Source organism: Lissotriton helveticus, chromosome 12 (genome assembly GCF_964261635.1).
Source record: "Lissotriton helveticus chromosome 12, aLisHel1.1, whole genome shotgun sequence".
NCBI lineage: Eukaryota > Metazoa > Chordata > Amphibia > Caudata > Salamandridae > Lissotriton > Lissotriton helveticus.
In genome coordinates, this window is record NC_136073.1 from 746,804,244 (window position 1) to 746,926,139 (window position 121,896).

General features: G+C 44.9%; 1 protein-coding gene across 1 annotated transcript; it reads right to left on the minus strand.

Moving 5' to 3' along the window:
- Positions 1 to 72,148: 72,148 nt before the first annotated feature.
- LOC144798409 (lens fiber membrane intrinsic protein-like) lies at positions 72,149 to 119,663 on the minus strand. The gene is made up of 4 exons (XM_078669272.1): positions 119,445 to 119,663; positions 113,293 to 113,433; positions 100,273 to 100,407; positions 72,149 to 72,821 (listed from the first exon to the last, which is right to left on the minus strand). The coding sequence occupies exons 1-4, from the start codon at positions 119,617 to 119,619 to the stop codon at positions 72,754 to 72,756; spliced, it is 519 nt and encodes a 172-aa protein (XP_078525398.1). The 5' UTR covers positions 119,620 to 119,663; the 3' UTR covers positions 72,149 to 72,753.
- Between the last annotated feature and the right edge of the window lie 2,233 nt (positions 119,664 to 121,896).

The following is a 121,896-nucleotide window of genomic DNA, read 5'->3' on the forward strand; positions in this document are numbered from 1 at the left end:
CCCGCCATCCCATTGGGGGAAGGGACTGCCCGCCATAAGGGCGGGGGTCCCGTGGGGGGTATTATGATCATGCATGCTTAACATTGTGGAGGGCGGTGCACTCAGCACCGCCAGCCACAATGCTAAAAATGCTTTTGAAGCATTTGCATTCACAAAGCCGCAGGCACTGCATGGTGCCTGCCGCTTTGTGTATGCAATTGCAGGGGGGTACCCCCCATGTGCACCCCCCACCTCGCCTTCACCATGGGGGCCCGCAGGGGGCCCCCAAAGTAAAGACTGCATGCCTTTCCACGGCGGCATTGCTGCCACGGAAAGGCATCTGAATGAGGCCACCATAATATGGCTGGCGGTGTCTGATAGATACCGCCAGCCATATGAACCTTTTCCGCCTTGGCTGCAAGGCGACCGGGGCGGAAAAGCGGCAGACAGTGTTTCCGTCCGCCGCGGTCCCCCCCGCCATTGTAATATGGCAGGGGGGAAATAGGTGGCGGGCGGTCACGGATGTCGGGCGGATCGCCACCGCCTGCATGGCGGTGGCGATCCGCCCGACATCCTAATGGGCCCCTATATGTTTTGTGGTGGCCTGTTGGCAGCTATTTAAATTATGTTATCAGCTATGTATTAGGTTACACCGTTTTAGATTTCTCTTGAGGCACTTTTTATATTGATTCCTTTTCATTATGATTTTTTCTCTTGATTTTGATTCATTTAAATGTGATTTTTATTTGTTTAGGTGTTTATATTTGTTATATGTGTGTTTTGATCGTTGTCAATCTCTTTATTTTTTATTTATTTTTTATTTCAAAGAATTTTATTGAAGACATTTTGTAGTACAGTACAGTGGTAATGCGGGGGCGATACAGGTGAGATACAAGCGCCTTGTGGTTACATTCGGCGTCTTCGCAGGGTAGGCTGATATTGGTAGTTGACGTTTCTGTAGGCCCCAAGAGAAGGGAAAGAAGGTGTGAAGAGAGAGGAGAAAAAAAAGAGGATGGGGGGGGGACCGACCGTTAGCATGGTGGTTCTCCTCTAGCCTACAGCAGTTGCCAGCGACGGGAGGTGGGTGGTTGTCTGTCTACGGGGGTTTGTGTGACCCTAAGTGTGCGTCCAGGGCAGCCCACATCCCACTTCTTGCTGTGTGACTGGTTGAACTCCTTGCCGTGATGTTGTCCGCCCCCCTGAGGAAGGTTACCCAGTTGACCCAGCTCTTAAATGTCGCCTTGCCTGTGTTCTTCCAGTTCGCTAGGATTGTTTTAACTGCCGCTGTGAGTAAGAGATCAACCAGTTCCCTGTCCTCCTTGGATTCCAGATCTGGGGCCATGAATGCGGTGGCTAGTCCATCGAGACCTTGCTGTACGTTTCCCCCCACTAACGTGTTGATGAAGTCATTCACTTTGCTCTAAAAAGACTTGACTTTCGAGCAGTCGTAGATGAGGTGGGCAAGATCCCCTTTTGCTTTATGGCAATTCCAGCATGTGTCGCTCTCTATGACACCGGCTTCAGCTAGGCGAGCCGGCGTCCAGAACGCCCTGTGCAGTAGCCAGTACTTTGTTTGCGCAAGCTGGGGGGAGACTTTGTTCTTGGAGGCTGAGACCCAGAGGCGGGACGTCTCGTCTTCGCTAAAGTGTCTGTTATGCAGTGCTTCCCAGAACTCTATCGTTTTTTTGTTCAGTGTTGACGTGTGGGGACCTAAGAGCTTGTACAGTTGGGCGGTCTGGTGCCCGATCCTGTTCAGGTTGTGCATGTACTGTATGATGGAGGGGGTCCCTTTAGTCAGGTTTGCTTTTGTGATAGCTGCTCTGACTTTTAGGAATTCATAGAATTCTATGTTGGGTAGGTTGTAGGCCTGTTTCAGGGTGTCAAATGTTAAAGGTGTATCCTCCTTCCCTAGCTGTGCAGGTATGGTGATCCCTCTATCATACCACGCCCTGTTGTCTAGTGTCTTCCCTCTGTATTGTATTTTTTAGTTGAACCAGATTGATTCCCATCTCGACCTCCTGATACTATGCTCCATCCTCCTGTTTACCTTCAGGAGTGCTATTCTCGTGTTCTTGAGAACTGCGTTGTTTGCTTCAGGGTGCTTGTTTGCTGTGAGCATGCCTATGGGATCTGCACCCTCTAGGATTTCCCTCTCTAGCGTGAGCCATACTGGTGTGTACTCCTGGTTCGGGATGAGCCAAAATATTCCCTGTTTGGCCAGGCAGGCCGTTTGGAATACCTTGAAGTTCGTGACGTTTAGCCCTCCTAAGTTCTTGCGCAATCTCAGTTTTTGCAGGATAATCCTAGGTTTCTTATCCTTCCATAGGAACTTGTTGATCATGTTGTCTAGCTTCTTGTGGAAATCCTCAGTGAGTGTTAATGGTAGCATACCTAGCATGTAGTTGATCATGGGTGTTATCATCATCTTGATCGTCTCCACCCGTCCCCACCAGCTGATAAATTTGGGGGTCCAGGAGTCCAGTTTCCCTTTTGCTTTATTTAAGACGGCTTCTTCGTTATGATCTAGGGTTGACCTCAGATCTCTGCTGAAAAGGAGACCTAGATATTTTAAGGGCTTCTTTTGCCATGCCATGCCAAGCCAGAGGTACCCAGGACTGCACTCGTTGTGTGGCAGTTGCCTTCTTTTGGTATGACTATGATGTTCGCCTCGGCCATCGAGTCTGTCATTCTTCCTTTGCGGACACAGTGAGGGAAGACCTCGACCATGGTGGGTTTCACCAGTTGTAGGAATTGTTTGTAGAATGCGCCCATGTAGCCGTCAGGTCCCGGTGCTTTGTTCACTTTGAGTGATGTTATAGCCTTTTCCACCTCTGCCCCAGATATGTGCTCTTCAAGGGATTCTCTCTGTTTTTCTGAGAGTTTGGGTAGGTCGAGTTTCCCAAGTAGTTCCGCTCCTCCGTCTGCCGTTAGGTCCTTATCTGCCGTGTACAGTTCCCCGTAGAATTCTTTGAATACTTCCAAGATTTTTTTGTTGGTTGTTTGTGTTCTCTTCGCTGTATCGGTTACCGCTACGATTGAGTGTTGTCTTTGTTTTGCTTTCAGGTAGGCCGCTAGCGATGGCCGAGGCGAACATCATAGTCATACCAAAAGAAGGCAAGGACCCACAGTACCCGCAAAATTACCGCCCAATATCCCTAATAAATGTGGACGGTAAGATATATGCCAAAATCATGGCAGCGAGACTGAATACGTTCCTGCCCCTTCTTATCCACAACTCACAGGTAGGATACCTTAAAAACAGGCTGTCTCAAGACAACACCAGACTCCTATGCCGCCTTATCCATCACACCGCCAACAGCGAGGAACAGGCGGTCATGATCGCGTTGGAGGCAGAGAAGGCCTTTGACAGGGTCTCATGGCCATTCTTAGACCTATGCATGGAGAAGTTTGGCCTAGAGAATAAGTATAGAAGCATGGTGATGGCGCTATATAATAAGCCAAAGGCCCGAGTGGTAGTAAACGGGGGGATATCAGAACCTAGAGGCACGAGACAAGGGTGCCCACTCTCCCCAGCCTTATTCCTGCTGGCACTGGAACCGCTGCTTGTCATGATCAGGAATAACCCAGACATAAAAGGCGTTCGTGTCAGGAATAACATGGTGAAACTAGCAGCATACGCAGACGATATACTGATCACAACAAGCAACCCGACCACCTCAATAGCGGCGCTGATGAACACCATAGAAGAGTGCGCGCTCTCCTCAGGCTATAAACTAAACAGGGAGAAATCAGAATGTTGTCAATCTCTTTAATGATGATGAACTAAACTCATTTAAATTTCACCGGACCTTCAGGATACAGAATGGAGTATATTTATTATTTTGTGGTTATCAATTTTATTTAGTGCAAACCAAACCCGTCGGGGCACAGAGCACTTCACTTAGGAGTTTTGAGGTCTGATTGAATACCTTGTTAAGACAAACATTATATTATCTAATGAAGTTAAAGACAGAACAATACACAATATTGGGTATAAACAGCATGTATCTTGGCAGTCCAGGGTTCTACATAATGAGGGGGCTCCAGGAGTATAGTAAATGTGATGCAGATTTCCCTCATAATGTATAATGAATCCACATTAGTACCAATTCCAAAAGTGTTCCGCAACGTCCATATCTTGACATCCACTGCTGGCGGCCAACTAACGTCCAATAACACTGGAAGTGACACAGATAAAGTAGGACTCTAAATGTTTCTGGCTTCACAATTGTGTGTGACAAGTAAGAGAGTAATTTTAAGAGCCATTATGAGGCATGAAAAGATCTTCAGGAAAATTCATATTTTCCTCCAGAGCTAGTAGTCATGGGCGTCCGCAGAAATTTTTCCAGGGGGGGGCAACATTTTTACTTCATCACCATCCTCCGGCATGATTGAGCACAAGTATTAAATAAACAAATAAAAAATCTAATAAGACAAGGAGCTTAAATAACAAAAGAAACCCATGGGGTGGGAGAAAAATCATGTGAGGCTCCACAGAAGATTACCTGGCAACCACAATGAAACAGAGGAAAAAACAAACAAGCAATGGCATAGCCAAAAGGTCTCGCCATTGGGACCTTATAACTGTTTAGCCATGCAACACTTGATGTTGTTGCACCAAGGATATTGTACTGGACAACTAAACACTTATAAGGTCCCAAAGGGGAGACCTATTGGCTATGTCAATGCTTTTTTTTTTTAAATGACAAGCAGTGCTATAGGGATCCGGCTGCCACTTAGTCCACCACGTCCCGCGTAGATGCTGCAGCCATCTTTGAATGGTTTTAAAGCCAATTCAAAAGTTGTCACCAGTGTATGTTAATCCCTATCTCAACTGTGAGACTGTTCTACTGCTTCCCAATTCTATTAAATACAAATCATGTAAAACTAACATCCCTTTCTGAGCTACACAGCTCATTTTACCCACGTTTCATGCGCAGATTTGAAATACTGATGGTTTGGGCTTCCCGGAATTCAACTGGTTGAAAGGTGGACAGGTGTAGAGAGGAAGAGAGAGAGAGGTGTAGAGAGGTAGAGAGAGAGAGAGAGAGGTAGAGAGAGAGAGAGAGGTAGAGAGAGAGAGGTAGAGAGAGAGTGGTAGAGAGGTAGAGGTAGGTAGCGAGGGGTAGAGGTAGGGAGAGAGAGATAGGTAGAGAGAGGTAGAGGTGTAAAGGTAGAGAGAGAGGTATAGAGAGAGAGAGGGGTAGAGAGAGAGAGAGAGGTAGAGGAGGAGAGGTAGAGAGAGAGGTAGAGAGGTAGAGGTAGAGAGAGAGAGTGGTAGAGGGAGAGGTAGAGAGGGGTAAAGAGATAGAGAGAGGAAGAGAGAGAGGAAAAGAGAGAGGTAGAGAGAGAGGTAGAGAGGGATAGAGAGAGAGGTAGAGAGAGAGGTAGAGGTAGGGAGAGAGAGGTAGAGAGGGAGAGGTAGAGAGAGAGAGGTAGAGGTAGAGAGGTAGAGGTAGAGAGGTAGAGTGAGAGAGAGAGGTAGAGAGAGAGAGGGAGCGAGAGAGAGGTGGAGAGAGAGCGGTAGATAGAGAGAAAGAGGTAGATAGAGAGGTAGAGAGAGAGGTAGGAAAGGTAGAGAGAGGTAGAGAGAGAGGTAGAGGTAGGGAGAGAGAGGTAGAGGGAGAGAGGTAGAGAGGGAGGTAGAGAGAGGTAGAGGTAGAGAGGTAAAGGTAGAGAGAGAGTGGTAGAGGGAGAGGTGGAGGTGGAGAAAGAGGTAAAGAGGTAGAGAAAGAGGTAGAGAGAGGGGTAGAGAGAGAGGAAGAGAGAGAGGTAGAAAGAGAGGTAGAGAGAGGTAGAAAGAGAGGTAGAGAGAGTGGTAGAGAGGGTTAGAGAGAGAGGGGTAGAGAGATAGGTAGAGAGAGAGAGGTAGAGAGAGAGAGGTAGAGGTAGGGAGAGAGAGGTAGAGGGAGAGAGGTAGAGGTAGAGAGGTAAAGGTAGAGAGAGAGTGGTAGAGGGAGAGGTGGAGAGAGAGGTAAAGAGGTAGAGAAAGAGGTAGAGAGAGAGGTAGAGAGAGAGAGAGAGGAAGAGAGAGGAAGAGAGAGGTAGAGAGGGGTAGAGAGGGTTAGAGAGAGAGGGGTAGAGAGGTAGGTAGAGAGATAGGTAGAGAGAGAAGTAGAGGTAGAGGTAGGGGGAGAGAGAGAGGTAGAGAGAGAGAGGTAGAAAGAGAGGAAGAGAGAGAGGTAGAGAGAGAGGTAGAGAGGGGTAGAGAGGGGTAGAGAGAGAGGGGTAGAGAGGTAGGTAGAGAGATAGGTAGAGAGAGAGGTAGAGGTAGAGGTAGGGCGAGAGAGAGGTAGAGAGAGAGGTAGAGAGAAAGAGAGGGTTAGAGAGAGAGAGAGTGGTAGAGAGAGAGGTAGAAAGAGAGGAAGAGAGAGAGGTAGAGAGGGGTAGAGAGGTAGAGAGAGCGGTAGAGAGAGAAGTAGAAGTAGGGAGAGAGATAGGTAGAGAGAGAGGTAGAGGTAGAGAGGTAGAGGGAGAGAGGATGCGAGAGAGGTAGAGAGAGAGAGAGCGGTAGAGAGAGAGAGAGAGGTAGAGAGAGAGGTAGAGAGAGAGAGGTAGAGAGAGAGAGAGGTGGAGAGAGAGGTAGAGAAAGGGAGTTAGAGAGAGAGAGGTAGAGAGAGAGAGGTAGAGGTAGGGAGAGAGAGAGGTAGAGGGAGAGAGGTAGAGAGGTAGAGAGAGGTAGCGGTAGAGGAAGGGAGAGAGAGAGGTAGAGAGAGGTAGAGAGAGAGAGGGGGTAGAGAGGGAGAGAGGTAGGGGGCGAGAGGTAGAGAGAGAGGTAGAGGGAGAGAGCGGTAGAGAGAGAGAGGTAGAGAGAGAGAGGTAGGGAGAAAGAGGTAGGGAGAAAGAGAGGTAGAGAGGTAGAGAGAGAGGTAGAGAGAGAGAGTTAGAGGTAGAGAGGTGTAGAGAGGTCGAGAGGTAGAGAGAGAGAGGTAGAGAGAGAGAGGCAGAGAGAGGTAGAGGTAGAGAGGTAAAGGTAGATAGAGAGTGGTAGAGGGAGAGGTGGAGGTGGAGAAAGAGGTAAAGAGGTAGAGAAAGAGGTAGAGAGAGAGGTAGAGAGAGAGGAAGAGAGAGAGGTAGAAAGAGAGGTAGAGAGAGGTAGAAAGAGAGGTAGAGAGAGTGGTAGAGAGGGTTAGAGAGAGAGGGGTAGAGAGATAGGTAGAGAGAGAGAGGTAGAGAGAGAGAGGTAGAGGTAGGGAGAGAGAGGTAGAGGGAGAGAGGTAGAGGTAGAGAGGTAAAGGTAGAGAGAGAGTGGTAGAGGGAGAGGTGGAGAGAGAGGTAAAGAGGTAGAGAAAGAGGTAGAGAGAGAGGTAGAGAGAGAGAGAGGAAGAGAGAGGAAGAGAGAGGTAGAGAGGGTTAGAGAGAGAGGGGTAGAGAGGTAGGTAGAGAGATAGGTAGAGAGAGAAGTAGAGGTAGAGGTAGGGAGAGAGAGAGGTAGAGAGAGAGAGGTAGAAAGAGAGGAAGAGAGAGAGGTAGAGAGAGAGGTAGAGAGGGGTAGAGAGGGGTAGAGAGAGAGGGGTAGAGAGGTAGGTAGAGAGATAGGTAGAGAGAGAGGTAGAGGTAGAGGTAGGGCGAGAGAGAGGTAGAGAGAGAGGTAGAGAGAAAGAGAGGGTTAGAGAGAGAGAGAGTGGTAGAGAGAGAGGTAGAAAGAGAGGAAGAGAGAGAGGTAGAGAGGGGTAGAGAGGTAGAGAGAGCGGTAGAGAGAGAAGTAGAAGTAGGGAGAGAGATAGGTAGAGAGAGAGGTAGAGGTAGAGAGGTAGAGGGAGAGAGGATGCGAGAGAGGTAGAGAGAGAGAGTGGTAGAGAGAGAGAGAGAGGTAGAGAGAGAGGTAGAGAGAGAGAGGTAGAGAGAGAGAGAGGTGGAGAGAGAGGTAGAGAAAGAGAGTTAGAGAGAGAGAGAGGTAGAGAGAGAGAGGTAGAGGTAGGGAGAGAGAGAGGTAGAGGGAGAGAGGTAGAGAGGTAGAGAGAGGTAGCGGTAGAGGAAGGGAGAGAGAGAGGTAGAGAGAGGTAGAGAGAGAGAGGGGGTAGAGAGGGAGAGAGGTAGGGGCGAGAGGTAGAGAGAGAGGTAGAGGGAGAGAGCGGTAGAGAGAGAGAGGTAGAGAGAGAGAGGTAGGGAGAAAGAGGTAGGGAGAAAGAGAGGTAGAGAGGTAGAGAGAGAGGTAGAGAGAGAGAGTTAGAGGTAGAGAGGTGTAGAGAGGTCGAGAGGTAGAGAGAGAGAGGTAGAGAGAGAGAGGCAGAGAGAGAGAGGCAGAGAGAGAGAGGTAGAGAGAGAGAGGTAGAGAGAGAGGTAGAGAGAGAGAGAGAGCGGTAGAGAGAGAGAGAGGTAGAGAGAGAGGTAGGGAGAGAGAGAGGTAGAGAGAGAGGGAGGTAGAGAGAGAGAGGTAGAGAGAGAGAGGTGGAGAGAGAGAGGTGGAGAGACAGAGGTGGAGAGAGAGAGGTGGAGAGAGAGAGAGGTGGAGAGAGAGGTAGAGAGAGAGAGGTAGAGAGAGAGAGGGAGATGTAGAGAGAGAGAGGTAGAGAGAGAGAGGTGGAGAGAGAGAGGTGGAGAGAGAGAGAGGTGGAGAGAGAGGTAGAGAGAGAGAGGTAGAGAGAGAGAGGGAGATGTAGAGAGAGAGAGGTAGAGAGAGAGAGAGGTAGAGAGACAGGTAGAGAGAGAGGTAGAGAGAGAGAGGTAGAGAGAGAGGTAGAGAGAGAGGGGTAGAGAGAGAGAGAGGTAGCGAGAGGTAGAGAGGTGTAGAGAGAATGGTGTAGAGAGGTAGGTAGAGGTAGAGAGGTAAGGAGAGAGACGTAGAGAGGGAGGTAGAGCCACATAGAGAGAGAGGTAGAGAGAGGTAGAGAGACGTAGAGAGAGAGGTAGAGAGGTAAGAGAGGTAGAGAGAGAGGTAGAGAGAGAGAGGTAGAGAAAGAGGTAGAGAGAGAGGTAGAGAGAGGTAGAGAGACACAGAGAGAGAGAGGTATAGAGGTAAGAGAGGTACAGAGGTAGAGAGAGGTAGAGCGATAGAGAGAGAGGTAGAGAGAGAGAGGTAGAGAAAGAGGTAGAGAGAGAGAGGTAGAGAGGTAGATTGGAGATCCTAGCATTTCCAGAGCATTAAAGGCACTACTCATTTGTAACGTCATTCCTTTCACTGCACATCCTGCGTTATCTAAATAACTAGGACCCTTATATACAAAAGGATGTAGTGGTCATAAAGCTTACAATTTGCAGCATCACAGTGGTTGCTACTGATGGTTTTCACCCCTTCCTAGGGCCCCTGCAGCTCCACTCTTCCTTAGCTTAAAAAATGTGCCCTCCCCCCTCCTCCGAAATGTGACTCTCTAGGTGCGCCTCTGCTTCAAGCTGTGGGAGCAGCCAGGCCCGGACCTTCTCTCTTGCCCATCAGCAGCAGTTTTCCCGCTCATCAAGCAGGACAGTCACTGCAAGCGCTTTGTCACGCTTTTAAAATTGACGGCCCTGCAGACAAACGCCACTGTCTGTGGGGGCTGTCAATAGTGACGGACCAGTGTTCCAGGGGGGGGCAAGTGCCCCCCCTTGCCCTCCCCTGCGGACGCCCAGTGTTTGAGGCATTATTTGTACCCTGCAGCCAGTGTCTCAAGCTAAAGTCCAAGTCTTAGCTCCAGGAAGAGCAGATTCTAAAAAATTAACCTCAGAATAACATCAGTTTTAACCACTTTTTTTTCTTTTATTGAGAATTTCTGGTACAAACATACATAAATACATTATACATTGCATCATTATCGAAAAAAGAGATACAACCACATACAGTATAAATAGATTCAAAGCAGAAAAAAACAGTTCTTAAAGGCCCAAAGTATGCGAACAAACAAGAATATCTAAGTTTCATATCAACAAGATAAAAGCAGCACAATTCATAAGTTGCACCTATCAAATATCCGAAGACCAGCATTTCAACAATTCATTTTTATAATCTAGAGTCCCTCCACCTTTTGAGCGGAGCCCAAATATTCAGACCCATTTCCCGGACTTTCCTACCCTTATGCTTATTTAGGCAGGATTCACTATTATGCATGCCCAATAGTCTGGCTAACCACATCTGAAAGGAAGGGGCTGTGATATCCTTCCAGCCAGTTGATATGAGGATCCGAAGTACCGCAACAGAAATAAACACCAAAGCTTCATCCTCTTTTTTCAGCCCCAGCTTACCATCAATTCCTAGTATCATCAGGGTAGGGGATAGATTAATCTTAACATCTAGCAACCCCTCCCAGAATTTCTCGATTTCCCCACGGATTACGTTTAATTTCGCACAATGATAAAACATATGCAATAGATTTGCAGGTCCTTTACTGCATCTAGGGCATCTATCATTCTCCCTTATACCCCAATCAAACATCTTTGCTGGTGTAAAATACAGATTAAAAAGTCTTTCATAGTACTGTGCCCTCAAGTTAGATGAGCGAAATAATTTTTTATATAATAGCAGGGCTTTATCCAGATCCACATCTGGATCTTTTAATTGTGCAATCCAAGAGGCCTCCAATTTTTCCAGGTCATCCTGAGTACCTACCAGCAAAAAAATATATACCATTTTAATCTTTTTACCCCCTTTTAATAAGTAGTCCAGCATGTCATTACTAGCACCTAAGGAGATATGTGGTCTTATAGCCATCAGTATTTGGTTGGGAGGGATGCCATAATTCTGTTGGATAACTTCAAACCCCAACACGGAGTCTCCTTCCATAATATCTCCCACTGTTTAACTCCATGCTGCTCCCAAAGCCCCCAACTTCTATCATTACTAAGCTATGGAAACAGACTGGAGTTCCATAGCGGCAAATAGGGGTACATTTTAGGGATTGCCAGTGTCTTTTGCACACGTTTCCAGACCCCCCCAGGCACTTTCAAGAACCTTGTACAGTGTTTTCCTGTAATAGCAATGATCTGTTTTCCGTAATAGCAATCCCAAAGCCTCTCTGCCCAGTAATAATGAATATATAGAGGGTAAGTCCTGATTACCCCACGATGTATTAACCATGTTCGTGGCTGGTTCAAATAGCATGGCCATCTGGGTCATCAAGCATGTCCAATGGTAAAACCTTAAATTAGGAAGGGCTAGCCCTCCCCTTTCCCACGGAAGAGACATGTACTTCAACGATCGGCGGACTTTAACGTACTTTCAAACAAACCTCATGAAAATTGATTCTATTGAATTAATCAACCCCTCCTCTATAAGAAACGGTATAGAACGAAAAAGATACAAAACATTGGGGAACATAGTCATTTTCAATATGTTCACCCTACCTATCAGGGACAGATGCAACACATCAATTTTTTTCAACTCTGCCGTTATTGATTTTAAAAGTGGATTAAAATTATCTTTGATAATTTGGTCTATTGCTGCATTTACTCTAACCCCTAAATATACTGCTGAATCCACATATCTTGTATCTACCTTGGTGATATTATTAGTGCAGATTATTTGAGTTTTACTCTCATTCAATATGAGAGTAAAACATCAGTTTTAACCACTATAGTCATAAATATGAGATTTCTGTAAAATGTATCAACCTGCATTGGCATTGGCATTGGGAAGGCTACATTAATTACAACTAAAATGTGCCTCTTAGTAACTTGTTGTTTTCGAACACATTAGTTCCTACCTCTAAAGTATTCTATTTTAAAACTGTGTTCTATCCATTACTCTAGACAATAACCACAGCACTTTTGTCATTGCGGAGCGCCTACGTATTTAGCAAATTAAACCCTGTGAATCATCTGGAATGAGAGCGTTTTCCCAACATTCCGTGCGGGTCTGTAATTAGTGAGCTAATTTGTCATGAGGTTGTCTCTGCTTGAACATGATCCCTTGTAATACAATGGTGAATGACTGAATACCAGGGAGGATAGTGTATGTACTGGTACTCTTATGCTCATTACTGTACTCCATTTTATGTTGTGAAATCTCAGGACTCAATGTCCTATTCCTAGATCCTGCCACACCTACCATAAGACTTTCCTGTGCTTGTTTGCAGGATATGAGTTGACAAAGACAGGTAGGTATGGAGCTCTGTCAACCTCTCACAGGTTGTTCCCCACTTAAATCTTCTGTTGACCTTAGTAACCTTGTCTTTTCCCAGGACAGTCAACAGCTCCATTGCAGCAAAGTTTTCTACATCAAGATGGCTTCTTTCTACTAAGGCTAAAAATCATTGGGTAGAGTGAATTTTCAGCAGGTACCCCTATTTTCCTTACAAAGATACTCCTTGTTTTTACACAACTATGGCTGTATTATGCAAGGCTTTACCTAGCCTTGGTATGTAGACGTGCAGATGGCAAGGGTCTTGGATTGTAGGCACTAGGTAAATGAATACCATCCCTTGAAATAGTCTAGTCTCATGGTTTGATGCTGTGCGGCTACTTGAGGAAGATTTACTAATATTTCATGCAACGCAACGCAGTACGGCAACTTGCTGGGTTGCTTTACATGAAAGAGAGAGCAGAAAAATGGTCACATCCATTACCATATCGCACATTTCTTCTCTCTCCGAGCACTGTTACACTACGCGTTGCCTAGCGCCAACGCTGGCACTCTAGCTCCACGCTGCAAGGTTGCCCACTTTACAGGCAGGATGCCTTCCTGCACAAAAACAATCCCTAGAGGCATCCTACGTGGAATATTCCTCGTTCGATGAGTGCAGCAGAGTGCAGCACACATGGAAAGAAGAAGTAATGATGATAAATAAAGATACTTCTCCTCACTGCACCTATGTCCCTTTGGGGCCACCATTTTGGTGCAAACCTAGTTTTCCAATTTTTTATCCATCGAGATATGCAGCAAATTGCATGAGTGGATGCACGGAAGAGCACATGCTCCACCCACGCAACGCCTACCCTATGCAAGGAGACTCAAAGCAGCGCAATGCACTGTGTTGCTTGGTACTACCTAAACCACGCAAATTGACTTTGAGTGACTTAGTAAATGACATCATTGTTTTGCGTCGGGCTGCACCACAAAAATGCCTAACCCCGACGCAAGATCTTAGTAAATCTGGCCCTATATGTTTCTGAGGCCTTCTATTTTTCAACTCTTTGGCAGTGTTTCTTGATAATCTGTCCATCTCTCAACCCAGTCTATCGTCCACCTAATTTCTGTTGGTTATTAACATATAGACACGGTGATCAATGTACTTTCTCCTAATTTATCAGCAGCATTTACTTTATGCAATGTAAAGGGCATATAGAGAAAAGGCCTTACTTACAGAAAGGAGAAGTGGCCTGTAGGTAGAATTTAGTTTGACACCATCATCCAATACTTGTCTTAATTTTGCACTATTGCACAATTCACTTTGCACATGTCAACATTTACAGCTTTCCATGTGATGAAGAGATCTTTGCTATGTCTAACACAAAAGGTTTGACCTCTGAATCAACACACAAACTATAAAGTTATAGTGCATTTTTCTAGTTTTTTTTCCAGTGTCCAGAATGTTTATATTGAATGAGACAACCCGCCTGGCAGACACCAATGATAAAATCTGAGAGGAACCCAATCTCTGTATGCTAGCACAAAAGAAAGGTTCAGCTAATCACAGCTAAAGAACAAAAGTCAGACGGTTTTGTCATAATACTTGCTCTATAAAACGGCAAACACATCTTTATTGGGTCTGAGCTGACTGAATGATTTATATGGGGCAGTTCTTCTGGCCCAGTGTTGGAGGTACACAGTGATACAATCCATTCCTCTGATAACGTACAGACGGTGCGGCTGCTCTGATCCTGCAGTTCAGCGCCTTCTGCCTTGGAAACTATGGAGTGAAAGTCTTCAAGAAAAGCCCAGGGCATATCTGGAAAGAACCACTTATCAAATGTCTGCATCTGTGACTCACTAAAATTAATTTTAAAAAAGCTCTAATAGACTTACTTTGGAAGACAGGCTAATCGCTGCATATAAATACTGTTTTTCCCTTCTTGGGTTTGTGCAATACTGCCAAAAATAACCTGATCTCCTTAATAGTTTTTTTCGTGCAGTATTTGTTGGTACAACCAGACCTGTTTTCGGAGAAAATAAAAACAGTTGGTTGAACACGATGTAGGTATAATAAATACATTAGAACATTGAAAAGTTGGAAGCTCCATCAAAGACAATGAACTGGCTAAGGCCTAATAATGACTGGTAAAGAAACTTCTGCCCCCAACATTCCCAAGTTTGTTTTTTTGTTTCTCCCATTTTAATTTAGAATATTTTAACCTCGGTGGGTTTGATGTTCTAATAGCCTTATAGCCTTTCTGCTTCAGGCTATACCATTTGTTAAAGGCCATCTCCCTTGTTATAGGCTCTTACCTCTGGACTAGGGCCTATAACTCAGTTCTGGGCCTTTAACCAGGGCCGGACTGGCTGTAGCGGGCACCAGGCGTTCCCCCCGGTGGGCCGCTAGGTTGGGGACTGGTTTTGGGCACCAGGGGATTGTTTTTGTAACCAGGGCTGCAATATCATCCCCCGGTAGCCAAATCAGCCGAAACCGGGCGTACGAACAAGCTCGGCTCTCCCCCCCCAGGGGGCCGGCCGAGCTGTTTACCAGACCGGTTTCGGTTCCCAGTCCAGCCCTGCCTTTAACAGCCAGTTCAACCCTAGGTAGGGGGCTATCAGCAGGGCCACTGGAATTATGCGGTAGGGGAGGGCCAAATAATGCAGCAGCAGGGTTGAGTACATTATGCAGCAAGAAAAGGCAAATTATGCAGTGTAATGTGGCACATTTTGTGAAAAAATGTCTTCATCTTACACTTGTTAACAGTGTTTGGGCACTGGCTACACCTCACTAGTACCAGTTTAACACCCAAATATAGGAATAAGCAACCAAAGGTGACCAATCAACGTTTGCAAAGGACCTTCCACTGCACTGCAACCAGTGTCGCTGTGCTTTTTAGTACATTTTGAATAGTAAAACATAGAAGCAATTTGTTTCTTGTTAAAATCTGCAGATTATGCAGCAGATGATGGATTACCTGGAAAAATGTGGCAAATCTATAATTATGCGAAAAATGCTGCAGCCACACCATTGCATAATTCCTGTGGCCCTGCATATAAGGCTATATAAGAACACTGGAATTTTTGGAGCTTCATCGAAGACAATGAAGTGGCTCAGGGCTTATAATTGCTGGTATAAGCCTCCTGCTACAATATTCCATTGTTTCTTTTTATGTGTCTCCCCTTTTGATGTAGAACATTGTACCTTCAGTGGGTGTAATGTTCTAATAACCTTATAGCCCTTCTCTATAGGACTACACTAGTTGCTAAAGGCCTGTGCCCTTGTTAAGGGCAGTTCAGTGTCGTGTGTGTCTGTGTTTGCATGTGTGTGCGCATGTACATGTGTGCATCACCATTTCACCACACTTATAAAGATATCAGAAGTCAAATCACAAATCCCTTGGCACCGGAATACCACACACAGTAGGAAGTGACATCACGCAGCTTTTCAGCCTGGATCAAAAGCTCTTATAAGTTTTGTAGTAATTGAGAAGGCTGATTCATATTAACAATCAATTGCTTATTGATTGCAATGGTAATCATTAGCAGTAACAGAGGAATCATATTGCTGTTGTTCATTGTTATGACATCACTGCAGTGAAAAGTATATCTGGTTTTCATTGGTGTGATGTCACTGTACCAGGAAGAGGTACATACTAAATGTTCCATGTCTTTCCCTACCATTCCTGGGGGCTTCCTGACACCCAATGGCAGAGGCGAACGGACAAAATACAAGAGGAAAGGAATACAGGTAGAGCAAAAGACAGACGCAGGAAGCCATTGGGTCTTTTTTATCCAGAGAAAGAGGGATTGAATGCCTCTGGAAGATTTGAAATTAAGGGTGGGAGAAAAAGCAGCCTGAACAAGACCAAGCACTCTGATTAAGCAGCTTATCAGCAAAAAGAAGCAGAAATTGACTTACCCTTCAGTGCTATGACAATTGCGCTTTCAACAAGATCAAATCTGGGCTGACATGGACTTACTTGTCAACCTGGGTCTATTTTGGGCTCCATGTCAATGCTCGACCATTTTGCATGCTGGGGAGTTCCTTGCCTTCCAGTCCTCGCCTTCAGTAGTGGCGACTTGCGAGGAAGCGCAGAAAGGTTGTCTGCACAGCCTCTGCATGGCATGTGTTAACCGGCTGCTGAGACTCTTCATTAGGGTGACCCCCTGAGACAGGCTGCTGGTCAACCAGAGTCATGTTAGCTTGGTGGAAGTCATTATTGTTATGTTATTTGTTATGTTATCTTAATTAAATTAAGCACTCGTTCTCCATTGACATCATAGCGCTGTAGAGGAATTAATAGGCAGGGCATAGGCTGTAAGGAGGAAGGGCATGCCTGCATAAAGAGCCAGGTTTTGAGTTCTTTACTAAAGCTTGAGTCGTTTGTGTAAGAACGTAAGGTTACAGGAAGAGAGTTCCAGAGGTAGGGAGCTCGAAAAGAGAATCCGCAGCCTCCCATGCCAGTCTTCTTAGCTGAGGGAAGACCAAGAGAGAGGAAGAAGAAGAACAAAGTTCTCAAACTGGAGAGCACTTCTTTAATCTTCCTCCTAAAAAAGATGGACCCTCCTCTAGGATTTCTTTAAAGGTAAGACAACATACTTTAAATGTAATCCTCTGTTCTAGAAGTAGCTAGTAGAGTTCTCTGGGCAAAAAGGTAACATGTGAGTGTCTTGGTGAAATATGGCTCAGCCTTAGTGCTTGGTTCTGAACATGTTGTAGTCTGTGAATCAGTTTTTTGGTGGGACCTATGAATGAGGAGTTGGCGTAGTCAAGTTTCGAATTGAGAAGAGCCTTAGTTACTCCTCTTAAAAAATCCTCAGAAGAAACATGGCTATTTTTGATCTTTCTCAAGGTAAGGAAGCACTAAGTATTACAGCACCAATTTATGGTTTTAAATATAGATCTCCATTAATAATTATTCCAAGACTGTTTGCTTGACCATTGAGTGGGTGGGGGACGGGCCCAGTTCTACGGGCCACTATAGTTGATTCCACGGACAGTTCTTGTTTTTTAAGATCACAATTTCTGTTTTGTCTGCATTTAATTTCAATTGATTGCTGGCCATCCATTCCCAGACAAAGCTCATCACGTGTTGGAATGTTTCCTGTGAGGAGGTCAAGTCATCCAGGTGAAAGTGAATCTGGGAGTCATTGGTGTAGTTGTAGATAAGACAATTTCTTTTGCTGAGTTTTTTTTAATAAGATGCCAGATATACATATTAAAGAGGTGGGGGAGAGGTAAGAACCATGAGGCACCCCACATGTCACCTGAGCTATGGTGGCATTAAATGGACCAAGGTGCAATGCCTGGGAACATCTGCATAAGAATGATTTGGTTCTTTCAAGTGTGGAGCTTTCTAACCCAGTAGCGTCCATGCAGTCCACCATGATTTCATGGCCAACCATGTTGAATGCCACCAAGAGCTCTAGTAACACCAGAGTTTGTGCCCTGTCCCCAGCAGTGTGTATGTTGTTGAGTACCGATAACATGACTGATTCCGTGCATTGAGCTGGTTAAAATCCAGCTTGAAAAGGATCAAGTAAATTGGATTCCTACAGGTGGCCACAAAGTTTATGTGCCATATGAGCCTCCAGAACTTTAGCGGTGAATGGCAAAAGTGATGCGGGACAATCATTTTTCAAATTCAATGGATCATCCCCCTCCTTCTTTTTTAGATGACTAATAACAGCCTCTTTAAATGAATTTGATTCTATCCCTGAGGCCAGGGATTCATTTCAGAGGTATTGCAGACAATTTAGTATTGCGGGACAGACAGGTTTTAAAATTCAAGGGGGATAAGGGTCTAAATGATCCAGATTATAGTTGGCACAGCAGAGAATGTGAGCGGTCTTTGTTGATAGGGGAAATGGTAGCCATTGTAATAGGGTTCCTTTCTTGATGGCCTGCTAATATTTTGGCCTTAATGGGGATATGAGCAATCCTCTCTTTGATTTTGCAAATGTTTTCGATAAAATATCCATTCAACAAATTTCAGATGTCTTGAGTAGAAGTTATTGTCTTTAAAAAAAATAAATAATTTTAATTGAAATCAGAGATATCATACAAATCTCATCACATTTTTTACATGCAATTGGCATTCTTCCTAATTTCATACTGGCCAGGATAACATGGTGTTCTTTGCTATTTCCATATGTATACATGATTTCGACTAAATATCCAGATCATATTACTTCTATAGTTATACATATCTACCCAATCCCTTGCCGCTTCTTTTTTTCAATCCATGTTGTAAGAGGTCCCCATATATTCTCACCTTTCCTCCTGGCCCTTACCCCTTTACACTTATACAGAGCAATTTGATGATGGCCTAGATATAGGAGCTTATAGAGCCATTGAAAATATGTAGGTGGCTCACTGTCCTTCCATACCGTGGCAATCAGTAAGCGTGCTATCACCATTGTTAAAAACACAAAATCCCTCTCCCTCAGAATTAAATTTAGTCCAGCATCAAAGCCTAAAAGCATCAATGTTGAGGTAATTTTAATCTCTTTACTTAGTATCTGGAGCCAGAATTTTTCAATACCCTCTTTTAGCAGGTTCAGCTTTTCGCAGGCATAAAACATGTGTAGGCTATCTGCCGGGCCCATCTGACATCTCGGGCATTTGTCAGTTGGCCTCTTCCCCCACCCAAATAGTTTGGCCAACGTATAATAAAGATTACACATAGTTTTATGTTGCTGGGCTTTGAGGTTGGCTTACATAAGTACTTTGGTCCCACTCTCTAATACCATCTATATCTACTTCCCCGTCCTCAAGCTTACAAGCCCACTTAGATTCTATTTGCACTATATAATCCGATATCTTTGCCATTAATTCTTGATAAAAATCCTTTATTTTACTTTCTGGGTTTTTCATAGTTTTTAATATTGGGAGAGGATCCATACTGATGAAGCCTATAGGGAGCCCTTTAATTCAGTTTTGAATTTGTAAATATTTAAAGCATGAGTTTTTATGTATGCCAAATCCTTGAACTAATTCTAAGAAAGGCTTTCTTCCAGCATTAGAATATAGGTCTGCGAATACTGTAATCCCCGCCTGTTCCCCTTTTTTAGCCATTCTATCATACAGTGCTGATGTCAAAAAATCAGAATGCCAGAGTGAAGTATACTTATTATACCTACTAATTTGGCAGTTTTTTTCTACTTTTTTCCAGATCTTTAACACTGTCTGGATGCATATATATCGAGGAATTTTATGCCTTGGGTCTTTTTGTCGCTGCAATAATCCCACGGCATCATCCCCCACAGCAAGTTGGTATATAGTGGGTATTTGAGATCGCTCCATCTCACCCGTTTGAAGATGATAGAGGGTTCCAAATTGTTGCAGGGCCGTGGCCCAGTAGTACAGCTGTATACTAGGGGCTCCCCACTCTCCCCGCTCTCTGGGTAATGTCAAATATTTATAGGCTCGACGTACCTTTCGGAATCCCCATATAAATTTAGAGAGCATTTCCTCAATTCTGTGTATTTTAGTTGTGATAAGCTCCAGTGGTATTGCCCGTATTAAATACAACATTTTGGGGAAGATTTTCATCTTGATTACATTTATTCTTCCAATTATTGTAAGATAAGATGTAGATTATTAATGGGTCTCAAATCGTTATTTATGGTTTGCAGTATTGGGTCAATATTGATCGCCCAAAGTTTGTTGATTTTTGCTGTAATTTTGACCCCTAAATACGTAGCTGTCTTGACTACTCGAGGATCTTGAAAATGGCACTTCGAAGAACAGATAATTTGCATTTTAGTTTTTTTTAAAAGATAACCGGATTTCTCCCCAAATTTTGCTGCCATGTTTTCAATTTCTTTAATGGCGGTCAAGGTTGTGCCGTAATAATTGCAATATCGTCTGCGTATGCTAAAATTTTTGTCTCATAATCTTGTATTATGACTGGTTTAATCAACTGGTTGTGTAAAACAAGAATAATAAAAGGATCTAAATAAAATGCAAACAGAATAGGAGAACAGGGACAGCCTTGACGGGTACCTCTGGCTAGCTCCACCCTCCTAGAAGTATGTCCCAAAATTTAAATATGAGCATGCGGTTAAAGTACATTGCCTGGAGAGCCATTATAATTCCTGGAGGAAATCCTTTGTCTACCAGATTCCTCCATAAATATCGCCAGGCCACTCGATCAAAGGCCTTCTCTGCATCCAGGAGGACCTCAGACAGTTTTAACTTATCCACCTCTGCAATATCCAAGATTGAGATAACCCGTCTTGTATGGTCTGTGGTCCCCCTGCCGGGAACAAAGCCATGTTGCCATGGTGATATAAGTGCGACAATGGTCTTTTGTAATCGAGTGGCCATTATTTTTTAATAGACTTTTGCATCTGCATTCATAAGCGATATTGGGTGATACGATGATGGTACTTCTGAAGGTTTATCTTTTTTAAGAAAGACAACCACATCCATATCCTGCCACAAGACTGGTGGGATCCCTCTATATTGAATGCTTACAAATAAATCTTGCATAATAGGAAGTATTTGATGTGATAATAGTCTATACACTTCTACAGGGATTTTATCAGGGCCTGTAGCTTTTCCCAGTGAAAGGATGATTCCTGCACTTCCTCTATAGTTATTTCTCTTTCTAGTTCTATAGCAGCCTCAGGTCTAATCTTGGTAGAAGAGGATGTTCCTCTGCTCTTTCGTCATATTCAAGCGAGCATTCCTCTGAGCGGTATAGCTTGGTGTCGAATTCCTCAAATACCCCAAGAATTTCTTGTGGCCCAGATACTAGATAGTTATTTCTGTCCCTAATTTTTGTTATGTTGTTTCTAGCGGCTTTCTGCCTTGTTCTTAAGGCTAAGAGTTGCCCCGTAGTCTCCCCATATTCATATAACTCTCCATGGTAAGCTTGAAACATCTGGGCCACTTTGGTCTGAAAGTAAACATTTATTTCTGATTTAGCTATAGCTAATTTAGTCATATGTTCGGCTACTAAACTCTTCGAGGCCCCTTTGTTTATTATCTGGATATGTTCTGCCTCTAACTTGGATAGCTTGCTAATTAATACATCGGTTTGCATCTTGCTTGTTTCTGGGAGCGAGCTACAAACCCTATTACCTGACCTCTCAAGGCAGCTTTAAAAATATTCTTAAACAATTAGGAGCCCAAGGGGGAGTAAAGGGATATGAGCAGGTCGCCCCCCACTCTGTACCTTATCAACAACACAAGACCTGTCCCTGCTAGTGCTCGGCCCGAGAGATCGCCAGAGAAACGCTTCAGCAGCCGGCAGCCTGGAATAGCCCGTAATTGACCGGGAAGGAAAAGTCTGTGGCCAAGTGGATGCCAGCTGACCCACCAAGTCTGTCGCGAGGGAACGACGGCGTGACAGACATTCTCGAGTGCCATACCGGTGGGAAAAACAAAAATTTTGCCGGTAAGCAGACTTAACGCCTGCTCTGGAGGAGACAATTATTGAGGGCTGTCAGTAGAATAGAAAATCAAGTGAAATGCTGCAAGGGGACTAATGCTTTGACTTCAACGCTGGTGTTTTGGAACTATATTAATTGGCAGCGCTTTCTGGTACAGAGAGATAAGCCCTACCCCATTCTAGGATTGAAGCTTGTGGCAGGAAATCACTACTATGCCCCCAAAACCAGCTTGTGGTGGCAAAAACTGTGGCTTGATGGAGCCCTTGGTCGGGAGCAGATCAGAAGTTCTGTCTAAATCAGGTGTCAACGCCAAAGCGGCCATTGGAGGCGCCGTTGGCGATATGAGTACGCGGGGGAGCACAAGTTGGAAACAAAAAAGAAGGTCCCTCAAATGTTCACTATATCTAGAAAGGACAATGAGGATACTGTAGGTACCAGTGAGGAGATGGCGCATGTTATGACTGTGGCTGGGAGCGGTAGCACTGATAATGCACTGATTAAAATACACCCTAACAAGGGAAACAAATCCGTACTGATCTTAGGCCAGGCTACCTCCGAGCCATAACAGGATTAAACAGAGGCAAGGTCTGACATATTAGCTGGGGACCCACAATATGTTCAAGATACTTCCGCACAGGACCCCGTGGTGGGTCACGACTTGAAAAGCAGAAATACACCAAAAACCCTTAAAGAGGGCGACTCAGGGGGAAAATATTATTCTCTCTCAGAATCTTCAGATCTATCTAAAGATGATCAAGCTGGACAGGCTGAGCAAGATGGGGGGCCAAGTTCTGGGTCCCTGGAAGGGCCTGCAATTAGCCTATGGACCACCTCCAACTCAGAATAGACACATTTGGACACTACTATGCTATAAAGTGGTTTGACGAATAAAGAAAAGGCACTCCATTTGGGGACAGCTAAAAATCTGATGTGGGAGATTTCCCTGACTCCTGAACCCAGTCCCCCTGATATGGAATCTTTGGATCTAGCTCGAGTAGAAGTTATTGTCAAGGTAATTCTGTCAGTTGCCATCAATTCCTGCACTGTTTTAAATATATCCTTCTGTCTACTGTCTACTAGAGAATTCTAGGGTCCTAGCCATGAAGAAGGGGGTTTGGTTTCATTGAGAAGGATTTTATATTCAATCATCCCCTTCTTGAATTTATTCATGGCAGTCTCTTACGTTAAGTTGGCATAATTTAAGCTTGGCATCTTTTCATTCCTTACAGACCTAAGGAGTCTGTGTAGTCCATGTTTTAGCTGTAGACTTAGCAGAGGATGTTTGTCCCTGGCTGCTATCAGCCATTAATTCTAATCATCCGCTGACTATGTTGATGTTTGAATCTAAGCAGAGAGTGGAGCTGAGCTGGGTGTTTTTCTAGCTTTCTATATTTACTGAGTGCCACTTCCTGAGAATGCCCTTGTCCAGCAATGCAGTTGGTACTTTCAAAGGAAGAGGGAAGCCCAAATGTAATCAAATGATGATTGGACCAGATGCAAGAAGATACTTCCAGATTGAAGCCTTTGTGTTTAAGGTGCATAGCAGGTCCAAGAGTTCCCTTTGATATGAGTTGAACATAGTATATGCTGGTGAACGGTTTAGCTGTTTATTAATCTTAAGAATTCTCTTCCTTTTTGACCACCATTGTTATCATTGCCCCGGTAGTTGAAGTCACCAATTAAGAGAATCTGTTAACCAGCAAAGGGCATAAGATATTGCAAACGTGTTTGAGGAAAATCTTTGTGATTGCTTAACTCAATTTTGAGTATAAGTAATTACACATATTGTAATATTTCGAATTGGATAAAAGAAGATTTGAGTTTTTGATAAACAATCCCCGCCATGCCACTTCTGCTCGTACTGCCCATCCTGTTTGCCAATAAGTCTGGGGAGGTCTTGTCTATTAGCTACATTTCGATAAGGAATAAAATATCTGGACAGTCTGTTTTGAGTAGGTCAACTACCTTTGTTCTAAGCTTTATTAATGAGTGAGTGTTTAAATAAGCGATATTTAGGTCTTTTGATTTGTTTGATGGGATCTAGCTGTCAGTTCTAGTTGTCAATCTCTGCCAGGAGAGAAGATGTTGGTGAAATATCAGTATATTTGCTCCATTACTGCTAATATATTAGCTTTCCTTATGGAGAGCTCCCAGTTCTTTGGACGAAGACCTATTTGTTAGCGCATCGTAGCCGGACCCTGGTCTCGGCTGGGTGCAGGTAGGCTCAGATGGGCTTGCCTTTGATGCACCTTTGGTTTTCATTATATAAGGCCGGGTGGAGGAGAAACAGCAACTAGGGTGTGCCTTCTAGAAAATGGCAACTCTTACTGTACTACTTGAGGAGAGGAAAAATGGTTCCCACCACTTCGTCCAAGTAGCACTGCAACTGAAGTCCCAGTCTCAAAACCAGCTAAACCACTTTAAAACTAAGAAAACCCTTCAAGACCAATTTCATTTTTAAAGAACAAAGGGGCATATTACCAACAACTAGCGATAATTATCGCTAGGTTGGCTGCGCGGCAATAATTTTATCTCCGTGTAGCGACGATTTTTATCGCTTAGGAGCCTTGATATTATCAAGGTTTATCTCCTAAGCGATAAAAATCGGCCGAAATGCATGAATATCGCTGAAAAGTCAGTGATATTCATGCATTACCGAGCAAATGCTCTTAGCCATGTTATCCACCTCTCATTGGATAACATGTCTAAGAACTGCTCAGGGCAGGTGTTAGCTTTTGGAGATATTCGCGCCTAGAGCAAATATCTCCAAAAGTTGGTAATAGGAGATAGCGGTGTTAGCGACTGTTTCCAGTCGCTAACATCTTGGAACGCCCACTTTGCATGTCATTAGTGATAAATTACTCTGAAATGCAAAGCGGGGCCCAAGATGGTCGCTATCTCCTACTAGCTGTCGCGAACTGGTGTTAGCGACAGCTAGGTAATAGGGAGATAATTTTATCTCTGCTTTCTTGGCTTTTAAAGCCAAAAAAGCGGAGATAAATCCCTTGATAATATGCCCCAAAGTTTGCAGCAAACGATTTAGAGCAATTTTTCGATTGTGCAACTCATATTATTATGTTATGCAAATGCGCAATAGAATTTAGGAGCAAGAGATTTAAAGCGATTTTCACTTGTGCAGTGCAGCAATATTATGTTGTTCAAATAAACAGTTCAGCATGTAACAATCAAAGCAGAAGTGCCTACATTTTTGGCCCTACTCATTCATCAAAGCCAACTGCAACTTATCTTTTTTCACACAATTAACCCACTTAACCACTCTCTTGCTCCTTGGGTGACTCCAAGCCTTTCTCACATGGTTCATTCCAGCTAACTCGAGGAAGCTTTTCACTTCAGCAGATATTAATGTGGTGCTGTTGTCGCTCACTAGCTCGCCTTTGTAATCTTTTTGCATACATTTCTTGCATAGATTGTCTGCATGAAGTCAATAACTGTCCAGGCACCCACATGTTCCACAAATTTAACTTCAGGCTGTTTCAATAAATAGTCTACCATGACCAGTGTAAACTAGGGAGTCTCTCCCAAGATCCAAAACAGCACAGAGGTGTCAAAAGCAACCTTACTTCAGGGCACCAAAGGAGTGGCTACCCTCACTACTGGTAATGGCATAGTAACTGGCATTTTATCACTTCAAACACGTGCACCACCCTCAGACATAACTTTCTGCTACTTTGTCTACCCCAGGCCACCAGATTGATCTCTAATCCTACATTTCATGTCTCTAATTCCAATATAATCCTCATAGGTTAAAGTTAACACCTTACCTTGTGACCATTCAGGCAACACAAGCAAACATCTGCACCTTATGAGTCCGGCATCATAAGTTAACACTTTTGTCGCAGACCATTTAGTGTGAAGTTCATCTCCAATCACCTCACTTTAGGCCATTCTTTGACGATGTGCTTTCTCACATTATCAAATACTGCTTCCTCCATCAGCCATATCCTCCACTGACTTGTTTTATCTTGCTGGCCATATGGATTTCTTCATCTAATCTTTTTGCTAGTGAGTTCTCATTAACAGGCCACCTAGATAAACAATCTGCAGCTACACTCTTTGCCCCTGACTCATATACTCACTTGTAACTGAAGTCCTGGAGGTGATATTGCCAGGTAGCAATGCTCAGAAGCCTTGCTATTTGCACAGATGCTGCACAAAGGTCTATGGTTGCTATGCAGAGTTTATTCCGGATGAGGTGACCAAAAGACTCTCTTAGAGATTGATATTCATACGTATGATGTGTCTGTAAATGCACATGCGCACTTTTGGTTAGAGATATTGTCTTCGCCTCTATTTCCGTAACAACATTGAACAGTCTTGTGCTTGAGGGTTTATAAACACACTTACCACGATTTAGATCATTCACACCCAATTGAAATGGGCACTCCACTGCTCTTGCCTTTCTCTTCAGTGGCTGCAGCAGGGTTTCAAGGAGACGTAGTTCAAAAACAAAATGGCGGTCATGCACAGCGCATCACCAGACATGACGTATAACGCCGTGGTCCACCATGCGCTGTGTGCTTGACCTTGCCTGGAGACAATAAGCATGTGCAGACCACACGCGTTGTGCGCAACACATATGTAGATAGGCCGTCACAAATTAACTGCCACTTCTTTTCTGACCGGCCACGACCAAAATGGTTAGGCCGAAAAGGTGGAAACTTTTTATGTACATTGATAAGATGATCTCTGTCCATTCACTTCCCTGTTAATTGGATTCTTTTCAAATCTATCTGGCACTTCAAACTGACCGTGCCACACTCGTGGGAGAGCCGTTGTTCAAGCACAGCTGTGGTCCCCATCCAAAAATGTACTTTAGGGCACTTTACGGACATCTTCCCCCCATTTTCCTGGATGATTGTGGCTTCTTATGACTAGCCCTCGTAGTGCAAATGTAATGCTGATTTTACGTATATAAGCTGTGTGTGCCTTAAACTTTGCTAGATCACTGCATCTATTACATTTTCACTGAGTTGTAAATTATCTATGTTACCCACACTCATGAGAGATGTCTGGCAAATGTGTCCCACTACTGAAAAGGAGAGTTATCTGCAAGTATATGCAGAAACATTTTTAGCTAGGTGAGGGATTCCAGCCATAGCAAGAGCACAGAGCCTTGTGATCGATAAACTTGTCAGAGCTTGCTATCTGGGTGCGACATATGTTTGCAAACCTTGTTGCACAATTGATATACTAATCAATCGGGTGGCTCCTCCATTATGGTGGAGGAGCGGAGCCCCACTGCTGACAGCCATCAGATGCAAAAGTGAAAAATAAAATGATAATAAAACCATTTTATTTTTCACAGAGCCAACCGAGTCTTAGGTCGTGGCAGGGCGGCACCATCGCGACGAGAGTCAGGAGCAGGGAGGAGGAGTGATGTGCACTGCTAAGTGTGCATGTCGGTTTGGCCGTCTGCCTAAGCATGGCCAAACCAACATGCGCAATTAGCATTTCTCCAACACAAGCTGTGTTGCACAGCCAGGTGGAGAACTGATGCAGGCTCCCGGCCCTGTCTGAGCATCAAACCAGGTTGCTCAGACCAATCCTAGCGCCTCTCTCATGCTGGGACTAGTATTAAAAGCATGAGAGCAGCATCTGGATTGGCATCTGGGACCCTGCATAGTGTGCAGTAATTCGTGGACATCTGGGAGGCGAAGACTGGGACAGGAGCAGGGTGGCGCTCGGCAGTGGCAGGTAAGTACTCATCCTCCTGCTTCCACACCCTCCGCCTTCTACGTAAGACCTTCAAATGGATCCCCCTCGAACACAGAAAGACCGTCACTCACGCCCTGGTCACCAGCAGGTTTGACTAAGGCAACGCACTCTATGCCGGAATAAACAAAAAGCTCACACGCAAGCTACAGAACATCCAAAATGGTGCTGCAAGACTGGTCCTCAACCTGCCAAGACACTGCCACATCTCCCAGCACCTGCGCACACTCCACCGGCTCCCCATCGAAGCTAGAGTCACCTTCAAGATTCTAACCCACGATCCCAAGGCCCTCCACAACACCGGACCAGCATACCTGAACAGCCGACTCAAATTCCACGCACCCCGAAGGACCCTACAATCAGCCCAGCTCTCCTACGCCGTGGTCCCCAGCACCAGAAAGACCATATCAGGAGGCCGCTACTTCTCCTTCCGAGCGGCCAGAGTCTGGAACGACCTTCCGCTCCACCTCAGACAGATAACATCACTCCCCATCTTCGCAAGAAACCTCAAAAGCTGGCTCTTCGACAGACACCCTCCTTGATGGACTGGAACCTGCGAATCCGCTCCTCACCCCCCAGCGCCTTGAGACCCTTACGGGTGAGTAGTCGCACTTAACAAACACCTGATTGATTGATATACTTTTTTATTTTTTGTTACATTAGTTTGCCCTTGTTTTTTTGTTAAAGTATTTTCCCCGCGCTGCTCCACCACTTGGGATTAAGAATAGCCGTCGCTGTAATCAACATGCCTTACTTCTGAAACCTTGACTATGATAAGTCTGTAGCAGAGTCATTGAACCTTAAGGGTATACACAGTGTGGCCATAATAAGATTATACATTGTTACTGTTCCCACACTACCTGGCTATAGGGAGTTATTTTCCTGGCACTATAGGGATCTCTATGTGGCTACTGTTTGATTGACAGATAGTGTGGGGCACAAGAAGATATACCATTTTACTATGCCCACGCTAACAGACATCTAAAGAGTCTCTAATATGCTTCATATTTATGGAGAAGAGAATTCATATTGTAAACAACACAATGATTTACTCAATTACTCTGCAGACGCTTGAGAAATGTTGCCTACAGATGACTAGAAAACAAAAAACAATTTTCACAGTGGACTCATTTTAAAGAGTAAACAACAATATTGGTGAAAGTAAGAATCATACACAGTTCCGCTACTTGTCACATCTCGATACATAAATAAGCACAGGCAAAATATTATAATAGATGCATATCTAGTGTATAATTATTGAAATGAGGTATCCAGTTATAAAGAACAATGGACTGCTCATCGAGAATGGATCACACTGCAACAAACGTAATTGGGTGAAAAATGTGTTTGCAATTAAAACAAAAGACTGTAGACTCAGGAGAATTCCGTGGCAAATATGGTCATGCAAATCTAATTGTATTACAGTCAGAGGCGTTTCGACCTCTGAATTCGTACTGAGGTCATCATCAGGATCAGGGCCGGCTTTAGTGCTGATGGCGCCCGGTGCGACAATCACTTTTAGCGCCCCCACGTCCCATGACCGCCTACTCGGATTCTCTCCGTACCACCTGCAAGAGTGCCCCTCATCTCTCCTATCATAAGATGTTGCTAAAATCAGCGCCCTCCCTAGATCACAGCGTCCCCCACAACAGGTCAGCGCCCAGTGCGGCCGCACCAGTCGCACTGCCCTAAAGCCGGCCCTGATCATGATTATGATCCAAGTACTTGCATAGACGCCATACAATTAGAATTTATGAATGGATAAATAGTTTCAGTAATTGCACCCTAATCCAGGAATTGGTTACGTTCTCTTTTTGCCATGCTTGTTTGTTTGATTATAGAGATGTGACAAGTAGCACAACTGTGAACAATTCTTAGATCCACCGTAATTGTTATTTACATTTTTTTTATTAATTTTGAACCACAGATGCCTAGAGACAGTGACACTTCGAACCATTTCACTACAGATATAAAATGTTGTGATCATGCATCATTTTAGAATAAAAGCGAATATCGAATAAATACACACAGACCAATTCCTAAATGCACCTCCTCCATTAAAGCCTCAAGTGGGATTTGTCACCTGTAACAGGCCTAGCAAATATTTCTAATGACATGGTCAAAATCTTTTCAAAACAATCTCTTGATATTGTTAAATTTTCTATTGATTTTGTTCCATTTTCTAGGTTACCAGACAGAGTTAATGGCAATGTCACTCCCAAGCAGCGGCCCATGCAGGTAAGAGCGATGGGGCGGCGGGGCCGGGTGGGGAGGAATTTCGACAGATGAAGATGAGGGGAAATTAGTTATTTATTTAATTTTCCCTCGTGGTCGTCTGTCAAATCCCTCCCCAACATGGTCACACCACCTCACCGTTTTTACCTGCACGGGTCGCTCCTACCAGACATTTGCTCCCTAGAGACAAAAGAGCTGAGGAACTATTTTGCACTGGTCACAATACTCATCAGCACCTCCACTGAGATACACTACAATCGGAAGCTCTGAATTAGCAGTGGTGTTTTTAAGGAATGGTTGCACACTGGTGTTTTTAAGCAATGGTTGCACACCCAACAATAGCCAGGCACCTCACTATGACCAAAAACGTTCATATGCTAAATTCTTAAGACACATGAGCTATTGTGCTTCCCATCCGAGCACCTTAACACGAACGTCAATACTGTCGCTGAGGACCTCTTTTCAAGTCAGTAAGAGAACTCTGGAAAGTTGTCCAACATAAATCCCTGCTTGAGTATATGCAACATAACTACAGTCAACTGGACAAAGATCCCAAATTATATATCATTTTAGGAATAAGATAAGACAGTTACATCATGTTGGGATCAAAGTCGGTAAGGGTCCGTCCTGCGACCACAGAACCTAATTTATGCCGGTGGTCGAAGTAGTGGCCATCGCACTTATTTTTGGTGTCTAATACATTTTTTTTCTTCATAAAACTTTGACCTAGAGCAAGAGACAAAAAACAGAAAAGGAAGTAGAGATAGATAAGAAAACAGAGACAAAGAGAGACTACAGGATTAAAGAAAACAACTTGCAAGATTGAGCTAAAGAGACAGGAACTGTAAGATCGTGGAAAAAAAGAGTCACGAGGTTGAATCAAGATTTGGCTAAAGTGGCTTTTGGCGAGCCCAGCTTTTAGCAATTCAGGCAACTGGCTCCTAAGAAAAACTTTGGGCCCTGAACTTGCGATTTTACGAATTAAGGACTGTGATATGTACAGTCATATTGTAGAAAGAAATATCTCTACGCGTGCACTCATGACTTTCAGTAGTAAAAACATAATAACCGGAGCTGGGCAATGTGCCTTCTTTGGCTTGACAGCCAGGCGCCTTATCTGATACAATCAGCTTTATTCAAATACAAAAATCGCTGTTTTGATCCTGTTAAGTTCTGGACCCAAGCCAGTACTAACACTGACTACAGTGTGCTGTCAGGTGGAAAGCTCTCTGTAACAGAAGTGTCTACCATTGTGTGAGGGCGGCTATAGGGCAGAAGGTTGAAAAGGCAAAGTGGGGGTGTGGTAGAGCTGTGAGGTAGGGATACCATTTGCCCTTTCATTAACAATGTAAGATGTGGAATTAGAAGGGGGTTATAAACATTTTGTTACATGTTCACAAGTTGGTGGCTTTGAGATGTGAGGACTCCAGGGAGATTTAAGAAACAAGTAATGCAAACATAGGCACAGTCAATAGGTCTGGCTCTGTTATTGTAGACAATATCTCCCAGGTATTGAGGATGAATGTGTTTTGCTTGTGTCATGATTACCCAAGGTATTTATTTGCAATGAAGAGAATTATTTAAGGCAGGGCTGGTCCTGGGGTGAGACTAGAGTTTGATACTGTACTTGAACAAGGTGACACATATCTCCACCTACAAACAGCACTGTTTTCCCTGTGTGACTATGGTAGACATGCCTCAACTAAAGGTAGCAAAAATACTTTCAGTAGCCAGGTTTGTGTGTCTATAACAAAGAAATAATAGGAGGTGTGTGTTTGGTTCATGTTGGTGTCAAAAATGTTGTTGAATTCTCCAGACTTTGTTTTTTAGACCTAAAAACATCAATATAAAAAAAAAACACAGAGCCAGAAATGTAGGCCTCAATTATGGTTTGGTGTGATGTGAGTTCCCCACCAGGCCTACCTCGAGTTTCCTCACCTCGCTTAGAGTTGGAGTAAATACTCAGCTTCCAGTGGCAGTGGTTCTACTGACTCCACCATCCGAAACCCTTGACCAGCCTCATGGTCAGTAGGTTTGAGTAGCCATATCCATGCCCTGCCAGGGGATATGCTATTCCACTGATTTTTCCTGCCCGCATTCAAAGTGGAAGGAACTGCAGATCCGAGTAGGTAAAACAAACAATGACCACCTGTACATGAGGGTTCATATTTTTTTGTTTTTCTAAAACAATCTCGTGCTTTCAGAGTTAATTGCAAAAAAGCAAAAAAAGGAAACCCAAAAGTGAATCTCTTGCATGACAACCAAACATGGTGCCGCCCAAACTACCATGGGCCCATCCTGAAGTCATCTGTTCCTTCAGTGCATCCGCTGCATCAGAGGATGTACTGAAGTCTCAACCGCCCCTGCTAGGCAGGTGGTACTCTTTAAATATGGAGGAATATCCTTCATCTACAATGGATGACAAGGGTTCCATTGACTGGGTGGGTTATTGGGTGGTCTACCAGTGCCTAAATAAAGAATAATAATGGAGGACAGGAAGTGGGTATGCAACAGAGGCATGATAGTCCTTTTCAACCACTGATGTCAGCTTTAAATGACTATTTTCTTGCAAAATGATACTATTGTAGCAATTTAACAAAGTGTTATAAATGCACAGTTCCAGACAGCCTCTCTCATGCCTCTTTTTATTTTCTCTCTAAAGCCGAATGCTAATTGTTGTACTCTAAATGGTGGAGGCACCAGTAAACATAGCGGTGCTTGTTGAGTGTAAGTTCACTCCTCAGAAACCTCTAGGAGTTAATGGCCGCTAACACATGGTTATCGGTCCCCCATACAATAGTGCTCATTTTCTAGACAATGGAAGTATGAGGGACTGAGTGGACCTCCGGGGAGTTGAGGGGGGACCCTTAGGCAAAACACAGTTCCCTGGAGTTGAGGCATGAGTCCACTGAGCCACCAGACCTGGCCAGGGTGAAGCATCAGCTGGGCCAAAGAAAACAGGTAGAATATAATTACTATAGTGTGAATCATTTTCTCTGTGAGTACTAACCTTTCCTCATAACATACTTGCTCGTATGTGTCACTGCAGCTTTCAGTATCGCTTCATTTTAGTTTTACATGCACACGTGGCACGGATTTAGAAATCTAAAGAAGGCTTTTGACACCGAAGAAAGAACAAGTGTGCACAAGCGCATATGTAAAGTACAAAATGTACTGTGAATAATGAAAATTAAGAGACAAACTCATGTCAAGTGCTGCTTTGAGAATCATCTCCAAATATGGTGGGCCTGGAAAAGGGTAGGATATATTCTGACATTCCAGGGATCCGTTTTTAAAGGGTGTGGTAAATTGCCCCCAATTTTAATGAATGTCTCCAGAATAGGGAATAACAGGTGGATTTTAGTGCTGCCATACCTAAATCTGTATGTCCTCCTATTTACCGGGCCTATTCCCCCGGTAAATTTTAACTGGATTGACATTCCCAAATTTAGAAGTGAAATATACAGGGGGTCCTGTGCTCATCACACCACTTGTAATTGTGATTTGTGTAGTGAAAGAAGTTTTCATGGGTATCACAATGTTAGAACCATTCATAATGAGGGTCTAAGAAGGGAAGAAATTCCTTGGAATCGAGAGGAACAAAAAAATCAAATTTAAGATGCTCTGCCGCGTCTACAGAAATGATAAAGGACCAGGTTCTGGATGCTGACAAACACCTGCTCCCATCACATCCCTTGGCAGGCACTAAAATTGGGGATATCTACATGAATAATCCACAAAACTACAACCAAAAGAAACATGGTGGTAGGGATATCAAATTACTAGATCCTAGATTATGGAATGACCTTAACCTTGGTGTGCTCAGGCCACCTTACTGGCTATCCACAGATCTATGAACCTCTATCTCTTCAAAAAGGCTTACTGCTCCCACCATACAATCAATTACCCAGGCAGGTTGGAAATAGTGTATGCGTAAATTACTCTTGTACCTTAGTACTGGCCATTTTTAATCCGCGGAAACAATAAAGGCTATCCGAAGACTTTGAAAAGGCACCTACTTTATTTGCTTTCAGCAACGCACTAAATTTGCACTAAATTTGCATTAAATTCAGACCTTCAAAGAATTTCTGATCTTTTTTATACAACTGTTCTAGAGTTAGGTTTCTTCTTGCACTGATTCAATGAAGTTCTCTGTAAAGCACACTGCTACTCTATATGGTGAAGTTCACCATACAAAAGTATTTTTAAACCTCCCTAAGAAAAAACAATAAAATATACAGAAATGACTTTATGGAGCATTTTCCAATTAAATAGATGAGGACAAAAACTCCTAAGATAAAAATAAACTGCATTTGATAGGGAATAAAGAGTTCTCTTTTTCGAGGAAATTGGCTTTTTTTATTCCTTTGGTATCTTGGCCTCACAAGGAAGCAGCAACCTGAATCAAAGCAATGCATGCTGGGTAAGTCAGCACATACAGTAACAACTTATGAATGTCACCAATATGTGGCCTTCCGCTTCTGTTCAAGTTTTAAAATTACTGTGACATGAAATATAATAAGGTATTTCAGACAAAGGGGATAAAGTCATAGACATGCTCAGGTATTAACTTCCGCCCCACGCGCTCAAAATTAAGATAGCTACACAAAGGTGACCTATTCTGGGAGACATATTTTTTTTTCTGCAAACCACAAGGTAGAGCAGCACAAAGAAGCCTTTCAAAGAAATGCTTGCTTGAAAAATAAAGAGCACTGTCACAAAACAAATGAACACAGTTTGTTCAAAATGTGGATGCTTTAAAGTGTTTATCCGATTAACTGAAACAGAGGAGAGAAGTCCCATGCAGGAATGCATAACAGCCCAATACTTTTGGACAAATTCGTTAAAATTGATGTGCAAGTGAAAATTCCTGTAACCTCATTTGCAAAATCAGGCTCAGGGGCAATGATTAATTTGTAAAATAAATAAAACAATTAATAAATGCCACTCTGCCATTTTCATTTCCGGAGTCTGATGGTGCAGATGGGGTGGCGGAGCGAGTTTGGATTTACCAATAGCCGGTTTCTTGGCTTTACATTCGGACTGCCCCTGGAGAGCTGAATGCACACCATCCAGGAGGAAAACAATTTTTTTCCCATGATGCTGTGTAGAAACTGAAGAGGGCTGCCGGTACAACAAATTGTAAAGTATGGATGTATTGCTTGTCCTACGTCAATTTACGTGGGCAACTGTAGAGATAAAAAAAATAACTGCTTTGATTTCTCCAACTAATCGATACATTCAAGCAGTTGCGTGCAGGTACCAGGGCAGTGTGGGAGGTCACAATGAGTCCCGGTCACCGGTAAGAAGAGTCCTGGTGCTCACCGGTAACCACTGACACAAATTTAGTACTGAATCAGCAGACGGATTCCTCTTGGCAATGGTGTTTACTACAGCAGACAAGCCGCTGTGGGGTAGATTATCTCTTGTAGAAATTCTACCACAAAGCAGTGTCAAGTTGGTATTTTATTCTACAGGGCATAGGTGATTGGAGGCCGGTTTTGAAAGTCTGGACCATTGCTGGTGTATCTGTCACCTCCCCAGCACCACAAGGACAACTACAGTGGACCCAGGAATCTTCAGGAGAAAGAAAGGAAGCAGTGGAGCAAGAGGTCAGAGAGAGAAAGGAGAGTAGGAGAGAGAGAATGACTGGTTGGACAGAGAGAGATAGAGCGATAAGAGTAATGGAGCAGGTCTGGATTGAGCCTCTTTGAAGGTCCCCCGTACTGCCCTGAAGGTAGAACGGGAGGTGTTTCAGAAGTAGAGGGACACATCTCCACCAAGAAACATTTGTGTGAGGAATCATAAAGATTTTGCAAGTTGCTACAAGCCATGAAGACCAACTCTTGCAATGAGCAGAAAAGTAAAATCCCTACTTCATGGGTGTGGAGAGTAGTAGCTTTCTTCACTTCAGAACAGTTTTTACCAAGGAGATGTACAGAAAAGTAAATAATGTGATTGTGCACATTTCCACCATGGGTAGTCCAGGGGACTGGCAGCCACGCAGTAGGCTGGAGAATGTAAAGTGGACAAGGAATATCTCAATTTGTTTATATATTGAAGAGTTCCATCACAGGATCCTGTGACTTTTCAGCAAAAGTTTTGGCCCAAAGTACAGTTCTCAAAATGATTTAGCAAAAAAGGTGTTCCCAGTTGGATACAAACCTGGTGGGCAGGGAGACTGATTGAGCCGTCCGACGAGGCTTATCTGAAGATTTTGCAAAGTCGGAGCACACACTTAGGCCCAGATTTACTAAGAGTTCACGCAACACAGGGCAGCAAGCAAAGTTATACTTTGAACCAAAGCAAAAGAACAAAAGGTAGAAAAGGGAAAAAAGAGGAACACAGTGACAAAGGAGAAAATCAGGGATGAAAAGGAACATGTAAACGTGCAAAGAAGATTAGGCAGCTTCCGTATTCGCAACCCTGGCATTTGCAGTGCCAGCAGATGCTCCTATGGAAGGTTTTGCCACCCTTCACTGACTTCTTTCATAAATCAAGCCATGCCTACTCTTCAGGAATGATCTGAAAACTTGACTTTTTTTTACATGCCTTTGGTGTTTAGGCAGCCACAGCTGAACCCCTTGTCTACACCAACTGAACAGGTTGAACCCGGTCACCCAATAGCGGGTGGTTTCACCGAGAACAACAACGCTGACACAAGCAGGATTTCTCCAACCTTGCGTGGAAGGGTCCACTGGAGCTCATACATTATGTTGCATCTCGTGGGTTAAAGGCTGTCCAGCTCTGCAGTCCCAAGCTCTTTTTTTGATGTCTTCAAGCATTCAACCCAATTCATCCCAAAGGAGACACACACCCCTTTCCAAACACAGTCTAAAGAACAGCTCAGAGCCCTGAAGGACATTAGAAGGTCACAGGATGGTCCTCTCCAGAGTCTTTGGTGCTTTAGGTGAAAATGCTAAGTACACCCATAGGCACCTTCACTTCTCCAGCATGCATTCACACACACACAACATAGACACAGGCAAATCCAATGCTATTTTTAGCTGTATATTACAGGCATCCATTTCCCACTTATAGGATTAACTGAGTTTGGATTTCAAAAAACGAAAATATTTTCAAAGAAATGGCTAATTACTTTTGTTAGCAGATTAAAGCTGTGCTTTTCAATGGCACTGCTTAAATAAAATGTGTTGCTTGTATTTTGTTAAAGAGATAAGGACTCTGTGTGTATAAAGAGAGCACAAACCTATAATCTTTTTTTTTTTAAGTAAAGGGGCTTAACATTTTTTCCTCAATAAATAAACACCCTGAAAATAAAGGAATCAAGCTAGGATGAAATGGTTGTTTGGAAGAAGGGGTTTGGCCTTGTTTTCTCTCTTGTCAATCCTGGTAATGCCAGGTTACAGTGCTGATTTCTGTCTCCTGTCTCTGCCTTTGCTCTGTCTGTTTGCTATCTCAACATTTCAACGGATGAAGGCTGGATTTATTAAAAAGTTCCACAACGCAGCACGACAACCACAGTTGCAGTGCTGTTTTGACAAACAGAAAATCCATTTGGTAGTCAGATCTACAAAGATGTGCCCCTGCTGCTGTATTCCCATGCTTATGGCAGTCGAACAGGCGGCCTAGTGCCAAGCACAAATCTTAGCATCACAGTAACAAAGTTGTGTGTGATGCCTGGCACAGGTTTTGTTCTGGAAAGGCACCCTTCCAGCTCAGAAGACCATGTTTGGACTAATATTTAGACTCCACTTTAAAACGCTTGCCACCTCGTATTTGTCTATTCAACGGAGCACACATACAGTATAGAAAAAGTTTGGAGAACTTCAAAGATTTCTCCAACTTAAAACCTGCTCGAGAAGGCGTTATGTTTTTTGGCACAAAGCCTTGTCTGCTGTTGTTAGTAGACGGAGCTTTCATCAAAAACCATGAGCGGTAGGGAAGGAACAACCACGTTCCACCAATGGGACGCCACCCCCACCCCTGACGCAAAGTAGCGCAAAGTAGTGCAAACTGAAGGGAGGGGGGATCTACCCGACAGCACACTGGTGTATCTAGCAGTAGATACTTGCGGGGCCTAACAATAGGGGCCTCATTATAAGCACCAATGACTCAGACACACACCTTAGATCACGCTGGTGGGACCGGAAGTCACGAGCGACCCCGGCCCATTTATTTATAGCCTACTAGCCACGCCTGGCTAGAAGGTGATACAATGTGCAGGAGTGTTTCCGGGGCTCATGCGAGACCCTCGGAAGCACTAGAGCGTTACATCCCTTCCCAAGTTAGTCTTTTGACGTAAACCCAAATCGATGACTTAACAGGCAAAGTCTGCCAGCCGCTGGCTGGGTCTTGGATTCGGTCTGAGATCATATCGTTGTCTTCCTCTGATGGGTGTACGGTCTGTACAGTTTCTTAGGGGAGATTGTGATGTTAATCCAGGGATATCTATTGGTGTTTCAGGATGTACTTGCATTGATTCATTTTCAGTTGGTTCAACTGCAGGTGGTTCGCTAGCTTGCTCCAAACCCGTAGAATTAGATGGTATCCGTTTGAACCACGAGATGTTCCTTGTTACTTCTTCCCCATTTCGCTGCACGGTTATTGCCGTACCTTTTGTCGCTTTCATTGTCCACGGCTTTGGTTCGTATGGAGTGCGTAATTTCCCACCTGGCCTTCTGGTTCGGATTATCACGGAATCTCCTGGTGCTAATCCCCGGTCATGAGCCCTCCTCTTCCGACTTGCTTTATCATTGTTCCTCTTCCGTCGTTCTTGGGTGGCCTCCGGGTAGTAGGGCTCAGGTCTCCAACCTTCCTTCATGGGGAGCATGTCCCTCCGTGGCTCCGCCAGCATGAGAGACCAAGGTGATCGTTGGGTCGTGCTGTGGGGTGTGCTTCGGTACTCTCTCAGGAAGTGCTGGAGAGCTTCTTCGGGGTCTGTTCCTTCCACTGTGGCTATCCGCAGGACTTTGTTGATGGTTCTCATGAACCTCTCGGCTTCCTAATTGGCTTTGGGCCATTGCGATGTGATTTGGTGATGCTTCACTCCCAATCCTTGCAGGAAATCTTTGAAATCATTACCTTGGAACGGAGGGCCGTTGTCTGTTTTGAGCATCTGTGGGATGCCAAACATGGCAAATGACTTGTTCAGAATCAGCTGGATATTGACAAAACTGGTGGATGATGCTACCTCCACAATAGGATACTTGGTGTAGCTGTCTATGAGCACCACTGTAACTCTCCCGTCGGGAAAACTGCCAAAGTCTAAACTGACCCTCGACCATGGGGCCGGCGCAGGTTCCTCGGTGACAATAGGCGCAGGAGCTTCAGGGGCACTCGTCAGTTAGCATGCTCGGCAGTTCTGTATCAGGGTATCAATCTCCTTCTCAAGGTCAGGGAACCACACTTTCTCCCTCATTCTGGCTTTCATTCTCCGAGTTCCTTGATGTCCTGCATGGGCGAGCGTTGTTGCCTGAGCCTGTAACGTTAAAGGGATCACGACTCGAGGTCCTCTCAGCACGAGTCCATTCTCTGCGATACTGAGTTCATTGTGTACCTTCCAAAATGTTCCCAGACGTAGTCTGTCTGTCTCACTCCAGTCTTGGGTATTGTGTAGGAATCCTTCCCAGGATCCAGCTCGTATAGCTTCAGCGACTCTTTGGATGATCAGGTCACTGCCATACTGGGTTATGATCATGCTTGCTGACAGTGCTTGCGGGCATGTCCACTGGGATATCATGTTCACAAAATCTTCTGTTTGTGTGTCCTGCTCAGTGGGCATTGCTTCCTCTATGTTTGGGTGGCGAGACAGAAAATCAGCAGGATTCTTCAATCCGGGTTTGTACACGAGGTCCATCTGATACTGCTGTATTTGGATTGCCCAACGCTCTATTCTGGGCGGTGGGTGAGGTGCAGTGCCCCTGAACAGGGGTATTAACGGCTGATGATCCGTGACCATCCGAAATGGGTGTCCAGTGATGTATAAGTGGAAGTGATTACAAGCCCACTTAACGGCTAGCGCTTCTTGCTCAATTTGGGAATATCTAGCTTCGGTTGCTGTAAGTTGCTGCAAATGCGAGGGGGGCCCACACCCCCGGTTCCGTTTCTTGTGACAGTAAAGCTCCTAGACCGACTGGGCTGGCGTCTACCACTATTTCGGTGTGTCTTAAAGTGTCAAAATAGGCCATGGTGGTTCCATCCAGTAAGGCCTCCTTGACTTTGTTGAATGCTTCTTCCTCTTTTTGGGCCCATCTCCACGGACTTTCTTTCTTTGTTAGATTCCGCAGTGGTTCAGCAATGGTGGCTAGGTTCGGGATGAATCGTGAGCAGTATTGAGCCATGCCTAGGAAACTCCTTACTTCCGAGGCTGTTGTGGGTGCAGGGGCATGCTTGATGGCTTGAGACTTCCTGGGGTCCACTTTTACTCCTTCAGCATCGAACACGTACCCGAAAAATTCTATTGACTTTTGAAAGAACTTGCATTTGTCTTTGTGCAGGGTCACTCCATGCTCCGCTAATCTCTTGAGCGTGGCCCTCAGTCTTCGATGGTGTTCTTCGCTCGTCTTAGAATGTATTAAGATGTCATCGCTGACGTTTAATACTCCTTGCAGCCCTGATAATATTTCTTTAATGGTGTTTTGGAATATTTCGGCAGCCGAGGATATGCCGAAATTCAGCCTCTTGTATCTTCTGAGTCCCCGATGGGTCGAGAACGTAGTTATATATCTACTTTCTTCGGCCAATCTCAACTGGTGATATCCAGCGTAGTAGTTTTGAAAACCATTGGACTCCATTTAAATCAGCCAACATATCATCCACAGTGGGTGTGATGTGTCGCTCCCTCTTTATTGCTTTGTTGGGCATGCGCATACCAATGCAGATTCGTATTTCGCCGGGCTGTCGGGGCTTTTCTGCTATGACCATGGGAGACACCCACGGCGTTGGGCCTGTTACCTTCTCGATAGCTCCTTGTTTTTCTAGCTGGACGAGCTCTTGTTCCACCGCTGTCCGCAGGTGGAATGGAATCCTCCAGTTTCTCAGTGCAATTGGTTGAATAGCTTTATCGATGTGTAGTCTTACAGGTGGTCTCTTGATCGTCCCTAGGCCTTCGAAAAGGGCCGGAAATAGTTGTAAGATATCGTCCGTTTGAAGTGACTTTACAGCATTGGCGAATGCAATGAGGTTGAGGTCCTCTGCTGTGTGTCTCCCGACAAGGAGATCAGCTTCTTTGTCGACGACGTGGAACGTCGTCATTACTTCTCGATCTTCAGATTTGACCTGAACTAGCATCTTTCCCCGCAGAGGCAATGGCTCTTGGCTGCCATATGTCAAGATCCGGACCGTGGAGGTCACTAATCGCGGTTTCGGGCTGAGTGCTTTGTAGTGTTGTATGCCCATCACGTTGACGGTGGTGCCTGTATCTATTACCCCGGTCACCGAAGATCCATCTATTTGAATTTGCCATTTGGGCTGTGGCCGTCGCCTTTTTTTCGATCTTTTGTGAAGGATACAAAGTAGCACTCATCGTCTTCTTCGGTTGAGGAATCATCAAGGCGTTCATAGCGTTGGTGCTGGGTCTTTGCCGATCGTGACGATTGTGTCTCCTCTAGGGCTAGGTGCCTGACTGCTCCCGATAATGTCTTTTTCCCCGATTGATTTCTCCCTCGGAATCCGCCTCTGCATACACTTGCGAAGTGGTTTGGTGTTCCACACTTCGAGCAGGTCTTCCCTCGCGTGGGGCAGCTGTCTGGGGCATGTTCCTCACGTCCACTGTACCCACACGATGTTCGTCGCGGTGTTCTGGTCGGCCACCGACCTCGCCCGCTCCGGCCAGAGCTGCAAAGGGCATCCACCCTTTCGGTCTTTATCGTAGTTCCAGTGTCAGCGTTGGGGTTAAAGGCAGCTTCCATTGCTGTGGACCGAACATCCGATAGTTCATGTGACCGTGCGAGGAGTAATATTTCTTCTAGTGTGATGCGGGGCTGACGCAGTATCAGCGTCCTCAGCGGTTTGTTTCAGCATCCTTGAATTAGTTGCGCAGTGACTTCTTTCATCTGGTCATCCTCCGTGCAGGTACTTATTAACTCCCTCAGGCGTGCATGGAACGCGTCCATGGTTTATCCTTCTCTCTGCCTCTATTGCCTAAACTTAAAACGTTCGTAATGCGGGTTAAGTTATGGGTCAAAGTGAGCGTTTAGCGCTCGAACGGCAGCGTCATAGTCATTGGCTGCTCCCGTGTTTGGGAGGTGTGCAAAGAGTTTGTACATCTCATCTCCTCCGAAATGCAGTAACAGTGATCTCTTAACTTCATTATCCTTTTCTCTGGTCGCTACGAAGTAGTTATTCAGTCGGCCAATCCAGACTGCCCACCTCGGGGCTGCTGTTACTGGGTCAATCAGCTCGCTAAAAGGTGGTAATGCTTGGATCCGTGAGTGAGCTGACTGTTGTGCTGGGGGTCCTACCTGTTGAGCTGGGGGTGGTCCTGCTGGAGGTGGTCCTTGCTGTGGCCCTCCTGCCACAACACCTGGCGGGTTTCCTTGTTGCTGCCCTCCTGCAGCAGCAGCACCTGGTTGGTCCGACATGGTGTTGGTTTGATTATTTTGCTTTGTCTCTGGTGTCAGTGCTTGTTTGTTCTGAGCTCTCGCACTTGCTCGTGCTTGTTTTCTCTTAGGCGTTGTCACTGCTTGTTTTATTTAGGCTTGTATTTGCGTGCGCTTGCTTTTCTTCTGGGTGTTGCCAGCGCTTGTTGTACTTGAACTCTTACACTTGTGAGTGCTTGTTTTGTTCTGGGTGCTGCTAGTGCTTGTTGTATTTGACCTTTTGCCCTTGTGTGTGTTTTTTTTTTGTCTGAGTGCTGGCAGTGCTTGTTTTTCCTTTTCGCGCTGTATTCTTCCTTCATCCCCTACTGCACGCGTGGCCTCCCTGCTCGTTCCGGCGCCTCAGCGCTCCGCTCAGGGCCTTCTCACGTGTGCTCTGCCCGGGGTGTGCCTCGTTGTTACTGTGCATGCGCGCCTCCTGGATCTTGCCGATCGGGCCTCCTGACTACTCGGCCCGCTGCTGGTGCTCGCGTCTCTCTGTCCCTCAGTACACCGGCTCCCTACGCAGCTCCTGACATACGCTGCTTACCAGTGGTCTTCCGATGGGTCCGCTACGCTTTAGGCGCCTCTCCGCAGTCTTCAGCCATTTCTCCACGCCGTCGCCGGCTCTGCTGTCTTCCGCTCATGCGAGCAGGTGCGTCTTGGGATGCGGTTCTTTTCGCCTTGGGGGTAGTTTTGTGGGATCCCACCCTCGTCGCCAGTGTAGGGAGGGGGGATCTACCCGACAGCACACTGGTGTACCTAGCAGTAGATACTTGCGGGGCATAACAATAGGGGCCTCATTATAAGCACCAATGACTCAGACACACACCTTAGATCGCAGGTGGGACCGGAAGTCACGAGCGACCCCAGCCCATTTATTTATAGCCTTCTAGCCAAGCCTGGCTAGAAGGTGATACAATGTGTAGGAGTGTTTCCGGGGCTCATGCGAGACCCTCGGAAACACTAGAGCGTTACACAAACCACTATTTGTGTTACTTAAAGGATAGTTTCCAGTGCAAATAAACTTTTATGTTGGAAAGTAAATACTATATCAAAGCTTTGCACCCATTTGCATTTCTTTTTGTGACCTTGCACCAGGTAAATCTGCCCAAATTGTTCGTTGAATAACCCATAACGGTCACTATCCCCTCCCCCCTTAGTCAAAGTCATCTTATGCCCATCTGATCGCCTTTCAAACCCATTATGGGACCATTGCTCTCTTTAAAGTATCCTGCCAACTACCAGGCCCTTCTCACTGATCATAAAAAACATGGAGGGGCGTTTTGTTAGATGGTTCTGTTGCTAGGTGAGGACATGTGCATTTTATTTCTTTTGCGTCTTTTATGCTTGATCGTGAAATAATTAGTGTATGTCTCTTTGCCTCACTTACCTCTGTTGCCGAAAGCTTGGAGTACCATCAAAACACCTCAGTGTCTACTATAGAAGTAACAAAAAAGAAAAGGCTCTTGGTTTGCAGTGTCTGATTCACACAAAATGCATACATCACTGTATCAAGGAAAATGCCTAGTACTTGTAATATTTGAGCCATTTTGGCTACAAAGATGTACATTTGCACACATTCCTCTAATACCATATCCGTACTCCAGTCCATTTTCCATAAGCCAGAAAAGCTGCTGAAGTATACATGTTGCCCTCATGGAGAAACCATTTCCCTAAACCTCCATAAAACGTAGGGGTGCACGCGTTTTTTTTCTATCCCGATAAGGCAGAAGTACATTTCCAGAATGGGAAACAACTAGAAAAATGTTTGTAAAGACCTCCGAGGAAATGAGATTGTGATGTTTTCACTAACCCTTGGATTGTTGCCCCTTAAAAATACACCGCGTCCACCCCCAGAAGCAACACTACTACAATGGACTAGATGGATACATTGTGCACTGCAGCATGGCTGATCAGGAGGCAAAATTGGTGATTGCCCTCAGATCAGTTGTTTGCCCATATAAGCTGCTGTGGCCCGTGCAGGCAAGAGCGGTGGGGCCGGGTTGGGCGGGAATTCGACAGATGACCACGAGGAAAAATTAAATAAATAAATAATTTCCCTGGTAGTCGTCTGTCAAAATCCACCCCATCCCCCCATCGCTCTTACCTGCAAAGACCACGGCAGCATATAAGTAACCACTGGAATACCCACAAATCTTGGGTTCCGGAGCAGGGTGCTTCACGGCATAATGCGCTTCAACACATTGTCATGGATTCCAGGCCCTTAGTTCATGCGTTTACAACATAAAACAATAGGTTCCATAGCAACAACCAACACAAATCAGGCCCACAGCAGCTAGTAGTACCTATGACGCGTCTGTTCTTGTAATGCATCTGGGTTGAATGGTTGTTTTTAACCGCAGTACAGCCACACCCTGGTCATTGATCCCCACACAAGGCTTTGGGATGCTTGCAAGAGAGGGTAGCCAGATGTGTAATCCACTTTTGCTGTGGTGATGACTGCACCATCAACTCCACACCCGTGGCAACTGACACTCATGCAGGTTCCAGATGGATCTTTTCCAATTCAGCATGCATCCAGCCAAAAGTGTGTTTCAACTCAGGCGGTACTCATGCCAAGTTTTGTAGTAAGGGTAAGAATTTCACTCACACTGATTTCATGTCACATTCCATATCCCTCTTTGGAAAATACTAAATTTAGAATCATAAGCTGAATAGAATGACTCAAATTTCCACTTGAAAGTTTTTTTATATTATTTAACTTAAGGCATAGAATACTTTAATTAATTTTGTTTTTGAAATGCATGCACACTTTTGAAGCTGGCATCTGGATATCCACAAAAGACAGTTTTCAACACAAATCTGATCAACTGAAATCTGTATTCCAATGAAGGTTTACTCGAACTGTGGTTTGTAATGTGATTGTTAAATGCACCAAAGCATCCAAAATAATGAAAGACATTTTTAAAAACTACCTTTGAAGAGATTTTCTCAAAGTAGGTTTCCAAAATATATCGGAGCGAATCAGGAATAAAAATCTGAAGTTGGGAGACGTAGGATCGATAGTATGTTTTGAAGGGAAGACATGCTTTAAAATACCTTTGTGAATCCCATCATTATGTTTTTTAACCAACCATCCTTCAATCTTCTTAAATTTATTGTTCTCCTGTGTGCACTTAGGGCCTGAATGTGAAAAATTATTTTGCAGTCTCAGAGGTTGCAATTCACAAAATCACCGGCTTTTTGTCCTCAAAATAGCTTTGGCCAATGTACAAAGGTAATTTGTGAGTAGGAATAGTCTTTGTGGACCACAAAGTACACTTTTTGACCATACCAAGAAGCAAAGGAGGGGACCTTGCAATGGTCGCTGTTTCCTTTGTGGGTTGTGACGCAATTTATTGATGGTTTGCAGCTGCAATTGTCGTTGTAAACTATTGATGTATTGCTGACACACAAAGGGGTGGGAACACATTTGCAAAAGGGAAATCTTTCACCGTGTGGCTAATGGCTGCTGTAACGCATGGTCGATCAATCAATAAGTAGATTTGTAGAGCGCTACTTTTCACCAGTTTGGGCATCCAGGCGCTGGCAGTTGATTAGACGGTGGTCCACAGACCCACTGCTTGCTCCCCACAATGTCATTCATTGCTTGTCAGTATTTTTCTTTTAAAAGAATCCATTCTGTGAATCCGCGAGTTCGATTACCTACGCAATATAGAGCACTCGTCATTCTTTTTGTGTTACTCACACATCATTGGCTGGGTGGAAATGGAGGAAGTATAAGCAATTGTTCCCTCCTCCCACTCATCTTGCTTGTATCTTGGGTGTCAATGACATCGCCAGCAATGTAGAGTCAAGCAGTTGCGCTTAGCCAAAGGGGGATCATGGTAGCAGCTTTGGGTTGCTGTGTGGTCCTGCATTAAACTTATTAATGGATTTTTTTTAAAAGAGCTGGTTTCTTAAATGTCTACAAGGCTAACATTTTCCATTCTCTCTTAGCCAACTCTGTTTTCTCCCTGACCCAATTTCCTATGAAGGTACACAAATGAATAATACAGTTACGATTGTTTGCACCCTAATTATATGCTAGACCCGCAGACACTGCAGTCCAAGGGAGCGGCCTCGACATTGTAAGGGTACTATCAGGATTTGCACTCATCAGATCCAATTCATTGAGAAAGTAGTGAGCCAACACATGCAGATTCACACTTAGATGTGATATTAGATTTCCTATTTTCTGGAATTCACAAACATTCCTAGGAATCTGCACAGATATCGATACCAGGCACACATTTGAATGCTTATTGCGGTAGAGGTCATTTGACATTCCCATCTGGATTCTGTTGAAAGTTCTCCATAGAGGAAAGATCCATGTGGGGAAATAGAATCCACTTTGAAAATTCACAATTGCTTTTTTTCCACGAAAATGGAGGAAGTGAAAAAGAAAATCAGAATCAGAATCAGAATGAAACCCAAGGGGACACTTTGATCATATACACTATAGCTGACCTTAACACCTTCGCCTTGCATGGGATTTGCACTGCCAGTAATATGATTATTGTGATACTCTAACTGGCTTCAACTTCCATCGGTAAGAAGAGCTTCTACTAGCCAACAATTACGCTCCTAATACCCTTCTTGGTTAATTGTGCACTGCACCACTAGCCTTTTCTCCATACTTTTTGGTACTATTCCTTAAGTAGTCCGGGAAAGAACAAAGGGGCATATTATCAAGAACTACGATAAAATTATCGCCGCTTTAGCGGCAGGAAACTGCAGCTAAAACAGCGATAATGGGCTTGATAATATGCCCTTGTGAATTCCCATAGCAGCCCAGGTTAACACCAGAACCTGGGCTGCTATGGGAATTCACAAGGACATATTATCAAGTCCATTATCACCGTTTTAGCGGCAGTTTCCTGCCGCTAAAGCGGCGATAATTTTATCGCCGTTCTTGATAATATGCCCCCTAGATCACAACGGGAGAGAGCAATGGTTGGATAACTTAAAATAATCTGCTTCCGAAAGATTTATCGAGATTACTATAAGTAATTCAATCCTTGCCTCCTCATCCATACTTCTTCATTCTGTTTCTCTTCCATAAAGGTGAGGCGAGGAATGAATAAATGAATAAAGGGCAACGGGGATTACCATACGTAATCAAAGCATGCCATGGTCATTAACCATTCAATCAAAGACCCTTGTTCAATTTATCGTTCATTCGAAGTAGTTTAACGAGTGCTACAAAGATGGCGGGTTGTTGTCCTGCCCTTTCCTGTCCTTCCTGGCACCTATCTAACAAGAGAAAAGCAGCATCAGTAAAGATCAAGTATAACATAATCACTATTTTGTCTACATCTCAAACAAGTGGGATCGCAAAATTGCAATCGAATAATATGGGCAGGGTGTAATATAAGCAAGACTTAGTACAAAAGTGTTGTATTCTGAGAGGAGCAGGCATGATGATGCAAGTTATGATCAAAAGACATACTAAAAAGTGATTTAATACAATTATAATGCCCAATTCTGTTGCCAATTTACTTTTCGTTAGTTGTAAACCATTATATTCCGTTAAATTGGCACATTGCAGCTGATTCAGAAAAACATTTTTAGCCTAAGTGATATTACTGCTGAAAGGCTCCTTAGCATACTCATTAATGTCTTTATGAAGAGACCCTGAAAGGTCTAACCCTTGATAAGTAAAAGTGCAAAGAGGTCACAGTCTTTTCCAGTTGTACTGAGTTTGAGTGTTCCCTGAATATTCCCATTTTTTAGGGTTTGGTGCCAATACCTGAAGGCATTTATGAGTATGCGGAATAATATTCCTGGAGGACTTGTTCACATACTCATAAATGCCTTTGTGTGTTGGCCCCTTAGCTGTGTCTAGCAGGTTAGTGACTCAGCAACATTTAAGGGAAGGATATATTAGCTATGGAAAAAGTATTCTTTAGGTGTTGAGTCAGGCAGCTTGCACGTGTAAATTCTGAGTATGATTCACATCACAGCTAAGCTTTCAATGCTGTTAAATTTGAGCATGTCATTTATGAAGGTCCAGTGGAAGGACAACCTTTATTTACTTGAACGTGGAACAAAATGGCTTCTTCGTAGAATTGTACGAGAGAAATAATACGGGGCAACCGGGTATCGCTGGGAATCTGAGTGCATACTTGAAAACAACAATGGTTCCCATAGGAGAGGACTTATACTTAGGTTTCTATGAAAAACAAATCTACAAAACATCTGTATGTGGTTGGATCAGTGTTTAAATTACCATATATTCAGGCCAGGTAGACAATATATAAAATAGATGATCCAAAGAACACCACGGAGAAAGTGATGGGTGACAAGGGTGAATAAAGGTAGGCTGGTGTTTTCCTTAAAAAGATAAACCTATTAACAATGCTGACTGAGCAGAGTAACAATTTACATGAAAAAGACACAACATTTGAGTTACATTTTGTGACTACCATATAACTGACAATCAAGCAAGTTAATAAAGTGATGTTTCGACCCTTTAGATAAATCAAGACAGCGTTTTCATCAGGATCATAGAGGAAGTAACCTCACCTCGAATGAAAAAGGAAGAAAGGAAAGGTACAGGAGAGAGGATAAGAGTGCTAGAGATGTAGACGGATGGAGGGAGAGAGGGGGAAGAGATCTGGGAGAAGAAGTGATGCAAGAGACTGGAGAAAAGTGCAGAAATTGTTAAAGATAGAGAGAAAGCTGGAAAGCAAAAGAGGAGAAGCGGGAGACAGGAAAGTGGTAGAGGATGTGGAGTAACAGCCAGAGCTGCCAACTTTGGAACATGGGAACCAGGTTTGAGTCTCAGTGTTAGCTCAACATCCTGTGATTCTAGGCAAATGACGTAATCTCCCTGAGCCTAAAAAAATGATGTGTCCATGCAATGTGCTCCAATACCTTTGGGTAGAGTTTGCTCTATATAAAACTACAAAAAAAGTAAACGACGAACAAAATGGTGGAGAAGAAGGCAGTAGAGGGTGTCAAACATTTCCTGATCATTGAGAAAAAAGAAAGGATGGTTACTACCTCACACGCACCATCCTAATTCTCTCCCTCAGTCTAGGGCTTAGTTTAGAGGTTGTTGGCATTCCAGGTGGTGGTGCTAAATGTAGACTACAATCCACCAGTGGAATTTCCTTCATCAAAGGAATGGAATGGTAAAGGAAATTCCCCAGTGGATTCTCCTTTGGTATAAACGCTGCATCCAGGCACAAGAGGACTTTCCGTTATTGTCTGCAGCAAGGTAATAAAGAAGACACACAAGAATATAACATTAGGTGTAGAACAAAGGAATTCAAGGGGCAGATGGACGTGAAAGGGGCTGACAGGAAAGGACAAGACAGGAGAAAAAGAGAAGGTTTACAAGACATGGAAATAAAATAAAACGTCAAGGAGAGATACAAAATGACAGGAGGAATAAAGGCTAGCGAGATATACAAATAACTGAAGAAAGATCCCACAGGGGAGACGGGAGTGAGAGTGAGAGGGGGAATTTTAAACAGAGGGAAAGATAGGAAAAGATATGTGAAATGTGAGAGACTGAAGCACATAGGTACAATGAGAGACACAAAGGAGAGGGAAAGAAGCAGAGTAGGATAGAAAAAGGAAGAACCAGAGAGGGGCAAAAAGCGTTAGGAGGAAAGAGAGAGGTGCACACAGCAAGTAAGAAAGGAGTATAGAGACCGAGAGAAATAAAGGCATTTGGAGTGAATTCCTGGAGCTTTTCCAGATTCAAAACAAGGCTGCACCCACAATAAAAAAAAGACATCAAGCATCAAGTTGTGCATAATCCCCAAAGGCATCACTTGCAGAGCCTCCTGAGTGACAACCAAAAGAGGAAGACCCCTGGTACCCTGAGGGTGAGCAGAAGCCTCTAGATACGAAGGACGCGTACAGTTCTATGACTCATGGCCGGATATAATACAGGATATTAACCCATTGTGTTGCGCACGTCGGCTAACAGCCGTCACAAGCACTACCTCTAGTGCTGCGCATGTCCGTTTGCCGACGCGGCCCCGCCCACTTACTAGAACTCCCGCACCGTGGCGGAATTTGTGTTAAGGAGTTAAAGGAACTTTGGGGTGGGGGGTACAAACAAATGAACCAATAGGTGACCGACACACTCAGACAACCAAAGTAGAGAAATGTATAGGCCTCAAGATCAGGCGAGGAGACCTGTGGGTGAGTTGCAAAGGAACAATGGTGTGTCTAGTGGTGAGTCTAGTCTTGGCCAATGCTACTGACCCACAGGTTTAGAAAACGTAATCTATCTGAGATTTCTCCCGATATTAAGCAACGTTTCATGAAAGGTCATTATCCACAAATATGGGCCACTTTTCTTTCGGTGCCCGGGACTCATTTTGTTCCCAGTCCGACCCTGCATACCATTTGCGGGGGAGTCTAAAGCCAGAAGGTATCATTGGGGGTCGAGTACCGGTAATTTATGTTAATATGTAACCAGGACCTGTGACATCACAAAACAAATTGCTCAATTATTGAAAACAAACACAAACCTGCCATTGTCAGCCTCATAGGAGTGCCCTGGTAAGTAAAATACTTTTCTTTTTTTAGCATCCTAATTCCTCGGATTGTTCCTGCATGGAACATGAGCAGCACAAATACAATTTGAGGAAGAGGCAGACTCAGAATGTCACCCTCCTTAGGACAAACCATTTGGCTTGTGGTATATAGCATGTACATTGGATTTATCAATATATAGAGAGGATATAAGCATGGGTAACTGTTTATTATGGTACAATAATGCAATTGAGAAGGTCTGATAATGTGGTAAACCACAAGACCAGATTTCATCCAAACCTAAGTCGATGTAAGAATACCAGGCATGTTTTTCAGTCACATAATAGGCATCTTAAATGATAGAGTTTCTTGTACATAGCGTCGTACTGATAATTAACGAGTTTTAAAAGCAGTGCCAGAACTAAAAGACGAATTTTACCTCAGATTTATATATATTTTTAGCCTGGAACACTTAGCTCGCACTTTACATGGATCTTGGTAGGGAAAGACTCAGATACAGAGATACCAACAACGCAGCAGGTGCAGTGGCACCAGGGTCCATAAATAGGAAGGGCCCACTGCACCCCAAGCATATCTGTTTTTTCTCGCCTCATGAACTTTGACACCCCCCTTCTACGATACTGACGCCACTTATTTCTCAGAAAATACTCACTGAACCTTATGTTTCTTTGCTAACCTTATCACTAGGAAGAAGGGACGAGTGAAAAACAAGAGGTGGGAGGGAGGGGAGGTTTTGGGAAGCTGGGAAACGAGACAGCGACCTCGCTGGGTGTAAATAGTGTGCCCCACCTTCCAGCCTGACTTGGACACGACATGGCGTCATTTAGCGTGAGGCCGGCCCTACGACGCCCCGTCTCGGGTGCCTACGGTGAGTAACAATAGTCTCACAGCTTGTTTGTGTCTGTCTATGAGAGCACCAGCCTGACTCACGGCCGGTCACCTGTGCAACGCATGCCAGGGAGCCGGTTTCTCAAAACAACCCGTCGTCGCTGGAGCCCTCTGGTGAAAACCTCTGCATTCGCATGTCCTGCTGAGACACATTCGGAGGGTGTCGAGTCTGCTGCGAAGTGCTGAGCAGGCATCCTCGGGGCTCGCTGTCAGAGCTCAAAGTTTCTGTAAAAGAGCCAAAATACGTTGAAGCTACCCGTATGGACCCGGCTGACCTGGAATAAATGCGATGGCATCGGTTTTGTGGGAAGCGTGAAGTTTTTGAAGGTTTATAAAACACGTTTTATTAAATTTATTGGCAATACAGGGCAGTCAGCAAGGAGATCATTTTAGCTCATTGGCGCCATTCATTGATACCATGCAATAGGTATTTTTCTTCTACTGATTTCTTTTCGAGTTTGACCTGCATCTGGCAGGGGCGGACAGGCCATTTATTCCACCCGGCATTTTCCCGGTGGGCTGGAGGCCTGCTTCATTTTCCAAAGCTCCCCGATCATGGGAACATTTAACATACAGTCAGGGTTTTAAGTGGGATGAAAAAACTAGGGGGTCTCTCAACGGGGCATGGTCAATGTAATTGATGGCGTGGCTTAAAAACACGTATGCAAAAATCTGTGCCTAGCATAGTGTGCCGCCCGACTTGTATTTTGCTGTTTCTGTCATTGCATCCAGGTTATACTTTCAACAAGTCGGGACTATTGGCTTTGTCAATGGTTGTTAGTTGCATAAGATAAATAAGAAGCAACTATGGCTTGTATATAATATTGAAAAGCTTCCACTTAAAGCCCTGGTGACACCACAACAATGTTACTGCTCCTGAGTTTCAAAAAGAGAAGGGCAATCCAGAGAGAAAATAACGCTCATTGAAGGATTCCCCTTCCCCTACAACTCTCACCTGGCATGACGTCATGACATAACGTCTCCACTAGTGGAAAGTGAGCAGTGTGAGCAGCACACATCGATGTGCCTCCTGTCACTGCAGTCCGGAAAAAAACGGACCACCGGTGCCAGGGCACGAAACATAGCCCGATAGAGACCCGTTTCAAGGCCCCCTTTAACCCCTTCGCTGCGGTGGCTATTCCGCCGCAGCGCTAAGGGGGCGGGGCGGCGGCGCGGCGGTCCCGTGCTCGTGACGGAACCGCTCCGTCACGGCACGCGGGTGAGCTGTGCTTGTGACAGAACGGTTCCGTCATGGCCCCGCCCGCTCAATAGAATGCGCCGCGCAGGCGCAAAATCAGCACCGCGCAGGCGCGAAATCAGCGCCGCGCAGACGCGGCGGCGGGGCCGTGACGGAACCGTTCCGTCACCAGCACAGCCCACCCGAGGCTCGTGACGGAACAGTTCTGTCATGAGCATGGGAGGGGTTAAAAAACTGCCGGTGCTCAGCCCCGGTGAGACCCGGCCCACTTAAAGCCCTGCCAGCGAAGCATAGAGAAGGAGGGGGAAGGTAGAGAGAAACGGATCACAGAGGGAGAAGAGAGCGAGAGAGGGGGATGGGGAGAGAGAACAGATTGATGCAAAGAGAGAGATTGTGCAGGAGCCAGGGAGAGGGGCTTGTTTGAGCATCTTTACCTGGGTTGCTTTTGGTTCCTCAGTCCGGCCCTGGCGCCTGGGCTTGTTACTCGAGTAAATTCACAGTTATTTATGCATTTTTATATAGCACAAACTTTTCCCAGAGGTGTCGTAGCGCTTTACAATAGAGTGAAGTAAATTTCATAAGGAATGAGAGTAGCATGGAAGTACGTAACACCACTAACAGGTCGAACAGTTACTGGTGAGAGTTACAGATTAACAAATTGCAAATTCCCTCAAGATTACATTATAAGAAAAGGTGGACCGATTAGGTTACACAAGTACAGAATACATATTTACAAAATTGAGCCGGAGGGTCGTAGTAGCAGATAAACAAGAAAGACTACTGATGAAGGGTACAAGGTAGTATTGGTTCCATCTGGAAAGCACAAGACAGACCTAATTTTTGTGGGATTGCTTTTAAGAACCCATTTAAGCCTATCCTGCTCCCCACGTGGACCAAAGAGCTGGCTGTGGTCTGTCTTTGGAGTCTGCCAGTACCCCCCTGAACTCCAACTAGATTGCCCTCTGTAAGGAGGTGGGGAGTCAGGCAGGGACATCTTAAGGATTTTGTGGGCCCTAAACCAAAAGTATGTGTTTTCAGTATTGTAATAGCAGCAGCTCAGTAATATTACTGCAAATAATCTCTGTGATGCTCACCCGCCGTCCCATTTCTCATATGTGAGGTCTTGTTTTGAGCTAAAAGAAACTTTTTTATGGCTGTTGCATGAAATATGAACACATTTTTCTGCAAAACATCTGTAAGAGACTCACACATCACCCACATTAGAACGCTATTTGCAACAATCAGTTTAACAATTATTCAAGGTCATCAGAACCGAGCTGACTCTATCAGGGGCCCCCTTTAAAGCCTGGGGCCCTGGGCCAGATCCCACATTGCCCCTACCTTAAAACGTTTCTGGAGACATGCCAACCCAACCCTTCCCTCATAAGCAGGGTCACTGCTATACTACAGCAGGCGATGAGCACATTTTGCATCAGGGTCGGAAAAATTCATGTGGAAAGAAAAGGCAAATTATGATGCAAAATACAGCACATTTTGAAGTGGTATGACTTAACTATGTTATTTTTTTCACGTTAGCAATCTACGAACAAAGGTTTCACCTCATTAATATCAGTTCAACACCCAAATACAGCAACCAGCAACTGAGAGGTGGCCTTCTCCAGCCCGACAAATGTCCAGTGTGCAGTAGTACGTGTGGTAGCATTTTAAGTAACTTTGGGTCTGTTTGTGCGAGAAACCATTTTCTTTGTTAAAATATTAAAATTCTGCCAAGATGATGTGGCAAGTGCGGCAAATCCATACATATGCAAACAACTTTACTGCCACAGAATGACACAATACCAGTGGCCCTGTTTATTAGCCACATTGCACTCATGCACTCTCTATCCATCAGTAATAATAATAATAATAATAATAATAATACCAGCATTTGTAAAGCACAGAGCTACCTCCGGAGATGTGTCCCAGCTCTGGGGGCCGTCGGGAAGCGATCTATTGCCCAGAGTCACAAGGTGCTAGGCTAACCTGCCGCCGGCACCGTGGATCGAACCGTGAGCCCCCGTGTTCCGGAGTCAGCCGCCTTGGCAGCTGCACCACACCTCTTCCCTGTATCTTGTTCCTGCCTCTTACCCTTTCTCACTTCAAAGCTCACCAAGAAACAGATAGAAAAGCACAATAAAAGCCCCATCATGGTCCTCTTACTGGGCATCAAAACACATGCTACACAGCCACAAATGTGCTACACCTCACTTGAGGTATGGAATGCTGCATACATGCACTACAATACAATATCAGCATTCAGCAGAATGCGAAAAACATTAATAAAAAGAATTTGCTCAACAATATTTTTACAACAATGGGAAAATGGTTCTGTGGCCGGAAATCACATCTTCCAATGCTCAGCCAAAGTCTGTGCTCAGTGAATTTAACTCTCTCTCTCTCTCTCTCTCTCTCTATATATATATGTATATATATATATATATATATATATATATTTATATTTACATATATATATATATATATAATTAACTGACAAAATTGTGAGCCAAACAAATTATTTCTACAACACGAGGAGTAAAAGCCTTACTAAGATATGGGTTAGTCGAATAATATTGTTGTTTCATTTAAAAAATAATACTAATTTGTACAGGGCGTATGACAGCTGAATTGACTTGCTCCTTGCAAGATGACTTTGGGATGTATTGATTTAAATACACTTTAAATAATTGTGATTAGATTTTCATCAAGAGAATAAGATAAGCATATACAATTATTCAACCATGTTTCGCAACACTACACTACACAATATGTGGTTTACTGGGGGGGTACAGTGCATGCTCTGGGGTGGGAGTTGATACCCAGGGTGCATGGCGAAAGGGATGCCCGTTGACTTTAGTAATCCTGCACATAATGATGAGCCTATCCACCAATTGGGATAAGTCAAAACCTTTGATTGTCAACACTTTCTCCTGATTGTTCCTCAAATGAGCATCTTTGACCATATATTTATTCTTTTTGTTTGTTATGCCTCATTTTCTGTGGGTGGATCAAAGTGGAGCTTCACAAACGAAGGCTATTGGTGAGGAGATATTTGTTATAGGTAATTACTGAAGATAGGTGGGACATTTATACCCTTAATGCTTGTGTAGGGTCACAGAATTGTGAATCAATTCATTGCTGTCTCCCTGTAACTCTGCTCATAAATTTGGGACTAGCTTACTAACGTTTGCAGAAGTCGTGCGAACGAAGTAGAATAAGAGCCTTGATGTGATCTTTGCAAGGATTCGATGGGGGTCGTGTGGGAATCTTCCTTAATTTGTATTCATGGTACCTAGGTCCATTTAGGAGACTGTTACCTAGGATATTGAGCTGGTGCTGGAAAATGATGTTTCTACCTGCCCTTGTCCACCACCCTTTACAGAGGTTTTACCTTACCCGGTCCAGAGACCTGACTTCCTGAACTCCAGATCTCTGTACCCTGAGTTGGCTTGGCATCAGCAGGCATCCCTGGCTCCCGGCGCACGCCCAAGCCAGTTGATGCCGCCGACCCTCATCCACAGTGCACTGAAACATTTAACTCGGCCTGGCCACCCAGCAGACTGTTATTTACCGTGGGCGTTTAAGTGCTGGAGGATGCTTTTCCTGGCTGGGTAACTCTGCTGCTATTTTCAGAAGATCTACCACACCTGCTCCATGGACCACCCAGAGAACTGCAGCAAAGGACATTTGATGCAATCAATTTTCAAAGTATGCCCTGCTGTATGATTGGATTGGAATTCAAGTCTCCATATTTAGAGTTTCCATAAGTGTGTTATTAAATGACAAGGACTTTAGGGATTGATATATCTTTTGCCACTTATATATCTCCCATTGAGGTAAATATGCACCAATAGTGTTATGGCCCGGCAATTCTGTGTTACTAGCTTTGTCACCTATACATATGGGCTCCCTTTCCCCATGGGTCCTCCATATGTATATGTTTTGCTGGGTGCAGTTCCCAAAAGACCAGTGGACTGGTCGTGATTGTTTTAAATGTTCTATATGTTTGTCATTGTTGTGAGTTTGCAAGATGTCATTTATATATGTTGTGTGTCTTATGCATGTTTTTTATATGTTAGTCACAGCCCTGATGAAGTTCAGCATGGTCTGAACGAAATGCGTTGGATGTAATCCGTGGCTGTTTTTATGACTGAAAAACAAAAACAATTTGGAATAAAGGAGAAAATCAACATATAACAAAGAAGTTTAGACTCGTTTTTGGGTGCACCATCTTGTGGTCTATCTTTGAGTATTTCTGTTTAACAGAAGTGTCAAGCAATGGCTGACACTTTGGATGTAGTTCATCATACTTTTGAATTGAAGGGAACTGTGTAGAGATGCGGCTTACCTAGGGTCCGCCATTGCAAATGTTGATCATACAAACTATTCCATTCCATCAACTGTGCAAAATCCCTAACTTTTCAGGGATGCTGAGTGCTGAAGAAGACCTCTTGTTTACATTCACTGCTGGCTTTGGAAGTCATACTGCTTAATAAAGAGATCAGCCATACAACGCCAACCAGAGATGCTTTACCTTACTGTCACTGACAACTTTGGGATGTATGACATTACAACGCATGCATTTACATCGCATGCCTTTACAACGTAAGTATTACAACGCAGTCCATTACAACGCATAGTGCTTTGGGGTGCTGGATAGTGAATAGTTTAATTTACTATTCCAACTCCAGTCCCCGTGGACACTAGGGAAGGTTATTGGATAATAAATTAACCTATTCCCTATCCTAGAGCGCCCCCCAGAGCAATGCGTTGTAATAGTTTGCGTTGTAATGGTTGCGTTGTAAAGGCTCTGCGATGTAAAAGTTGCGTTGTAAGTGTTGTTCACCGACAACTTTGATATATGATGCTTGGTGTCAACCTGGCTTCTGCCCAGCAGTAGCAATAGCATTGTTAACTTAGTTCCCCCAGGATACTCCATCCGGCACAAGAAATGCTAGAGGCTAAGCGCACTACGGTGGCCATTATTCATAAAAGCTTCGTGAGTATTAGTCTTCATCATTACCCTATGAGCATTCAGATTACGAATGCCTGACAGTAACCAATCAGCTACTCGTACAACACTCAAATGTCTATCTACTTTGTTATTGCTGTCCAGACCATAATCTGTACAAACTTCAAAACGTGTTTGACCTACTAGGAGGACTTTCCTCACTCACTCACACATCCCTTTCACAGCAAAGTGAACTTTAATCTTTTTTTAGACGTAAACTCAGTTCAACCTAGGTAAGGGTTACATCTCCTCCCTTATAGTTATGGGACTTAATGAAATGGCCTGGGAACTTACACGTATGAAAGAACATACCTCCTTCCATCTTCCTAAACGCAACAACTCAGTAACTGAGTAACTAAAGGCCAGTCTCCAAGATGACTTTGGCCCATTTACTGAACCACAACTTGAGGACTTTCAAGTACCCCATAGCAAAGCCTTTGAAAATTTCAACAGCGGCTTACACAACATACTTACGTTATTGTCAATTTTTACCAATCCAGCTCGGACACTTTTTGGTAGAATTGTTATGTAGGGCAAAGAACTTTCAGAAGATTGGAAACTAAGGGATAGAAATATAAATGTACACTTTCCAAAATATGTTACCTTTTTATATTCAAGATAACAACCAGATGTGTAATGTAGGCCAACGATCACTTCTAATATCTGCTGTCAGGCTGGATCTCCTTAGCCAGAAACACCACAGAAAACACCTCTGTTGAATCTTCAGGATATCCCTAAAAATGTATTTATGCAAAGGTAATGTAAGCCACTCTATTAAGAGCCATTCGGGTAGTGAGAGCAAAAGGTATGTAATAATCCAATTGATTAATCAACTTGGAGAGAGAAGTCAACAATTCTGAAGTTTTTTTTTGCTTTTTGCATTGGTGTTGGTGGGCAGTATATTTTAGGCCAGATGATTGTCAACTGGTTGTTAGGGCTTTAACCTTACTGTGGTTCCTAAGTTTTGTATCTTTTAGCCAGAGGAAATTCTCCACCAAGAATAGGTGTGTTCAAAGCATGAGGAGGTCTGGATTGGTTCACAGAGCCTTCTCCCAGATGGAGTTAAATTGATGCAAAGCAAACACAAGGAGATTATGGACGGAGCGCTGAAACTTTTCAGACACTCACCCCCAGTCCCAGATCTGGGTTGAATCCATCATCGTTCTTTAGCTCACTTCGCCACCTCAGTTCAGATCCAGCTATATGCAAATCAGTCTTGACCCTGTGCCTCATGGAAACAGTCCATGCCGAACTGCCATGCCAGGTCTTCCCTGAACCGGAAACAAGCATCCTGGGACCGGTTTCTGGGTAACACCTTTCTCATCAGCCAGGCTAGCTTGAATCCAGTGGCAATGTGAGTAAGGGACCCACGTATGTGCATACCCTGCCAACTTAGGGCGAACAAAGCAAACACAAGGAGATGATGGACGGAGTGCTGAAATGTTTCAGCGCTTCGTCCATCATTGCCTTGTGTTTGGTTAAATTGATGCATCCATGGAAGAGGATGCGGGTTGATCAATAACCTGGACCATGGGGAAATATAGATCCAGCAAAACGAATGGGTTGTAGGAACAAGCATTGCAGTATATCTTGTTGCTCCTTTTGCATGGTGGAGCCCAATCATTCAAAACTTTGGCAGTATTTATAAGTCTATATGTCGTGCAAAAAAATCATTGTTCAATTTAGATAAAAAGAAGTGATTTGAAGTGAATTGAATGGAATCAAGAGAAAGTCAGAAAATCAGTGAGGAGCAGAGAGAGTTACAGAAGAAATATCCAGTGAAAATTAAAGGAGATTTGATTGAACAAGAAAATGCACCTCTTTGGAATATCCTTTAGTGCGACCAGACACACCATCAACTCATTAATTACCTTCAGAAAAACACTATGCTATAGTTTTTTTAAGGCCAAGATACTTATATCTGTCTGAAAATGAATGACATTATTTGATGGTGTTGCTAACGTTTACTCCTACACCTGCAGTCCAGATGGAAACATTCACCTTCTCTCATGCAAAAAAAAACACTGGTAGTCCTTCGAAATTCTAATAATGCCTGTTGAGCGAAATATGGAGTGCCCATTATTACGTGATATAGGAATAGAATCCACAAAATTCCGTGAACATCTAAGGATGTTCAATAACTTTTGCCTGTTGAAAGTTAACAAACTTATGCAAAGGTAACTGCAAATCACCTAGTAGCTGAAGATGTTATACACATAACCCAGGCTGAGAGGCACACTCCACAGACAAATAAAGGGGCTGAAAGACTCATCCTGAATCTGCCAACATAAGACGTTAAGCAAGGGTAGGCTATCAACTAGCCAATCATGCTACAGGGACAAAGCAAGATAAAATGCTGAATGCTTCGAGATGCTAACAACGGCCTAGAAGATTATCTGCTCGCAGTTAATGTTGTGTGAGATCTGCATTATTTGCTTTCGTGTAATTATGTCAAATTTTGGGAAAAGAACGCAAAATTGCAACTAATTATGGAGAATTGCGAATCCGTCATTTAGCACTATATTTTATCGCAAAATGAGCCTCCATGTCAAATTTGACTCAGGGATGAATTTCACGATAAAAAGTTGCGCAAAAAACACAAGTGCCACAAACAATAGCTACTTGTGTTCTTAATGTTCCCGCAGTTGCCACACAGTAGGGACTGAGGGGTGCCCCTCCACTATGAATAAGCCTGCCCCCCCCCACACTGCGGGGGCCTTTGTTACGCCCCTGCTCCTGTGCTATAATTTTGCTGCGAACAGCAGAGTAATTGCCAGATGTGGAATAAATTGTGGCATTCGCCATAACAAGTGCATTGTAACATTTTTGAATTCACCCAAATTATGCAGCACAAGTCAAATGTTTCCTGGGCCTAACAGCAGTGCAAAATGAAACTAGAAGCTACCAGCTGCCAAGTACAAGGTCATCGGTCAAACCCTGGATGTTGAAAGAGGTTGGAAGAGGCTGACCTTGAAAGTAGAGTCAAACAGGACATGTCGGGTGTATGAACAGGAGCACAAAGATAAGAGATGAACTTTATTTATAGACAGCCTTAAATATGAGGAAACAAGGGACGCCTCATTAGTGCCCTCAAAATCAGTGACGTCACAAAGTTTGAAGACGAAAATAAAAAACATATCCTGTTGGTGAAAAAAGCTGTATTTTCAGCAGAGGCAACATCATATGTGTTTTACTAAAACTGAATTGAACAAGCATTGGCAAAGCCAATAGGTCTTGCCAATGCAAGAGATATTGACTTTGCCAATGTGTTTTTAGCCATGCACAGCGGCGTGGCTGATGTTCAACATGACTAAAAGTTAGTGGCATAGAGGAGAGCAACATGGAGTGGAGTATAATGGCGCAGAGTGGAGTAGAGTGTTGTAGAGTGGAGTTGCATAGATTAACGTAGAGTAGAGTGGACTGGCATAGAGTGCTTTGGCGCAGAGTGTTGCAGAATATAGTGGCATATGGTGCAGTGGTGTATAATGCAGCGGCATCGAATTTTGTGACGTACAATGCAACCTCATAGGATGCAGTGGCATAGAGTTCAGTAGTGCAGAATAAAGTGCAGTGATGTGGTGTACGGGGATGTATGACGTTACAACGCAGGCTATTACAACGCCTGCCTTTACAACGCGGTTTTTACATCGCATACCATTACCACGCATAGCGCTTTTGGGTGTTGGATAGTGAATAGTTTAATTTACTATTCCAACTCCAGTCCCCGTGGACACTAGGGAAGGTTATTGGATAGTAAATTAACCTATTCCCTATCCTAGAGCGCCCCCCAGCGCAATGCGTTGTAATAGTTTGCGTTGTAATGACCGCGTTGTAATGGTAGTGCGTTGTAAAAGTTTCATTGTAAGTGATGTTTACCGGTGTACGGTAGTGCAGAGTAGAGTCCAGTGGCGAAGAGTGCAGAGGCGTAGAGTGCAGTGGCATGGATTGATTTGGTGTAGAGTGGTGTACAGTGGAGTGGCATAGAGTAGAGTGGACTGATGTAGAGTGCAGCGGCATAGAATTCAGCAGCATACAATGCAGCATGGTAGAATGCAGTGGCATAAATTGGAGTGGTGCATAGTAAAGTGCAGCGGTATTGAGTGCAGTGGTGCATAATAGAGTGTCATAGAGTGCAGTGGCATAGAATACTGAAGAATAGAGTGCAGCGATGCAGCGAACAGTAGAGTGGCATCGAGTAGAGTGGCATGGAGTGCAGTGGTGTAGAGTAGGCTGGCATTGAATGCAGTTGCATATAGTGGTCCATAGTAAAGTACAGAGGCGTGGAGTGGTGTAGAGTGCAGTGGAATAGAATACAGCATTGCAAGTAGAGTGGCATGGAGTTCAGTGGAGTAGACTGCAGTGGTAGGGAGGGATGTATAGTGCATTGGCATAGAGTGCAGTGGTGCTGTGTACAGTGGTGCAGAATAGAGCACAGTGACGAGTGCAGTGGTGTTGTGTACAGTAGTGCAGAATATAGTGCAGTGGCGTAGAGTGCAGAAGCGTAGCGTGCAGTGGAATAGAGTGCAGTAGAGTAGAGAATGTTGCAGTTGGGTAGAGTGGTGTATAGTAGAGTGGAGTGGAGTAGAGTGGACTGGTGTAGAGTGCATTGGCATAGAGTGCAGTGGCATAGAATTCAGCTGCATACAATACAGCATTGTTGAATGCAGTGGCGTAAATTAGAGTGGTGCATAGTAGAGTGCAATGGCGCTGAGTTCAGTGGTTCAGAGTAGAGTGCTATGGAGTGCAGTTGTGCAGAGTACAGTAGAGTGGCATAGTGTAGAGTGGCGTAGAATGCAGTAGTGTAGAGTGGTGCAGAGTAGACTGGCATACAGTGCAGTGGTGTATAGTGGCGTAGAGTAGAGTACCGTGGTGTGGAGTAGCGTAGAGTGTAGTGGCATAGAGTGCTGCAGAGTGCAGTAGCATAGAGTTCAGTGGCGGAGAGTGCAGTGTTGCAAAGAAGAGCCTCAGAGTGCAGTGGTGTAGATTGGGGCAGGTTAATTGGCATAAAGTGCAGTACCCTAGAGTAAAGTGGCATAGAAAGCAGTGACATAGACTATATTGGTGCAGAGTAGGGTGCAGTGGTGTAGAGTGCAGCGATGTAGAGTGCAGTTACGTAGAGTGCAGTGGTTTAGAGTAGAGTGGCATAGAGTGCAGAACATATAGTTGTGTGGTACAGAGTGGCATAGAGTGTAGTGGCATGTAGTGCAGTGGCACAGAGTAAATTGTTTCAGAATAGTGTGAAATGGCATTGAGTGGAGTGGTGCAGCGTAGAGTGCAGTGGTATAGAGTAGAGTGGCGTCGAGTAATGGCGTAAAGTGGTGTGTAGATTGTAGTAGCATAGAGTACAGTGGTGCAGAGTGACATGCAGTGAATTGGCATAGAGTGCAGGGTTGTAGAATGTAGTGTTGCAGAGTGGCAGAGAGTGGAGTGGGGTAGAGTGGAGTGGAGTTATGCTGAGTGTAGTGGTCAAGACTGGAGTGGTGTAGAGTGCAGTTGCAAAGAGTGCAGTGGTGTAGAGTTGAGTGGTGTTGAGTGCATTGGCATAGAGTAGAGTGGTACAGAGTAAGGAGGCGTAGAGTGAAGTGGGGAGAGTGGAGTGGTGCAGAGTGCCGAGTGGCATGGTGTAAAGTGGAGTGGTGCAGAGTAGAGTGCAGTAGCATGGGGTGTTGCAGAGTAGAGCGCAGTGACGTAAAGTGCAGTGGAGTAGAGTGCCGTAATGCAGAGTGGGCTAGAGTGCAGTGGTGCAGAGTGCAGTGGTGTGGTGTAAAGTGGAGTGGTGCAGAGTAGAGTGCAGCGACGTGGAGTGGCACACAGTAGAGTGGAGTGGCATAAAGTGGAGTAAGCATGGTGCGGTAGCAGACTGCCATTAGAGACAACACATTTTCAATTTAAATGACTGTTACATTTGCAGACGTAATGTTTTACTACTAAAAACTATACAGTGCACAAACTGTAATGTTTGTGCACCCAGTGTATTGTTTTGTTGTGATCAAATGTAAGTATGTATTTCCAACACACTTCAGAATTAACAAAAATGTGCTTCATTTGAGTTTTGCTAATATTGATATATTTTTAAATGCTTGCACAGTTCATTTAAATGTTGTTCCAACCTCCAGTATCCAGCAAGATTGTCACATAAATTCTCTCACTTTGAAGTCAGAGAAAGAAAAGTAAACACTGAGCTCCCTCAGAAGACAGATCCTGAGATTTGACCTCTGTCCTTGAATGCACAGCAAATGTGACAAGCTAAGTACCAGAATCAAAGGCCTATTTACAGAAAGGTGCACTCCTGGTACAATACAGGGAATGGTAGTATGAAAAGGCTTTCCTCCTTTGGAGGGACAAACTGAAGCAGCACAGCCTAAAGCAAATAACACCAGCAAATAGAAAGCCAGAAAATGTGTGCTATAAACCGCAAAGCCAATGGTAAGCAAAGGACAGCATGCATTCCCAGGAAAGCTCTCTGAGTGTCCCCAAAATGTCTTCCGCAAACCAGACTGATGCACTGTCTGGTAGGATTCGACCTAAAAATTGATGTTACTTTTACCTCATAAGTCTAAATCTGCAGAGTTTCTATTTTCTACGCCCCACACGGCATGCAAATACAGCATTATACACTGTAATAATATGAAAGTAATTGCATTGATTTGAATTGAATGGAATTCATAGAGGTGGCTAAATAAAGGGAAGAAAATGGAGACTTTGAGATTGAGATGAAAGAAAGAGGGAGGGAGAGCGAGAGAGGGTGGAGAGAGAGAGAGAGTGAGAAAGAGCGAGAGAGAGAGAGAACATTAGTGAAAATGAGATAGAGAGGGGCGTGATTGCAAAGGGAACCCCGGTGAAAGAGAGAGGTACAGAAGAGAGGGAAAGAGTGAAAGAAAGAAAGCGCAACCGAAAGAGGAAAAGTGAGAGGGAGAAAGGAGAGCGCAAGAGAGAGAGAGAGAGAGAGAGAGAGAGAGAGAGAGAGAGAGAGAGAGAGAGAGAGAGAGAGAGGAGAGAGAGAGAGAGAGAGAGAGAGAGAGAGGGAGAGAGAGAGAGAGAGTGAGAAAGAGCGAGAGAGAGAGAGAACATTAGTGAAAATGAGATAGAGAGGGGCGTGATTGCAAAGGGAACCCCGGTGAAAGAGAGAGGTACAGAAGAGAGGGAAAGAGTGAAAGAAAGAAAGCGCAACCGAAAGAGGAAAAGTGAGAGGGAGAAAGGAGAGCGCAAGAGAGAGAGAGAGAGAGAGAGAGAGAGAGAGAGAGAGAGAGAGAGAGAGAGAGAGAGAGAGAGAGAGAGAGAGAGAGAGAGAGAGAGAGAGAGAGAGAGAGAGAGAGAGAGAGGAGAGAGAGAGAGAGAGAGAGAGAGAGAGAGCGAGACTGAACGACGGAGAGAGAATTATCGGGCGACACCACCAGGAAAAGCCGAAAAGAAGGTGGCAAGAGAGAGGCAGGCTTGAAGATGTATAACGTCGGAAGAAATGAGCAGTGGGTGTATTCGGTAAGAGTGAATGAAAGAGGGAAAGACAGGTCCTGCCAAGGGAGTGACCAGGGCATGTGGGAGACGGCACCGGGGCTGAGCAGGAAAGACCAAGAAGCGAGGCGAGGGAGAGTCATTGCCGCAGATATTATGCAAATAGCACGTCAGGGTTGGGCGGGGAGTGATAACATATTGCCGGTCCCTGGGTGGTTCACACGCTCCCTGCCAGTCCCGTGGCTTTTCCCACAGCGCTATCACCCCTTAGATAGAGAACAATGCGCCAGCTGTGGGCACACATCCGGGCGGCCCTGCTCACGCGCCAGCCGCCACCTTTCGCTTGCATTTTTCACATTTCGAGCAGGCGTTCTCACCCCTCTGGCCCTGGGAGGCCTACCTGTCGCGGAGGTAGGATAGGCCTGCTAGACCAGATCCGCCCAAGAGTGGAGAAGGAATCCTGGGGCCAGGTGACTGAACACTGGACCGCTGCAGCGCAATTTTACAACCACGGCACACTGCTAAGAAAACATGTGCACCGACCGTTCTGTGCAAACATTCAATATTGTCTTTAGTATTTTCGGGCAAATGTTTTTTGCACCGGGAAGTCGGTGCAGATGTCAGTGTAAAATGCACCAAAACACAGTGACGGATGGAATGTTTGAATTAATCTCATCCACTGACAAATGCTCGGGCTGCATTCCAATCCATCGTTTTTTGCCCACCATGATGCCACCTTTGTTTGGAACCCTACCTGGGCTTTAAGTGGGCCGGGTCTCACCGGTGCTAAGCACCAGCAGTTTTTTAAAGGGGGCCTCGAAGCGGGTCTCTATCAGGCCCTGTTTTTTTCCGGATTGCAGTGACAGAAGGCACATGATGTGCGCTGCTCACTTCTCACTAGCGGAGAACTTATGGCATGACGTCATGCCAGGGGAGCGCTGTAGGGGAAGGGAAATCCTTTAAAGAGTAATTTTCTCTCCTGATTTCCCTTCTCTTTTTGAAACTCAGGAGCAGCAACATTGTGGTGGTGTCACCTGGGCTTTAAGAGAAAGCTTTTTCAATATTATATACAACAAGCCATAGTCGCTGCTTAATTATCTCATGCAACTAACAACCATTGACAAAGCAAATAGCCCAGACTTCTTATAGGTATGATGTTACTTGTTGTATCATATATCTGGATGCAATGACAGAAACAACAAAATACAAGTCGGGTGGCACACTATAAGCACAGATTTTTAGCTTACGTGTTTTAAGCCACGCCCTTAATTACGTTGACCACACCCCTTTGAGAGACCCCCAGTTTTTTCATCTCACTTAAAGTCCTGACCCCTACCATATGCATAATAATCTTGACCTTGTTCCTCATGGGGATAGTCCAGCCCGAACGGACAGGCCATGTCCTCCATGAACCAGAACACAAGCAACCCAATACGGTATCACCCCAGTAGGGCTCATCAGCCGGGAATTGCTTGCTTCCTCTGTATACGTTAGTGTACAATGCACAGCACTTGTGCAAAGTTTATGTAGTGTCAATTCAGCCTCCATTGTCAGAGATTTTTGCTGCTGAGATGATCTACTTTTAAAAACATTTAGGGGCATATTTACTAAAAGTTCATGCACTGCAGGGCAACAAGCAAAGTTGCTGCTCTGCCCTGCGTTATGTTAACGGGAGAGACCCACGCAGACACCCTTCCACCATGGTGCAAGGGAAGGCCAGGATTGCTTTTGTGCACATAAGGACACCTTCCTGCACAAAAACAAGAGACAATTTCCTGGTTCTACGTGCGATGCAGAATGCATCAAGCATAGAAAGAGAAAGTAAGTAGGAAAAACAAACATGTTTCTCCTGGTTACACCATGGTTGGGGTGTTGCCATTTTGCCGCAATCCTAGGTTGGCTATTTTTCAGTAAATTTGGATTGTGTCAAATTCCAAGGGGGGATGCTTGGGCACGCTCATGCTACACTCATGATCATTGTGGGAAAGACCTACAGAAATTCTCAACAGCCAGGCGAAGGATGATCAGTAGGAGCCAATACCTAAGTGGGAAGGAAGCACAACAGAAGACATGGAAGCAGCCTGCCTAACTAGCGAGGAAGGTAAGGAGTGTGAGACAGAGGATGGACAAACAAAAGAAACATGTAGGGAGAGGTAGGCTTAGTGATGACTTGCTAAGCAGCAGTCTTAAGACTTAGCAAAGCACACAAATGCCAGGCAAAAATTAGCTGTGTTTGGCGCCCTTTTGTGCAGGTGAGCTCAAATTAGCCTGCAAGTGAAGGTCAGAAATGCAGAAACTTTTACCTATTGCACAAAGGTTTGACTGCTAACCTACGCCTACATTGTGATCCTTCTATTTTCTACAGGTTACATATACTTCGGTGACGCACTAGAACTTTCTTTCTCTTGATCCCGACATGCAAATGCTATTGCTTCACCTTGGTCAGCTGGACCCAGAAAGGATTGATTTTCTGTCATGCAAACTAAGCAAATATCCAACAACAGAAGGCCTTCTGGCAATACTGATTTTGCCTAAGGGTTTTTACAATTTCTTTCTTCTGGATTGATTTAAGGGTATCAGTCCAGGACCGACTGAGATAACTAAAGACCATGGGGGGGAAATACAAATGTCTTGCATCATCAACCAAGCAGAATTTCCATCATTTAATTTAAATCATGCGGGGTGGGAATGACTATTCTCTGATCCTTTTCTTCTGAGAAGCAAGAGTGAGTTTCTCCCATCATGATGGAAGTATTTCCAGTCCTTGGAATCTCGCGCTCAAAGGCAAGATTTAGGTAGCGGTGGGAGTAGCTCTTCTAGAGTCATCTTGTATGTAGCTGTTGATTTTTGTTGCACAATAGATAGAGAAGATTCCCTTCTTCTGCTTCCAGGCTTTTTCTCAAAATCCAATAGACCCATAACATTTTTGAAAAAGCAATCTGGTTTGTCATTGGTAGGTGGTCTACATCTCTAATCATAATCCCTAAAACTTTGATACGCTCTACAATATTACTTTCACAACAGAGTGATGAAAATCCTGTTTTATGATCAGGATCCGTGCATGTAAACCTCTCCAGGCATTCCTTGCAGATGAAAATCCAAAATGGATCAGAATGCTCTAGTAACTTTCCTATTTTACTACCATTCCACCCACCTCAAACCAGTTCAGGCTACACAATTTGGTTGTAATTTCAGCTCCTCATGCTAGCTCCTTTTCAGGATGACACAGAGGGTACTAAGGACATTGAAGCATCTGAAATTAACCACTTTGATGAAAGAGCTATGGGACTAAAGGGCTAGTCACTAACATGTCCAGTCAGCGGGTCTCTGTCACCATCCCCCCTTCATGTCCTGATAATGTCTTGTGGTTTCATTGGTTTTTGTGATGGCCTTTGGTTTAGGCTATTGAGAATGTAAAGAGTAGTGAAAGGTGAGAGGCCTTCAGTCACACGTCTGAACACCACTATTTCATAAATTCCAAAATTAAATTAAGGAACTTAAGTCTGCAAACTGAATTTATCTTTTCAGATCAATATGTGGTACAATGTGCTTTTCATTGCAACCCTAACCACCATTCTTGAAATCAAAATTAAGAATTAATTCAGATTCAGCTCTATGAGACATAGGTTATGCATAAAATCTGCTACAGTCACTGGGACTGCAACAGGGGAACAAAGGCTCACTATTTCGGCACAGCGCATGGAGCTTCAGCCTCTTTGACAGCCTCAGACCTCAAAGAAAAAAAACAGAGAAACACATTACGCATCTTAAATTGCCTAGAAACACACAAATAAAATCATGGATTTAGGGTGCCCAAAAGGATTTGACCAAAGCCAAAATTCTGGTGTTCAATTAATGAGTCACAGTTGGTGCCAGTAGATAATGGACACACTTTAATAAAGACTAGTTACAGCTACAACCCGTCTCTTCAATTAAAAAAAAGAAACGCGGGGCATTACTAGTGTTGAAAATGGGCTGAAACTCATATTTGGTGCCCTTAGGGGATGCCAAGAAGTAGAGTCCCATACCTTTTGAGCAGCTTTAGGTCAAACTCTTCTAGTTGCGACAGAACCCGTGGGAACTGGGGCTGCCACTGAGTCCTCCAGTTACCCCAGCAATTTGGGAACTGGGGTAAAGGTTGGGGGGTGCCTTCAGTTTTTAACAGTAATTTGGGCAACACCTTAAGGGATATAACCAGTATAAACTGTTTCAGAAGATTTGGTATCGCCTGTCTTTAAAAACCACATTAAAGACAGCTTTTGAACCATTCAGGTATACTCTGTCTTATTAAATAAACCTATATTGAAACCTAAATTATGCCATCATTAGATGTTTTCTAAACTATAAAAAAGCCAAAAACTTCAAGAACTATGATGCAAGAAATCAAAATCTTTCATACATTTCATTATGTTTATTGTGTAACTTCTAGCTGTAGACTAAGAAATATCCGTACTTTAACTGACCTCCTGTGCTATTCTTTCATATTAATACTGGATCCCTCATGTAATCCCCTCTCCATAGATTTGACTCTAACAAACTCGAATGATTCTGCTGTTTTCTCTCTTGCTCTCAGAATTGAACAACATAGGGTAACAAACATATGGTCTAGAATTTCACTTCAATAATGATTTACGTTTTAGTGTCATGGGAGTCATTTACTCAGACATGTAATCATGTGGTATATTTTGGAAAAGGGGAATAACATCCCAAATTCATAATTTATGTTAGTTAATGTTACTGTAAGCATTAGCACTTCTTCACCAAAAAAGGAAATGGTAAAAATCTATGATTTTTACATGTTGATGTGTGCTCAATATCAAAACATATTTACTTTGAGTATGACTTATAAAACACAGGTAAGCTTCAGCAGAAAAAAATCAAGTACATGGTAAAAAATACCCTATTGTTAATACAAACTATACAGTCTTCTAATTCTAACAATATTGTATCTGTAGAACCTACAGAGAAATATTTTCATCTCCTTAGACAGAATTAGCAGCAAATAACAACGTTCTCCATTACAATCCAGCAGACTTGAGGCCTTCTCCAATAGAGAAATTATTTTTATTCGTAGACCCATATACCAGGGTCCGTCAAATAAAACATGTTTTCCAGTTTATGTATCATACAAACTAATTGGGGTCCTTATTCTATCTTGCTTCGAAAGGGTTGAATGAAAGAATGTAAAACTTCAATTCTGTCGATAGGACTTATTCATTCATAGCACAATTTCCTAGAAATAATTCTCCATGTTCCTAGTAGGTTACGGTATCAAATATCTGGCTGTGATACTTTCACTTATATTGCAAATCTCTTCAATAATGCTATTGAATAAATAACTTCTCCTACAATTGACACATCAGAGATAGTTCTGGAAAATCCAAATACAGTGGTATGCCTTTATCATGCAAGTTTTTCTAAATTTATATGAACCATGGAATTTTAAGGACTACATAGGAACTCATTATATAGGCCAAAATGATCTTTGACTGCAATTGGTCAAATCCAAACGTCTGGCGGTTTAAAATAGGAGGGGTTTATAATAGTGAATCACAACGAAGTGTCAAATCCACTTCTAGATGCACCGTTTCTTTATTTTTTTATTTCAGGATACATTTTATTGAGGTTTTACATGAGGAAAGTACAGATACAGTAAAATTGTGTTAATGTAAGTTGGAAAGGGAGATTCATTTATTGCTATAAGGAGTTAGTTTAAAAAATTCACATTTGTTTTAGATTTCTTGATTGTCGGAGCCATGTTCCATATCTTTGTAGACCAATGGCTTTGACTAAATATAAATTCGATGTTGGGTCACACTTCAATACTTCAGGTGAAAATATAGTAGTCCACGGTACTCTGACCAAATACTAATAATGGCCATTGCTAGGGGCAGACCAGCACAAAGAATGTGCAAACCCAAGGCCCAAAAGCTCCACAATAAGAGATTTGTGAGCAGCAGTGAGGATTCTTTTTCATATAGTGCTAAAAATAAAATGAATTTCTCAGAAACAAATCAAATTGTCATAGGTGTGAGGGGAGTTCAGGACCTACTAAATACAAACAGACTAGTATCAAGGGGATGGTTAAGGGGATAAATAACTAGTCTGAACAGCATGGCTATATTCTTTAAATATATTGTACCCACTACCCCAATGTGTTCCAATGATATTTTTATGTAGTGTTTCTTGATTTTCTTCTTGTTTTTTTATTTGGGTTCAGGGCACCTAAATCAATATAATTATTCAGAAAACCAAATTAAGAACCAACCCCCAGATGCATCAAGCATCCATTTTGCGATTCCTTATTAGCGAAAAATAAGGAATCGCTAATAAGGAATAGCAAAATGGTATGCAGGAAGAAATCACTTTAAAAATAGCGATTTCTTAAAATTCCTTAATTGTGATTCGCAAATTGCGAGTCGCAATTAAGGACTACCTCCCCATTCATTCCTATGGGCCTAGAGGCCCATAGGAATGAATGGGAAGAATTTTCAATTTGCGAATCGCAATTAGCGAATCGCAAAATGAGAATGCGATTTCAAGGGTGTCCAAAGGACACCCTGTTGTACCCCTGAAATGGATCTGTGCACATATGTTGCGCACACACATGCCCTTAGGGCATGTGTGTGCGCAACATGAAACTTTGAAAAATGCACTTTAGTGCATTTTTCAAAGTTTTTGCAAATTACCATGAAGTTCTACTTCATGGTAATTTGTGAGCCCTATTAGCGAAATCGCTATTTTTTAAACTATAATGCATTGCATTTAAGACATCTCAATTTGAGATTCCTTAAATGCAAGTAATCGCAATTTAGCGGATTCTCAATTTGCGATTTTTGCATTTGGTATGATGCATCCCACATGCAAAAATACCGGTCGCAAAGGGGCAGATTCTGAGAATCTGCCCCTTTGCGAGCGGTTTTTATCTTCATGCATCTGGCCCCAAGTGCCTCTGTCTAGAAATCAGCTACTGATATGAAGATGATTCATCTTCTCAGCCCAATTCTCTGGTGGATCCCACAAAGGAAATGCACAACAGAACATATGTAGTAAAAAGTGCTACAGCGGTCATCTGTCCCACTTACTGGATCACTCATGAATTGGTTTAGCCGTGTTTTGATTAACTATATCTGCTCCCTCTTCTCTTATGGCTCATCTTATATGCGATAGAGAAAACAAAGGACAATATTCACAATGAGACCTTGAAGTTGGATAGATGAGTTTTATTAAGACATGTTGATCATGAACACACGGTTATACTCAGTACCATACATATCTTCATTCTAGACCCTCCCGGAAGAGGGGAGGAGGAAAAGGATGTTTGATGAAGGACTCGGCAGGTCCATACGGGGCTAGACAGGCATCTAGATTTGTGCACAGGATGAGCCATTATTTTATAAATATATAAGTTTTATATTTGGTCCCAAGTCCTTGATAAAGGATTTGGTGTTGGTCTATGCAAGAGATAGGCCACTGTACTTGCTCTCTGCGATAAGTCAATTTCCTTAGGTGTCTCGAATTTGGAGCCAGTGAAGTCCTCTTCTGCTGAAAATTGAAATTCTGACGAACCAAGCACAATAGCACATTCCTGGTGCCTGTAGCTGTTGTTGCTTGCCTTGGCAAGGCATGGGAAGCCATGCTAAGATACCGGGTAGCCCTGATGTGGCCAATACAGAAATAGACAGTCTCTGAACTGGACCACAAAGCAGAGAAGATTTGGAGCTAAAGAGGCATCCTTTTATCCAGAGTCCAAATGTGACTGGCTGCTGGGAAGAGACTTTGGAATCTCTGGAACATGGTTGGTCGCACGACCTCACCCACTGACCGCATTTGCCGTGTCTTGGGATCCATTCCTTATGTAGGCACAGATGTGGAAAACACCTGTAGGAAGGAAAAGAAAAGAAACAAGAATGAATGGATGCAGACTTGATGCAAAGTTCCCCTCACATTGTAGAAAGACTAATGGACTTATTTAGAGTAGGGATGTGTGCAGCAATTTGTGAAGACTATGGTAAGACTTCCCATTAAGGACATTCGCCAGTAGAGGATTCCTCAGTGGAATAACCATCCTCTTGCTTTCAAGGTAATTCTCCTGTAGGATCCTCCTCAACTCCAGAAAACTGTAACAAAGGACTTAACAACTTCTGGCACAGAGCCGCAGATTTCAGTAACACCCGGAAAACCATTGTTCAGGCGTTGATAACATCACACTTAGATTACGCCAACGGCCTGTACATCGGACTCGCTTCTGGCCTCTGCCACCGGCTACAGACAGTCCAGAATGCGGCAGTCCAGCTGGTCTGTGGCATCTCCCTTCGAGAGCACATCTTGCCTCATCGGCGAAGACTTCACTGGTTACCAGTCCAAAAAAGGGCTGAATTTAAAGCCCTTACACTGGCACACCGTGCAATCAAAGGAGAGGGGTCAGCTTACCTCTCCTCCTGTCTCCGCCCCTACAGCAATGCCAGACTCCTCCGATCCAGCTCAAAAAACCTCCTGATTAACCCCAGATTTAAAACAGTACGCTCTGGGGGGAAAACCTTTCAGGTATGTGCTTCTTCTCTCTGGAACAAACTCCTGATCTCCATTCGGATGATTCAGGAAGAGCTACCTTTTCGCAGAGCATTGAAAACATTTCTCTTCTGCTAATTCCATCTAAGTAAGACCCAGCAAACACACAGAAGCGCCGGGACACCCCGTTGGGGTAGCTGCGCGCTATACAAAACACACTAAATAAATAAATAAATACATTTCCGGTTTCCACCCATCTTGCTTCAGACCCTCACCTTTTAACAATAAGTACCAGGATTTGGTTCTGTTCTCATGCAAACTGTAGAAATGAAATTTCCTAGCTGCATTGCTTGTTCTAAGTGCTCTGCAAACCGAGCCTAACAATATTTATTTATTTTTTAATATGCAATTTGCAATATTTTACAGGATAATAGAAATGTTGTCTGCTTTTACAAAAATGCATATTCATTGGTGATTGCAGATTTATATGCGAAATCTCCTTGTTCTACTGGGATAAACTTACCAACAAGCTACACAAATCTGCTCATGTCAACTGGTAGAACAGACACAAAAAAGAGCAAAGGTTGAGTACGAACTGAAAATCCATTGTATTTTTGGAGGTGGTGCCTTCTGCATGTGTGCATCAATTCATTCGTCTTGCACATGTCCGGTTCTGCTTGAGGTGTCGCATCGCTATATAAGTATACTAAGAAGACTCCTGTAGATTTGATATTGGACCTTAATGTATGGCTCAATGTCTAGATTAATTATATTGCTCCACCCAAACACCACCTCTGAAATATCAACTACCACTAAATCCTGAAGGTACATACATTTACGGAGGTATGGATTTACTATTTTTATATATATATATATATATATATATATATATATATATATATATATATATATATATATATATATATATATATATATATATGTTTATTGCTTGCAAAAAAAAGGAAACATAAACATACATAACAAATGGCAGGTATCAAGACATCATACTGTGGTTACTAGAGGCGAAACGCAAACAAGACAATCAGTAGCAAACAAATGGTAATGAATATTGTGTGCTGCCCTGTTATGCTTTTCATCCGAATAGTGGGGCCCAGGTCAGGGACCCTTCACATTAGTCTTCTAAACTTCCACCATGGGGACCAACTGTTCCCCCATTTTTGGGGCATCATCTGCTGCGATAGATCGTTTCTTCCACCAACGTGCACTCGTACATTTAGTTTTTCCATTCCGCCACCTCTAGGGCCTGACCCGCTCCCATTTCCTGGCTATGTTCTGTTTAGCCACTCCCAGTACCAGGGACAACCACAGATTACTCTACCTAGGGGGAGGATCATCTCCCAAATATTCAACATTTAGCAGTATCAGGTATTGTGTAGCCCTTTACGTTTCTCATGATCTCCCTGAGTGCCATCTACTATGGTCGTAGCCTTGGGCAGTTCCACAGCACGCCTGGAGGAAGGTACCCACTCCTCACACCCTCTAACACAGATGTTCATGGGGCACTTGTCCATGGAATGAAAGGCCATACATGAGTAGACGGGGCTTGCTTTAGCAGTCCCAAGTTGCTCTTCTATTAGGTAGTGTGGTTGAGCAGCATTAGGGTTTATCAGAGAGAAGTGTTATACAAGCAAATACACACAGTTGTCAATAAATGATGCACACAACTCAATAAGGAGATCAACACCAATTTAGTAAAATAACACATGTCTTGATATATGTCTAGGTACTGGAATCAATACGATCAGGTAAGTACGTTTTGCAAGTGAATTACGTTATGTTTAAAAAGTCAACAGTGCATTTTACAGAAGCTGCAATGTTATTCTATGGGTGGAAGAACAAGTACAGCAATTCAGGTAGAGTACAGCGACTTACTAGACCAATCTCTGGGACTTAAGGTGAGTATTGGGTAAGGTCCAAGGCACACCAGCAGGTCACCTCCAGAGGCACTAAGGCGGCCGGCTGCAGTGGTGCAATTCAGCATCGGGTATCCCATGTTAGTCAATGGGGATCGGTCTACGTGAAAAGAGGCTGCAGGTTTGGACTGGGAGGCCAGTCAGGCTGAACCTACCTGAGGGTTCAAGTCTTGCGATACTAGGGGATGTGGGGACACCAGTGGTCCTCTTCTCCGCGGCTGGGGCAGATGGGTGCAGAGGATTTTAGAGGTGTCAGATTTCTTCGCCCGGAAGCACTCGCAGTTGAGGTGGACTGCAAATCAAATCTGCAGACAACGTCGGGAGAGTTCACTAGGGGTGAAACCAAAGTGACTCGACTCTAGCTGGGGGGCTTGGGTGCAGTGGTGCTTGGTGGCATCAGTTTTGGTGGTTCCGGAGTCCTCCCAGTTCTTTTTTGGGTGCCTGCAGGATGCAAGAGAGCAGTTCTGTTGCTCAACGGGAGTCCCTGGGTCTTTGTTGAAGGCCGTCAGTCCTACCAGGCTTTGGAGGGCCAACAGCTTGCAGGATGAGATGACTTTGGCGCAATTCGACAGGGAAGAGCAGACAGGCTGGCAGGGCTGGTGCTAAGTGAGTTGCTCTTCTTCAGTCATCTCGCGTATCCGTGGGACGATGGCAAGTGACAGTTGGGCAGAGCGGAGGGGTCTTTTGGGAGCGTGTAATGAGAGGCGGTGGTTCAGGTATGCTGGTTCAGCGTTGTGTAGGGCCTTGAATGCGTGGGTGAGGAGCTTGAAGGTTATTCTATGGTCGACTGGGAGCCAGTGGAGTTCACACAGGTGTTGTGTAATGTGGCTGTGGTGGAGGATGTTCAGGACCACTCTGGCTGTGGTATTTTGGACGTTCTGGAGCTTCCGTAGGAGCTTCTGGGTGAAGCTAACGTAGGGTGCGTTGCCAGAGTCAAGTCTGCTGATGATGAGGGCGTGGGTGAATGTCTTTCTGGATTCGGAGCTGGCGGAATGTGTTGAAGCATAACGAGGAGACAGCGTTGATCTGGCAGTTCACTGTGAGCGAGGAGTACAGAATGATGCTGAGGTTTTGTTCGTGGTCTGTGGGTGGGGGTGAGGGTGGGTGTTACCAGTGCAGCGGGTAACAAGGAGTTGTTCCAAGCAGAGGGGGTGGATCCCAGGATGAGGACTTAAGTCTTGTCTGAGTTGAGCTTGAGGCAGCTGCCTCTCATCCAGGTGGCAACAGCTTTCATCTCTTCATGGAAGTTGTTCTTGGCAACTGTGTGTTCATTGGTGAGGGAGAGGATGAGCTGGGTGTCATCGATGTAGGAGACGGTGTTGAGTCCATGGTTCCTGAAGATGGCTGCAATGGGGCCATGTAGTCATTGAAGAGGGTGGGGCTCAGGGCGGCGCCGTGGGGCACTCCACAGCTGATCTCTGTAGGTTCTGAGAGGTTCAGTGTTAGTCTGACCCACTGTGTTCAGCCGATGAGGAAGGAGCAGATCCAGTCTTGGGTTTTGTCATGTACGGTGGCATCATGGAGTCTTGTGCTTAGGGTATGATGGGAGATGGTATTGAAGGCCGCCGAGAGGTCCAGGAGGATGAGGACTACAGTTTCGCCCTGGTTGAGGAGGGAGCGGATGTCATCGGTGACGGCAAGGAGGGTGGTCTTGGTGCTGTGGTTGCTTTGGAAACCAGATTGGGAGATGTCCAGGACATGGTTGGCTTCAATGAAATCACCAAGCTGGGCGATGATGGCTTTTTTGATGACTTTGGCTGGGAAGAGGAGCAGGGATATGCGCCTGAAGTTCTTGAGGCCCGTCAGGTCTCGAAGGCTTTTTCAGCAGGAGGTTGATCTTGGCATGCTTCCAGTCGTCAGGACAGGTGGCGGTCCTGATTAAGCAGTTGATGGTGCGGCATAGCTTGGGTGCAATGGCGGAGGCAGCTCTGTGAAAGATGTGGTGCAGGCAGGGATTTGATGGGGCTCCAGGGTGGATGCTCTTCATGTCTATGCAAGATGGCCGCAGGGGTAGGGAGCTCCGAAATTGAGCTCCCGGCACAACTGAAAACTTTCTAAGCAGTGCCCCCCCAGCGCTGCCCAGCACCGCGCCACCGATAGGACAAGCAAGATTGGAAGAGCAGCCTGACTCGCTACCGTAAAGCAGGGACCGGCCGCCGGATCACACCCACAGGTGATCGGCGCTCCCCTGCCTGGCGCTCCCCTGCCTTTCCGCGACCCCAGGACACTCCTCCGAGTGAAACCCTTACCAGCACCTGAGACGCCCGCAACGTCCTCCCCGCGAATCACGGCTGCTGCAGGGCCGGATGCCACTGGAAGAGAGAAGCCTCTCGATCTCGATGTTGAGATGATGAATCTCCCACTGCCAACCCCGCGCCTGACTTCAAATTGGCGGCCGGCGAGGACTCCTCCTGACAGAAGCCTCACCGGAGCCGCCTGTCACCTTCCTGAGGTCCTGGCTGTGCGGGGGCGCTCAATATGGGGCGAGGGGATGCTCGTTCCTCCATCTAAGCGGAGGCATCGGGACCGCTTGACCTGCCTCGATTGCCGCCTCCATGCCTGACTCCAAAATGGTGGCCTGCGAGGACTCCTCTTGACCGGAGCCTCACCGGAGCCACCTGCCACCCTCCCGAGGTCCCGGCTGTTGCGGGGGCGCACACCATGGGGCGATGGGATGTTCTTTCCTCCACTTAGGCGGAGCCATTTGGGCTGCTTGGCCCGCCTCGTTTGCCACCTTCATGCCTGACTTAAAAATGGCGGATCAGGAGGACTCCCCCTGACCGGAGCCTCACCGAAACCCCCCCAACACCATTCCTACGGTCCTAGCTTCCGAAGGGCCGTATGTTATACAGAAACGGGATGTCCGTCACTACCCAGGCGGAACCTCAGTAATCATCCCCCGTGCCCGACCTCACAATAGCGGATTGTGAGGTCTTCCCCTGACCGGAGCCTCACCTCGGACGCCTGGACTGACCTATTGGAACCTCATGGTTCGCCACCCCCGCGCCTGCCAGGAAATAGCGGAGCCCAAGAACTCCTCGGCCGAGCTTACCAGATACAACGCCACACAGGACTCTCTGGACCCAGCTGCACAAGATCAGCCTTCCCCCTGTGAAATAAAGCCCACGAATTGGCAGACCTAAAGGACTCTTCGACCGTTGAACTCCAGAAACAGACTCCAGACTCAGCGACACATGCCCAGGTGAGTCGCGCCGGCGTGAAGCCCAGACGGCCTGACTCCTGCCCTCCCGCGCCACACAAGTTTAATACCGCAACCAAACCAGGCACCTCCTCTCACACTACCACCATGATGGCCCGGGACCTGCCTCCCCCTCCCCCAGTAGTCCTACCTACTCATCTGAAACCTCACAGCCGGAACTCCTTCACCATCATCTTCCCCCCCTCCTCTCTACGAAACGCATTTTCAAGCAGAAACTCATCCGCAAACACAAAGAAACCCTTATCACAGACATCTATCACTCGGCCTCCAACGGACCGTTGAAGATGGACCTGATATTCCACACTGAGAGACCGGAGTACTCGGTCTCCATGATCAGAACGCAACTGTTTATCGCCAAAACCACATCCCCTCCACATAGTTGCAAATTAACCACGATACTCCCTTTCAGATCAGCTGGTAGAGGCCACACAACCGTGACCATCTACACCATTGGCACAGTCGTCATCCAGGCTAACAATGAGAACCTGGAAGCTTTCGACTCCCTATTTCCCGCACTAAGATCAGCCCTCCCTACCCTACCTCACCCTGCCCCAACCCCTTCACTGCCCGCCCCCACAGCCAACAGAGAAGACCTTGTTCCTCTCTTCCGCGATCCCACTACTTCCCGATACGCTCCCCATCTCCCCGCCGCATCACAACCCCCTCGCACGGCCAACCAGCCACAACAAGAAACTCTAACCACTCCTCCAACTCCTCCTTCAAATCACCACTCCTCCCCCATCTACCGCTTCCCACCGCCCCCTACAGAAAACAATTCCACGCCAACCGGCAGCCCCCTCCCCACAAGCCTGACCCCAGCTTTCTGACCCCCTAAACCTCCCACTGTCCCTCCCCCTACCCCTCCCCCGTCTTCTACCTCGATCCCAATCCCCCAACCCCTCCTCTTGAACCATAACACACCTGGCGCTACCCTTGATGCCCACAACCCCTCCCATGATTCCATAGCACAGCGGCTCGTAGCCCTTGAAAACCAGATTGACACTATCACCCAAGGCCTAAAGGAAATCCTCTCTAACCTCGGAATAGCCTGTAGACCCCCGAAATCCCCTCCCCGGACCTCCTACTCCGCCAACGCCAACAACACCCAGAGGCCCACAGAATTCCTTAGTTCCCAGCCTCTCGATCCCCCCCATAGGATCCTGGGTTCCGGTCCACAGAAGCCCGAAATAACCGGAGCCCCCTGCCCTAGGCCCATGATCTCAAGTCTATTGATCTCTAAACACCAGACCTCAAGGCCGTTTAGATCAGAAGCACCTATGTCAGACAGTGAAGCAACCTTACTAGCCGCTACATACGCCTCTCCCCTCACAGAGTCACCTAAATCCAAAATCCAAGTAATCACAGGTCACCGAAAAGACCTGCCCAACATCAAACCACAGAGACTCCCAGTCCTCACCGCTATACCCAAGGAGACTAAAGACAGAACTGCCAGCAACCAGGAGAAATTCACCAACTGCCTACTAATCAACTGCAGATCGGCCTCACTACATGCAACGGACTTAGCTGAAGCTATCCTCACTCATGACATTGACGTTGCGTTCCTCACGGAGACCTGGCTAAATAAGACATCTCCTCCCTGCCTAGACATGCTGGTACCACCTGGCTTCTCCCTCATTTCCAAAGACAGGATAGATCAACGAGGAGGTGGGGTCGCTATCATCCACAAGGACAGCTGGAGCATCTCGGAAACCACCTCTTTTGACTACGATTCATTTGAATGTCTATCTGCCGTCATCAAGACCAAAGACAACAACTCTTTACTGTGCCACCTGCTCTATCACCCTCCTGGCAGAAACAATGAGTTTGGAGAACAACTATCCGACCTGATAGCACAAGACGCACTCGGCGATTCCAAAAACTTAATTCTTGGCGATTTGAATCTCCGATGGAACGAGACTCACAATCCTCTAATCTAATCGTTATCCAGTCTCCTCGACGATAACAACCTTATACAACACTGTACTTAGGAAACTCACTACAAAGGAGCCACACTGGATACCATCATTGCACAAAAGAATTCAATCACGGTCAACCACATACTTCCCGTCGACTGGTCAGACCACCATATGATCTTATTTCATATCAATCACCCCATCATCTCTCTCAAACCCCCTCAGGACCCCCCCCCAATGGTCGAGAAACCTCTCCCAAGTACCCCTAGATATCCTGGAAGGTCACTTAAGCTCACTTCTTCCGGACAACAAAGCACACCTCTCCACCAATGATCTCACTGATCACTATAACTCTGAGCTAGTGTCCATTCTGGACAAACTAGCGCCACTAAAGCTCAAAAGAAGCCGAGCCACCCCATCCAGAACATGGTTCAACGCTGACCTCAACACAGAAAGGAGAAACCTCAGAGCCAAAGAAAGAAAGTGGAGAAACAACCCAACCTCCATTCTTCGCGTCCAACTAAAATCAGCCTGCAGGAAGTACAACAACCACATCAAAAACAAGAAATACAGCTTCTTCTGAGAGGCACTGGACAAAGCCAAAAACATACCGAAGGAGCTCTACAACATCATCAGACAACAAACCTTCAAGCCTCTGTCCCTATCTCTACAGGCGTCCAAAGAACTATGCGATAACTTCGCCAACTTCTTCAACAATAAGATCTCAAGAATCGAACTATCATTAGACACCAACAACCCACACCTCAAGAAGAGCTGCTCAACTGTACCGCAGGCCCTCCCTCCCCCTGGCTTAGCTTTCGCCCCGTCCTGGAAACAGAGATAATCTCGTTGATCTCGACCTCCAAACCATCAGCTCATATCTCAGACCCCATTCCTCCCTTACTAATCAAGAAAATGAAGCTTACGTTAGCACCTAAATGGGGCAAAATCATAAACAGCTCATTAAAAAATGGAGTGGTCCCTGATTGTCTAAAAATGGGGCAAGTCACCCCTCTGCTGAAAAAACCCGGTCTTGACTCAATAGACTTGAACAATTTCAGACCGATATCTAACCTCCCTTTGCTCTCTAAAACACTTGAACGCTGCATACTTCTGCAACTGACTCAACATCTAGACAAGATTAATCTCCTGGACCCCCTCCAGTCTGGCTTTAGAAAAGGCCGCAGCACAGAAACTGCGATGCTGAACTTCATAGATGATATCCATAGATCTCTTGACGCAGACAAATGCTGCCTCCTCATTCTTCTCGATCTTTCCGCAGCTTTCGACACGGTGGACCACAAGCTCCTCATCAAGGCTCTTCAAGAAAGAGCTGGCCTCGGCGAGGTAGTTCTCAAGTGGTTCTCCTCCTTTATACACAACCGCACGCAAATAATAAAAATTAAGAACTTCACCTCCGAAATCCAGCAAGTCAGCAAGGGCGTCCCCCAAGGATCAGTGCTCTCTCCTCAGCTCTTTAACATCTATATGGAACCGCTCGACAAGTTACTCAGGAAAACCAACATCAACTTTCACCTCTACGCGGATGACACACAGATCTATCTGGAAACTTCCTCTCCTAATGACATCCACAGACTAAACGACGTCCTGAATGATGTCCAAGAATGGCTGACAAATAATCACTTGAAACTAAACCCAGACAAGACTGAGACACTCCTCATCTCAAACAAAGAAGACAACCCTCAAATCACCGAGTGGCTAAAGACAATCGATGCGCTTAAAGGGAATCTCACTCTAGCTGACTCTAAAATCTCTGGGCTTCACCCTAGACCCCAAACTATCCTTGACAAATCACATTAAGAACGCGACAAAAAGTCCATTCTTTAATCTCAGACTCTTGAACAAAATCAAACCCTACATTCCCAACAAGGACCTCAAATTGGCCACGCAATCACTAGTACTGTCAAGACTGGACTATGGGAACGCTATCCTAACAGGCATCCCTAAATCGCACTTGGCACCGATCAAAACAACACTACATGCGGCAGCCAGAATGATCACTGGCGTCATAAAATCTGATCACATCTCCCCGGCACTCAAAGAACTCAAGTGGCTCCCAGCAGAAATGCGTAGTATCTTCAGAATGGCCTGCCTAACCCACAAAGCCCTCCACACGGGAAAACCTGAATACTTGGCAAATAAACTCAAAAAAGCAGGCCAAACCAGAAATCTGAGAGGCTCTAACTCCCTACTGCTCATCCTTCCTAAAACCAGAAAGAAAAGAACAGCGGACTGCTCTTTCACAGGAAACGCCCCCAAAATCTGGAACTCTATCCCCCCGCACATCAGAACCATACTATCCTACGTGGAATTTAAGAGTCAACTTAAATCCTTGTTCCTTATCCGTTCCCTAGGTTGTGGATAACACGGATCAGATAGCATCCCCTGAACTATGTGACTACGCTGATTCCTGTTACCAAAGAAGTTCTGCTGTCCAAATTTTCTCCTTCACTATTGACACTCGTTGACTGTTATTACTTTTCATATGTCATGTTCCTGCGGAGTATTTATCATTCTCCTACTGTAAAGCGCTCTGGTACCTTCGGGTCTTGTAGCGCTATAGAAAACATCCTAAATAAAAAAAAAATCTTTTTTAAAAATATACTTTAGGGTGTCGTCTGTGGTGAGTGGGGTCCAGTTGAGCAGGGTCTGCTGGGAGCATTGGCTGCAGTGGCAGCGGTGGAGTGGTCTTTGGCGTTGAGGCTGTGATAGATCTGCATGATCTTGTGGTGGAAGAGGATGCCAAGTTTGTTGCATAGGTCTTGGGAGGTGGGATGACTGTGGTCTCGCTGATTGGCTTGGCAAACCCCTTGATGATTGCGAAGAGTTCTTTGCTGTTGTGTGCGCTGGCATTGATCCTGTATTGGAGGACCATTTTCTTTGTGGATTTGATGAGGTGTTGTTGTGCCGTGACAGCTGCTTTGAAGGTGTCATGTGCTTCCAGGGTTTTGTTGTTCTTCCATCCTTCCTCGAGCCATCTACAGGTGCTCCTGGACTCTTGGAGGGCGGAAGTGAACCAGCTTGCTTTCTTGACATGTTGTTTGATGGGGCTTTCTTGAGGGGAGCCAGAGTTTCGGAGCAGTTGGCAATCCACTGGTGGAGGTTGCATGCTGCAGTGTTGGTATCTGTGGATGTCGGTGGCAGGGTTCTGCTGAGGAAGGTAGTGAGATGCTCTTCGGTGACTTTGTTCCAGCTTCTTTGGAGGAAACGGTGGGCGTGGTGGTGTATGGTGGGTTTTGTGAATGAGAAGTGAATGCAGTGGTGGTGGGTCCAGAGGAGTTCTGTGGTGTGACTGATGGTGATGCTGTCACTGGTGGTGAAGACGGGGTTGAGCGTGTGTCCTGCTGTGTGCATAGGCGAGGTAACTAGCCTCTTGAGTACTACTTTGGCGAGGTTCTCTAGGAGGGATGAGGTGTTCTGGTCATTGGGGTTGTCCAAGTAGGGTGTAGTCAGTGGATTTTAGGGCTTGGGTGCGATGAAATTGATGATGGCATTGGTGAAGGGAGCCAAGGGGCCGGGTGGTCTGTAGACGAGGGTGCCGCAGAGGGTGGTGTTCGGGTTGGTCTGGATCTAGAAATGGAGGTGCTCTAAATAGGTTGTTGGCTTGTCCAAGTGGGTGGTCAGGCGAAGGGTGTTTTTGTGGACGATGGTGATACCTCCCCCTGGTCAGATGATGCTGTCCTTACGGATGATCTTGAAGCCATCAGGTATGGCGGTGGTGATGTCCGGCGCTGAACTGGGGTTGGTCCAGGTTTACGTCAAGAAAGCAATGTCAGGCGAGGCGGAGTAGAGGAGGTCCCAGATCTCTGTGGTATGCCTGTGGAGGGAGCGAATATGTAGGAGGATGCAGCTGAGGTTGTTGGGTGCAGTGAGGGTTGGTCAGGCAGCTGGAGGAGCTGGAGTTTAGAGGTGGGTGAGAGTGCAGCAGCAGTGGTGGCAGGAAAAGGGGCCATGGGTGTCGAGAGCTGGCAGGGGGGTTTTGCGACCGAGGTTGAGTATGTGGAGGGTGCTGAAGTAATATCGGTGGTGGGCCCAAGGACCAGGGTCTGTGGCGCTGGGCATAGTCCAGGCGCAGATGGGTGCAGACGGGCATGCCTGTGGCGAACCAGCGGCACGGTCGCATAGTGGCCGCCATTAAGTAGTGTGGGTGGAAGGGGTGTGGAGTGGGAAACGCTGCGCTGGAAGGTGGCAAGGCCACAGTGGTCCACAGCGGCGTGAAAAGGGTGAAGTGAGGTTCAAGTGGAAAAGAAAGAAAGAAAAAGTAGCAAAAGCAGAAACAAAAGGTGGAAAAAAAGGAGAAGGGAATAAATGGACAAAAACACAGGGACAGAGGGCAGAAACAGCAGCAGAGCAGAGACACTCTACCACTGGACCACCACAGATAAGGCACAGGAGTGAGCCTGTGGGTGGAGGATGGCCTCGAAATCACTACCAGCAAGTGTCAGGGGTCTGCAGGGCAGCAACTACTTGGTGGAGCTGCACAGGATGGGAGCCGTTCACTGACCAGGTCAGTGGGATTGCTCCTATCTCCACGCAGCAGCCGCCATTAAGTATTGTGATGGGGAAAGGATGAATAGCAGGGAGGGGGGGCTGCAGGGGTCTGCAGCGGCACAAAAAGGGAGAAGTTAAGTGAAAGTGGAAAAGAAAGAGAGAAAAGTGGCAAAACAAAATAGCAGAAAAGAAGGTGGATAAGAAGACAAAGGGGAAAAAGTGGCCGAAAACACAGGAACATCGGGTAGAAGCAGCACCAGAGCAGGGACACTCTACTACTGGAACACCAGTGATGAGGCGCAGGCAGGAGCTTGCGGGTGGAGGAGGGCCTCAAACTCACTACCCAGCGAGGGTCAGTGGGTCTGCAGGGCAGCAAGTACTTGGTGGAGCTGCACAAGAGGGGAGCAGTTCACATCCCACAGGTCCTGTATGATGTGGGCATAACCCTGTCCCATTGTACCAACGTTTGCCATCAAAGGTGAAAAGTCACCTCCATTTCAGGTAGCCCACCTTAGGGGTAGTACTAGCCGGAGGGTGCCAAAGGGCTCTGGACAAAGGGGGTTGTCAACCTCTCCTGTGAGTGGAGCCAGATTTGCATACCGAATGTGGAAGGCTCTTTGAAGCTCCCTGCCTTGGAACGCTAATCTGCAGGTCCTCCTGTGGGAGGGATGAAAACACCCTCTGCCCAAGCAGGCTTTGTTTCTAACCCCATGAGAGCAAAGAGGAACTTGTCTCTGGTGGCAGGCCTGACGAAAACCAGTTAGTCATCACACCAGTAGGTGGTAGTTGGTAGTTTACCTCTGGTAAAGTGCTCTGATACCTCTGGGTCTAGCCAGCGCTATATATACTTATTAAATCAAATAAACTCAAAACTGGTTCCCCTGTTCGCTGAGACCTGAGCAACATGGCTGATATCCGGTGGAGCTGCTAGACAGCTATTGAGGAGATGGGCCCTGGTTTTCCCCCTGACCGTCACCTACCCAGCTGGACATTGGGCACCGTTCCTCCTCATCTGCCTGCTACTGTCTCCTTCCTTCCCTCCCTCCTACGAATTCTTGCAGCATTATTTTTGTGTACTGTGCCTTCCTATGCTCTTGTAACTGATGTAATTTTTATCGTAATCGATCCTAAATGTAAAGCGCTCTCATACCCTCTTAGGTCAAATTCGCGCTATATAAAATTTTATAAAATAAAATGAAAAATTTATTAATAAATCCCACACTGGCATCAGTGTGGGTTTATTAAAAGGAGATGTTTGATACCAGAGTAGCCGGGAAACTCATTTTCACCAGTGTCCAACACAAGCACATAAAATGGTTTCCCTGTTCACTTGCACTGGCAGCAGTAGAGCTGAGCAGCACATGGGCATAACTGCTCATGCAGACATGTCCTCATATATAGTATAGTGCACCCTGCCTTTGTGCTGTAAGGCCATATGTAGGGGTGCTTTACCTATACTGCATGTAGTGTCTGTGGACATGGCACACAGGGATGTGTGCTGTGTCATGTTTTCATTTTTGTCTGCACAAAGACACACACCCTGCAGTTGCAGTCTGCATGTGCGTGGTCCTTTAGGGTAGCATAATTTGTGCTGCAGCCCTTAAAGACCCTCTATAGCGTCCTTGCCGTAGGTACCAGTGGTACCACTTACTAGGGACTTACAGGGAGTGCTGAAGGTATTGCCGAATGGGGTACAATTGCACAGTTTGGGGAAAGAGATCTGGCACTCAGGACCTGGTTAGTAGGTACCCAGTGCACTTCCAGTAGAAATCACATCAAATACCAGGCACAAAGTGGGGGTGACCATGTCAAAAGGGTCCCTGACCTACAGCAGTCCCATTATTTGCTCCAGTAGCCTCTTCCCAATCTGAATCGTCGAAGTCCCCACCTCATAATCCCATTTAGCCCTAAGTTGCTGCAGGGTATAATACTGTAGTGTAATTGTATTTATATAGCGCTTACTAGCCCTGACGAGGCATCGAAGCGCTTTCTGGGGAGTTATTGACCAGCATTTTATATATCCGTGAGATCGCCCCCTGCACAGTGGATCCGATACTATGTGGTCTTCCAACGGTGAGGAGACTTCGAGTATAGTGTGTTTGGCGATTTGCGCTGCTAGTGTATGTCTGAGCTGAATGTACTTATACATCTCCGAGTGACTCAGTTTATACTGACTGCATGTTGGTGAATGTAAGCATTTTTCCCCCATGCCAAACGTCTCCTAGTTTAGAGATCCCAATTAGAACCCACTTTGAAAACCCTTGGAGTGTCTCCACCCTCACTAGGATGTCACTCACCCAGAGGGGACCATTTCAGTTGGCTTTACCTTCCACCCCAAATAAGCAGTAGCCTCCCTCCAGGTGTGTACCACCGTTTTTGTGTGTTAGTAGTCAACGCAAAGTTTTAGCCCTATACAGTGGCCCTGAGTCGTCCTTCTGTCTCCATGCCAGTCTCTCCAGTCTGATCGCCAGCTCTTCCTAGGCAGCAAATGACCAATCATTAATTATAGAAAAAACAAAGGAGGTCCCCTAACTATCCAATCCGGGACAGGGGGAAATTCAAGAAAGTAACAAAGTCCCTAGCAAAACGTTTATACAAAAGTGGGGATATTGTGGTTGTTAAGAGCTCATAGCAAAACATACAATTATACCAACAGTGTCAAAAGAATATTACATAAAAACAATATAAATGCACAACATAAAAACCCAAAGAGAGAAAAAAAAAATATTTATCATTTATTCCAAACATGACAATGCCATCTTCATGTCATCGTTATAAAAACAACTTATATCCACACCTGACCATGGTATTACAGGAGTTGCCCAGGAGATGGGTCTGATGTCGGCGTTCTGTCGCTTAAGGTATTGCACTACTGTCCCCTTCTTTAGCCTGTCGCTCAGCCCATTCACATTCCAGATTTCAGGACAACATTTTTAAATGACTGCTAGAGCGGTATTTCATTGAAGTCTCCCGCATAAGGTAGTTGCCTTATCTTCCCTCGTGAATAAACTCCAGTGCACTGTCAAGGATATCTGTAAGACGAATCATACCTGCTCTTCGACATGAACATAGAACTTTTCCCTGTAACAAATGCACCCCACCCTACATGGTAGCCCAGAACTACCCACCTCCTCACAACTTGCAGAGCTCCTGTTGCCCCTCTGAACATGGTGGTAAAACTTTTACCAGGGGAGAACCTCACCAACCAGACAGAGTCATTTGTGTAACTCACCCAGCTGAATGTGTGTTTGTGGTTGCCTTCACTCAGGGTGAGTGTTATAGTTCTTGGCTTGACATAAGATGGCCAGCTATTTCTCCCCTTGTTGTGTGAAATCACTTTACAAATCCAACATCTAAACTAGGTTATTGTTCAGCCATCATTGGTTTCAGGGTTCAGCCTAGTGTGTCCCCGGTGCTTCCCCATATCACCTCTACTTGATGAATCATTTTGACTGCACTTTGTGTTGTGCTTGTTGCTCCCCGCGACAATGGGGAAGCCGCTGCATTTTCTATTGTGGGATGCCTGGTGCCAACCTCAAGCCACACCAGGCCTCCTCAGGGGTGACAAAGTGCCTGGTTTTGCCTCGAGTGACCATGTGCAGTTTGGCTGGCAAAAGCATCATGTACTTCAATTCGCTGGTTCGGAGAGACTGCTTGACGTCAGTGAAGCTTTGTCTCCACTGTTGGACTTTGAGGGTGAAATCTTGATATAGAGTCACCGTAGTGTTTTCAAATTTCAAGACTGGTTTTTGCCGGGCCACCTCAAGCTTAGAATCATGGCTGCTCTGATTTAAGATGTGGGCAATTATTGTTCTTGGTGGTGCCCCTAATTTAGGCGGAAGCATGGGCAGCCCATTACCCCGTTTCACAGAGAAAAATATGGAAAGTCTTCGGGTTTTAGAGTATTTAGGATAAAATGCTCCACAATGAGGTCTACACTGTGACCCACCACCCATTCAGGCACTCCCACCAAGCAGATATTGTTGCATCTGAACCTTCCCTCCATGTCTTCCAGATTTTTTTGTTGCATCTAGGCATTTTCTTTTTGCAGGCGGTGCACCTGCCTTCTGAAGGTGTTAGCGGATCCCCTGATTCAATCAGTTTCATTTTAGTGTCCCTCAGACGGTCATTTGTTTTGTTGAACTCGGGATGTAGCAGGGACATCTCTATCACAAAGGAGTCGATCTTGGGTTCTAGAGTTTCTTTTATCCCTTGAATGGCTCTCATGATTTCCTTGAGGGTTGACTCCTGCATTGCCACAGGCGGATCCAGTGCTGGGACCTTGCACGGAATCTCGGTTTCTGGCAGCGACACCACCGGGAACGCATATTTATCCATTTTGTTGTGTTGAGTAAGCTTGCCCCTGCTGCCTACCATGATGAGAGCAAGTCTGAAGGCAGTTCTGCTCCTCCCGAAGGTCCATGAGGGTTTTTGCGATGGAGTGCTATGCACCGCTGCCTGCTGGGGGAGTGATTTACCCCAGGGGCTTCCCCCCAATCCTGCTGCCATTCATTGTTCACCTCTGCCATACCCAATAGTGTGGGCCCACCGAGATGTTCCTTATCTTCAGATGGAGTGGGCTTCATTGTTTAGCAGGCAGGCCCATGGAGATGTTACCCTGCGCAGCAGTGTGTCCCTCTGGCTCTCTCCCTCCTCACTGAGGATTGCATGCTCACCCAAAAGCACAGTGCTGCAGCATAAAGAGGGGGCACTTGTCAACTTCCAATTGCCTCATTCACCCATGGGCACCACTTGTAGTCCAGGTAATACCCACTCTTCAGGCTTCCCTTGAGGGAGGGGGGGCAAACACACCTCGTTACTCCCCTGAACAGCAATGTGTTCTTTGGTTCTCTCCCTCCTCATTGAGGCACGCAGGAGGCAGGTTGTGCTCACCCAAATGGATGGTGCTGCAGCGAACAGAGGTGGTCCCTAGTGGTCTATACCACCCTCCAACTGCTGCATCCATTCAATACCCCCCAGTCTTCTAGGTCGTCACCATACTTTAGACTTTTGGTAGGGGAAAGGGGGGATCAAAGTGTTTTGTCCAAGCCCACAGGAGCCGGCAGCCCTCCAGGGGCTCTCACCTTGATGCAGACTCGAGGAACGGGCCAGAACCTTTGACAACCTCACATGCTGCTCTGCAGCACCAACAGTCTCCAATCCCTAGCAGTCTCTGACCTCCAAAATGGTCACTGTGGCACCCCGTGCACCAGGCTCGATTAAGGCACTGCGTGTAGGGCTGCCTTCATTCTGAAGTCACCCGAGCCCAGCGGCTGTCAATGTCAGGCATCCAACGGCTGGTCGCCTCTTTCACCACCGCTGCTCTTGTCTCTCAGGCAGTTTCTGATCCTTAGAATGGCTATCGCTGCCTCCCTGAGCACCAGGCTTGACCAGGGTACCAAGAGCAGGGCAGCCCTTGTTCTGAGGGTCACCATTGCCCAGCTGCTGCCCCATCAGGTCTCTAGAAGCTGGTCACCTCTTGGCCAAAACCACTATTGTCTCCGCCAAGCACACGGCACACCTGCAGGGCTCTGCTCTGTACCGGGCTCACTCAGTGTCGCAGCATTCTCAGCCCACAGCCTTGGCCTGCGCTGCTGATATTAGCAGCATGTGCAGCCAGGGGGCCATCGGTACAAAGGTCGTCTTGTCCTCTTCCTGTTGCCGGCATTTGCGAGCGAGTGCTACAGCACATTAACGTCAGATTATTGGTTGAAGATGTTTAGGGAGCTGGAGCTTCCCTAGAGAGCCATGGCCCCCAAAATGTACTTTATTTTCAAAAAACATTCTTTTTATTGAACAGTTGCTTCATACACCTTTCAGTTAATGCAGAGACAGGGTGAGCATGGCGGGTAGTAATACAGAGAGAAACCACACTTAGTCCATTTACAATATGATATAGAGCAATTAGGTGAGACTATCTGATCCTGCACTCCGTACCTCATAACTACACCCCACTCCCGGTCCCACTCTTGTTGATCCTGCATGGATTAATTCCTGTACTGTACTCAAGCAGCCCAGATATTTTCTCATTTTTAAGGGCAGCATCTACTTTGCTAAATAGTTTTTTCCGCCTGTTGGCACCAGTCTACGTCTCTTTTCCAGTCCCCAATTTTTTGAGCATTAGCAGCTCCCCATGCTCGTGCAATATTCCTTTTTGCCAATCCCATCTGCAAGCATAAGCCTTATTTTAGTACATTTCGGCCAGTCTGTCTAACCGTCACTCCCAATATGTACCACTGAGGGGAAACATCACTTACAACGAAACTTTTACAATGCACTACCATTACAACGCGGTCATTACAACGCAAACCATTACAACGCATTGCGCTGGGGGGCGCTCTAGGATAGGGAATAGGTTAATTTACTATCCAATAACCTTCCCTAGTGTCCACGGGGACTGGAGTTGGAATAGTAAATTAAACTATTCACTATCCAACACCCAAAAGCGCTATGCGTTGTAATGGTATGCGATGTAAAAACCGCGTTGTAAAGGCATGCGATGTAAAAGTATGCGTTGTAACGTCATACATCCACCACTGAGCCTCCACCGGGACGTGGAGATCCACTACAGCTGTCATCACTCAGGCAACACCCATCCAATATGACTGAATTTTGGGACAGGTCCACAGAATGTGAAAGAAGGTTCCCGTAGATTTTACTATTTTTAACCCTGTAATGTTTATGTTTATGTTATATTTATGGATTTATAAAGCGCATAGCTGCCCAAAGACTTCCCAGTGCTGAGGAGAAGGTGCTGTAAGAAAAAGAGGCGTTATTGGGGGAAAAGCCATGTTTTTAATCTTTTTCTAAAAATTAGTTCATCTCTAAACAGGCGCATTTCTTTGGGTAAGGAGTTCCACAGTCTGGGAACGAAATGTGAAAAATATCTTCCTCCCCATCTCAAACTCTTTATTCTTGTCATCTTCATGAGTACATCTGATGAGGATCTCAAAGACCTACCAGGAACATATGGAGTGACAAGAGTTCTTATAGGGCAGGACCCTTGCTGTTCAAGGCTTTGTGGGCTACACATAAAGATTTGAATTTGATCCTGGCTTGTGTCGGTAGGCAGTGCAGTATTTCCAGTGAGGCTTTCACTGAATCTTGTCTGGGAATGCCACGAAGTATCCTGGCTGCGGCATTTTGAACCACCTGCAGTCTATTCACTACATATTTGGGGGAGCCTAGATAGAGGGAGTTGTCGTAGTTCAACCAGGACACTACCAAAGCCTGAACCACGGTTCTCCGAAATCTTCTGAATCACGTGGAGTATGCCAAAACAGGTGGCTGCCAGTTTTTTGGCTTATTTTTCCATCAAAAGATTGCGGTCTAATCAAATTCCTAGGTTTTTAATGGAATTTTTATGAGTAGGGCGACAGCCTTGTTCTGGTGGCCAGGTAATGGTGTCTCAGAGCACAGATTTATTTCCAAAGAACATAGTTCTGTTTTCTCTCCATTCAATTTTAGGCAGCACCCCGTCGTCCATTCTGCTACTTTTTTTATGCAGAAGGCCATTTGGTTGTAATTGGACAGAGGGCCCTCTGTCACCGACAATACCAGTTCGGTATCATTTGCGTGTGATACAACAGATAGACCCCATTTCTGCACTATATTTGCCAAAGGTTGCATGTATAGGTTGAATAATGTGGGACTCAGGGCAAATCCCTGGACATGATACCTGTAGGACTTCTGAAAGGTGTTCGCCTTCCATTATCTGGAAGGATCTTTCTTCTAGGAATGAGGACAGCCAGTTTAGTGCACTGTTTCTAATGCCTGCTTCCTTCAGCCTGAGGATCATGGTGTTGTGATCGACAGTGTCAAAAGCTGCACTAAGATCAAGTAACAGGATTGCGGCTACACCCCCTAGGTCGAGGATTCCCTTGAGTTCCACCATGACCATCAGCAGGGCAGACTCTTTGCTATTTTGTGGTCTGATGCCCGTTTGGGTGTGGTGCAACACCTCATTTTTTTCCAGAAACTGGGACAAGGTATGGTTAACATGCTTTTCCACTACTTTTTGGGACAGGGGTAGTAGTGAAATGGACGGTAACTCCCAAGGTCGGAAGGGACAAAATGAGGTATATTTAATAGTGGTCGAACAATGGCGTGTTTCCAGTTTTGGGGAATTATCCCTTGTGTGAGAGATAGAGAGAAAAGTTCAGATGTAGTGGCCAGTGTTGTATTACCACCCTTCAGTAGAATGTGTGGGGGAACCACGTTTTGGGGGGAGCCTGATTTAATATTCCGCAAGATCATGGTCATGGATTCCCAACTTAACACCGGAAAATGATCTAAGCCATTCCCAGAGGGTCATAGATTCCTAGTGGGGAGTCTTTGCTGTCTATATCAGTGCTCTCTTGCATGGAGTTGTAGAGCTTTTCCACCTTGTTTTTGAAAAAGGTAGCAAGCTCATCGCATCTCTGTTTTGAGGATGGTTGAGATGAAGTTTCCTGTTCGGTGGAGGTCAGGGATCAAACAGCCTAAAAAGTTCCCTAGAAGAGTTGAGGGATGAGTTAATTGTTTTCTCGACGTACTTGGCATGGGCTTGTTCGATTTCATTGTGGTAGTGTCTAATAGCCTTCTTATATTGACTTTTGGTAGCAGGTTCATATGTTTACCTCCAGTTTTGTTCCTGGGTCGGTTGGTTCTTGGCCTGTTTTTCTGAATACACTGTTCTGTCACTAGGTTGAACCAATCAGACCATAGATCTGCCGCCTCGAGATTTCCTGTCAGGCTCGGGATCTGGGCTTCCAAGGTGCTAACCCTACCCTCTGGTACGATTCTTGGCCAATTTATATTAATGGAGTTGTGGACTTGTTTACTGAGTTTGGATTTTGGCTAGTGTAAGAGGAATAAAAAAATGGTCTGACCACAGAACTGGCAAAGGAGTCTCTACCTTTATTTGAGGTTCATTGGAGAAAATTCAGTCTAAGATGTGCCCTTTTTCATGTGTGCCAGATCTCACGAGCTGTCTAAGTTGCATGGCTTCCATATCTTGTGTGAATCTATTGGTGGAAGCGTTACCATGTTCATCTAGGTGTAGGTTAAAGTCACATAATACATCGATGGATTCCTTACTGGCAATAGTAGTTGCTATGAGGTCAGGGAAAGTCTATAGGAAGGTGTTGCAGGAACCAGGAAGCCTGTAAACAAGCGTGCCAGAGTAGGTACAGGTGGGAGATAATTTGACACTGAATTGTGTGATATCACAGTTAATTATGGTCAGGGGTGAGCTCATACAGCTGTATTCATTTTTATTGATGATAGCCACCCCCTCCTATCTTGCCCACCCTCTCTTGTCTTCTAATCGCTTATCCCGGTGGAAGAGCTAGGACTTGGTCAGGTGTGGAGCAGCCTTTCAACCAGGTCTCTGCTATGAAGAGTACGTCTAGAACCTCATCCTCAATTAAAAGCCTAATCTTTATCTTGTGACTAGGGAGAGATATGCTGTTTATAAGCCCCATTTTCCACTGTGCATTCTCTGCTGGCCCAGGTGATTGTGCATTATCTACTTACCGCTATGAAATAATGGTAGTCAATATTGTGGATTCAACATTGCTTCAACCCGATATTTTGACCACAATATTGTGACTCCCTCCACCCATTCTAAGATCAAACTCTGTGGTAAACCTGGGCTCATAAGTCTGTACTAGAGATCGGGAGGAGGCAAGCCACTTGCTCAGAATACAATGCTTTGGAAAATGAAAAAGATTATCTTGGCCATGTAGAACGATTAGCACTAAAGGCCACGACCAAGATTATCACGTCTTGCCACAGTTATCTAAAGAGACATTGAGGTGGCTGTTTATTTATTGCATGCCTTCTTCAGGTCAAAATATTAAAGCACAAGAAAACATTTGACACTATTTTGATTTAAAAAATGAATGGCTAACTTACAAATATTGTACAAAATTGTCTTAATAAGCCCAACAACAAAGATGTTTCATTCAGATGCTATTAGGGCAATAATGTATTGTATTAATCCTAACATAGTAGTTTAATTTTCAAATGTTTAATTTGTAGAATTCTCAGTACAAACAAAGCTGTATGGTCTTGCATTTGTACTGTTACTGCAAAGACAGAAAACTTTTGTTTCTGCTTCCGGAAGAGGTGGATTGTTTTAGGAGGATCCATTGTTCACAATTGGATATTTCTTTCTGAAGTTTGACTCAAGATTGAGAGGTTAAAGATAAGCCATAGACCCAACAAAATGTAAATTACCCCATCATAATCTGCATAAATTCCAGCATTTTGTGTCACATTTTTAAAGTGCAATGTTACACCATTATGCCACTTGACATAATTGGGTGTCATTCCAGTTGAAATCTTATCACGGGAGCACTGGAACAATGTTAGAAGACAGAACGTGAGCAGCTCCTGTTTGTGGCACTTGTGTTTTTTGCCCTACTTTTTAACAGAGTGCATCCTTTGAGCCACAAATTGATGCATTTCACACTAAATTGTAGGCAAAAATGTCCGATTTTATTTGGCATAATTTCGCATTTTTTAAAGGAATTTTAACGCCATTACGCAAAAGGAAATGATGTGAATTTCACACACTTGAAGTGAGGAGTGAGTTTTTAATGATTCTGCCTTGAGAGGACATGGACTTTCCTCTAAGCCATTTGCTCTTGATTTAAATTTCAAATTAAGGTTAAATGATAGATTTGATGGTTTTGCACGTGACTCATACACTATGGAGCTTTAAATTGAGCTTTGCCTTGATTCTAGTATCTAATTACCTTGCCGATATAGTGGTAGGGATTTGATGTATATTATATTTTTGCAGGTTGTAGGAAAGTGGCCCATTTTGACATGGTCACCCCCACTTTTTGCCTGGTAACTGCTGTGATTTCGACTGGAAGTGCCCCCGGTTCCTGCTAACCAGGTCCCAAATGCCAGAGCTCTTTCCCAAAACTGTACAATTGTTTCCAAATTGGCAAATTCTTTAGAACCCTCTTTAAGTCCCTAGTGAATGGTACCCCAAATACCTAGGGCCTGAGGTACTAAAGAGGGTGCCTAAAGGGCAGCAGCATGAATTGTGCCACCCTTAGGGACCCCTAACCAAGCACATGCAAGGCTGCTATTGCCGGCTGCATGTCTTGGTGCAGACAAAAGTGAAAACATGACATGCCACACATCCCTGTGTGCCATGTCCCCTAACATTGCATGGGATATTTGTAAGTCAACCCTACAGCAGGCCTGACAGCCTTAAGTCAGGGTGTTGAATATTACATATGAGGGCATACCTGCATGAGCAGATATGCCCCTGTTCTCGTCAGTACACATGGACAGGGAAGCCATTTTAAAATCGGCTGAACACTGGTGAAAACGAGTTCCCCAGCTACATGATGTTTGGTATCAAACATCTCATGTTCGTAAACCCACACAGATTCCAGTGATGAATTTACCAATACATGCACCCAGGTGGCACCTTAGAGGTGCCCTCTGAAAACCTACCAACTCTGGTGTGCTCCCTGAGTGATCTCTACCAGCCTGCCACTGGAGACCTTCTTTTCACCTCTAGGGTAAGAGTCTCTGCTCTCAGGAGGCCCAGAACAAAATCCTGTCCAGGAAGTGGGAGTAACACCCGCCTCACACAGGAGATCTGCTGATTAGCCTCCCCAGGCTGGGAAACTTCAAAGAACTGTCGCCTTTGGAATGAGAGGCTGGCTCCCCTCACAGGAGAGGAAGCATCCCCCTTTCTCTAAGATGGAAAATTAGCTTGTCAGGTAGGCGTGCCACTTCCAGGCTAGTGCCATCCCTAAGGTGTGCTAGACGGAGGTGGACATGATTTTTCAGAAGTAGCCATCTTTGGGATGGCATACTCAGGAATTCTGGGACAGGGTTATGCCCACTTCTAACAGGAAGCAGTCATATTGGGGGCATAGTGACCCCAAGGGTCAGTAGCCCATTGGCTACTACCTTACACTCCCCTAACTCCCCTAAATTCAGTATTTAGGGGAGACACTGGTACCATAAGAACAGATTCTGATGACCTGCCAAAGAAGAAAAACACGAAGAGCCACAAAAGCAGAAGACTGAAAAGAGCACCTGACTTGGCCCCAGTCAAGCTGACCTGTCTGCCGCTCTCTGTCTAAACTACGCCAAAGACATCTCGTACTGCAGCTGTGTGCCTCCAAAAACCTGGGAGGACTGCCTGCTTTCAATAAACATGAAGACCTCCCAAAGAACAGCGGAACTGTTCCCTGTATCCCGCAGAAACACCAAAGAAAAAACTCTGAGGACTCCAGAACCACCAAAACCCGACACCTGAGGCCACCACGGTACTTGTTGCTCCAAGCCTGAGTCAAGGTGGGCCAACTGTGCTGTGATGGTCCCCCAGCCCTCCATAGCCTGAGTCCTTTGTGAATTAACAGTATTTACCGGGTGTTGTATCACTTTCTAGGCAAATCACGTAATCTTCCTGTACCTAAAAAAATTAATGTGTCCATCTGTAATGCAATTCCGAATGAGGTCGCACACAGCTCGTCCCATCAGCGTGTGACCCCGGAGCATGATGGTCGATGTAGTAGGTATCAGCGGGTGCGCTTCTACCCGAGTCTTGAGTCTTGAGGGTATTCACTTGGTGTGCTTGCCATCCCTGGACACGTGTTTCGCGGTTATTACCGCTCGTCAGCAGGGATTAGGCATGTGCACGGGGTTGCTGCGTGGGCTGCCGAAAATATTCATAGGTCCAGATACCTTTTAATGGCGCGCAGGTGCGTAATCCCGAGGTCGTCACCCCCACCGGCTCAAGGGAGCCTGTATAATTCCGAATGAGGTCGCACACTGCTCGTCCCATCCGCATGTGACCCCGGAGCATGATGGTCGATGTAGTAGGTATCAGCGGGTGCGCTTCTACCCGAGTCTTGAGTCTTGAGGGTATTCACTTGGAGTGCTTGCCATGCCTACGCGCCTGAGTGGTACTAAACCTGGCAGATATTTCGCAGCCACCGGCAACCACAGAACACAGCCTATCCCTGCTGACGAGGGGTGATACCCCGAAACACGGGTCCAGGGATGGCGAAGACAGCTAATATAGCATAGAATCGAAAGAAGATGCATCGCGGAACACGTAACTACATTTACCATAGTCCTTAGGGGCGATACCGCTGGTGTGTGAGTAGTGTGCGACCCCACCCCCAATTGTAATGTTAAAGCTCCCTCGAGCAGTTGGCTGACGAGCCTGGGACCCCGCACCTACGCGCCTGAGTGGTACTAAACCTGGCAGATATTTGGCAGCCACCGGCAACCCCAGAACACGGCCTATCCCTGCTGACGAGGGGTGATACCCCGAAACACGTGTCCAGGGATGGCGAAGAGAGCAGAGAATCGAAAGAAGATGCATCGCGGAACACGTAACTACATTTACCATAGTCCTTAGGGGTGATACCGCTGGTGTGTGAGTAGTGTGCGACCCCACCCCCAATTGTAATGTTAAAGCTCCCTCGAGCAGTTGACTGACGAGCCTGGGACCCCGCACCTACGCGCCTGAGTGGTACTAAACCTGGCAGATATTTGGCAGCCACCGGCAACCCCAGAAGACGGCCTATCCCTGCTGACAAGGGGTGATACCCCGAAACACGTGTCCAGGGATGGCGAAGACAGCGACGATAGCAGAGAATCGAAAGAAGATGCATTGCGGAACACGTAACTACATTTACCATAGTCCTTAGGGGCGATACCGCTGGTGTGTGAGTAGTGTGCGACCCCACCCCCAATTGTAATGTTAAAGCTCCCTCGAGCAGTTGGCTAACGAGCCTGGGATCCCGCACCTACGCGCCTGAGTGGTACTAAACCTGGCAGATATTTGGCAGCCACCGGCAACCCCAGAACACGGCCTATCCCTGCTGATGAGGGGTGATACCCCTAAACACGTGTCCAGGGATGGCGAAGACAGCGAAGATAGCAGAGAATCGAAAGAAGATGCATCGCGGAACACGTAACTACATTTACCATAGTCCTTAGGGGCGATACCGCTGGTGTGTGAGTAGTGTGCGACCCCACCCCCAATTGTAATCCATCTGTAATGCAACTGGTGCTTACCTAAAGTGCTTTGATACCTTTGGGTTGAGTTTGCGCTATATAAAACTAAATAACAAATAAAAAAGCAGATTACATGAGACCTATTGGGACGTGCATTGACTTAATATTTACCAATTATCACAAGGCCCATCAATGCCCCATTTTTCTGTCAGCTACTCCAGCTCTATCCTTACTCTCCCACCAAGGGTATATGTGAAGAACCACATAGAAAGGTACATAAAGAAAACAAGCACTGGCAAAGTCAATAGGTCTGGCATGGATGCTAACATTTTGGAGTTGCCAATACTTTGCTTGTTTTGTAATGATTTCGGTAAATCGTTTCTACAAAAAACATTTTTGTCATATCAAAAAGCACAGACTGGGTCAGTAGCCATTTCCTGTAAAGGGGACTACTTTTTTGTTTAAGTGCACACTGTGCAAGAGCAGAATGCCGTCACTCAGGGAAGGTAGCCAATGGCTCATTGCCACATGCTCACTGCTGTAGTGGGTGGAAGCAAAATGTGAATGACACAACCAACCAATTAATGAAGAGATCTCGTTGAAAGACTCTAAAATCAAACATATTACTTATATACATTTACTAAAATGGAAAGGTTAAGGTCAGACCTAATAACGATCAAAGGTGATAGTTACTAAGAGGAAAAGCAAAGTATGAAGAGAAGACGAGCTAAACTGAAAATTGGTGTGCATGGTCAGTTAAGTTGAAAGTGGCATTTGAAAAAATATATATTTAGAATAGGATAGAAAAGGAACCAACAATCAAACAAATGAAATTGGAGAAAACAACCTACATCAAACCATAGCTTAAAGAGGCATAGAATGATGCAATAAAGGACAGAAGGAGAGAAAAATGGTGGAGTTAGGCTTCAAGGAAGGAATGAAAAAATGGTGTGCAAATGGGGGATTTGGGGAGATAGAAAAGTGGGAGTGATTGAGGGTAGATAAGAGGGTGTGAGTAAGGGAAGAAAAGTCTGACTGCAGGGTTCGGAAGGAAGAAAGGAATTAGAGAGGGAGAAAATGATGGAAAGGAAAATAAGAGAGAGGATTAACGGAAGAGAGTGAGGAAGCAAACAAAGAAGGAAGAAAGTAGTTACTCAATGAAAAGATGGAAGAAGAGCGTGGAGTGCCAGAGGAAAAGACGAAGTAAAGTTGAAAAGAAGAAGGGAGGGAGGAAACAGAAAGGGCAACAGTACCTGAAGAAAGGGTGAGAATGACGGCAATCCATCCGAGAATATAGGACCAGGAGAAGCGCCAGTCTGCGTAGCGTTTTCCGAAGAAATTCACTGTCACCCCAGTGTAGACGGACAGTGCGAGCAGCGCAAAGAAACCTAAAGGGAGGAAAGAAAATGTTGCGTATTATTAAAGAATCTCTCCCCCTCGGGCACTGATGAACATGGGGGCCTGAACATAACATCTTTCCGGGCTGCTCGGACCTGAACATATCACCATCTTGTTTGGTGGACTAACATCTATTCAGGATGGATGGGCCTGAACCTATCACCATCATGTTTGGTGGTCTAACATATGTTGAGGCTGCTGGGACCTGAGCCTAGCACAATCATGTTTGGTGGACTAACATCTGTTCAGGCTGCTTGGACCTGAGCCTAGCACAGTCATGTTTCGTGGACTAACATCTCCCCAGGATGAATGGCCTGAACCTATCACCATCATGTTTGGTGGACTAACATCTATCCAGGATGGATGGGCCTGAACCTATCACCGTCATGTTTGATGGACTAGCATCTGTTCAGGCTGCTGGGACCTGAACATAACATCTGTCCAGGCTGCTGGGACCTGATCCTATCACCACCATGTTTGGTGGACTAATATCTGTCCAGGCTGCTGGGACCTGAGCCTAGCACAATCATGTTTTGTGGACTAACATCTCTCCAGGATGAATGGGCCTGAACCTATCACCATCATGTTTGGTGACTAACATCTGTTGAGGCTGCTGGGACCTGAGCTTAGTACAATCATGTTTGGTGGACTAACATCTGTTCAGGCTGCTGGGACCTGAGCCTAGCACAATCATGTTTTGTGGGCTAACATCTCTCCAGGATGAATGGGCCTGAACCTATCACCATCATGTTTGGTGGACTAACATCTATCCAGGATGGATGGGCGTGAACCTATCACCATCATGTTTGATGGACTAACATCTGTTGAGGCTGCTGGGACCTGAGCCTAGCACCATCATGTTTGGTGGACTAACATCTGTTCAGGCTGCTGGGACCTGAGCCTAGCACAATCATGTTTCGTGGACTAACATCTCTCCTGGATGAATGGGCCTCTAAATTCCAACAGGCACTTATGTATTTCTTTGGGGGGCTTGGTGGAACGCTAGTTTGTGGAGGCTGGTGCAAGACCCAGTCACAGGTTTGTGGCCACCTCCTGAGTAGAGAGCGATGGAAGGTTCAGTTGATGTCAACCATAGATAATACTGCTTATACTGCCCGATGGATGGAACAATGTTTAGGCATGGTGGGTCACAGGATACTTGAAACTGGGCATAACTGGGGCTTTATGGCCTTAAAGACACCATACACTGTATCTATGGGATTGAGGAATAGCGTTTATCCATGGTGACTCGCAGGACTCTGTGCACTGGGAATAATTGGGGACACCTTACACTAAGTGCGACATGAGATTACAATTTATGCATAGCGGGTCACTTTTTTTCTGACCCTGGGTATACATGGGGTGTTGCTGGCGTTGAAGGCCTAGTCAATGCTGTAATCTATGTGTGTGGATAGTATGAATATCACTCATGCATTGGCCTTATTATGCCTGGCACTGGGTGTAGCGCTGCCTTTATGACCTTAAAGCACCTTAGACTAATATCATGGAATAGAGGAATCAAGTTTAAGATCAGTGGATCACCACTACATTTTATAACTGGCTATCACCTGGGCTCTCTAGAGTTTTAGATAATGCTTAATTTGTAAAAAACAAATCAGGGCCCTTGTCAAGAGGGTTGCTAATGGGTACAGTGGCAGGCGGCTCAAGTAAGCGCAGTAGGCGGGGAACGGCGTGGGGGAAGTAAACAGACAACACAATAGGTATTATTTATCTATTTAATTATACCTATTCCGTCGTCTGTCAACTTCCCCCCCACCACCCCGCCCCACCGGCCAACCACGCTTACCTGTGCCAGCCGCCGCTGAATGGGTATAGTTTGGTTTTACTGGCATTGCAAACTCCTTTGCCTTAGTGTATTATGTACAGGGATTGTGTTATGCATAGTGGGCCCCAGAAGGAGCTAGGCATCGCTGTGCCTTACTGGCTACGTAGAGACCTTAGCCTCAGCACAGAGATTATTGTGTACGTGAGGACCATCTGAAGATACATTGATGAATGAGTGATGTCTACCACCCTCTAGGAGGGGACAGAAATTGCTGGATACATGACATTCACTTAGCTGTCCCTCAAAAGAATGTTTTCTAAACTAGGGGAACAAAAGATCCCTAAATCCTGGTATGCGCGAAGAAGCTGAGAGCGTTTCACCGGGGATGTCAGTGAAAACCAGTTGCAGGTGTCTGCAGACATTCTGGTATTGCACCTTAGGCAGAGTTGTGTGACAGGTTTAAGCAACGCAGGTGTCGTGATCCTTGCGTGTGTGTGTGTGGGATTCTGCAGACGCGGTGAAGCATCTACGAAACCTGTAGATCAGGTGAGGGCCGGAAGGTGCAGCCCTGCTCAGGCTTGTCTCAGGGGGTGGTCTGGTGGCATTCCTGCAGACACTGCCATGTACATTCAATTTCCTGTGTAATGAGATATATCACAGAGGACAGGTTTTTATCACCTCTGGCAGATTACATCATGTCTTGTCTTTGGAAAAAGTTGGATTATCTACTGGCCAGCTGGAGAACTGTATCAAGATCCAGAAAAAAACTGAAGGGGAATAATTCCCAAGGAGTACGATTTAAAGAGTAGGATTGTGCAGTAATTTCAGACAAAATCAAATTCGTAGTACACAAAGTATGAGAAACCATTTCACCGAAACAGTCGCATCACAGTTTTCAAGATGAATGGCACTTCCTGTTTGGTGGAAGCAATTCACCAAATATCTTTTTACGAAATTGCCTTTTACACATGTTTTTACATACGTAAGTGCCATGTTATCATGAAAATGGGTTCCCTCTTTTGTTTTGTTTATCTACACGGTTTTCGTTGGTCCCTTTAGAGTATCCTCTTTTCCCTTTCCCACATCCAAGCACAGGACAACATTTTGCTTTTTTCAAATAGCGATTTCCGGGGTTACCTCCCAACCTTCTTCCCTCTTTCCACTGCTTTTTTTTTATTTCCCTCATGCTTTCCTCATAAACCCCCCTTGTCCTTCTTCGCACCTTGATTTTTTACAACAACAACACCCAATACCCTGCGATTCAACAATTTTTAAAAGTAGTCAAATTTGGCACATCTTAATGCTCCTTTTTTCTTTCTTTTTTTGGTCCCCCTTCCAAATACTAATTTTTCAACTTAACATATTCCCTACCCTGCCTCCTCCTGACTCGTTCTCCTTAGTTCCTATCTCTCATTCAATATTATAATGTGTTACGTCACCGTAATTCTTTACGGAGTCACATATTTGTTTACTTTTTTTAAAGGGATTTTTGTAAAATAATATTCGTTTTTACCCGATTTTGGGAAGGGTGTTTATTATTTTCAACCAAATTGCATTATCTATTATTTTGTACTCTAAGTGGGAAATCAATAATTTGGGTGCTCAAAAATGGTATTCTATCATTTTGATTTTCTATGAATGTGAATGAATGAATGATTTATAAAGCGCCAGAATCACCCCCTGAGGGGTATCGCCACGCTGTAGAAGGTTGGGACACCGGATCAGTGGGATCACCACTACATTTTATAACTGGCTATCACCTGGGCTCTCTAGAGTTTTAGATAATGCTTAATTTGTAAAAACCAAATCAGGGCCAGGGCGGAGGAGTTCCGTTTTAAGAAGTTTCGTAAAAAGGAGGAGGTCTGCGCACTTTCGAAGGTACAAAGGCAGGAGGTTCCAATAGAGGTGAGCAAGGTGGAAAAAGGCTTTACCCCCCTACACCATAGATGGCTAGTTTGTCCACTTACCGTTGGGGTCTATGAAATGTCCAGGAAGATAGAGAAGGTGAGAGATTTCGTCTCTATGCATTCTACGGGTGGGGTCTTGAGATTTGACACTTGTTCCATGTTATGTTATGTATGTTATGTTATGTTATGTTACATTGTGTTAGAGTCAATTGCACATCTTGCTTTTTGCCATTATTGTGGCCTTGCCGTTAACTCCTTGCGTGCTTATGATGAGCGGCACGGTGCTCGTGACGAGCTGAGCTCGTCACGAGCACCGTGGCGCTGCGCGTGCCCCCTTCCCCCCCAGCGCCGCGGGGGAATGAGCCCCGCGGCGAAGGGGTTAAACTTATATGGCAGGGTGTGTCTAGTTCTCCAGAGATGGAGGGATGGCATATGCTCAAGGAGACCATGTACCATTGAAAACAGGCTGGGTGCTGTGTTAATGCCATCACATATCAGGAAAGAGCACACTAATACTTCAATTGAAAAAATCCCAATCATCGTCAGAAGCGGAATAAAAGGAGCACCCTAGTAGGCACTTACTGAATAACATATTATTTAATGCCCTCAGTGACTTAGGAAGGGGGGTGCGGTGGGTGCGGGCCGCCCGGGTGTCATCACTGAGGGGGGTGACGAAATGGCCCAAAAAGTTGTTTTAAACACATATTTTTGCCATTTTGTCAAGCCGGGGGTGACAAGAAATTTTCCGCACCCGGTACCACCTGAACTTACTACGCCACTGAATGACCTCACTAGTAGTATGTCGGAGTGCGCGTCTTATATGGAGGTGGTGTTTAGTATTTCTTTAAAGTGTTGTGTTTACAGGATCCCTATGACCGACTGTGCAGTAGGCTCAATATTCGATGCGCCTTGTACACCGCTTCTAGTTTGGATCTTCCAGTCTATGCTCCAAGGAAGTAAATCCCAATTCAACCCTTTGCCTTGGTTTGCACTGCTTTCGCGACACAAACTCTGCACAAAGTGTTAGCATATCTGGCCCAGAGTTGTGTGCACATTAGTGCATCCTATGTGTATTTGCATGCATGACTTGCACAGGTAACACCTGGAACAAACTGTGCAGGCTAAACGTACGCATTATGGATTTACAGTTCTTGGCACGGAAAAAATCGGCCTATTAGTGCCTTGTTCGTTGAGAGGATGTGGGGTAATGGTCAGAGCTGTCAACATTGGAACTGGGGAACCAGGTTCGAGTCTCGAGGATGTGGCGTAGCGGTCAGAGCTGCCTACTTTGGTACTTTGGAACCAGGATCGAGTCTTGGCGTCATCTCAACAGCCTGCGATTCTGGGTAAATCACTTTCAGCCAGACTCATCAAGCCCAAAACGGCTCGCAAAGGGCCAGATTCTGAGAATCTGGCCCTTTGCGAGCGCGATTTTTGCATTTAGTATTCATCATCTCAAATGCAAAAATCGCATTTTTAGAAATCGCTAAATTGCGAATAATTGCATTTTAGGAATCTCAATTTGAGATTCCTTAAATGTAATTCATGAACTATTTTAAATTTACGATTTCGCAATCTGTGGCCGCTATTTACCGCGAAGATTGACTAGGTGGTAAATAGCGAAAACTTAGAAAAATGCACTTTAGTGCATTTTTCTAAGTTGTATGTTACACACACACATGTCCTTTGGACATGTGTGTGCGCAACATCAGTGTACATTATAATTTCAGGGGTGCTACAGGGTGTCCTTTGGACACCCTGGCACCTTTGAAATCGCTTCCTTATTTGCGATACGCAAATTGCAAATCGCAAATAAGGAATGACTCCCCATTCATTCCTATGGGCCTTTAGGCCCATAGGAATGAATGGGAAAGCCATTCCTTATTTGCGATTAGCAATTAGCGAATCGCAAATAAGGGGGCAGTAGAAATCGCAAAAAATATTGCGATTTCTACATGAATCCCGTTTTGCGGTTCTTTAATAGCGATTCCTTAATAATCGCTATTAAGGACTCGCAAAACATGACAATGATGAATCTGGGGGTTAATCTCACGGTGCCTACCAAAAAATGAAAATATCTGTGTAACGTCATTTGTGCTATGTAAAGCCTTCAAAACCTTCGGCTCGAGTTCGCGCTATATAAAAGAGGAGAAAAAAACCCTCCCAAGCCTGGTGGAGGGAGGTATGGGGTGGCATTTGAGCCCCCAGTAAATCGGGCAGTAGCGATTTCACCGGTGTACAATCACCACCCGGGATTGCGTGGGATGGGTACAGAGGAATCAAAGAGGGAAGCTGCTCGGCAAATCGTGAGCTCTGCTTCCACCGACTGGACTATTGCGGTATTACAGTTTTTTTCTCATTCAAAGTTAAGTTTGGGTTCATCGAAAAAAAAAAATAGTTCGAAAGCGGAGTGTCTTTGTAGTTCAAGATGAATGGTACACCAGCATATCAAGGAAGAAATACTGACAGACAAAGGCACACTAACCATCATTTTGATTACCAAAATATTGTGCATCTATGCATAGGTTGACTGTACTTGTCTTCACATGGACCTAACTTGACAATGCCTAGATTATCAAGATACATTGATGTGGTGTTAGTTCTGTTAAAACAATATCTACCAATCAAGCCCTGGCCGATGTTTCTGTTCCTCTATCTGCTTGTTCACTATGACCCTCTCCACAGCAAAGTAAATCTGTTTTTCTCTAGTATCCAATTCCATCCTCTCCCAGGGAGAGGTGTGGCTCCGCGGCTAGGGCGACTGATGCTGGATTCTGGGGACCACGGTTCGATCCCCGGCACCATGTGACTCTGGGCAATAGCTCGCTTAATCTTCCCGACGGCCCCCAGCACCTAGAGACCCTTACGGGTGATTGTGCGCTTTACAAATGTGGACTTTTGTCGTCATCTGTCTCCCTCTCTTGCCCTTTTTTTTAAAATCACATTCTATTTTCTTTATTAGGCAATCCCATCCTCTCGCATTCTCATTCTCTCTGTCTCTTTCTATGCTTCACCTTCTTGCCCTCTCTCTATCACTCTCTTATCTTACTCTTTCTTCGTCAGTCTCTTTCTCCATCCATCACCTTCTCATTCTTTCTCTCGGACTTCGCCTTTGTCTCTTTCCTCCTCAATCTTTCCCTTTCTTTTTCTTTCTCTCTCAGGCATCCTTTGTCTTCATTTCTAACTTTAATCCTCTCTCTATCGGTTATTTTTTGACTGTCGCCAACATTTCCTTTCTCTCACTCCCTCTTTTTTCCATTGTCTCCTTTCCCATTGCTCACTTTCTCGTTCTCTCTCATTCTCCTTATCTCTGTCCCATCCCCCTTTCTCCTTTTTCTCTGTCTCTCTTTCAATTCTATGTCTGTTCCCAGCTTCACTCCTCTCCTTTTCTCCCTGATGCTTGATATGTTTTTGTTTCCATCTCTAACTTTCTCCGCCACACTCTTGTGCTTTCCTTTTGACTGTGGTGCCATTACATCTTTCCTCCTTTTCTCAATCAGGCTCTTCCTGAAATCTTACAGAATGGGGGTTCATCTGATGCTGAGTGGAGTTCATTCCAGGTCTTGGCCATGATGTTGGAGAACACTCTTCCTCCCATTTTGGCTCTTCGGATGTATGGGATGTCGGCCAGGGCAAGGTCGGCGGAGCGTAGGCTTCTCTTGGGTGCGTAGAAGGAGATTCTTTCATTGAGGTATTGGGATCCGGTATTGTAGAGGGATTTGTAGGCGTGAGTGAGCAGTTTGAAGGTCACTCTCTTTTCGACGAGGAACCAGTGGAGGTCTCGCAGGTGCTGGGTGATGTGGTCCAGTCATGGGATTCCGAGGACGAGCCTGGCTGCAGGGTTCTGGATGGTCTGGAGTTTGTGGAGCAGAGATTTGTTGATCCCGGCATAGAGGGCATTCCGGTAGTCCAGTCTGCTGGTTATGAGTGCAAGGGTGACAGCCTTTTTGGATTCGGGGGGATCCATTTGAAGGTCTTGTCGAGGATGCAGAGGGTACTAAAGCACGTGGAAGAGACTGAGTTGATCTGTCAGTTCATGGTGAGGGAGGAGTCGAGTATGATGCTGAGGTCGTGGGCAGGTCCGTGGGTGAGGGAGGGTTGCCGATGGCAGTGGGCCACCAGGTGTTTTCCCATGTGGAGGGGGTGGATCCGAGGACAAAGACTTCCGTTTTATCCAAGTTGAGCTTCAGGCAGCTGCTGCTTATCCAGAATGCAACGTCTTTCATTCCTTCCTGGAAGCTGTGTCTTGTGATGTCGGGTTCCTTGGTGAGGGAGAGGGTGAGCTAGGTGTCGTCGGCGTAGGATAATATGCTGGGTCGGTGCTTTCTGACGGTGGTAGCGAGGGGGGCCAGGTAGATGTTGATATGCTTGGGAATGAGTGAGGATCCCGTGGGCTCATAGAGGAAGTGCCGAAGTCTGATTCTTTGAGTTCGGCCGGTGATGAAGGAACGGATCCAGTCTAGAGAAGTTCCTTGTATGCCGGCGTCGTGGAGTCTGGTTAGTGTGCAGTGGGAGACAGTGTTGAAGGCTGCTGAGAGGTCTAGTAGGATGAGGGTCGCCTTGTGGCCCTGGTCAAGGAGAGTGTGGAGGTCGTCTGTGGTAGCCAGGAGGGCGGTCTCGTGCTTTAGTTGCTGAGAAATCTGGATTGGGAGGTGTCGAGGATCAAGTTGGATTCTATGAAGTTCGTGAACTGAATGTTGATAATCTTCCTGGTGACTTTGGCTGCGAAGGGGAGGAGAGAGATGGGTCTGTAATTCTTGAGGTCCGTCAGGTCTGCGGAGGGCTTCTTGAGGAGGGGCTTGACTTCTGCGCATTTCCAGTCATGGGGGAAGGTGCCGGTTTCGAGGGTGAGGTTGATCGTGCATCGTAGTTTGGCTGCTATGGCGGCGGCAGCTCTGTGGAAGATGTGCAGCTGGCAGGGGTCAGTGGGGGCTTCTGAGGTGTATGCTTCTCATGGCCATGGCAGTGTCTTCTGTGGTGACAGGGGCCAGACGGTGATGGAAGGCTGGGTGGCATTGCCAATGGTAGTTGTAATTTTGGTGCCTTGGTTCGTTGAAGTTGTCGTAGAGACTCCTGTTCTTGTGATTGCAGTAGGAGCCGAGTTTGTTGCAGAGGTAGTGGGAGGGAGGGGGGTCTGAGGTTTCACTGGGGGGTTTGGTGAATTCTTGTATGATGCTGAAGAGTTACTTGGAGTTGTGGGAGTTGGAGAGGATTCTGTCCAGGATGAAGTTCCTCTTTGTGGAACTGATGCGGTAGTGGTGCTCTGTCATGGTGGTTTTGTAGGCGGTGCATGCTTCCAAGGTTTTGCTGTTCCTCCATGTTTTTTCGAGTCATCGGCACGTGCGCCTGGATTTTCTGAGGTCAGTGGTGAACAGGTGGCTTTCGTGAGGCGTTGTCTGTCAGAGTTCCAGAAGGAGGCAAGCATGTTTGAGCATTTGGTAACCCATCTGTGGAATTTGTTGGCTGCAGATTTGGAGTAGTTCTTGGTGGGTTGAGGGGCGCAGTTGAGGGCCGAGTTGAGGTCCTCTTTTGTGACCTTGCTCTAGTTCCTTCACGGGGGCGTGGAGTAGGCTTGTGTCCAGTGGGTTTCAAGAAGTAGAAATGAACGCAATGGTGGTCAATCCAGAGGGGTTTCATGGTGTGGCTGAAGCAGATGTTGTTTCCTCATGCAATGATGGGATCAAGGGTGTGTGCTGCCTTGTGGGTAGGAGTGCTGATGAGCTGTTTCAGTCTAATGTTGGTGAGGTTGTCCAGAAGGGAAGTGGAGTTGAGGTTGCTGAGGTTGTCAAGAAGGAAATTCAGGTCTCCGATCAGTTTGTAGTCCATGGAGGCAAGGGCGTGAACGTGAGGAGGTCTGTGATGGTTGTGGTGAACGTGGTGCGTGGTCTGGGAGGTCTGTAGGCGAAGGTGCTGCGTAGAGTCATTCTAGGGTTGGTCTGGATCTGGAAGTGGAGGTGTTCCACAGAGGACGAGGGGTCATTCATACTGGCTGTAGTGAGTGGGAGGGAGTTTTTGTGTACGATGGTGAGTCCACCTCCAGGGTGGTTGAGGCAGTCCTTCCTCTGGATCTTGTACCAGTTGGAGATGGTGGATTCGATGTCAGGTGCGGAGCTGGCATTGGTCCAGGTCTTTGTGAGAAAGGCAACATCGGGCGATAGGGTGTCGAGGAGGTCCCAGATTTCTACTGTGTCAATGTAGGGAGCGAACGTTGAGAACGAGTCAGCTCAGGGGGTTGGGTTTGCTGACATCAGGAGTATTGGAGGTAGCAGTGGGCATACGGATGTGGGTGAAGGTGCGTTGGCAGTTTCGGCAGGAGAACTGGCCCTGGGTGATGTTCGGCATCGACTGCTGGCAGTTTTTGTTTCTTCCAGGGTTGAGTGCATGGAGGGCAACTGAGTCTTAGTGGTGGGTGGTCAGAGGACCATGGTTCCTTGTGCTGGTTGTAGTCGGGTCACGGATGGGGGCTTGCCTTTGGCGCACCTTCAGTGCACCAGCGGCCGCACAGCAGCCGCCATTAAGTAAGAGTCGGGGGAGAGAGTGCAGCAGGGAGGCGGGAGCAGGAACAGACAGGGGGGAGGGGACACAGGGGCAGGGGCAGTAGAAAAGGGAGCAAAAGAGGCAGCAGCAATAAAAATGGGCAAAGAGACAGAAAGACGAGAAAAAGGCACAAGAGACAGAGGCACACAAAAAGACAAACAGAGGCACAAAAAAGGATAAACAGAGGCACAAAAAGACAACGGAGGCAGAAAAAAGAGAATGGCGGCACAATGGACAAATGGCAAAAGACAGACAAACAGGGCACAAGCAGACAAAAGCAGGGAGGACATCCAGAAAAGGCTGGCAGAGCGGACCAGCAGAAGAGCAAGGCTCTCCCACTGGACCACCAGGGATGATGCACAGGCAGGAGCCTGCTGGTAGAGGAGGGCCTCAAACACCTACCTGCAAGCAGAGAGGTGCTGCGGGCAGTGGCCAAAGACATAGCTGTGCAAGGGGAGAGCAGTTTCCCAGTCTATCTATTTTTCCTTCTTATGTCCATTTCTAATCCTAGCTTTGCACCCCACTTCCTTGCTTTCCACCCATTGACTTGTTTTCATATTCATCTGTGTTTCTTTTTCTTTTCTTTCCATTTTTTCAATTGATCACATTCTTTATTGTAAATGTAATGTGATTCTTGTCCGTCATGATTGCTGTATCCAGGGAACGCAAAGACTATTGAGGTGTGGGTAACACATCGCAATATTGTTAACTTTATTTATTTGAATGGAGGTGAAAGAATGTTGCTTATACTCCTAGTTTTCCAATTAATTTTAGAGAAAACCATTTTGTTACACAAGAATAATGTTGCTTATATCCCAATTATTAGCCTAATCAAGATGTGTAAGTTCTTTTTTCCTTTGCCCATGTGCATTACAATTGCATTTGAGTAGTGCCTCCTACCACTGACAAGGTATTGAAGCACTTTCGACTCAGTAGCACACTGCATGGCAACCATAGGTTAGAGGTTGTTTGTTAGTAAGTTAGTCATTGTTTTGTAAGTTAAGTGAGTTATGGTTGTGGTCCCTAAATGACATGCATTTACTACACTTACTAACACTAGTAGGTTAGAAGGTTATTAGAAATTGAATTAATATAAAAAGAGGTGAGTTACAAGTCGAAATTGGTAAAGTGCCCATGTTAGTTGCACGAGTAGACTGATTGTGAGAGATCTGAAATGTAGGTGTGGGAGTCCATGAAGTCTGAACGATATGAGTGGAGTCAACAGGTGAGAGAACGCAGGAACTGGATTAGGAAATGGGAGTGTATGCAAAGGATGAGTGTCAAGGTGGGGAATGGGGACATACTCCTATACGAACCAACATGTACATTCTCATCCTGGGGCTTATTTGCAAGCCCATTGTGCCGCTAGGGCACAAACCGTGCAATGGGATTCCTCATATTTACAAGGCGATGTAAAGTCACCCTGTGTGACTTTTCATGGCTTTGTAAATATGTTTTCCTTTTACGCATATCTCTGAGTGAAAGGGGCATTCTATGGATGTTGCTGTGGGTGATCCCACGCAACACCCATGGAACTTGATTTACAACATTTTCTAAAACTGGGAATGTGTCAGAATCCTACGCCTCCCCAAGGGAAGCGTAAGGAGGCTTACCACAGAGAAATACTTTCATTTCTCCTCGTTTTTACCTCTTTCTATACATGCTGCAAAAGGAAAATGCCTTTAATGATTGTTTTGGTGCAGGAAGGTGTGCCGTCCTGCAAGAAAACATTAATTCCCTCAGCGCAGGTACCGTTGCAAAATTATGCAATGGTGTCTGTGCTGGCGCACGCTTGCTGTTTGTGCACCAGCACTGGGAAGAAGGACAGGAATGCGCTGTATCTTGTAGCTATGGTGCATTCCTGCCCCTTTTTTTATGCACGGCAGTGCAGCAGGAAGGCTTGCAGCGCTGCCGTGGGTCAAAATATTGTAAATTAGGCCCACAGTATTTACATACCTGGACATACCTATGAATGTGATGATGAGTAAATATGGGCACATACTATGTAGACATTCACACAATATCTATTTACATATACACATATATCTTTGTGGGTGCAGCGGTGTATGCTTTTTGAAGAAAATTGGTCCTATGGCGACCAAGTGGCTTTCTCTCGGGAGACAGTTGGTTCGGGCAGAAATATCTTGCAGGATCAGTGAAACTCTATGAGTGTCTTGTGAACTACACAAGCAATATTTAGCATTTGAGATACAGAAGCTGGAGAGTGCTAGCCATTTATTTGCAGTTTGTGTCTTTTTTAATATATATGACCACTCCACTCAGTCAAATATTTTCTCATATTGCACAATGATCAATTGGTAGTTTTATTTGATGAACACATGTAAATCTTGTACTCTGAAAAGATCTGAAACTATAGAATTGCTCAATATAGAAGATTAGAAAATGCATATTTCTCATACAAAGGATGGTGTCAGGAGCCAAAGGACAGGACGTCATCACACATCACATAGGTTAGCTGTGTACAAATCCCACATTCCACATAGATGCAAGTATATTGCCCTTCTTGATGATGTCAACTGAAAGATATAATTTTTCAACCATTCCTCACATTCTTCTACAGGCTATACTGCTGCATTAATAGGTAGTATCTTCACTGTCACTCCTAGCATCATCTGAATACATACCTGCGACTAACAAGGTGATTCCAGCGGAACGGATGCGGGCAGCCTTGGCGTTACTGGAAAATGCTGTGAGCCCAAGAATGATCCCGGCAAAGCAAGACAGGATGGAGAGGAGCATGAATGCTCTAGTAGCATCCCAAAAAGCTGAGCAAAAAAACATAAGAAAGTCAGGGATTAGCAAAGAGATGAAACTTAATAAACAAGAGAATGATGAATACTTGGAAAACACTGCATCTCTGTAGCCTTCACACCTCCCAGCATGGACTATTCATTCCAGACTCAGACCATCAGCAAGCCAAATATAGAAGGCTCTAGATCCCAACAGATGCACACAGACATTCAATAGTCAACACAGACCCATCACTCACTGAAAAGAAATTCTCAGCGACATGGCACCCCCTCCTTGATTATATGTCTTGACCAGAATTCTCATGCTTCACTCCAACTAGACCTAAGGCCATGCAGTTTATCGATTAAAAGTGGCACAATACGCCGAGCGACCCCACTTCTGATAATCCAAGTACAAATCAAGAGGAAGGTATCGGCGCACCCTGCTACCCACTGCAGGGTGACCCACTCTGCACCCTGCACACCTCAGGACTCTTTCCTGTTGGGAATTGGCTTGGATAGTGGAGGGGAGGCGAGGGGTCAATCTGTTTTTATTATGGACAAGTCTGAGTGTATATTTTGTGGGGTATTTGTTACATCTTCGATGCCGTACAATAGGAGGCATGATTCCAACACAAATACGGTCTCACTGTTTCATGACCTACTCGTCCACTTGGGTTTACCTCTGAGCACTATTATGCATAACCTCATACATTCTCATTGCCACCCAAACCTAATTGTAATGTCATTGATCTATTTCGGAATAAAAAAAAATGTTGAAGACTTAAAAAAAAATAGTTTAATAAAAATTAATAATAAATACAACACGTTTTAGCCTATGGAGTGGTATATCATTACTATTCATGAGGTAGGTCACAATTTGCGACTTGCTCTGTTTGGGTGCCATTGCAAGAACGTGGGCCTGCTATGGCCCACAGACCACCATGTCTATGATCACAATTATATAAGGAAAAGCTTTTTCAATGCAGTCTGTTTTCCTTAACAGAACAGTGGAAGTGTGGTTACTTAGCACCATTTACATTTTTTTTTCTTTTCTCACTTAAAAGTAAGATTAATGCCAACCGATTAGCCCTCCATATCTCATTGCATCACTTTGTGCCAGATGTACCAACATTTGATTCGCTAAAAGTGGTTGCAAATTGTAAGCCAACTTTTTGAAAATCCATTGAGATTCTGCAAACCAACATATGCACTATTAGGTTGCTTTGCAAAATCAATATTTGGGGGTTTGTAATTTTTCCTACATCATTACTATTTGTGAGGCAGGTCACAAATTGCAACTTACACTGTTTGGATGTCATCACAGGAACGGTGGCCTGCTGGGGCCACAGACCACCATGTCTATGATCGCAATTAAATAAAAGATTTTTAATGCAGTCAGTTTTCCTTAACATAAAAGGTACTGCATTTGAAAAATCAAAGATTATGTTTTTTTAGAAAGTTTTCTTAAGAGTTGGCAGAGGTCTCCTACACCACGCCTACTCCTAAATAAACTTTATTTTAGCTTCAAAAAGGAGAAAGGGTCCTTTGAGACCCTTTTCCATTTACAAATGTATTACCACCTCCTTTGAAGAGTTGGTAACATCAATAGTTTGCGACATGAATTACAATAACAAACCATTGATACATTGGTCACCCTAAACATGGCCCTTCTAATTTGTGATTCAGAATGCATTTCCCAACCCATTTGGTGATTCTGTAACAATTTAACAAAAAACCATATGGGTTTTGTACAAAAACCAAAAGGCATTTAGCTGTCGCTACTTGGTTCAGATGTAGTTGTTGCAACCTTGCAAGCATTCTCTCTCATGAGTGCTCCAACACAAGGAAATGGTAAGTCCGGGGACACAAAATAATCCCAAAAACAATATGGCGCATGTTATCTAATATTTATTTTACATGACTCTAGAGGCGTAAAACAAAATTACAGTTACCCCGCAGAATGTGATGAGGGACCCTGAGTATCTCACAGATATTCATTGTCCTTGGGTTGTGAGGGGGCAGCCTGAATGTTTTGGGCCTGATTACGTTTTGCGGGTATCCTTGCGACACATGGTCTTTCATTATGCCCCATCGAAGTTCGGCGCATCACAATTTTCGCTCAGACTATTGTAATGGTTATAATGTTCTGGTTGTCACACTACTGTTCTTGCAAGTTTGAATGGGTCTACTTGCGATTGAATTTGTGATTTGCTGGCTAACATTCAAATCTCAGCAGTGAGGATTCAGGAGCATATTAACAACGGCCAGCGATAATGATTGATGGCCGTGCTTAGCGATAATTATATTATCGCAGGCTATCTCTGGAATTTATCGCCCTGGTAGTGCGTTATTAACAACGCGTTACTCCAGGGCGATAAAAATTCCAGAGATAGCGAGGTTATCGCCCTTTTGCAGGGAACATCGCTGGTTTTCCAGCGATGTTCCCTGCAAAACGGCGATAACCTTGCTGATACGACCCTGTGGTCGTATCAGTAGAATCCAACCCCTATGTTATGGATGGCTAAGTCAGGATTTTAGCAGACGTTAGATTTTGGCGAAAACGGCCATTTCCGCCAAAATCTAATATGTGCTAAAATCATGTGGGCTACCTTGTTAATATCGCGATGTAAACATCAGCAATATTTGCAAGGTAATCCATCCGGGGTACGCCCAGTAACTCCCACTTTGCATCTCATTAGAGATGGCTCACTGGTTAGAGACTAAATGGGGAGGTTGTGTCCAAAAGCGCACTGGGAAGGACAGCGTAATCACATGTAAACAATGAAAGGAACCCAGTCGCTATTTATTTCTACTGCTTTATTTTATTTGGAGCAGATTCCACCCAACTCTTTTTGAATTCGTGGGTGTTGTGATTTATTTATTCATAACCACGGTTACAAGTTATTTCACTTGAATGAGCCAGTGTCTTAGTCCGAGGTTTTTTTTTGTCAAACACCAGAGGCTAATGTTTTATATACAATTTGTACAATAAACATTCAAACAGTTTAGACGACAATACTATGCATTACTATACAAGTTTACATATATTTACACACAATGTACAAGAAACTACTGTTAGACCCTACTAACACTTTTTACTACCAGACCGTTACTATATTACTTTAATGTAATTGGGGACTGGTTGCGCCAGGGCATGCCTTTTTTATACACCCTTCTGTGTGAATTCACAACATTTAACTAGTGGCCCTTAGCGCATTAAATGTTCAGGAGCGAATCAAGTACTAAAGAAGCCGACGTGTTTCCAAGCCTGTGTGTTGCTCGCCAGGCTTTTCTTCAGGGCTTTTGTCAGTTGGGTACCTAAAAGATTGAGGGGAAATCTTATTTACAATGGGACCTTACATGTGCATCAGTTTTGTGCTTAAAAACCATTTGCTCTGGTATTACCTTTATGGGCTTTGAGTAGAATCTATCATGGTGGGAGCTGCAGGGCATTCAATGATTCAATGTTTGCCCTAAAAAAGAATAAAAATCTGGATCAACAATTAATAAGAGCGGACTTGGGGGTCTCAACAGTGAAGAGTGATTTACGCACATTATGGAATTTGAGTCCAATACAGGGCCACCACAAATGTGGCACCTGTATCTCGTGTGCAAGCACAATAGAGGGGACTAAATTTGAACACAACTCCATTAGATGGAACCACTACGAGTTCACCAACTGTAAAAGCAAAAATATCGTTTACGTAATACTTTGTCCTTGTGACAAAATATACGCAGGCAAAACCAACCCGCAAATCACACAGAGATTGGCCCAACATCGCTCCAGAATAAAGCAGAAAGTGATGACAGCACCAATGGTCCAACATTTCGTAGAAAAAAAAAAATTATACTGAAAAAGACCTACGTTGGTCTGTCCTATCAGGAGTAAAAATTCCTCCAAGAGGAGGAAATGTGGAAAATCTGTTACTGAGAAGAGAAGCATACTTAATTGCGAAGTTCAACTGCGTGAATACAGGACTGAACGAACAATTCGAAATTTGAATGAACACTGATGTCCCCTGTAAAGACACTGATCCACAAACTTTAACTTGGGACTACATCTCCCATAATTCCCTTGTCACATGACTAGAAACAAATAGAAGTGGTCATGTGACCAAACACCACTGAACACCAGTTTGTCACGGAAGCAGGCAGAAAACTATGAGCGTCTATAAGACTCAAAGGTAAGGGCACTCAACAGCGGGGCAAACGAGGCGTCAATACGTGATAAATTCTAAATAAATTTTTCTGTCATATATATCTTCCAGCTACACGCGAGCCACATGAAAACAGAGCCATAGGCGGCACCGTGTATTCGAAAAAGGCGGCGGTGAACTGTGGACTAAACCCACAAGTAAGCAGGTCTAAACACAAAGCTACCGCTTCATGATTTGAAAATATATGAACTGATTACTAAAGGGTGTTCCACACGTCTCTTTTAAAATAGACCCTGCCGCAGCGGCCCAGAAAAACGAAATAAAGCACAAAGAAAAACAGACTCCCATCTTTAATATAGAGAACGAGTTTTCAAAAACGTAAGTCTTTTTTTTGCCTTGAATTATCGTGACAACTGGTTGCACAAATCTAGATTATGGATACAATAAATTTCTCTCACCCCCACAGAATCATTGAATGCCCTGCAGCTCCCACCATGATAGATTCTACTCAAAGCCCATAAAGGTAATACCAGAGCAAATGGTTTTTAAGCACAAAACTGAGGCACATGTAAGGTCCCATTGTAAATAAGATTTCCCCTCAATCTTTTAGGTACCCAACTGACAAAAGCCCTGAAGAAAAGCCTGGCGAGCAACACACAGGCTTGGAAACGCGTCGGCTTGTTTAGTACTTGATTCGCTCCTGAACATTTAATGCGCTAAGGGCCACTAGTTAAATGTTGTGAATTCACACAGAAGGGTGTATAAAAAAGGCATGCCCTGGCGCAACCAGTCCCCAATTACATTAAAGTAATATAGTAACGGTCTGGTAGTAAAAAGTGTTAGTAGGGTCTAACAGTAGTTTCTTGTACATTGTGTGTAAATATATGTAAACTTGTATAGTAATGCATAGTATTGTCGTCTAAACTGTTTGTTTGAATGTTCATTGTACAAATTGTATATAAAACATTAGCCTCTGGTGTTTGACAAAAAAAAACCTCGGACTAAGACACTGGCTCATTCAAGTGAAATAACTTGTAACCGTGGTTATGAATAAATAAATCACAACACCCACGAATTCAAAAAGAGTTGGGTGGAAACTGCTCCAAATAAAATAAAGCAGTAGAAATAAATAGCGACTGGGTTCCTTTCATTGTTTACATGTGGTTAGAGGAGGCAGACCCTGAAGCAGAGGTCAGACCCGGGACCAGGGTTCAATTCCTGACGCGGCAGGGTCTTGAGCCCAAATGTCCATGGACTCGATAATTCACGCTTTGGTGCCTACTCGAATCCCGGGTTCACACTCTGCAACTCTGGGCAATAGCTTGCTTAATCTCCACTATGGCCCCCCCGCGGCGGAATGCCTGGCTTTCACCTTGGGGATGCCCAGTACGGGTTATCTCACAGGGAAAAGCCAGGACGGATTCCCAAAGCAAGCGCCTTGAGACCTTGCGGTGAAAGGCGCTATATAAGAACCTTTGACATGACATGACATGACATGACATTACAGATGCAAAGTGAGGCGTTGGGAAAAAGGGTGCTAACGTGCGATTATGCATGTTAGCACCCTCTTGTAAATAGGGCGCTGGTTTTATCTCCGCTTTTTTGTTTTTTTAAGCTAAAAAAGTGGAGAGTAAGCCCTTGTAAATATGCCTCTCGACTCGTTGAGCTAGAAAACCTTGGCGCCTGAAGGGTTAACAGTTATACATTTTGGTGATAGACTTCACTTTAGACCAAATTACAACAATCAAAAATAACACAGTCACCAAAACCTTAGTGGCAATTGAGACTTGTATAAACAGTTCTGAAACCAGACATACAATTTCCAAATATGTCTAATACAGATCACTGATGAATACCGCAACAGTGTCACGCTTTTTTTTTTCTTACCAATGGTGATGGTGTGGGCGTGACATTTTCCTGCTACACAAAACCGCCAGAGCCCCTGATTGCTCAAGCTACCTGAGTAGCGATATTGCATCCAAAAGTCTGTTGCCGTGGCAACAATAAGGAGGACCAGGCCTGAAACTGCACACAACAAGCCGCCTCCCATCAAGGTATACATCGCTAGTTACTTGGGGTTCCGCTCCACTCAGAATCCCCGCCTTCCGCTCTGTAACAAGAGGAAACACCTTAGGTGAATCAGAAATGGAAGGGGAATAAGCAAATCAATAAAGGGAACTGTTATTTATTTACAATGTGGGTTTGAAAAAATGGCTGTGCAAAATTATGTCATTTTTTTCTGCAAATCTATATAATACGTAGAAAAATTAGACACAATTACAAATAATCTACATGAAATGCACTTTGTTTGGTATCTCAAGTTAAGATTTAAAGGGAGGAAATTCCTCGCTTTGAGATGTCGCTTGAGACACCAGTAAAGGCACAGGTTTGAGGGGAAAATGTCTCTTACATTACATTTTCTACTTGAACTCTGTCCAACAAGACACCAGTCCTCTGCAACAAATAAAATGTGTGAAATTTCGTGATAGTTTCATATAAAACAGTCTGCATAATTTACCTAAATTGCATGAATTACGCAACTCACATGAAGTAAATGAAAATCTCGCCCAGACTTATTATAAAGTTAATCTTTTAGTATTACACAAAGCTGTGCTTCTTGAGAGGGTCACAAATCAATATTGAGAGCGGCAGTAGTTTGCGTCATTGTTTAAATGGGGTCCAACCACATATATTTATTTTTATTTTAAATGTATTGCTTTGCTGTTTGTGATAAAGCGAGGCACATCATGTTTTGTCTGCTTCTAAAGGGTAATTTAGAGTCTAGTATCAAACATCCTACACGAAATCTAATTTTTCCACACCTGTTTCTTATTTAAGAAGGTCTCTTTTTTTCCTTGGATGAATATTTGGCATGGGGTGAATTTTAATTCTGCGAGCAAAATTGGAGAATTTTGGAGACTGTCAATGGTGGCCAGTAATTTTGGCGTTGGGACTTGGGCGGACCACACATGCACACATATACACCCACTCACTTACACCCATGCATTCACACACGCGCATGGACACACACCCATTCACAAAACTCACTCACCAATTCATACATTTATACATATACATCGAGGAACATAATATAAAAATTGCATTTATCACTGAGTCTTGGTCAGATAAGGCAGCAGGGCCGGATCTGGACAATATTACACCATCTAGGTTTTTATGCTATGCACAAGACAGACCTCTTAGGAGAGGGGGGGCTAGTAGTTATATACCACAAATCTTTACACTCCTCCTTCCTAACAGCTTCCAAATTGACTTGTGAAGCACTCTCTTTTAATTTCTATTCTAGTCACTTCAACTCCTTCAAGGGCATCCTTCTTTATCGACCTCCAGGCCCTAGAAGTGCCTTCATATCGGCAGTCAGGACTCTGTTAGAGGATGGGCTCTGTTCTGATTCCTTCACGATCCTTGGGGATTTCAACTTTCATCTGGAAGCACTTTCTCACCCAGAAACAATCAGTCTGGGGGAGGTGATGAATAGTGGAGATCTTAAGCAACTTACTCATGTTGCAGGGCATACCTTAGACTGGATTGTTTCCAACAACCCACAACTGACTTGTACGGAGGTGCTGTCACTTGATTGGTCAGATCATGCTGCTATTCAATTTGAACTTACACCCCCAACCCCTATCATGGTAAGAAAGGAGTTAAGAAAGAGGTAAAAATGAGAGCTTGGAAGAAAATCAAGAGCCCTGTACTAGAAGTGTTCCTTAGGGCCATGGCCCCTGCTCTTTCCCGCCGCAGTGGACAAAGCCAGAGCCTGCTACACAGAGTGGGTTGACACAGCATGTCATAATTTGGCCGCGGTAAAAGTTTGGGCCCCTAAGCGTTCTCAGCCCTCAGCTCCCTGGTTTTTTGAAAAAATTGAGGAAGCAAAAACATGCCTGTAAGCCCTTAAAACGCTCCTGGAGGAGAGGCTACAATGATGTGGATAAAGAATCATACAAACAGAGCCTTACTTATTCTACAAAGCTACTGCTTAACACCAAAAGGGTCTTTTTCCCAGATCAAATTTTATTTATTTATTTAGAAGGTTTTATAGAGCGCAAACAAGATCCTTGCGGATGTCAGAGCGCTTTACAATGAACAAAGATGATTATAACAAATGAAGAGCAAGACACAGTATAGAGAACAAGCATAGGATACATAAAATAAAAACACACATAAAGAATCGTAAAAATACCAAAACATGGGATCAGAGTTGTTCCAAGAACATAGACAGCGAGTCTCGAATGAAAAAGGTTCAGGGCCGGGAAGAGTGGTCAAATAAATTTTGCCATGAGAAGCGCTTTTACTTCCTTTTTGAAAGATATGAAAGAAGAAT

Coding starts and splice junctions, on each gene's coding strand:
- LOC144798409 (XM_078669272.1), bottom strand. CDS start 119,619: ATGTATACCTTGATGGGAGGCGGCTTGTTGTGTGCAGTTTCAGGCCTG. Junction 113,434..119,444: donor CGCCCACACCATCACCATTG/GTAAGAAAAAAA, acceptor TTTTTTGCTCAG/CTTTTTGGGATGCTACTAGA. Junction 72,822..100,272: donor CATTCTCACCCTTTCTTCAG/GTACTGTTGCCC, acceptor TCCTTCCTACAG/GTGTTTTCCACATCTGTGCC.